General features: G+C 61.2%; 14 protein-coding genes across 21 annotated transcripts; 6 read left to right on the top strand and 8 right to left on the bottom strand.

Annotated features, from left to right (window-relative positions):
• Positions 1 to 15313: 15313 nt before the first annotated feature.
• On the bottom strand, positions 15314 to 18269 carry LIF (LIF interleukin 6 family cytokine). Its single transcript, XM_061370412.1, has 3 exons — positions 18154 to 18269; positions 16442 to 16620; positions 15314 to 16297 (listed from the first exon to the last, which is right to left on the bottom strand). The coding sequence occupies exons 1-3, from the start codon at positions 18170 to 18172 to the stop codon at positions 15860 to 15862; spliced, it is 636 nt and encodes a 211-aa protein (XP_061226396.1). The 5' UTR covers positions 18173 to 18269; the 3' UTR covers positions 15314 to 15859.
• Positions 18270 to 22918: 4649 nt separating this feature from the next.
• Positions 22919 to 24522, bottom strand: LOC133221503 (uncharacterized). The gene is made up of 3 exons (XM_061370411.1): positions 24459 to 24522; positions 23536 to 23672; positions 22919 to 23404 (listed from the first exon to the last, which is right to left on the bottom strand). Exons 1-3 carry the CDS (start codon positions 24493 to 24495, stop codon positions 22943 to 22945), a joined length of 636 nt encoding a protein of 211 aa, XP_061226395.1. The 5' UTR covers positions 24496 to 24522; the 3' UTR covers positions 22919 to 22942.
• A 2998-nt stretch (positions 24523 to 27520) lies between these two features.
• Positions 27521 to 32261, bottom strand: CASTOR1 (cytosolic arginine sensor for mTORC1 subunit 1). Its single transcript, XM_061370410.1, has 9 exons — positions 32078 to 32261; positions 31919 to 31989; positions 29944 to 30137; positions 29694 to 29826; positions 29043 to 29166; positions 28379 to 28492; positions 28195 to 28277; positions 27998 to 28092; positions 27521 to 27914 (listed from the first exon to the last, which is right to left on the bottom strand). Exons 1-9 carry the CDS (start codon positions 32188 to 32190, stop codon positions 27849 to 27851), a joined length of 993 nt encoding a protein of 330 aa, XP_061226394.1. The 5' UTR covers positions 32191 to 32261; the 3' UTR covers positions 27521 to 27848.
• A 258-nt stretch (positions 32262 to 32519) lies between these two features.
• On the bottom strand, positions 32520 to 41257 carry TBC1D10A (TBC1 domain family member 10A). Its single transcript, XM_061370480.1, has 9 exons — positions 40996 to 41257; positions 38613 to 38712; positions 35830 to 35937; positions 35460 to 35566; positions 34896 to 35010; positions 34732 to 34797; positions 34267 to 34456; positions 33784 to 33938; positions 32520 to 33677 (listed from the first exon to the last, which is right to left on the bottom strand). The coding sequence occupies exons 1-9, from the start codon at positions 41190 to 41192 to the stop codon at positions 33276 to 33278; spliced, it is 1440 nt and encodes a 479-aa protein (XP_061226464.1). The 5' UTR covers positions 41193 to 41257; the 3' UTR covers positions 32520 to 33275.
• A 1949-nt stretch (positions 41258 to 43206) lies between these two features.
• SF3A1 (splicing factor 3a subunit 1) lies at positions 43207 to 57181 on the bottom strand. Its single transcript, XM_061370479.1, has 16 exons — positions 57100 to 57181; positions 55168 to 55280; positions 53250 to 53454; positions 52206 to 52463; positions 51510 to 51584; positions 50866 to 51016; positions 49832 to 50025; positions 49102 to 49219; positions 48825 to 49010; positions 48379 to 48500; positions 47951 to 48193; positions 46656 to 46866; positions 45741 to 45895; positions 45025 to 45126; positions 44763 to 44834; positions 43207 to 43839 (listed from the first exon to the last, which is right to left on the bottom strand). The coding sequence occupies exons 1-16, from the start codon at positions 57163 to 57165 to the stop codon at positions 43738 to 43740; spliced, it is 2373 nt and encodes a 790-aa protein (XP_061226463.1). The 5' UTR covers positions 57166 to 57181; the 3' UTR covers positions 43207 to 43737.
• Positions 57182 to 57751: 570 nt separating this feature from the next.
• On the top strand, positions 57752 to 63806 carry CCDC157 (coiled-coil domain containing 157). Of its 2 annotated transcripts, XM_061370478.1 has the most exons (12): positions 57752 to 58014; positions 58874 to 59045; positions 59655 to 60339; positions 60420 to 60497; positions 60796 to 60983; positions 61094 to 61230; positions 61309 to 61333; positions 62265 to 62412; positions 62698 to 62837; positions 63300 to 63370; positions 63449 to 63499; positions 63590 to 63806. In XM_061370478.1, the coding sequence occupies exons 1-12, from the start codon at positions 57767 to 57769 to the stop codon at positions 63777 to 63779; spliced, it is 2133 nt and encodes a 710-aa protein (XP_061226462.1). In that variant the 5' UTR covers positions 57752 to 57766; the 3' UTR covers positions 63780 to 63806. The 2 variants fall into 2 exon arrangements, with proteins under 2 accessions (XP_061226462.1, XP_061226461.1); XM_061370477.1 differs by lacking the exons at positions 58874 to 59045; positions 59655 to 60339; positions 60420 to 60497; ... (6 more) ...; positions 63449 to 63499; positions 63590 to 63806 and adding an exon at positions 58356 to 58477.
• A 679-nt stretch (positions 63807 to 64485) lies between these two features.
• RNF215 (ring finger protein 215) lies at positions 64486 to 70018 on the bottom strand. Of its 2 annotated transcripts, XM_061370409.1 has the most exons (10): positions 69758 to 70018; positions 67132 to 67260; positions 66894 to 66965; positions 66731 to 66816; positions 66249 to 66303; positions 66021 to 66125; positions 65184 to 65300; positions 64971 to 65108; positions 64757 to 64859; positions 64486 to 64659 (listed from the first exon to the last, which is right to left on the bottom strand). In XM_061370409.1, exons 1-10 carry the CDS (start codon positions 70016 to 70018, stop codon positions 64637 to 64639), a joined length of 1089 nt encoding a protein of 362 aa, XP_061226393.1. In that variant the 3' UTR covers positions 64486 to 64636. The 2 variants fall into 2 exon arrangements, with proteins under 2 accessions (XP_061226393.1, XP_061226392.1); XM_061370408.1 differs by lacking the exon at positions 64486 to 64659 and having other exon boundaries at positions 64728 to 64859.
• A 2110-nt stretch (positions 70019 to 72128) lies between these two features.
• On the top strand, positions 72129 to 77673 carry SEC14L2 (SEC14 like lipid binding 2). Of its 2 annotated transcripts, XM_061370475.1 has the most exons (12): positions 72129 to 72280; positions 73364 to 73439; positions 74384 to 74427; positions 74552 to 74611; positions 74700 to 74888; positions 75234 to 75329; positions 75456 to 75516; positions 75591 to 75674; positions 75790 to 75896; positions 75983 to 76122; positions 77257 to 77426; positions 77511 to 77673. In XM_061370475.1, exons 1-12 carry the CDS (start codon positions 72227 to 72229, stop codon positions 77660 to 77662), a joined length of 1233 nt encoding a protein of 410 aa, XP_061226459.1. In that variant the 5' UTR covers positions 72129 to 72226; the 3' UTR covers positions 77663 to 77673. The 2 variants fall into 2 exon arrangements, with proteins under 2 accessions (XP_061226459.1, XP_061226460.1); XM_061370476.1 differs by lacking the exon at positions 75591 to 75674.
• A 760-nt stretch (positions 77674 to 78433) lies between these two features.
• Positions 78434 to 80479, top strand: MTFP1 (mitochondrial fission process 1). The gene is made up of 4 exons (XM_061370407.1): positions 78434 to 78535; positions 79572 to 79699; positions 79776 to 80008; positions 80279 to 80479. The coding sequence occupies exons 1-4, from the start codon at positions 78484 to 78486 to the stop codon at positions 80352 to 80354; spliced, it is 489 nt and encodes a 162-aa protein (XP_061226391.1). The 5' UTR covers positions 78434 to 78483; the 3' UTR covers positions 80355 to 80479.
• Positions 80480 to 82788: 2309 nt separating this feature from the next.
• Positions 82789 to 90879, bottom strand: GAL3ST1 (galactose-3-O-sulfotransferase 1). 4 transcript variants are annotated; one of them, XM_061370470.1, is made up of 4 exons: positions 90756 to 90879; positions 90159 to 90379; positions 85933 to 86066; positions 82789 to 84028 (listed from the first exon to the last, which is right to left on the bottom strand). In XM_061370470.1, the coding sequence occupies exons 3-4, from the start codon at positions 86055 to 86057 to the stop codon at positions 82876 to 82878; spliced, it is 1278 nt and encodes a 425-aa protein (XP_061226454.1). In that variant the 5' UTR covers positions 86058 to 86066; positions 90159 to 90379; positions 90756 to 90879; the 3' UTR covers positions 82789 to 82875. The 4 variants fall into 4 exon arrangements, with proteins under 4 accessions (XP_061226454.1, XP_061226457.1, XP_061226455.1 ...); XM_061370473.1 differs by lacking the exon at positions 90159 to 90379 and having other exon boundaries at positions 90756 to 90849; XM_061370471.1 differs by lacking the exon at positions 90756 to 90879 and having other exon boundaries at positions 90159 to 90491.
• Positions 90880 to 95170: 4291 nt separating this feature from the next.
• PES1 (pescadillo ribosomal biogenesis factor 1) lies at positions 95171 to 102129 on the bottom strand. Its single transcript, XM_061370469.1, has 15 exons — positions 102007 to 102129; positions 101410 to 101489; positions 101055 to 101208; positions 100860 to 100969; positions 99173 to 99344; positions 98860 to 98949; positions 97640 to 97756; positions 97457 to 97534; positions 97009 to 97098; positions 96692 to 96822; positions 96466 to 96591; positions 96204 to 96388; positions 95967 to 96100; positions 95635 to 95802; positions 95171 to 95381 (listed from the first exon to the last, which is right to left on the bottom strand). Exons 1-15 carry the CDS (start codon positions 102028 to 102030, stop codon positions 95295 to 95297), a joined length of 1746 nt encoding a protein of 581 aa, XP_061226453.1. The 5' UTR covers positions 102031 to 102129; the 3' UTR covers positions 95171 to 95294.
• A 1912-nt stretch (positions 102130 to 104041) lies between these two features.
• On the top strand, positions 104042 to 107344 carry TCN2 (transcobalamin 2; the record flags this gene model as incomplete). The annotated part of the gene is made up of 10 exons (XM_061370468.1): positions 104042 to 104114; positions 104616 to 104802; positions 104886 to 104942; positions 105380 to 105522; positions 105611 to 105772; positions 105846 to 106021; positions 106469 to 106643; positions 106739 to 106931; positions 107031 to 107152; positions 107241 to 107344. Coding segments are annotated over 10 exons (1350 nt in total), but the record flags the coding sequence as incomplete, so codon positions are not given.
• A 643-nt stretch (positions 107345 to 107987) lies between these two features.
• On the top strand, positions 107988 to 110486 carry SLC35E4 (solute carrier family 35 member E4). Its single transcript, XM_061370921.1, has 2 exons — positions 107988 to 108660; positions 110077 to 110486. Exons 1-2 carry the CDS (start codon positions 108051 to 108053, stop codon positions 110484 to 110486), a joined length of 1020 nt encoding a protein of 339 aa, XP_061226905.1. The 5' UTR covers positions 107988 to 108050.
• A 15512-nt stretch (positions 110487 to 125998) lies between these two features.
• Positions 125999 to 131375, top strand: IQCD (IQ motif containing D). Of its 2 annotated transcripts, XM_061370466.1 has the most exons (4): positions 126001 to 126991; positions 128152 to 128385; positions 129866 to 129937; positions 131080 to 131375. In XM_061370466.1, exons 1-4 carry the CDS (start codon positions 126308 to 126310, stop codon positions 131356 to 131358), a joined length of 1269 nt encoding a protein of 422 aa, XP_061226450.1. In that variant the 5' UTR covers positions 126001 to 126307; the 3' UTR covers positions 131359 to 131375. The 2 variants fall into 2 exon arrangements, with proteins under 2 accessions (XP_061226451.1, XP_061226450.1); XM_061370467.1 differs by lacking the exon at positions 129866 to 129937 and having other exon boundaries at positions 125999 to 126991.
• The last annotated feature ends 1043 nt before the right edge of the window (positions 131376 to 132418 follow it).

The following is a 132418-nucleotide window of genomic DNA, read 5'->3' as shown; positions in this document are numbered from 1 at the left end:
AGGCTGAGATTCCAGAGCCTCACAGGAGTTTTCCATAGGAAACGCTGCCCTGGGCATCTGTGCCAGACGTGCCTGTGTGGCATTTCCCAGAGCATCAATGACCTACTGTTCTAATGCAGAATTGATCTTCCAAATACCTTGCTCTGGAGTTTCACAGAATCCCAGCCTGGTTTGGGTTGGAAAGGAGCTTTAAAGCTCCTCCAGCTCCAACCCCTGCCACGGGCAGGGACCCCTTCCACTGGAGCAGCTTGCTCCAAGCCCTTGTGTCCAACCTGGCCTTGAGCACTGCCAGGGATGGGGCAGCCACAGCTTCTCTGGGCACCCTGTGCCAGCGCCTCAGCACCCTCACAGGGAAGAGCTTCTGCCTAAGAGCTCAGCTCAGTCTCCCCTCTGGCAGGTTCAAGCCATTCCCCTTGGCCTGTCCCTACAGGCCCTTGTCCCAAGCCCCTCTCCAGGTTTCCTGCAGCCCCTTTAGGCACTGGAGCTGCTCTAAGGTCTCCCCTTCAGGAGCCTTCTCTTCTCCAGCTGAACAAGCCCAGCTCTCTCAGCCTGTCTTCTGTTTACATGTTAGAAGAGGAAGAATTAAGATACTCAAGCTGTGATCAGTGGCTTCAACACAGCGATGGTGTGGTTGGGTTGTAACAGAAATCATCCAGCTGTTCCCTGTGCACTTTGCGTTTGTTTTGGAAGGGCTCATGATTCCCTGCGCCTTCCCTTTGCATGCCTCTTGACCTTTTCTGGTCTGGTTAGCTAATGATTTAGCCCTGCATTTAGCGCCTTTTGAAGGGGGGCTCTCTGCTGTGGAGAAGACATGGACTTTGGCAGAGATGAGGGAAGTTCAAGATGTGTTTCTGTGATATACAAGAAAACACCCAAGACCTGCCCTGGAGGACTGGAGAAAACACCAGTGGGAGAAGGGGGATGTGGTAGGCAAAGAGAAGGTACCAGTTTCTTTTACAAGCATGTCATGATCTATTCTGTTCATATTACTTGTATTTCTTTACAGGACGTGCAGCGAGGGGATGTTTATTCTGATGAAAGTCTAAGCTTGATAACAGGAAACCAAGTCCTTTGTGCAGTAAATTGACCTTGAATCACACACAGACCTTTTTTCAGTAACAGAGGCTAAGCCTGTCTAAAACACAGGAAAATGGTGTCTCTAGAAAACAAAGTGGCATTTTGAGTTGGCTAGAATCTACCCAAGCCTTTGCCAGCCTCAGAACCGTGAATGTCAGCCTGAGCAGGTGCTGGAGATGCATCTGAGGTCAGGGGCTTCTCAGGAGGACCAGGGGGACAGTTGCTTTTTGTCCCTGAGTCCTTTTGCCTTAAAGTTCATTCTAACCAGCAAATTGAAACTGTGTGTTCCTGTGGGAGAGACACGGCCCTGGGATGGCACTGGGATGCGTGCCTCGGTGGAGGCATTCAGGAGGCTATTGAAGGAATCCCTCCCTCTCCCTCAGCCTCCCCCTGTTAAGAGAGTACTGCCCTGTGGGAGTAGGAACCACATCTCATGAGCACTTGCCCATCACACAGCTGGGATCTTGTCACATGTGGGGACAGGCCAAGGGGAATGGCTTGAACCTGCCCGAGGGGAGACTGAGCTGAGCTCTTAGGCAGAAGCTCTTCCCTGTGAGGGTGCTGAGGCGCTGGCACAGGGTGCCCAGAGAAGCTATGGCTGCCCCATCCCTGGCAGTGCTCAAGGCCAGGTTGGACACAGGGGCTTGGAGCAAGCTGCTCCAGTGGAAGGGATCCCTGCCCGTGGCAGGGGGTTGGGACTGGAGGAGCTTTAAAGGTCCTTTCGAGCCCAAACCATTCTACAGTTCTGTGATTCTGGATGTTTCTGTTGTCCCCACAGTTCCACAGCATTAATAAACCAGGATGCAGTTCCATTAAGAACCAGCATTTCCAGAGTGAAGGACCTCTGCTTACATACAAAAACGTGGTTATCTTTTTCTCTCTACTGTTCCACCCCAACATCTGAGACCTTCGCTGATCTCTGCTCACTCATCTCCAGGTGTCCTCTGCTACAGCTCTCCAGCCCCAGCATCTTCCCCTCCATTTACTGAAGACTGGATCTTGTTCGGTGGAGGCCATTACTTGCCACTGATCATTCCTCCTATGCCATAAAATCAGATTTCAGCAGGGCTTTGGTCATTCCTGGCTGTGTCCCTAAGCAGGTTGTTGGGAAGGGACAGCACACATGGCGTTACCTGTCTGTTTTCCTAAAAGCTTAGATCAAGTCTCTTTGTTGGGTCAGTTTTCAACCAGAAGCTTTCCCTGCTCTGCCTCACCCCATGGCCAATGTGCTGACAATGGTGCAAGGGGAATGGTGAGAACATGCTGAGGGCTGTGGGGCAGGGGCCATGGACTTCTTGTTTTGACACCAGCCTCCACGTAGACCCACTTCAAGAGGAGCAGGAGGCTGTAGAACAGCACATGGCAGAACTCCCCTGAAGCAATCTTGGTGTTAATCCATGGGAAAAAGGTTCTGGGGTTTCAAGGCCAAGCTGGACAGAGCCTTGGGTGACATGGTGTAGTGTGAGGCATCCCTGCTCATGGCAGGCGGTTGGAACTCCATGATCTTAAGGTCCTTTCTAACACTAGTCATTCTGTGATTCTATGAATCAGTGTAGACTTCAGACATGGAAGGTACTGGTAAGCATGACATCGAGACAAAGCGTAGTTGCCTGCATGCATCCAGATATTTCCTTTGGCTTCTGGTGACTTGGCAGTTACCTGCTTTCCCTGTCGATGCAGTGGAATTACACTGAAAATAGAAAGTACATGCTGTCAGGCAACCGGCCCAAGGCTTTTTTTACTTCAAAGTACTGCACAGAGAGCTCAACCTGAGACTTTGGGGCAAAAAAACCCAAACACACTCAGTATTTCCATGCATTTTGGATAAGGCCGGATGGGCGCATCCAGTGCTTGCCGCTTGCATGAAGTGTGTGCTCCAAGGCTTTTGCTGACTTGGAAATTGGACTCGCAGTCAACCCATGATGTTTCTACAAAGGAGGTCCAAGCATGAGCAAGGATTGGACGTGGTTGTGTCCATTTGCAGCTTTAAAGAGTGACCTGGCCGTGTCGGCGCTGCTTCGGAGGGCCATCACCTCCTTGTTTTCAGGAGTTACTGAGCCGCTTGGCTGGCCAGCTTTCCTTTTCCCAGGCTGTTTGAGAGAATGTAAGAGCTGAGCTACTTGGCTACAAGAGATTTTCTTCTCTGAACTTGGCAGCTGCTCATTCCGGAAGAGAATCAGCATATTTGGCCGCTGGTTGCAAAGGAAAAAGGGAAAACCATTAGTTTTTCATTTCTCTTATTTAACTATCCAGTGGGAGACATTGACTGTGTTTGGGTGACCCTCGTTACTAAGGCATTGCGAGGCTTCCCTCCTCTGCCCTTTGCTTTAAAGGAGAAAATAGAAATATTCAGTTTTCAAAAATGCATATATTCTCCTTGGCTGGATGCGGAGGAAGCGGGTGCCAAGTATCTAATAGTGTCAGGCCTTACACAGCAGTATAGTCAACGTCACAGCTTCATGAGTCAGGGTTTTCTGTCTGAAAAGGATCACGTCAAGAAGCCCGGGACAAAAATTCCCTATAGCCCAGCAACAGAGCTTTGCTGTGTAAGAAGCTCTGTTAGGAAAGAGCGTTAGATGTGAAAGTCAGATAGTTCTGCCTGGGCATCCTTCCACGTCGGACAAAGGAAGTACTGAGGAGCGGTCAGCGCGGCTCCCGATGACTCAAGCGCTGTGATAATCGCTGCTGGAGCGCAGTGTGTGAACCTCCAACCTGCGAGCGGGGTGCTGTGCTGAGCTCAGCCTGCTTTGAAGTGGCTCCATGTGCTGGGGTTCCTGCAGCTGAGGGATGTGGGGCTGGACCACGGTGATGTCCAGGCTCGCTGTGAGCTCACACCGCACCCAGAGCTCCTGCTCCTTCACGTCACCCCGGCTTTGCCTTGTGCCACAGGCAGCCCTACGTGCATCACAGTGGCAGGAAACACTGCCCCTGGGCAGGCCTGGAGTTTTCAGTGTCTTGCAATCGGTATTTCCTCCGCCCTCCGACAGTGATTCCATTCACCCACAGGTGCTTATTTCATCCGTGGCTCACAGGGCCCTTTGCAAAGGAGGTTGAGCATCTTTCTCCCTACTGTAAAGAGGGAGAAGCTTAAACTCAGGCTGGAAGTGACTGTCCCGAGATCACACAAGTCTGCAGGGGGTGATGTGGAGGTGTCAGTCCTCCAGGGTCTGTCATCAGGTGCTAAACTGGAGTTTCTGATATTGCATAGGCTTCTGTTGAGAATTCCTGATCTGGAATATCACCAGAGAGCTTTGTGAAGCTGGGCTGTGGGAAATGAAGTGTTTGCTAAACACAGCTCTTTGCTGGATGCCATCTCTCTTTGTGATGTGTGTTCTGGGGTGCTTGAGGGAGGCATATGGGGATGCTGAGGCGCTGGCACAGGGTGCTCCATCCCTGGCAGTGCTCAAGGCCAGGTTGGACACAGGGGCTTGGAGCAAGCTGCTCCAGTGGAAGGGGTCCCTGCCCATGGCAGGGGTTGGAAGTGGTTGAGCTTCAAGGTCCCTCCAACCCAAACCATTCTATGGTTGTATGATCTAAGAGAGGTCCCTATGGAGGGGTGTTCTGCTGAAGCTGAAATCCTTTCTGATGGTTTTTTCACCCTAATTCAAGGTGTTAGAAGGGTCTAACTGAAGGCCAACAGCCCTAAACTCCGTATTTGGTCAATGAAGAGAGATGGGTTCTTCCCTGGCATGAGTCAGAGCAGAGGTGAACTCTTCTTCTGAATCACTCCAAAGGAAGTCTTTCATCTCTCTGTCTCCATTACCTGTAGAGGGATGTCTCCCCCATCACTGGTCTTTGAACGAGCTGCTGTGAATACCCATCCACATTGAGCTGCTATTGACCAGTGGACTTGCTCCTGGGGCCTTGTGTGGGGTGATGAGAAGTCATGCACGGGGGGATTCTTTTCCATCTGTGCACCAAGGAGGCTTTGCACCTTCCTCTGCAGCGTGTGGTGTGAGTTGCTGCCAGAGGCAGAGGCTGGCTGCTTGCACTTTAGGTCTGGTCTGGGTCCTTTGACCCGGATTAAGGTTTAGGCATCCCTTACTGGGGCAGGAAGGACGAGACTTTTGCTGACTTCAGTATTTGTGCAGCCTTTTGAGGAACAAAGAGTCACTTTCTGTGGGTTTGGTGATCCCGAAGATCTGCGGATGCCCATAAATCCTGCAGTGTGTACAGCATTCCAGGAGGTGTCTGGGGTCTGCCTGTCCCCACACCAGCACAGCCTGCATTGGGCAGGCTCATTGGGTGGAGGTGACACTGGGGAGAGGTGGGCAAGAAGGTGGTTTGGCAGATGGCAGCAAAGATGAAATGGAAACGTATGGGAATCATGCAAGGGGCTGATCTTTGGGAAGTCCTCAAGGAGGTTTTGGTGACTATTCCCTGGGGTTTCTGCTGCAAAATAGCTGATTAATGGACAATTTGTTGGAGGATGCTGCTGGGAGGTGCTTCCAGAGCTGCGCTGCGCTTGGGACATGGGGTTTTGAGCCTTATCTATGGCATTTTATGAAGTGGCGGGTCAAGGAGGTAACAAAGGTGCCCCAGGTCCAGCCTCCTGCTTCCAGGATGCAGTGAGGGCTTTGCTGACCTACTTAGGCCAAGGAAGGAGGGAAGAACCTTCTTCACTGAGCTCTTGTTCCGCTGTTCCTGCAGCCAAAGAACATACCTATGCTAAGGAAACACATGAACAGGCAGCTCTGTGCAAGGAACTGAACCCACCTGCGTGGGCCGAGAGGAAGAGGGAGGCTACGGAGCAGCCTTGGTGCCTTTGGAGGAAGAGCACGTTGTTAAGCAAAGCCAGGGAGCAGATTCCCCCTCGCTGGGAGCCAGGCAAGTCTGTTCTTGGTGGGAAGTTCCTTCCCGGAGACTCACCTGGGAGAGAAGAAGGGGAATATGGAAATCAGCGGCTGCGTGGGACCGTGGGGCTGCAGCCTGCCCGTGGATGGGGCAGAGCAGGTCCAGCCCTGCGGCAGGGCCTGCCCTGGGATGTCGGAGCAAGGTGGGCTTCTAGAGGAGATGTTTTACCCAGGGACAAGAATGCACAGATCTCTTCTCAAAGAGGGAGGAGGACCTTGGATTTCCCCTCACCCGAGCTCTCTGTTCCTGGTGCTCTCCTATGTAGAGGCAGAGAGGAGCAGCTCTTGCTGTTGCCATTCTCCTCCTGGTGCTGCTGAGAGGCAGCCGTCCTCATGGTCCACACACTCAGCTGTGTCCCTGTGTCACGGGTGGGCAGCACCAAACAGCCTCCTACACTGTTTTCATGGAATCCCAGCCTGGTTTGGGTTGGAAGGGGCCTTAAAGCTCCTCCAGCTCCAACCCCTGCCACAGGCAGGGACCCCTTCCACTGGAGCAGCTTGCTCCAAGCCCCTGTGTCCAACCTGGCCTTGAGCACTGCCAGGGATGGGGCAGCCACAGCTTCTCTGGGCACCCTGTGCCAGCGCCTCAGCACCCTCACAGGGAAGAGCTTCTGCCTAAGAGCTCAGCTCAGTCTCCCCTCGGGCAGGTTCAAGCCATTCCCCTTGGCCTGTCCCTACAGGCCCTTGTCCCAAGCCCCTCTCCAGGTTTCCTGCAGCCCCTTTAGGCACTGGAGCTGCTCTAAGGTCTCCCCTTCAGGAGCCTTCTCTTCCCCAGGCTGCCCCAGCCCAGCTCTCTCAGCCTGTAGAGGCCAAGAGATGCCCGAGCCCCAGGGACCAGGAGGGTTTCCCATGGTGCCTCCCTGCTGCCCTGCTCCTCCTGGTTGCCACTTGCTCGATGTTGACGTGCTCCATGCTAGCATCGAGCCCTGGGCTGCAGACCAGCAGTCACCATGCCAGCTCCAGCTCGTGAGCAGCTCTGGATGTCTCCCAGCACATTGCACTGAGGGCTGCGGGCTGATCCCACGGGGCTGAGCTTGCATCTGGCATCCACACATCCTTGTGGATGGAGCATCCCTGCTGGCCCGTCCCTCCCGGTGGTGCCCGAGGAAGCGGAGCTGCGGCTCGGAGCAGCGGAAGCGGCGGCCGGCACGTCCTGGCCACGCTTCCTTCCCCTCCGGTTCCCGGGAAGGGAAGCTCTTTGCCCTCCAGCACTGCCCCACCACCGTGTCCAGCAGCAAAAGGCTCTGGGTGCTGCTGGGGCCTCGCTGCCTTTTGCAGAATTCACCCTAAAAGGGGTGAGTGGAAGGGTTGGGGTTTGGGAGATAAAGGTGGGATGAGTCCATTGCAGGCAGTGGGGTGCGGGATGGGACAGGAGAGGCTGGGCTGAGAGGTACAGCCTCAGGTTAGGGTTTGGAGCTGGGGTGTTTCTAGGGAGCTGCCCTGCCTGGGTCCCGCCTCCCCTGTGCTTATGAAAAGATGGGTTTCAGCCAAAAACGCCTTGGTCCCGCAGCCCCTCTCCGAGCCTTGTGACACTGCCTGTAGCGAGGCAGAGTGCTGATCGCTGCTCGTCGCTTTCCCACAATGGGCTGGACACCGCTGTAAGGGAGCCAAACCAACCTCCTGGCTCCAGAAGGGATTTAGACCATTCAGCTGCCTGAACCCAGCCCCTCGCCCTGGATGTCTCCTCTCGCCTCCATCCGCTCTCAACCAAACCAGTTGCACATCCCGGCCGGGAGGTTGAGGTTGGGTGAAAGTCCATGGAGCTGGGGACCGATGCTTGGAGATGCAGTGGTGAGCAGCTCCTTGGTGAGAGCGAGCTGCTCTGCATCCCCATCCTGCTGCTTCCTGGGGCTGTTCACAGGCAGCAATCCCAGCGCATCCCCAGCCTGGCCATGGGGAAAACTCCCCAGGATGTCTCTTGATGTGCTCAAATCCCAGAGTTTGTTCCGCCCTCCGCTGATGGCTCTGCCCTGCTCACCACGGCCCCTGCAGCTCCCACCTCACCTTGTCCAGGCTAAGCCAGTGTTGGGCTTTTCCATCCTTTCTGTTAGGCTGTGTCCTGTGCTGGCAGCATTCGAGTTATCCCATGAGCTGCAGCTGCAGGAAGAGGGGTTCCTGTGCCCTGCCAGCTGCTGTCAGACCGCGCTCATCCCTGCTCTGCAGCCTGCCCCGCTTCCCACCGCTCTCCCATCACTTTGGTGCCCCTCCCGGCCCTGTGCTGCCACCTCCCTGTCCCCCCGGCTTCCCCACTAACGGAGCCAGCACCCGGCCTGAGCCCATGGGGACACCGGTGACAGCAGCGGCTCCCATCCCTGCTGCGGGCGCTCGCTTGCAGGCAGCTGGAGGGAATCAGAGGCGCTGCTTGGAGCGAATCTGGGCAAAGGCAAGGGAAAAAAAACCCTGGGACCTGGCAGGATCCTGCACAAGTTTCCATGAGAAATCCAGCGTGGCCGTGGCCAGCGCCGCGGCGGTGCTGGAGCCCTCCCAGGCCTCCCCCGGGCTCAGCGGCGCTGCCAATGCCCACCCAACCTTCGGCTGAGCCCCGGTGCCCCGGCTCCAGCGGCACCGCGAGTGCTGCCGGCACTTCCCAGCCCCCTGCGGAGCTCTGCTCCCGGGCCGTGGTTGTTGCTATCGGTGGAGCCTTTCGCTTCCTTTGTCTCGGAGCGTGGTGACGGCGCAGAGGAGAAGGCCCGAAGGGAAGCGTGTGTGCTCGGTCATCAGCCCTGCGGTTACCGGCTGTCTGGAAGCGGCGCTGGAGCGGGGCTCTGGGAACAGCTGCCAGGCTTCCAGCCTCGCTGTGGTGTTCCAAGAGGTTAGCTGAGAGCCCGATGCGAAGAGACACCCGCACACACCCGAAACCCCGCCACACACACGGAGCCACACGCACACGCACGGAAACACACACATAAACACAGATGGGGGCTGACACGGGGACACATAAACACACCCCCACTGTGCGAAACCGGCCCCGCGGCCATGGGACCGCGCCGCTTTGGGGTGAGCGGGTCACGGGGAGGGGGACAGCGATCCCCATGGATCGGGGAGCAGGGAGCCTGTTGTTGCCCTTTGCACCTCCAAGGCTGTGAAGTGCAGCTTGTTCTGCCCTGGCTCCGCGGTGATGGGGAGAGTCCGTCCCTGCGCTGGTCTGGGAGCTCGGGGGGAAGAGCCCGGTCGCGGTAGCTGAGCAGAGGCACAGCTGGGGCTTGTTTCCTCCCGGGCTTGGCTGCGGGACGAGCATGTGGGATGGGCCGGGATCGGGAGCCAGCGGGTCCCCTCTGCCCCGAGAGCTGGAAGGGGTGAAGGAAGCTTTAGGAGGAGTTGTGTTGGGGCAGGAAAGGACAGAGCCTTTTGCTTTGCCTCCAAAGGATGGGAAAACCTGGTCCTCGAGGCGTTGTGGCTTCTGGTGCACTGGGGACCTGGGGCTGCGGTCATGGGGACCAGTGGAACCAGCGTGATGGGGACAACTTGTGCTGGGGTGATGGGGACTGGCAGTGCTTGGGTGATGGGAACTGGTGGTACCAGAGTGATGGGGGCCAGCAGTGCCAGGGTGATGGGGACTGGTGGTACACCAGGAATGATGGGGACCAGCAGTGCCAGCGTGATGGGGACTGGTGGTACACCAGGAATGATGGGGACCAGCAGTGCCAGGGTGATGGGGACTGGTGGTACACCAGGAATGATGGGGACCAGCAGTGCCAGGGTGATGGGGACTGGTGGTACACGAGGAATGACAGGGACCAGCAGTGCCGGGGTGATGGGGACTGGTGGTACACCAGTAATGATGGGGACCAGCAGTGCCAGGGTGATGGGGACTGGTGGTACACCAGGAATGATGGGGACCAGTGGAGCTGTGGTGTTGGGTACCAGGGAGAGCCACCGCTGCCTCACCTGAGGCTGACGTACAGCAGCACTCAGGCGGGGTGTTTGGCAGCACCAAGGTGGGGCAACCACAGCTTCCGTATGGAAAGCCCCATACTGGAACCGGGCAGGAATCTCACCCACAGACGCCAGGAGCCGGCGGACTGCACCCACCCGGCGCTGCCCTCCCTGCCCCTCAGCCGTGCGCAGAGTCCATGGGGGAAGAAGGCGAGCAGGAACCCTTCTAGGAGCAGAGGATGAGTCAGGAGCAGCGGTCCTGGCAGGTTCGTGCCCCGCGGCACCCGGCTGCGGAGGAGGAGATTGATTCTCCGGTGGCTGGTAAAGGCTGGGCTCAGGCTGCAGCCTCCGTGCCCTGAAACGTACCCAGAGGCAGCGAGAGCTGGGGGCGGGATGCTCAGCACCGTAGGATCCCAGAATCCCAGCCTGGGTTGGGTTGGAAGGGACCCTAAAGCTCCTCCAGCTCCAACCCCTGCCACAGGCAGGGACCCCTTCCACTGGAGCAGCTTGCTCCAAGCCCCTGTGTCCAACCTGGCCTTGAGCACTGCCAGGGATGGGGCAGCCACAGCTTCTCTGGGCATCCTTGCTGTGAGCTTAGCACCAGGGTGAGGTGCAGCCACGTTCAGTGGGGACACCAAAGTGCCCACTGGGGCTTGGTCACTGCCCTGCTGCTGCCATTGCCAGGGGGTTCCAGTGGTGGGGTCCTGCTGGGGCTGGGGGCTGGAGGTGCTTCAGGGTTGGGCATCCCCCAGTGTTAGGTGCTGTTGGACTGGAGGTGCTGCCTCTTGCTGGGCTTGGAGAGCCTGGGGAGACCAAAGAGTTGAAGACCTCAGAGACCGGTAGATCCAGCCTGGGTCACAGCAGTTCCCTTCTGCCATCTCCCATTAACAGCACCAGAGATCTCTGCTCTCCATTTGCTCTGGTTCTCCAGGAATCACCACCACTTGTGCTGGTTTTCCACATTCTTCCCTGTCCCAGTGGGAAGGATGATGGCAGAGGCTCATCTTCCCACCAGGCCACGCTGAGCTGCAGCCAAGCATGGCACAACCCCGTTTGCTTTCCAGGGCCAGGGACCATGAGCTGTGGCAGCAGGAGTGGCATGTGGGGCTCCGGTGGAACGTGTCCCTCGGTGTGCCATGTCACCCTGGCTCTGGGGACCCTGGGCACCAAGCTCCTGCTTGGACCTGGGGCTGGTCCTTGCCCATCATCCTCGTGGGGTGTCACTGGTTTCTCCCCTTTATCAAGGGTCCTCCCTCAGTGAAGAGAGCATCCAGGGCTGTCTGAGGGTGATAGAAGGGAGACTGAGCTGAGCTCTTAGGCAGAAGCTCTTCCCTGTGAGGGTGCTGAGGCGCTGGCACAGGGTGCCCAGAGAAGCTGTGGCTGCCCCATCCCTGGCAGTGCTCAAGGCCAGGTTGGACACAGGGGCTTGGAGCAAGCTGCTCCAGTGGAAGGGGTCCCTGCTTGTGGCAGGGGTTGGAGCTGGAGGAGCTTTAAGGTCCCTTCAACCCAAACCAGGCTGGGATTGTGTGACTGAATGAAAGCTGTGCTGGGGTAACCCCCACCAGCAGACACCTGCCCTTCAGTCCTGTCAAAAGCCAAGGCAGCAAATCCCACCCTTGACGGAGGCTGATGGAGAAGGGTCCCCGAAGCCCTGCGCAGCTGAGGTGCAGCAAGGAGAGGCCTCTCCAGCTGGCTCTGACCCCGCTCCAGGCTTGCTCGCTGTGAGACTAAACACTTGCTGAGCAAAGCTGCCGCCGAGGGTCCCTGGGGGCCGCGGGGATGTGTCATCCATCCCGGGGCCAGCGCCGCGCTCCAGCCGTGTCACACAGACACCGCTCCGCCGGGGGGGTCCGGATCCGGCCCCTGGGCTCCCCCCCCGGTGCTGGCCGGCCCGGGCCAAGTCCCCTGCCGGGCACGGCGGCGGCTCTGGGAGCCGGGTCCTGCGGCAGGGGCTGCGCTCGTCTCGCCTGCAGCCATTGTCTTGTTTATTCGTCACGGTTGGTCCCCACTTAGGGGCAAGGGCTGTTTCTTCCCATGTGAACGTGCGGCTCCCAGGCCGCCGCGCTCTGATGTGGTCAGGGCCACGCAGGAGCATCTGCTATTGCAGCAGCCGTGCCCGGGGATGAATGCGTTTCAGATGGGCTCCGCTCGGCTTTCCGTGCTCGGGCTGGTGGCCAGCCTGGGACGGTGGGGAAGAGCTGCCGCCTGCGCTGTGGACATGATGTTCCGCTCCCCAGGGACCTGCTGGGACCCGGCTTGGGGTCAGGGGCCTGATGGAGAGATCGGGACCAACCGATCCCAAATATCAAGCCTTGGGGGCAAGTCTTAAATGGGGAAGGGGCTCTGACTTGGGCACCAACGGGGCCGACCCCAGACCGGGTGGACACGGGGGAAGGTGGGATGCTCCGGACGGGTTCGTCCATGGGATGTCCCATCCCGGGCCGGTCCCATCTGGGATGCTGGTGCTGCTGCAGGGTACCGGGGGGGGGGGGATGTGAAGCCCCATCCCCGCACCTGCAGCCCGCGGATGGCAAGTCCGGTCTGGCCGGTGTCCGGGGGCAGCGGCACGGACCCGTCCGGCCGGGTTGCGCGGCGTCAGGCAGCACATGATCCGCGCCGCGGGGCCAAGGGCTGAGGTCAGCCCGTCACACCCAGGCAGCGGCACTGACTTCACCGCGGCTCCTCACGTACCGCGCTCCCTGAGGCAGCGCTGACCCGCAGCCGGGCTCTGGTCAGAGCGCCCCGGTGTCAGCGGCGCTCCCACCGCAGCGAGCGGCTCCCGGAGCCTCCGCGGCTCTGCCGCAGCCAAAGCGGCTCCTCCAGCCCCGGGAAGCGCTCACGGGGTCCTGCCGGTGCCCTCGGGGAGGCCGCAGCGCCGGTTCCCCCCCCGGTGCTCGCAGCCCTGCGCAGGGGCTGGTCCGGTTCCCCCAGGGCCGGCTGGGTGGGATCGGCGCTGGCTGAGGTCATGGAGAGCCCTTTCCATGTTCCCGAGGCTGGGATGGCCGCTGAGCGCGGGGCCGCCTGTCCTGGCCCGCAGGATGGCGAGGACACGAGCAGGGGCAGCCCATGGTGGGGGGGATGCTGTGGGGAGTGCGGGGGTCTCATCCTCGCTGCGGCAGGAGCCGCGTGTCCAGGGAAGGAAGAGTTAATCCCCGCCCGCTGCTAATGAGTCTTAACTGGGAATGACCCGGCACAGGGGAGAAGTGAACCCATTGTCCTCGCCTGTGTTTGACCGCCTTCCAGAGGGACTCATGAAGCGCAGAGCCCGGGCGCGGGTTCCCGATTTGTGTCAGGAGGGGCTGATTTATTCTATTTATTTATTTTTGCCATCTGGAGGAGCGGGGCCGCTGAACGCAAGCGTGAGAAATGCAGATGTGCTCCGCTCCTCGCTGCTCGCCCGGCCCGGCCCGGCCCAGCCCCGCAGGGCGCGACCCCAGCCCCGGCCGCTGACACCCATTCAGTCCCCGCAGCCACATCAGCGGTGGCTGCCCCGGGCACCCTCCGGTATTCACATGCAGGTGGGCTCCCAGCGTGCAGGATGGTTGCCATATGGCAGCCATGGAGGTGATGGCCATGGGGACACCCGAGCATCCCCGGACACAGGGATGTGGTGACCTTGGTGTGGTGCTGGCAAGTGCTGCAGGACCTGGAGCTGCTGCATGATGCCCACCCCAAATAGCTGGTGCTCACCCCTCCTGCTGCTGTGCCCTGCCCCATCCCTGTGGTTTAGGGGTGGCTGTATTGCTTTGAGGACACCTTATGTCATGGTGAAGGCAGGATAATGACCCCCACAGACTGGCTGCAATCCGGGCACCCTCCGGGGCAGTGGCACCGGGGACACCCAGGGTCCCTTCCCCGATGGCAGGATGAGGTGTTGGAAGAAACCCCCACACCATCCCTGGGACCCACTGGGGACGTCCCCATGTGCCTCCTCCATGGAGCAGGGAAGCTGGCGCTGGTTTGGGGCTCACATCCCACCGTGAACATGGTCAGGATGGCGCGGAGCACCGCTCCTTCTGCTGTCACCCGTCGATCTGGTGTGGCACAGGGCTTCCTATGCTGGGACCAGTTTGGGGACAAACAGATGCCATAACACCTCCCATAGGAGCTGGAGGATGCTGTGGGCAGCCTGACCTCTTGGGGCAGAGCAAGAGGGGTTCTGGGGGGGGTGACTTCTGCATCTCTGTGATGGTTTTTGTTGGTCTGGGCTCCTCCGAGACACAGAGATGATCACACAGGATCTTAGCTCATCCGCTTGCTGTCTCATGCCTGGGAGGTTTGGCCCCAGGCCCGAGGGCTCCGGAGGAGGAGGAAAATTTCATCATCCTGCTCCAACGTCTCCTGTATAATCAGGCTCTTGTTAACCGATACAGCCCCGCCGAGCCGCGCCGAGCACCGGGGCACTGCTGCAGCCTTTGGTGGTCTTGGCCACGGAGAAGCTTTGCTGAGCCTCTCCCAGGGCTGCCTGGGAAGCGGTTGGGACTTTATCTGACCCCCCCCCCCCCCAACCCTCACACACTTGCTCTCCTCCCTCTGCCTCTTCCCAGCCGGCTCCAGTGGTTCCCAGTACCCCCAGGCACTGTCAGAGCGCAGCTCCTTGCGCCACCGTGGTGCCCCCGCTGCGATGGTCCCCATGCTGTGATGCTCCCCAAACCGTGATGCTCCCCATGCCGGGGTGACCCCTGCATCACGATGCTTCCCACACCACGGTGCTCGCCACGGCATGATGCCCCCCATTTCATGATGCTTCCCATGCTGTGATGGTCCCCACTCCATGATGGTCCCTGCACCAACATGCTCCTCACACCACAATGCTCCCCACACTGTGATAATCCACACACCATCATGGTCCCTGCACCACGATGCTTCCTGCATCCTCCTGGTGCTTCTGAGCAGCTGGAAAATGTCAGTTTAAGCATTACCCCCCCCACCCCGCCTTCCCTAGAAAACGCCTTCACAATCAGGCATCCCATAGGAGATGGGAAAGGAAGAAGGAGCAGGGGGACAGGGGATGGTGACCCCCCCACCCACCGCGATGCATGAGGGGTTGTGGGGGCCCTGAGGGTGTTTCAGAGGAGCAGCAGAGGAGTTTGGGGGTGAGTTGAGGAGAACCCAGCAAAGAGAAGCCAAAAAGAGTCCGTTTCTGTTGGTTTATTTAAAAAAAGGGGGGGAGGGAAAGAAGTATAAAAAAATAAATATTTAAATAGAATTCTCTCTATATATATTACCACAAATCTTATTATTAATTATTATTAATTATTATTATTAATAACATTATTAGAAGCCAGGTCGGAGCCCTCAGTGCACGCTGGGCTTTACCACCGAGGCAATAAATAACCCTCACAGCCCGCTCTGGTGCCAGGAGCGAGCCAGCGCCTCCTGCCACCGGCCTGGGGCCTATCCTGTGTCCCCGTGTTCCCGTGTCCCCATGTCCCCATGTCCCCATCGTCCCTGCCCTGGGGCCATGTTCTGCTCTGCACAGCCCTTGGTGCATTCAGAGCGCTCTGTCCCCAGCGGTGGCGTCGTCCCAGCCGGTGGGACCCGGACCCAGCCCCAGCTGCCACGGCCACCCCGTACCCTCAGTTTGGCTCCTCTGTGGCAGAGCCCAGCCTCAAGGTGTGCAGGTCCCCGCGCTCTGTGTCCCCACCAGCCGCAGCATCCCAGCGTCCTTCATCCCAGCCCCTTTTCCCAGGGCAGCGGAGGCTCTGGGGCGATGCTCGGGATGTCCATCGGGTCCCTCTCCAGGATGGAGGACACCGGCTGTGAGGGACAGAGTCCGGCCCTGCCGCCAGCCCCTCACAGGTCCCCACATGGAGCACAGGACCAGCCGAGATGCATCCCAGGACCAGCCTGCGCTGCAGCATCACCTCTGGGATGCGCTGCCTCATCCCGCTGGATGCCGGCCCCAGCTCCGCTCCGCCCGGGACACACCAGGCTGCAACGTTCACCCCAGCAAGGGGCAGATAAAGGCCGGTGGGGCCAGCGCAGGGTCCAGGGTAATAAATAGGAGTTGAGAGGCGGCCGGTGCGGGGCAGAGGAGCCGGGGCAGGAGCTCACGGGGGGCTGAGGTGAGGTAGGAGGACACGGGCGGCCTGGGCGATGACCTGCACGTACTTCCTGAGCACCTGGCAGCCCTGCTGCTTCTTCTTGAAGGTGCTCTTGCCCTTGGAGCTCTCCCCGTAGCTGACGTCCACCTGGAAGACGTTGTAGTTCTTGCAGAGCAGGCAGGTGAGGTTGGAGATGAGGCCCCGCGTGGTCTTGGTGGTGTTGTGGAGCCGGTCCAGGAGCTCCTTGGCCGTGGGGTTGAGCTCCTCCTGGTCCCGAGTGATGTTGCCGAGCGAGGCATTGAGGAAAGCGAAGAGCTTGTACATGGCCACCATCACCTCCTTCCTCTCGCTCGTCCGGTTGACGCGGAAGGCGGGGAAGAACACGCTGCCGGCGTTGCAGAGCTTGTCGGTCTCGCTGCTGAACGGCTCTCCCTGGCACTTCAGCTGGGAGGAGAGGACACCGTCACCCCCGTGTGCCCTGCCCGCCCCCCCCGGCCACCTCCTGCCACCGTCCCCAGCCCTTCCCATCCATGCACAAACAGCCCCGGGGGTGGTTTGGCGGCCGCAACCTGCCCGAGCAGCACTTACATAGAGGCTGAAGAGGTCCTGAGCGGTGGCGTTGAGCAGCGCGACCTGCCTGCGGGTCTGCTCCTGCACGTTGGAGCGGCACAAGCCATGGCCGGGGCAGCCGGGGCCGCTCACCAGCAGCGCCCGCCCGGCCACCGGCCGCCGCTGCAGCAGGAGCAGGGCCACGAAGGGCACGACGCCTGTGGGGAGAGAGGCAAGAGGGAGGTCACGGCGGGGCCCGAGCCGGTGGAGGTCCGTGGGCACCGCGCCACCGGTGACACAGAGCATCCCCTGAGCGTGTCCCCAGCGCCGGGGGTGCAGGCAGAGCGGGGACGCATCCTGCAGGGGCCGGGGGTCCAAGGCAGACCCCACGTTCCCCTCCCGTCCCTCGGCCGTGCCCCTCACCTGCCCCCCGGCAGGCGCTCTCCCGCCTCCCTTCCCGGCGGGGCGCCCCACGGCATTCCCACATTTCGCAAGGGGCCCGGTGACGACCTGTGGGGTTTGATCAAATATGCAAAGCGCTTTCCCTCTCCGTTATCCCTGTCCCGGCGCTGCGGGAACAAGGCCCCACCCCGGCCCCGGCTGACTCACCGGGGGCGCCCGCAAGGAAACCTGCCTCCGGCAAACCCTCCCTGCCCGCTCCAGCCCCAGCGCCTGCCTCAGTTTCCCTGTCTGCGGAACGGGCAACAGGAGCCCCCGGGAATGACGCTGCAGCTGCCAGAGACACCAGCCAGGAGATCCCTGGATGCGGAGCAAGGAGACCCTTGGGCTTCTGGGTGACCCTGGTGAGAGCGGGGTGCTCCAATCCCCCCAACCCTGGGGACCCCTCAAAGCAGAATCCCTGCTCAGGGAGGCCCGAGCGCCTCCGGAGCACGGCATTCCCAGCGCAGGGTACCCCAGGATGCCAGCAGCGGGTGCCTTGGATGCATCCCCAGCCGAAGCTGCCAGCACTTGCCAGCGCCTCGGCCACGCCGGGTAATTCAAACCTTGTTCTATTTACCCTGCCCAGGTGGGAAAGGACTTACCTGGGCGTGATGAGATTCCCGACCTACCACCGCTCCCTTCCTGCGCAGGGCGGGGGAGACCCTCCCTCCCTGGGTTTTCCCATGGGATTCAGATGCCCTGAACCACCCACCCCCGCCAAGCCCCTCTCACTGCATCCTCCCCTTGCCCCGGCCACTGCCCTCTGCCCATTTCACATGTGCCAGGGGATGGACTGGGGGGGGGGCGGGTGGGTGCTGCCCTATAGGACCCCCCAGCACCGCTGCTGGGGCAGCATCCGCTCCCTGCTGCACTTGGCATCCTCCCCGTGGCTCCAGCGCTGCGGGGCAGTGGCGGTCCAGAGCACCGGGAGCCCCAGAAAGAGGAAAAGCAGGAGGGGGGTGGAAAAGTATAAAAAAGCCCCAAAAAGCCCCAAAAGAAAACGATCCCCCTCCCGTTTTGGGTTTCGTTCCCCGTTTCTTGGCCGCGGTTCCAGTTATATAAGTGTCCAGATGTTGGCTGCACCGCGCCAGCGCCGCGCTTCGCTCCCGGCTGCCAATTCCCAGAGATGCTCATCCCGGGGGAACGCGGCGTGGCGGGAGCCCTGGCTCCGGCTCTGGCAGCGGCGGCGAACCGGGACCCGCCTGTGCCCGAGCATCACCGGGGAAAGGGGAGCAGGGGGGGAGAGAGGGAAGGAAGGGTGGGAAAGGGGGAACAATCCCCCCCCCCCCAGAGCTGAGTTTGCTTTTTACCTGCCGGCACGAACTTCATTGTGAGCCGCGTCCCGGGAGCGACTTAATAGGGATTGGTGTTGGCAGAGGGAGTTTTCAGAAATTCATGTTCATACTGGGGGACTTCTCGGGGTTTATATACCGGTCCGGCAGCCAGCCTGTGTTGTAAGAAAGGGGAGGAGGGGGGGACGCGGGGGGGAGCAGCACCACTATCGTTACTTCTATTGAAACTGGAAATCAGGAAGTCGAGGGCTTTGGAAATCCTGAATGATTCTTAGAAATAAACTTCTGATAAAGTTGATGTCACCGGGATTGCGGCTTTGGGGGCTGCTGCCTTTTATTTTTCAGCCCTTTTCACGCACGGGGCCGGGGAGGTGCTGCGGGGATGTGGGTGGGAAGGGAAACGGGGGGGGAATGGGGATTGCCCCCGTCCCGCAGGGAGGCCAGCGGCCGCACGTGGGGTTCGGGTTCGGGGGTGTCGCGGTGCCGCTGTCGAGGCGCGATGTGAGCACACGGGGCCGTGAGTCACGGAGCCGCCAGCACTTTCACCCCCGGGGCCCCCCTCCCCGGGATGGGGCTTCCCCGGCGGCAGTCGGTACAGTGAAGGGGGGGTAAAGATGACTTGGGGGGGGTTAGAGGGGTAAAAGGTGGTGTCGGGGTCCCCCGAGGGGTGCGGGAGCCCCGCTCACAGTGGGGTGAACGCGGTGGCACCGGTGTCCCCCATCCCGCCATCGGTTTGTCCCTTTGGGCACCAATGTCAGGAGTAAAGGGTGGGTTTTCTGGAGGGAAAAGGACAAACCCACCCAGGGGGAGAGGCTGGGCCCCCCCCCCCCGTCCCCGGTTAACCCTTCCATCCCCACTGCCTGCGCTGGGCTGGTTGGGAAGGTGTTAAACCCAGTGTGGGAACGAGCACCCGAGCTGGGATCAGCCCCTGGTGAGGTCCTGTGGGACCAGGGTGCTGTTTGGGCCCCGGGTTGGGTGTTAAAGGGGTTAAAGGGGATGTTGCTCTATGGGTTTTCTATGTGTTTTCTGCCTCAGAGGGGCACGGCCCAGCTGAAGCTTTGGATCAGGTTTAGCAAGTTTGTGCCCTGGCAGCGTGAACCCGCCGGTGACAGTCGAGGAACGGTGATGCAAGAGCCACCACGACCGCGGTGTCCCCCGTGTGGCACCCCGAGGGGACACCAGGACCCCCCCCCCCTGTGCTGGCCGGGGGGTGCTGGACACGTAGCTGCTGCCTGCCTCAGTTTCCCCATGCAGGAACCAGGTTTAGCGGTGGCATTGGTGCCCCACAGCCCATTTCAGCCCAGTCTGTCCTTACTGGGATGCCCCTGCAGCCCATGCCTGGGTTTATTGGGGTGCAGTGAGCAGCACCTCATTTATTGGCAGAGATCCGATACCTGATGACACTTCATTAGCTGGGGAATGGGTGTTTCTTAATGAACAGGGAATGTTCTCAGGGCAGTTGTGTGCAGGGATTGGCATTTGCTGCCCATTCCTGCGATTTCCTCAGCACAGGGCTGCGATGTCCCCGAGCTGAGCAGGGATTTGGGGGTTCATTTGTAATGGGTTTTCAAGGAGGGTTCTCCCTTTAGAGGGGAGGATGCTCCAAGAGGAAAACCTGAATCCCTAGTCAGGGCAGGCTGGATAGGGGAGATACCTGGGAAAAATCCCCTTTCCCAATCACTTTGGTGTCAGGAATGTCCCTACGCGGATCCCGCAGGGATGTCCCATGGAAAGGTTTTGGCATGAAGGGGATACCGGTAGGTCCCAAGGAGAAGGGGCTGGTTGGGAAGTGAGGGGAGCCCCCCCATCGGAGGGAGCAGAGGGAACCTGGGGGTGTCCCCGGCTTGGGGACCCCAGGAGCGGAGCTGGAGGCAGGGCGGGCAGGAGGCAGTGACCGAACGCTGCTGTGCTGCTGTCCCCACCATGCCCACCCTGCCCAGGAACATGGGTACCAGCCCAGAGCCTCCCAAGGCCACCGCTCTGCCCCCCACTCCCCATCCCTGTCCCCATGCTGCCCCCTGCTGCCCTAGACCAGAACTAGACACTCCCCATCCCATAATTGCCCCCCTCGCCCCATCCACAGACAGAACTGTCCCCTTATTCCCACCCTAGAACTTACCCCCATCCCAGACCTTTCCCCTTCCCATCCCAGAACTGCCCCCTCCATCCTCATCCCGTAATTGTGTGTGTCCCCTATACCCATCCCAGAACTGCCCCATCCCATAATTGCCCCCCCCCCCCCCATAGCCTATCCCCAACCCCATCCCATCCCAGACTCCCCTCTGGGTCCCCATCCCCTGCTGTCCCCATATAGTGTTATGGGGGCACCCTAGATTTCTACCCTGGGGGAGACCCCAGGTTTGGGACTGGGGTTGGGGCTGCCCGGGGGGACCATGCCAGAGGGATGGGTCTGGTGCCTGCCCTCTGAGCCCCACTGGTGTCACCCCCAGGCACGCAGCCATCCCGGTGGCAGGACCCTTGGGGACTCTATCCAAAGGATGTCCCCACCATGGGGTGGCTTTTCCCATGAGATGGGCACTGGGGTCCCGCTGGGTGTCCCCCATGGGGACATGTGGGGTAGCAGCACCCCCTGCTGACAGCCGGCCCCTGTCTGGGTGTCCCCTCACACCCCCCCCCAGGGTCCCGGGGGTCACATACCTGCGCCCTCCCCTCCGCAGCCCATGCACGCTGCCGGGGTGCAGCGGCGGGTGGTGGCACCGTCACCCACAGAGTGGCAAACCGGCCCGGGCTGCTTCATGGTGACATCGTGGCCCCCTCCTTGTGTCCCCAACGGCAGCGGTGCCAGCGCAGCGCCAGCTGTCCCGGTGCCGATGCTCCCCGTGACTGAGCGAGGCGGTGCCGGTGCTGGGCAGCCGTGGGTACCGGCACACGGCACCGGCACACGGCACACGGCACAGGGGGGAACAAGTGACTCCAGGGCCACATGACCAGGTCTTAGGGTTTTTGACTCAGCGGTGGCAGCGGTGGCCGGGTCCCTGCGGTGGCCACAGCAAAAGGGAGCTTTGGTTTAGGTGCTCTGGGTCACTTGCACACAGGGCTGGGTGACATGTGGCACATGGGTTGTGCCCCACTGCCGCATGGCACTTTAATGGTGCTGCCAGTGCATGCCATGAGATGTGGTGCTTTGCCACATCACGTGCCATGTGCCACACTGCGCCGTGCCATGTGCTGCATCCCATCATGTTATCGCATTCTGCATCCCACCAGGTACCACATCCCATCACATGCCACATGTCATTGCATGCTGCATCCCACCAGGTACCACATCCCATCACATGCCACATGTCATTGCATGCTGCATCCCACCAGGTACCACATCCCATCATGTGCCACATCCCATTAAGTGCTGTGCCCAATCGTGTGCCCATGCCGTCGCATGCTGCATCCCACTGAGTGTCACATCCCATAGTGTGCCACATCCCATTTTGTGCTGCACCCAATCGTGTGCCCCATGTCATTGCGTACTGCATCCCACCGAGTGCCACATCCCATAGTGTGCCGCATCCCATGCCACACCACACCATGTGCCAGGCCAGGTCCCAGCTCATGCTGTGCCATGTGGCTGGGCAAGGACACTGAATACAGCCCCTCTCTGCCCACAGACACCTGGACACAGGGATATCGGGACACCAGGACACCAGGACACAGGGCCCATGGGCCGATGTCAGTGCTTTATTTCCTGTGCCATTATATAGACATGGGCTCTGCCCTTCTCACAGTACCAAAATATAGTGAAATCCATAAATAAACCCTCATCACATTCAGAGTTGATACAAAATAAGATTTATCACAAAAATAGATATTTATATATTAAAAGCATGTCTTTAAATATCTCTTCCCACTGTGGGGACAACATTAAATTAACACCAGGAGTCAATAAATACAAAACCACACAAATAATACGGTATAAATTAAGGGAGGTGGGTGCCACCACCCAGTGTCACAGTGTTGTGGCTGGAGCCCAGCCCCTGCCTGGCACAGCCCGAGGGGCCTGGGGACACTGAGGGTACAGGGACACTGAGCAGAGAGGGATGAGCCTGGGTTCTCCCAGGACATGGGGATGCTGAGAGCATGGGGACACCCAGAGCATGGGGACACCCAGAGCATGGGGACACCGAGTGTGCAAGAGTGAGCACAGAGGCGCAACACAGGGACAAGCACAGGGGCACCAAGGGGGGACACTGAGAGCACAGGGATGAGCCCAGGGGTGAGTACAGTGACACTGAGCTTGTGGAGACACAGAGCTTGATGGGATGACACGGAGCTTGCAGAGACATGGAGTACACAGGGACACCGAGCACACAGGGACATGGAGCTTGCAGGCACACGGAACACACAGGGACAGCAAGCTCCCAGGGACATGGAGCTCACAGGATCCCACTGAGGGGATGCTCCAGCAAGGCGGGTGCTGGCTCTTAGTCAGGCCGGGTCACCAGACCCACTGAATCACTGGAAACTCCGGCAGAGCTCAGTGACAAGGGCCAGCTCCATCCCGCCGCGGTGGCACCGGGGACACCGGAGCGTGCGGCTCCTCACGGCACCGGAACGTGGGGCAGGAGATGGGGGAGCTGCTGGGAGAAGAGCGGGGCTGTCCTGCAGCCGGGCACAGCTTGGTCCTCATGGCAAGCTGAGGTGATGGGAGCTCCGCCGGGCACGCCGGTGGCCTTAACCCTGCAAGGTCCCCATGGCGCATCCCGGCCAGCGGGAGAGTGTCCATGGCAGGGAAAGGGATGGGTACAAAGGAGGTGATGGAGATGACGACACACGGACACCTCCAGTGGCCACGCTAGGAGCGCGCAGGCAGCTGCGAGCCCCGCTGTGATCTCCGCTTGTCCCGGCGCGCTCGGGCTCGGACCCGAGCCTCCAGCTGGGCGCTGAGCTTGGCCATGAAGCGAGCGTAGCTCCAGAGGAGCCGGCAGCCCTCCAGCTTCTGCCGGAACACCCTGGTGGGGGCCGTGGGGCCGGGCGCGGGCCGGGGGCCGGGCCGGGGAGCCGGGAAGAGCCCATCCAGGTTGTTGAGGAGCCCTCGCACCTTGAGGTGGGTGCTGGCCAAGCGGCGCAGGATCTCGGCGCCCGGCGGGTTGAGGTCGCGCTGCTGCCGGGTGATGTCCTGCAGCGCCCGGGCCATGCGGGCCATGGTCCCCCGCAGCCCCCGCAGCCCCCCGGCTCCCAGCACCGGGCCCCGCAGCCATTCGGGAGGGTGGTTGGTGCGGCAGAGGTGGTGGAAGGCCAGGCGCTGGTCCTCCTCCTGCCCGGGGTGGGAGGGAAAGGTCAGGGGGGTGGGATGGCAGCAGCACGGGGATCCCCCCACCCAGTGCTGTGTGTGTCCCCCCATGGAGGGGACAGGAGCGACCCCGCACCCTGGGGACAGGGACTCACGTAGAAGGTGAAGAGCTCCTGCGCATCCTCGGCCATGTGCCTCACCAGCGCCTGGATCTGCTGCAGGGTCGGGGGCTGCAGGGGCCGCCCCCCCTGGCCCGGCACCGCCCAGAGGATGAAGAGCCCTTTGGTGACAACTGGGGAGGAAAAGAAGGGTCAGGAGGGGACACTGGGGCATCGCTGGGTGCAGGGAGGGAGCCCCTTGTCCGTGCTGGAAAGGCACAAGTTCAGTGGTCCCTGTGCCACAGGGAGAGCTCAGCCCTGTGCACCCATCACCTCGGCATCAGATCTGTTGTGCCAGGCACATGCAACCATCCCCTGTGCCACAGTCCCCAGTCCTGCTGCAGGTACAAGCCCTGTGCCAAAAGCCTGCCGGGCACCCAGCAGGGAGCAGGAAGATGAGAACAACGGTGGTAAAGATGCCACTGAGCAGCCTCAGCGGTTACCCCAGCGGCTGCCTGTCACCGTGGGCCACCATGAAGGTGGAGACAGCGGTGACACCCCTGGATCTGGCCCCTTGGCTCCAGCTGGATGCTGTCCCGACCCCACTGTCACCCGTGGCTGTGTCCCGGTGGTGGCTTCAGATGCGCTGGACCAGCACCCAGCACCCAGCGCTGCTGCACTTGAGGGGCTGAAGGGTTTGTGGGGGCTGCAGGGTTTGTGCCAGCAACCAACTGACTCTGCCATCAGCCCCCACACTGACCCCAAACCATGTCCCCTCCTGCCCACCCCCTTCCCCAGCCACAAAGGGACCCCCATGGGATGCCCATCCCCGTGCTCCCACATGGGGTGGGATGCACCCATCCCCTGCCCGCACCCTGGGGAGGTGGCACAAGGAGCGCACACCCAGGGTGACACCAGCAGCCCCCGCTCACTGCCTGAGCCCACCCATGGGACGGGGGGGGCCAGCAGCAGCCACGTACCTGCCAGCACGCACCAGGGCCGCCCGTCGCTCCGCATGGCAGGGGCAGGGTGTTTCGGCGCGAGTTCACTTCCTTCACTGCTGCCGATGGGGAACTTCGCCTTTTAAAGAGCACCCATTGCCCCCACCTCCGACCGGGGCACCCGGCCCCAGCGGGGAGGCAGCGGGGAGCGAGGCCGTGCCCCGGGGCCAATGAGCAGGGCCGAGCCCCGCAGGAGGAAATGATGCTGCCCGGCCAACGGGCTCGTTCTTCGATTCAGTTCCTCGAGGGAGTCCGTGTGGGTCCCGCTGCTCATCCCGGAGCCCCAGGACCCGGCTTCCTGGAGAAGGGATGCTTTGAGTCACTCTGGTTTCACTGCGCGGCACCCAATGGGGTGCTTGAACTGAAAACGTCCTCAGCTGCCCCGAAACCCAAATGCAAAAGAGGGCGGCAGCAGTGGGGCTGGCACCCAGGGACAGGGGTGCCACCATGTGGGGACGCGCATGTCCCATCACAGGGAGCTTCTCATATTGGGTCCAGTCACGGGAGGTAAAAACCTGTCTGGATAAGGAGGGAGGTGGAAGCCTGGGAAGTTCGTAGCATCCTGGGATGCTCAGGGACCACCCTGTGCCATGGGGAGAGCTCAGCCTTGTGAGCCTATCACCCTGGCATCAGGCCTGGAGGCACAAACAGCATGTGCCATGTGCATGCATCCATCCTCTTATGCCAAAGCCCCTGATCCTGTTGCAGGGACAAGCCAATCCCTGTCCAAAAGCCTACTGGGGAGCCAAAGGGGAGGAGAAAGATGAGCATCCCAGCATGGTCACGGCGCTCAGTGATGCTCCAGAGGATGCTCCACCCCTCCACCCATCTGCTCCCAAAGACCCATCCCTGTAGGTGATGGCTTTGGGTGCTGATGGAGTGTGGCTCAGCCCCTCTGCCCAGCAGCACCCATGGGTGCCCTTGGGGAGGAACCACACGCGGCGGGTGTTGCCCAAGGGCAGCGGAAGCGTGGTGCGGGCAGCGCTGCCCTCACTGCTGCGTCAGCCTTATGCAACCACCATGGGAGAGCCCAGCTTGCTCAGCACCACAGCAGCACCCACCAGCAAACAGCCCCCTTGCCCATCCCCTTTCCAAGGGGATGGAGCCGGCTTTGCCTGCTCCACGAAACGGGTGCATGGGATCAGCTCTTCGGGACACGCTGGGCTCCCTTTTGGTGCCACCAAAGTGCCGGTGTGGGGAGAGGGAGCTTCCCCTCGCCAAACTTCCACCCTGGGAGGGTTCGGTGGTGGCACTGGGGGGACAGCCCAGTGATAACGTCTGCTCCGGGCGGAAGCGCGCCCGTGACTCAGCCCCAGGGGAAGAAGTGCTCTCTTTTCCCCGAATTTCCCCCAGGCACCCTGAGGCACGCTGAGGAGTCCCCAGGGCAGGACCTGCCTCCTCCTCCTCCTCCTCCATGTGTCCCGCAGCAGAGGTGGGGCTGGGCTGGGGCTGGGGGGCCGGGAGCCGGGAGAGCATCCTTCTCTCTGCACATCAGTCTGTAGGAGCTCGTCCATCTGTCTGCCTAGGAAGCCCATTTACCATCTGTCCCTATGTGCACCTATCCATCCACACACCCGTCTGCATGTCCACCATCCGTCCACCTCTCCATCAACCTGTCTATCCAACTACCTGTCGTCATCCAATGAATCAACTGCCCATGCATCCATACATCCACTCATCCATCCATCCACCAATCTATCTGTGTGTATCCATCCATCTATCTATCCACTTGTCCATGCATCCATCTGTCCTTCCTTCCATGCATGCATCCATCCATCAATCCATCCATCCATCTGTCCTTCTTTCCATCCATCCCTCCCTCCCTTCATCCATCCATACATTCATCTGTCCTTCTTTCCCTCCCTCCATCCCTCCCTCCCTCATCCATCTATTTGTCCGTCCATCCATCCATCCGTGCATTCATCTGTCCTTTCCATGCATCCCTCCCTCCCTCATCCGTCCGTTTGTCCATCCATCCATCCATCCATCCATCCATGCATTCATCTGTCCTTTCCATCCCTCCCTCCCTCCGTCATCCATCCAGCCATCCATCTATCCATCCATCCACCATCCACCCATCCGTCCATCCATCCATCCATCCACCCATCCATCCACCCATCCATCCATCCATCCATCCATCCATCCATCCATCCATCCATCCATTCCTCCATCCATCCATCCATCCCTCCATCCATCCCTCCATCCATCCATCCATCCCTCCATTCCTCCCTCCCTGTCACTGTGGTCCCTCCAGCATGTGCAGTGCCACGGCAGGACCCCGGCGCTGTGCCCGGGTGAGCAGGACCCTGCAGGCAGCGCAGAGCAGAGCAGAGCAGAGCAGTGCAGTTCCCTCCCACCCTTCGCTCCCCATGGCTCCCCATGGCTGTGACCCCCGGGGCAGGCGGGTGGCGGGGCCTGAGCAGCCGCAGCAGGGACAGGAACAGCGGCGGTGACCGCATGGGCCGGGGCAGTTTCCTCATGGCTGGGCGCGTCACCGGCGTCCCATGACAGGGGACGAGACAGGAAAGAGGAGCCTGAAGCCACGGCAGGAACCCGGCGGGAGCTGATGTGGGGAGGACACGGCCGGGACCCTGCTGGTGCCTGGGGCAGTGGGGACGGGACCGGAGCAGAGCCGGGGTCACCCCCAGCCCCACTGAGCTGCTCTCAAAGGGGTTTCCAGCACCCAAAGCAGAGGGCATTGGAGCTGACCCCATCACCGGGTGCACGGGGGTGTCCCCCCATCACCTCCGTTCCCATCCCACCCAGTGCCACCCCCCAGGTACGTGGCAATAAAAATAACAGCTTTTATTGACTCCTCAATAAACTCCATGGAAAAGCAGCTTGGCAGAGCTGGGGTCACCACGACAGGCGACAGGCACCGGGGAGGGGACACCGGGCCCCACTATGGGGAGCTTTGGGGTGCCAGGGGGAAGCCCAGCTCTGGGGAAGCTTTTCACCAAGACAGGGCTGGTCCAGGGGTGCTCCAGAGCATCACGGCCGCTCCCCACCCAAGGGGACTCCCCATACATGGGGCATGGGGACACATCCTGGGTTGTCACCCCCATCACTGCTCTGCAGCACGTCCCCTCCTCCAGCAGGTCCCTGGGGACATCCATTCTCCTCCTGAGCCCCCAGCGGGGATGGAGGCACGGGATGGTGCAGCAGGACCACTGTCCCATTGCCATGAGGCCACCAGGTCCCCACATCCCCAGCAGGCAGGGAGCGGTGCTGCACTCACCTCTGCCCCACACCATGGGGAGCCTGAACATTAAAACTAAGGAATACAGTGGGGGTGAGGAGGGGCAGGGGCACCCCCCACACCCCCCAGTGCCACCACACTGGGCCACCCGGCACGGGGACAACCGGCCACTATCTGCTGCTGTCCTGGCGCTGCTGCAGCAGCTGGATGACCTCAGCAATGCCCTCCTCAGGGACCTGCCATGGGGGGAATGGGGATGTCAGCCCCATGGGGACACCTCCAGGGTGGGGGGTCCCCGGGATGGGGGTCAGGGGCTCACCAAGGCATGATCGAAGTTGAAGGTGCTGATGTAGTAGGCGGAGATGTCGGCAGCGGCCAGTGGCTCTGCAATCTGTGCCACGATGCCGCACTCATCTGGGCAGGAAAGGGGTCCCCATAGAGCCTTGGTGCCATGGGGATGCACAAGGGCAGCGCCACCCCAAGGGCAGGCCAGGGGAGGATGGGGAGGTGTCTCACCAAAGCCAAGGGGCTGCCCCCCGATCCGCACCATCCGCCACAGCTCCCCCGTTGAGCTGGTCAGCAGCAGGTCACTGGGGAACCTGAGGGCGGGGGGTGCGGAGTGAACCCCTCCTTTCTTGGGGTTCACTCAGCCCCCGGTGGGGGGAGCAGAGGGATGGAGACCCCCAGGGACAGCACCCACCGCTTCTGGGTGTCGGCGTCCATCACGATGGAGATGTAGCCGTCGATGAGGGAGAAGGCGAAGAAGGTGATGGAGTCCAGGTCCTGGCTGCCGGCACCGGCCTCCCGCGGGGGGCTGCAGGGCAGGAAAGGGGTGGCGGTCCCCAAAATGGGGTGGAAAGGGCTCGGTGGTGGCTCAGGGCAATGTGTTGGGTGAGCTGGGACTGGGGAGCGTGGGGAGCCGGTGATACCCCAGGGCCTGCAGCTTGCAGAGGGGCTGGGTTGGGGACAGGGGTGACACCAGGAGTTAGGGCATTCCCACAGGGCTGCAGTGGCTCTGAAGCAGGAGGGTCCCCCAAGAAGGGCCTCATCCTAGGGGACACGGCCAGGAGCATCCCCTTGCCACAGCACCATCACCACCAGTTTCACAACCCATCTCTCCTGCTCTGCTGCACTGGGGGGGCTTGTCCTTAGGTTGCCCTGGGTCTCCCACCTCCCATGGTGGCAGTGGGACACACCGCAGCCACATGTGGGTCAGGAGGGCAAAACCAGGTCGCAAACCACACCCAGAGCTTGCAAAGCCACTGGGAGCAAGGGGAAAGGGACACTTGTCACTGCAGCTCAGGGGGCACAAGGGTGATGGGATGGATGGGTGGCACCCACCATGTCCCATTGCCAGGACCCACCTGTGGGAGTAGAAGAGGACGTCGATGAGCATGGTGGCGATGGCGGGCAGCGTGTCGGGGGCCACGGTCAGGATGCAGAAGCGGGTCTGGGGGCTCTGCACCGGGTGCAGCGTGGGGCTGGCAGCTGGGGAGGGGGGGGGGGGGAAGAGGCACCGGTCAGGTTGGGGACGGGCGAGCAGTGCCACCGCGTGGCCACTGGAGCCACAGCCCCGCGTCCCTCGGGGCACGGGAGGGGACCTGAGAGCAGCTCCAGTGCCTGAAGGGGCTGCAGGGAACCTGGAGAGGGGCTTGGGACAAGGGCCTGTAGGGACAGGCCAAGGGGAATGGCTTGAACCTGCCCGAGGGGAGACTGAGCTGAGCTCTTAGGCAGAAGCTCTTCCCTGTGAGGGTGCTGAGGCGCTGGCACAGGGTGCCCAGAGAAGCTGTGGCTGCCCCATCCCTGGCAGTGCTCAAGGCCAGGTTGGACACAGGGGCTTGGAGCAAGCTGCTCCAGTGGAAGGGGTCCCTGCCCGTGGCAGGGGTTGGAGCTGGAGGAGCTTTAAGGTCCCTTCCAACCCAACCCAGGCTGGGATCCTGTGACGTGGGTACCACTGGTGGGAGCTGGAGCACCTCTGAGGTGGCCCTGGGGGACATGGACCCAGTATCACTCACCCGGCTTGGGCTTGAGGAACCCATTGCTCACATCCTCGCAGGTGACGGGGACGCATTCACCACCCTCCTCCCTGTAGATGTCAAACTCCCCGGCCAGTGTGTGGATCACCACGGGCAGATCTCGCTCCCGGACCTGATGGGGGGGGGCAGGATCAGGCCCAGCATCACCACCAGCACCAGCTGGAGGCAGAGGGGCCCTCACCCAGCACCCCTATAGACCAGCCCCCCTTCACCCTCACCCAGTGCTCACCAGGATGAAGTCGGTCTGGTAGGTGGAGAGCATCAGCACAGAGACGTGGTGCTCGGCCAGCGGCGCGATGACCGAGCGCGCGATCTTGGTGACGCCGGTGGCCTGGCAGCCGGGGGGCTCGCGCCCGTTGGACACCACACTGAGCACCAGCCACGTGGAGTCCGCCACCTGCATGAACTCGGAGGGAGGCAGCTCTGCAGAGGGGACGGGGACACCGGGGCTGTGACCACAGCGCATCCCCATCCCCTCCTCACACTGCTCCTCAGGGGCTGAGGAGCTGGATGGGATGGGGGGGGGGCAAGGCAGGACCAGACCCAAGTGTGGGGTTGGAGGTGCTGGTTGGGGGGCACAGGCCAGTCCCATCCATGAGAAGAACCAGCATCACGAGCCAAGATGCACGTGCAGGGATGAGCAGAGCAAGCCTAAAGCACCCCAGTGCCAGGCCCCATCCCTCCTCCCCACAGCAGCACCCCAGGGTGGGTGCAAGGGGGTGTTAGGGTGCACTGCACCCCAAAACCAGCATTACCCTGTCCCCCAGCAGTCCCCAGCACCGTAGCAGGACACAGGGCACCAGAGGGGACAAGGGAACGGACATCCAGTTGTGTCCCCCCATCACCACCACTGCGCCCACCCCCTGCCCAGGAGGGGACCTGGCACTGCTGGGGTGCCCCAGAACCCACCCCTGGGCACCATTTCTGCACCCCACAGCACTCCCAGGACATGGGGGGGTGGCCCCCAAGGGGTCTCCAAACCGCTCCCCCCCCCCCATGGGAGCCCGCTGGTGAAGTCAAACTCATGGCTCCAGTGGTGATGGGGAGGTCACCCCAAGGGGGGGTTCCCCATCATGGGGCGGGCTCCGCACCCCTGTTCCCACTCCGTGGCTGGGGCAGGGCGGGAGCGGGGCCGGATCCAGGCCCTCGCGGGTGTTCCCAGCGCCTGTTCCTGCGCAGGAAGCGCCAGAACAAGCTCGGCTCCGGCCCAGGGCTCGGCGCTGGGGCCGCGGGGGGGGGACACGGGGGGGCCGTGGGGACCTGACCCAGCGCCGGCCGCTAAATCGCTTTCCAACACCACCCTGGGCTGGACACCCCGCTCCTCGCGTCACCCCCCCGCGGTGCCACCGTGTCCCCCATTGGGATAGCGGGGCGCAGCTCTCCTGGGGGGGGGGGGGGGGCACTGGCACCGGCACCCCCAGGCTCGGGACACGCACACGGAGCCGCAGGGCCACCGGCTCGGGAGCCATTGTTCGGCACTTCCCGCCCGGCCCTCGGGATGGGGAACGGTTGTGCACAGGGCCCGCAATGGAACAATTCCTTGGGACGGCCTCCGGGTTGGAGTGGGGGGGAAGAGCCCGGCCCCGCGGCCAATTCCGTGGGCACGGAGGTGGAGCTGGATCCGGTTCAGCGCTGCCCCCTGCCCCTGCGGTGCGGCCGAGGGGATGAGCTGCGGCCCCGGCCCCGGTCCTGGTCCTGGTCCTGGTCCGGGCAGGAAGGCTTGGGCCGGGGAAGGCCGGGCGGGACCCGGACCCTCCGGCGCAGCGCAGCGCATCCCGTCGGGCCGGTACCCCCGGTGGTTGGGGTGAACACGCGCTGGGTCACCCGCATGGGCACGTCACCAAATGACACATCCCGAGAGGGCGGCGAGGCCGGGGTGGCTCCAACCCCCCTTAGGACACCCCAAAACCCGGCCCCACCCCCGGGAGGGCTCCCCCCCCCCCCTTCCCAGCCCCGGGGGGTGCAGACTCGGCCCCCCAACACCGCAGCTCTGCCCGGGCCGTGGCCGGGCAGGCTGGGACATCCCCAGCGCAGGCGCCAAGGGGATGGGAGCTCCGTGGCCAAGAGCCCCGGGGATGGGCACGCTCCCAGGGAGCCGCGCTGCCAGCCGGGACTCGCTCCTTGTGGCTCAGGACCGGAGCGTTGCTGCGCTGAGAACGTGCACAACTCGTGTCAGCGGTGCCAGGCGGGGGCAATGCGAGTACCTTTGAAGCCCTCCTCGTCCAGCATGATGGTGTAGTCCTCGGGGGTCTCCGTCAGGCTGAAGAACTTGCACCTGAACAAGAACCCGACGCTGCCAACCCCCGGGCCGGGCACCGGAGGAGGAGGAGCGGGACGGGGTGGGGGGTGAGGAAGGTCGGTACCTGCAGCGCTGGGGCAGGAAGAGCAGCTTGAGCAGCGGGTGCGTGTAGAGCCAGAGCCCGCGGCGGGCCAGGCTCAGCACCCGCACCCGGTGCTCCAGGATGTGCAGGTCCATGGCCCCCGCCGCACCGGGACCCGCCGCCGCCGCCGCCACGGCCCAAGCCCGTCCCGTCCAGGGGGCGGGGACACCGCTGGCCACGCCCATCGCTCCGCCCATCGCCACGCCCCCGCCCCGGTCACGCAGGGAGCGGGCTCATCGCGACCCCAAACCCCGCCACCCCCCCCCCCCCATAGACACGGGGTTAAGCAGGGCGGTGCCATCGGGGTGACAGCAGCGGGTCCTGCCCCATGGCACCCTCCCAGCACCTTCCCCCCAGGAGACATGGGGGACACCCCACGCCATAGCCCCCCCAGCCCGCAGACGGGAGCACACGGGGCCGCAGGCGCCTTTACACAATCTGCTTTATTTACCTTTGTACAAAACCGTGTTTCCCCGCTTTATTTTACAAAGCCACCCCCTAACCCTCAGGCAGGAGAGAGGGGACCCCAAACCAGGGAGGGCATCGGCCCTGTTGGGGGCAGAAGTGCTGGGGGGAGCCCCGGGAGGCGGAACGCTCCCCCCGAGGCTGAGGACATGGGGAGGGGCTTTAGCGCCGTGGTCTGGCATCAACCCCCCTGCTCCTGCAGCTCCCAACCTCGGTCCCTGTCCTGCGACGGTTACTGCCACGGAGGAGTAATAAATAGGCTCAAGTGAGTAGGTACATTGGGTACTACAGGTAGGGCTACAGCTCGATATATCCTCACTAGATAAAGAGGAGCAGGGTGAGGGGTACCCCCGGCTCCCCACACACCCTCAGTGCCCCTGCGCCAGGCGTGGAACTGGCCCTGGGGCTGGCAGAGGGATGGAGGCAATGGAGGGACCCTAGGGGCACTGGGTCACAGGGGGGGAAGGGGCAGGGTGAAGGGACCAAGGGGCACCCGGGATCCCCCAGCTGTGGGGAGGGAGCTTGGGTGGCTCAGCCACCCCTGCCAGGGCTCCCACCGCGCATGGTGCCAGCACCGAGGTGTCCCCGTGGGTCACCGCAGCCCCTGCATATGGGGACCATGGCGTGTCCCCATCCCTCCGGTGCCGGGGGACACGGGTCCCCACGCAGCCCCCAGCAGCGGCCTCCAGCCGGGTCCATGCGTGCCGTGCTGGCCCTACAAGTACGTGTCCTCGCTCTCCCGGGAGCTCAGGCTCTCCTTGGACTGGTGGTGGGGGGACACCTGGGGGTGCAGCAACTCCGGGGCCGAGCTGGGGGCCCCACGGCCCTCGGGGCCGTTAGCAGGGCTGGCCGGGCTCTTCTCTTGGCTCTTCTTCTCCTTGCTCTTCTCCTTGCTCTTGCGGGCCTTGGGCACGGGTGCGGGCCCGGGGGACACGACGATGGAGGGGACGGGCTCCAGCGCTTTGCGAGGGGGGGGCTCGGCCTCGCTGATGGCCTTGGCGCCGTGCAGGCGCGGGGGGCTCTTGCACTGCAGCTCCCCGTGCGTCTCCCTCCACTTCTTGAGCTGGATGAGGTGCTCCCGCTCGATCTGACGCTCCGTCACCGGCAGCTCGATGACCTGCGGGACCCGGCTTCGTGTCAGCAGTGGCAAAGGCAACCCCAAATCCAAGCTGTCTGGGGGCTACACCAGCTCTGCCCACCCCAGAGCTCCCCCAGCACCTCACCTCCTGCACCAGGAAGGTCTCCTGCATGATCTTGGGGCTGAGGGCCCTCAGCCTCTCCATGGTCTCGTACTGGCCTTGGCAGGACTTGAGCTTGTCCGAGGAGCCCAGCGTGTGTTTGAGCAGCACCAGGCCCACGCGGAAGATGATCTTCACCCCTGCAATGGGAGAGGTGAGGCAAGGAGTGCCCAGCAAGCAGGGTGACGCTGCCACTGTGTCCCTCAGGTGCTGTGGGACACCAGGTCCCGGCTCTGCCAGCAGTCAGGACATTCAAGAGGCTGGATTAGGGACACACGTGTCCCCAGACCCCAAGCCAACGGCCCAGCCTCCACCCCAGGCACGTGGCTGCCCCAAACCTGCCCTACAAGAGGTCCCACATGCCAGGCACAGGCAAGCAGCCGCTGCAGAGCTCCTGCTGCAGCCCCAGGTGCTGTCCATGCGCTCACCCTGGGCCGAGGAGGAGGATGGTGGGTGAGGAGCTTGTACCTTCACAGAAGAACATGTCCCAGACGCGCAGGACGGAGCTCCAGGGCAGCGTGCGGGAGAAGGCGCACATGAACCACTCGGTCATGTAGAGGATGGGGTCGATCTTCTGCTTGCTCAGGTGCTTGTAGGCCACGGGAGAGACCTTGTGCAGCAGCGAGAAGAGGATCTGCCCATCCAGCTGAATGGCCTCCTGCAGGGACAGCATCCAGAGGCCTTAACCCCAGCACAGCCCTGGGACCAGCAGCCACCCCCCAGACCTGGCTCCTGGAGCAGAGCTGTGCCCCACGGATGCTGGGAGCAGGAGAGCCCCATCCTCGACTGCGGGATGCTCCCAGGACCACACAACACAGACACTGGGGGAGCCCCCAGGATTCCCCGTGCCCCCTTCTCCCTGCGGGGTGAGGAGCTGAGGGAGCCATCAGAGGTCCCCACTGCCCCCATGGGCACCGCAGGCCCTGCACTCACCAGCTTCTCGCTGTAGTAGCCGGGGAGGTACTTCTCACAGATCTGCACCAGGCACCAGAACGCTTGCTGCGAGCCAAGGACAGCAGTGAGTGCCCTGGGAGCAGCCCCAGGGCTCCCTGTGACCAAGGGAGGCAAGGGGCACCCCTCAGCACCCCAGCTCGTACCTCGGCTGGCATGTGCATGAGCAGGACGGCGGCGATGGGGGCCTGGGCCTGGCAGTAGCCCTCCTCGGGGCGGTAGAGGGTGTACGCCTTCAGCACCCGGAACAGGTCCTGCTGCCTGCGGGGACACGGGGACAGGGAGCTGGACACAGGGCATGGCAGCATCCCTGCAGAGCCCAGGGATGGATCCACACTGGGCATCCCATGGGGACCCATCACCAGCCTGGGATCCTGCTTCCACGCATCCCCAGGGACACAATAACCACCGCTCTGCACAGAGGCCACATCCTACAGGGATGCAGAGGTAAGGCAGGGAGACTGCCATGTCCCATGGGTGCTGGCTCAAGCTGAACCATGGCCAGGCAAGGACTGGTCCCCCATGACAAGCAGGCCACAGTGGCCACCTCCTCCCTCCACCTGAGGGCTGTGCCCCATGCACTGAGCTCCTGAGAAGCCATCCTGCTTCCAGCCTGTGCCTGGATGCTCTGGGAACTGTGGAGGGGGGACACACAGCGCCCACCCCATGGTGCTGGTCCAAGCCAGGACTCCAGCCCGGACTCCACTCACCCATGGCCTCCACGCGAGACGAACATCTCATGGAAGGGGAACTGGCGGTGGAGATCCCGCTCGATCACATCCAGCCACTTCGGGTCCCCCGTGAGGAGATCCAGTTCCTGGGGAGCACAGAGCCGGGCTGAGCCGCAGCCCACACCAGCACGGTGCCAGGTCCATGGGGCTGGGGGAACGGCCTCCAGGCTGGGCCTGGCTCTGCCCCAAACACGAGCCCCACCAGGCTGGGGGTCAGTGCTCCCCCCAGCAGAAACAAGCAGCATGTGGGACCCCAAGTGATGCCCCAGCCCTAAGGGGGGAAGGATCCGACCCAGCAGCTCCCCACAGCAGCACCCCACGCACCAGCGCCCCCTGTACCAGCACTCACATCAAACTTGCCCATGTTCTGCTCCAGCTTGACCTTGCTCCCGGACAGGTACTGCCAGGCCCGGCCCCGCAGCGAGGGGGGGATCCCCTTCTGGCACCGCAGCCGGATCTGTGGGACACACACAGCTATCACTGGGAACACCATGGAGCAGCCGTGGGCAAAGAGGCCCCCAGGGCAAGATGGGAGTGGGGCTGAGCACCGACTGCACCGGTGGGTGCCCGGGCACAGTGGCACAGCCTGGTTTGGGATGAGGGGACCTTGAGGCTCATCCAGTTCCAACCCCTGCCATGGGAGCCCCAGGCACTGCCAGGAGCCAGCCGAGGGTTCGTGGCCTGCAAACAGCTCCAGTGAGCCCGGCTCTGCCTCAAAGCAGGATCCACTCTTCCCTGTGAGGGTGCTGAGGCGCTGGCACAGGGTGCCCAGAGAAGCTGTGGCTGCCCCATCCCTGGCAGTGCTCAAGGCCAGGTTGGACACAGGGGCTTGGAGCAAGCTGCTCCAGTGGAAGGGGTCCCTGCCCGTGGCAGGGGTTGGAGCTGGAGGAGCTTTAAGGTCCCTTCCAACCCATACCCTTGTATGATTCCATTCATTCCCTGACCCTGCTGGGAGCTGGAAAAGCAAACACTGGAGCTAAACGGGGAGCGGGTGCTCCCCCCCAGCACAGCCAACAGGAAGCACTGGAATCCCACAGGAGCACTCTCCAGGCTCCTCCGACCCAGGGAGAGCAGGGAGATGCACGCAGTCGAGCTCTTAGCCTTTCCCCCCTCATTCCATGCATGGCCAGCTCCATGCCCAGAGCCAGCCCCTGGTTTCCTTGGCACTGGGCACCAGCAGGACCAAAGTCCAGTGCGGCAGCACCAGCACCTACCCCACAGCAGGGCTTAACCCTGCTCCTGCCAGCAGGGACCAAACCCAGACACCCCCAGTGCTGGGGCATCAGCAGCACCATCTCCCCATGGACCCTGGCCAGCACACGCAGCATTGCTGTGCCCATCAGAGCAGTGCTTCCAGCAGTCACCCCACATAAGGCTCCACGCTTCCCATCCCCACATGGGGAGCTCATCCCAATTGCCAGGGAAATGGGATGCCAGAGCCCCCACATCTTCCCTGGTGTCTCCAGCCTGCCCAGAGCTCCTCTCCCTTTGCTGCTGTAGCTCAGGAGCAGGTTGGTTCCAGGCAGCCGGGTGCAGCTCCCTGTCCCTAGGGAGGTTTTGCTGCTCCCTCCCCATGGTGCTGTGTTTACAGGGGCAGCCCCGGTCCTGCAGGGCCTTTGTGCCTGCAGGAAGCCCTCGGGCGATGCCCAGTGCAGCTCTGCCCTGCTGCCAGCTCCCTCCCGGAGCCAGCTCCCCTTCCTGCTGGCCCAGCTGCCAGGAAGGAAGCTGCCCTGCTGGGTTCAGTGCAGCCCCTGCAGCTCCACAGGCGCCAGAGCCAGGCACCTCATCCCCTTGGAAAGCCCAAGCATCTCATCCCCATGGCCCCGGTGCTGAGGGTACCCGGCCCCCTGGATCCCTCTGTGCTCTTCCAGGGATCCAGAGCACGTCCAGGCTGAGGGAGGCCAGAAGCAAAGAGCAGTCTGAGCACTGCTCATGGGTCTGGCGACAAAGGGCAAGGACCAGCACTCAGTGCCAGGAAGGACTTGAGGCCGTGGCTGCATCGGGATCCAGGCCAGGTGGGTCAGGGAGGGAGGGAGCGGTTTGGGATGCTGGAGCAGTGCAGGTGTGGGTGAGCCCGGCAGGGCTGGCCCAAGGGATCCCCGGGCTGTGAGCCAGCCCCAGGGCGTTCAGAGGCACAGGGAGCAGCCACGCAGCATGGCCCCGTACCAAAGCAGCCTGGCTCCTGCCCGAGCAGCATCGAGGCCAGGCCTGGCTCCCTTCCCTGAGCAGCCCCAGAGCTCCAGGCACAGAGCAGCTCTTCGGAGATCCAGATCCACCCCCAGCAGTGTCCAAGGCCAGGCTGGACACAGGGGCTTGGAGCAAGCTGCTCCAGTGGAAGGGGTCCCTGCCCGTGGCAGGGGTTGGAGCTGGAGGAGCTTTAAGGTCCCTTCCAGCACAAACCAGGCTGGGATTGTGTGATTCAAGAGACTCTGGGCATGGTTTTAGTTTCAAGACACTCAGTACAGCACATCAGCCCCATGGAGACCCCCGGGAGCTCAGCCCAAGCAGAGGGAGCTCCTTTGCCAGCCCTGCTGCTGCCAGAGCCCTGACCCCAGCCTGGGCATGGCTGAGAGCAGCAGAAAGCACCCACAGAGCAAAGTGCCTGCTGCTGCATCCCGAAAAGCTCTCCCAAACCCTTTGTGAGCAGCCAGGAAACAGGAGGGATTCCTGAGGTGAACAAGAGGCTCCGAGCAAAGCATGGAGCCGTGCCAGGAGGCTCTGCCAGCAGGGTGAGGAGGAGGAGGAGGAGGAAGAGGAGGCCCTTTGGCTGCTCTCTGGCAGCACTGGCTAGTGCCAACAGCCTCACTGCTTCCAGTGGACACACAGGACTTCTGCATCCCATCCCATCCCATTCCATCCTGGTTCACAGGCTCAGGTCAGGAAGCAGCACATGGCACCACGGGGCTCCCTGGGACCCCAGCCTGCAGACCAGCATCACACACACCAGCCTCAAACACTTCCTACCCGGAGTCCTCTGCATCTGTGAGATGCTCAAAGCAGAAGTCTCCATGAGCCAGCGGCTCCCTCTGGGAATGGGACACAGGACACAGGGTGCTGGTTGCCTCGGGGGACACAGCTGTCCCTCCTGCTGTGCTGCAGCAGCCCCAGGGGACGTGCCTGGCACCCACTCACCTTCTTGTGTTTCTTGGCCATCCACTTGTCCCAGTTGTTGAGCATATCCAGCCACTTGGACTCCCGCTGCCGCAGCACCTCCAAGGGCACCTCCTCCAGCCTGTGGGAGGGGGCAAGAGGCCATCAGTGCAGGTCCTCTCTAGCACCTTGTACCCTGTGTTCCCCCCCCCACACAGAGCCCAGCCAGGACACCATTGAGCTGGAAGCACTCAGCACCCATAACACCACAGTGCCAGCACAGAACCAGCTCCAAACCCCTCCGGCTCACCCTGCACTGCACCCACTGCGCGCCCGAGCATCCCTGGGGAGCCGTGCCCAGGAGAAGGGCACATCAGGAAGGTGAGGAACTGGGAAGCACATCCAGAGCCGTTTGTGGAGCTGAGCGCTGGCTGCAGGCGGGGAAAGCTGTGGCCATCAGCATCATGTCATGCTCGCGCTCCAAGCCTGGCGGTGCTCCAGGCCCGGCACCGAGCCCGGCAGAGCTGAGGGTCCCCCAGGAGGGAGGGGAGAGTTTTCCAGCACGGCTCAGGCGAGGCTGGAACCGGAGTTAACCCTCCCGAGGCAGGAGGGATGCTGCTGCGATGCCTCCAGCCCTCCCCGGGCATCCTCTGCCTTCCACCATCAAGGAGATGGGTGACAGAGAGCTCAGCCAGGCCCCGGGCAAGGACAGCAGAAGCTCCTCAAGCCATCAGAGCCAACCTCAGCAGGCTCAGCGCTGCCCACAGCCACACCAAATCCTTCCTGAGGACCCAAGGACCACAGCCCGGTGCTGAGCATCCTCCATGGAGCACAGGACACCCAGGCCCTGTCTCTGGGCCGCATCCAGCTGGCAGCCCCCTGCCCAGCTCCTCCCCCGGATCCCACCCACTGGAGCCGGGATCCGAAGGGATCCAGCACAGGGGATGGAGGGCGCTGGCCCCGCGCCGGGGCTCTTGAGGCGTGGGAAGCTCGGGAGCGCTGGCCCCGGGCCTGCTGGAGCCCAGCCAGCCCTGAGTGGAAGCTGTTACCAGCTGCTGGCAGCGGGCACAGATGGGCACCAGAGGCACTTCATATGGCCCAGGCGGGGAGGATGGGGTGGGGGCACGCACACAAGATGCCCTGTGCAAGGAGGATGCTCCTCTGCACCCACACTGCGGGTGACAGCCCCACAGCTTGGCCCTTCCTGCTGCCCCCAGACCCTCTGCAGGTACTGGGACATCCCACTTGCCCTCCCTATGCTCCCCCAAGACCCTTCCAGTCAGAGAGACCCCAGCTCTGCCAAGGCAGAGGCAGGCTCTGAACTCCTGCTTATCCACTCCTGGACAGATGGAGAGTGGATAAGAGCCCTGGAGAAGGCCAGGATTGGACCTCAGCACACCCATGGGGCACAGGAGGAAGGCTCAGTCCCCAAGGTCTGCAGCCACTACGCTGAGAGCAGCCCCTTGCCTCCAACACCAGGAGCTCCAGCAGGCAAAGCTGCAGGGACCAGGACATCCCCTGGGACACATGAAGTGCTGCGGGGATGGGGTGCAGCAGCAGAAGCCACCCTGCTGCTATGGTGCTGAGCCATGAGCAGGGCCAGGGTTCACCCCTGGTGCGATGCACCCTGTCCAGCACCAGCAGCGAACCCCCTGGTGCTTTCTGCCCCCGTAACACCCAACGGGCAAACGCTTCGCTCCGTGTGGGTGGGGAAACTGAGGCACGGGCCGCAGAGCGGGCGGACCCCCCGGGTCACATCCAGCCCCCGCAGGCCTTGCGCTGCCCAGGGCGTCGCTGTGAAGCGCGCCAGGCACCGCACAAACACGCTGCCGAACCAGCCCCGAGCACATTCCTGCTGCCAGCACCGCCCTGGGCTGCTACCGGCCCCAGCCTGGGCTGCCCGGCTCCCTCCCAGGGCTTCCCCGCTGCCGCCTGCCCCCGCAGGAGGCCCAACAACGGCCCCGGCCGCCTCCGTTTCCCCGCTGGAATCCAGCGCTCGGAGGAGAACGGGCCCGGAGGTACCGGATCCCCGGGGTGGGATCCACGGCGCTTCCCGGCTTTTCCCCCCTTACCGACCCCGAGGAGAGGCCGCAACCCCGCTGCGGGCTCTGCTTCAGCCCCGGCCTGCACCGCGGGCCCCCCCCGGGGCACGGCCGAGCTCTGCCCCTCGCGGCGGGTCCCGGACCCCCCCATTCCCGCGGCGCTGCCCCCCTGGAGGCCCCGCGCCCCGCCCCGGGCGCTGCCGCTCTTCCGGGGCGCGGGCACGGCGGGGCCGGGCTCCGCGGGGAGCCGGGGACAGGCCCCGGGGAACGCTCCCGGCTGCGGCCCAGCCCCGCGGCTCGGCCCTGCGGGTGCCGGCAACCGCTCCACCGAGCGCCCGTTGACGCGCGGCCCGCCCGGCCCGGCCCGGCCCAGCCCGACTCACGGCCCCTCGGCGCTGCGGCTGCCCACGATGAAGCCGAACTTGTCGACGCGCCGCTCCTCGGGGCCGCCGCCGTTGACCTCGGAGTCGGAGCCCAGGGAGCTGAGCTCGTCAGCGCCGGGCTCGGCCAGGCTCTCGCGGGTCCCGGCCAGGCTGTGGTGGCGGCCGCCGGGCGAGCCGGGCCCGCGGCTCTTGGCCATGGCGGCTCCGCGGCGCCTCAGCGCTCCTCCATGCCGCGGCCACGGCGGCGGACACGCCCCCACCAGCCCGGGCACGCCCCCGCACCGCGCCGCTATTGGGCGGGAGCGAGCAGGCAGCCAATCAGCCGCAAGGATGGCCACAGTGAACGGTCGCCATTGGCTGAGCGGGTAGGTTTGAGCTGTCAATCAGGGTGACAGCGAAGGGAGGCGGGGCCAACGGCGGCAGCGGGGCAGGGAGCAGGACCGGAGCCGCACTGGGGCTGTCACCGGCACACACGGGGCCGCGGCCGGGGCCGGTTGGAGCCAGCGGCACGCACCCCACATCGCACCGCACATCGCACCCCATTCTGCCCCAGCCCCCGGGCTCCCACCGCCGCCTCACGCTGAGGTTTCCTAAGCGGCAGCATCGTCAGCGCACACGGACACACGGGGGACAGCAATGGGCTAGGAGAGGCCCTGGGTGAAGCTTTCATAGGGTTGGTCCATAGGGAGCAGGCACCAAGCTCCATCCCACCTCCAGACCCCTCACATGGGTCCTCCCCCTGCATGGACAGCTCTGTGAGTGGTGGGTTTGACACAGACAGATACACTAGGGTCCTGTTCCACCATTTATGCTGATGGAAAGGGCTGGCCAGGCTCCATCTGAGCTATTCCTAGCAGGAAGTGTTCCACTGGAGCAGTGGGCAAGGAGCTCAGCCCTGCTAGGGAGAAATGGCACCTGAGCACAAGGGCAGTGGCAAAGACACACATGGGATCAGGGAGCATCAAAGCACTTACCCCCACCAGGCACAGCTGGAGGAGCAACGCTGGGTGACCGCAAGCCCAGCCCCACGCCGGATGTCCAACATCACTTCTCCATTTCAGAGCTTTCCTGCAGTTTGGTTTTACACCACCACCGCCTTGCACCAATCCTCTCGTGTTTTAAAGCAAAGCAAGGTCATGGCACACCTTTGCTGTGGGACAGGAGCACACCCAACGGCAGGATGCTGACACGGGTTCACCACAGCCAGAGGACCAAGGCCAGCACCAGGCACCTTCCCCAGGGCAGCAGGGCTCGCTCCTGGCTGAGAGGAGCACACCAGGGCAGAGGAGGTTGGTGCATCACTCCTCATGCTGCATCTCTCTCCCCAGAGCGTGCAGTAAGGCTATGAGGATGTTATGGTGCTGCCTGACCACCACTAAGAATCATCATAAATCCGTGGTTTTGGATTATCCCAAGAGGAGAAGAGAGGCACCCACACCACTGACAACAGCCGCTCCTGCAGTACCTGCCCATTAACTTGTGTGCTGTGCCTGTGGATGAGCCTGCAGCACAGCTCTGACAGAAGCACAGAACAGGATCTCCACCAGCCCAAGGTGGCAGCTGCACAACACGAACCACAAACCCCCTTTTCCAATCAACTCTAAATTCAGAGCAGTCTTTCTGCCCACACACAGAGACAGCAGCACTTGTGTGCATTATGTTTACACCTAAAGCAGAATCACAGCATCACAGAAAGAGAGTGCCAGCGCCTCAGCACCCTCACAGGGAAGAGCTTCTGCCTAAGAGCTCAGCTCAGTCTCCCCTCGGACAGGTTCAAGCCATTCCCCTTGGCCTGTCCCTACAGGCCCTTGTCCCAAGCCCCTCTCCAGGTTTCCTGCAGCCCCTTTAGGCACTGGAGCTGCTCTAAGGTCTCCCCTTCAGGAGCCTTCTCTTCTCCAGGCTGCCCCAGCCCAGCTCTCTCAGCCTGCCTCCAGAGCAGAGCTGCTCCAGCCCTCGCAGCATCCCCATGGCCTCTGGACTCATTCCAACAGCTCCATGTCCCATTTGTGCTTTACATTGAGGAGTAACTCCGGATCACCAGGGGAATTTTAACCAAACCCCAGTCTTGCAGCCGTTCCTGGAAAACACAAGGATTTCCTACAGTAAGTGACAAACCCCAATGTAGATCCATGCAGCCCCTGCAAGTGCTCTGAAGCCAGGCACAGCTCCATTCACGCCACCAACCCCCGAGGCACCACAGCACCACAGACGCCTGCACCAAGAGGTGTTTATTAAAACAAACTGGAGGCTCTACAGAAGCAGCACGAAGCTGTTTAACACACACAGACCCAAACACTCCTGCTCAGGGAGGGCAACTTTCCAAGTCAGGGCTCATCTGAGAGGCTCTTGCAGAGGGACACAAGACAGGGAAAGAACAAGGGGCTTGGCAACTGTGTTGAGAAGGAAGAAGCTGTCAGGAAAAGGTCAAGTGAAGCAACAAGCAGTGCTCAGACAGATGATGGTCAGCGTAAATCCCTCAAAGATAGAGGTACTGAGCTAGCACCATCTCAATGTTGCTTCAAGAAGGAATTCAAGCAAACCATCAAACCCTAACAGACCAGGGCAGTCCATTTACACATTTTAGGGCTCTATTAACTTCCCCTCTCCCCCAAACACAGGGTTCAGCATCTGTCTCATCGAATTAGAGCAGTGGGAATAGCCCCTAAAAGGCTGGAAGACTCAAAGGGCTGGGGTTATACGAGTGGCAACGCAGCCACTTTATGCCTCTGGGCTCCACGGTTCCTATTTCTTTCTGCCTCCTCTCTCTTTGAGGGCCAGGTGGATGAGGGAGCCACTGGCCATGTTGTAATAGGCCAGAGAGTTTGAGTCCTTGATGAAGATGCCCTGAGGAGAGAAAACCAAAAAGAAACAGTCAAAAGAAGAACTCTTATTGCTGCCTTCCCCCAAAAGCCCAGAGCCAAAGCCCTCCCAGCCACGGTGAAAGGACAGGGGGTGACAGAACAATGCAGGCTTTGGAAAAACCAGGACAGATCCCAGTGTCTTGGAAGAGGGGCACTGGAGGAGGCGGGGATGCAGGAACTGACAATACACACACACAGAGTCACCATCACAAGTGAAGTTATGTGGATGCACAGAATCCCAGCCTGGTTTTGGTTGAAGGGACCTTAAAGCTCCACCAGTCCCAACCCCTGCCATGGGCAGGGACCCCTTCCACTGGAGCAGCTTGCTCCAAGCCCCTGTGTCCAACCTGGCTTTGAATGCTTCCAAGCTTCCCTTCTCATCGAGGGTTAACACATCTGCCCACAGATGAACACCCAAGCGTACAAAGTTCAGTGCTCAGGCAGCAGGTTGTGTCTGTGCATGACTGGAAACAAGACCCCCCTCGCAGTCCTGTGTCCAGCTCTGGGGCAACACCACAAGAGGAACGTGGAGCTGTTGGAGCGAGGCCAGAGGAGGCCTTCTCAGGGCTTCCAAGTTACTTGCCTCCTCCTTCCCAAGCACATACAACAGGCCCGCAAGAGGAGACTGCCACAGTAAAAGAAGGGGCTGGCTTCAGAGAAAGCCACCAAGCCCAGAGGACTCATCTGCTGCAGCAGCAACAACTCAACAGCCCATGGATGCCACCTATTCAAAGCTAGTCCTGCTGTGCAGTTCTGTATTTGAAGGTGCTGCACAGCTAGGAACATCATTCCCTCTGCTCCCTGCAGCAGTGCAGTAGGTGCATTACCAACTACTTCTGCTAAAAGTCAGTTTGTGTGTGAGAAAGCACTGCCACAATAAGCAGCATTCCAAGGGTTTCAACCCACCTCATACTGCAGCTTCTGCTTCCCAGCCGGCATCCCTGTGGCTTCGTGGATCTTCACCTTTATAACAGACACCTAGGGAGAAGCAAAGAGCTTGTTCAGGGGGTTTTCCCTGTTGTATGGGTGTACCCGCTGCTCCCCACACACACCCCCTCACAGGAGGATACAGCCTGGGGAGCATCCCAAGGTTTACAGCTCCCACCATCAGGTCAGACGCTGCTCCCCAAGGGAAGCAGCTCAGAGCACAGGGAGGAAGGGGACGTGCCTGGTCCGAGAGGGGCAGGGTGAACACCAGCACTTGGCCGTTCAGCTTCCATTCAGTCTTGTCCTGCATGTTGGGAACCTGGACTTTGACCGTGACCGGGCCCTGGAGGAAACACAGATAATGTCTCAAGGTGAGGAGGCTCCGCACTGAGATAAGCGAGTGCCAGGCACAGTGTTTGCTCCCAAGACCAGGCACTATCTTCAGCTCTCAGTAAACATAAACCTCAATGATGGGAAAAAGCCTTCACTGCTCCCAAAACAAAGCATTCAGCTGGATTTCTCTCAGGCACCACAGGCACTCACAGCCCTCCTGAAGGACTCAGGACAGCACATGCTGATGGCAGCCCTCAGGAGAAGGTTCAGTGTAACACCCAGTCCGTGTTGTTATGGAATACTCACATCACCACAATCATGCTGACACTGAGATATTGAATCTCCTTCCACCTCCAGCTCAGCAGTTCTTAAAGCCTTATTAGCACCTTTAGCTCTTCTTTGCATTACCATAAACCCTGCCCTCAAGTGCAGAAGGGCACCATCCCCACACACTGCTGGAGTGCTGTATCACTGTTCCCAGCAAGGCACACAGTTTGGGAATGCCAGCGCCTCAGGAGGTCACTCCCTCATGCACACCATGCAGTGAACTGCCTTCACATCCCTGTGGGGCTGCAGAGCCCAGGGTGTCAGCACTTGTCTGTGAGCAGCCATACACACAGGTACCTTGTTCCTGCGCAGGAACTCCTCCTCTGGGATGAGGCTGTCCTCACTCTTCAGCTTCTTCGAGACCGGCTCATCCTCCATGGGTGGAGGAGGGTGCACAGGAGGCATGGGTGCCGGGGAGGGAACCGGAGCCACGGGAGGAGCAGGAACAAAGGCTGGAAGGGGGCAGAGGGACACGACACAACGTGCGGTCAGCACTGAGACACAGCAGGCATTTCTCACACAGAAGCTCTCTGAGCAACCAGCAAGGGCTGAAAATAACCAGTAGCATGCATGGAGGAAGTTCACACAACCAACAGCAACACGCAAACTTCAAACATCAGAACTTTCATAGAGGGAAACAGGCCAGGAAGAGACAATAAGCAGCCAAAGAGCTTCCTGCAGATCCTGCAGAAGAGCAAAGGCTCTGAGCTGGGCAGACAGCAGTGCCAGCACCTCGCTTTAAAGCAGAAAAAGAAGGAAAAAGAAGGGGAAAGGGAAGAACTGCCTTTTCCATTGTGCTTTTCAACTCTGGAACACCTAATGCCATGAGGAAAGGGGCCAGGTAACAGCTCTTCCTTCCAGCTGCAGCAGCTGCTGCAAGGAGCTGCAACACCAAGCAAGGTGCTGGCAGATGTTCTTCAGCCCAGGGCCTTTGGGGTGCTTCCCCTTCCCCTTTCCCTGGGCAGGCTCCCAGGGACACAACCACCGACCAGTGACACCCAATTCACTGTCATGCTGCAGGAGGAGCTTTGAGCCCTGCAGCAGTTGCTGTGAAACAGGTCACACCAAACACCCCCAAACTCTCACTGATGGGGTTTGGGGCCTGCAGTGCCACCTACACCTCTCATCCCAGGCACCAAAGGTGCAGAATGAAGCTCAAGCCTGTGCTGGCCAGGACTGAGCTGCTGCTGAACCGGCGCACACTGAGCTTACCTGTTGGCACGATCATGGGGGGCGGGCGGGGGCTCATGATGGGGGGAGCAGAGGGGGGCATGGGCACCACGTTGATGCGTGGGGTGTGGATAATGGGTGGCATCGGGGTGGCGATGACAGATCCCGGAGGCAAACGGACCACGGACGTCATTGGGGGCCGAGGCATGACGGGGACTGCAGAAACCACAGCAGCACGCACAGGAGGGGGCATCTGCAGGGAGACAGGGTCACTTCATTAGCAGCAACACAGAATCAGAGAATGGGATGGGTTGGAAAGGACCTTAAGAACATCCAGCTCCAACCCCTGCCACAGGCAGGGACCCCTTCCACTGGAGCAGCTTGCTCCAAGCCCCTGTGTCCAACCTGGCCTTGAACACTGCCAGGGATGGGGCAGCCACAGCTTCTCTGGGCACCCTGTGCCAGCGCCTCAGCACCCTCACAGGGAAGAGCTTCTGCCTTGTAACCAGCCTGAACTTCCCCTGTTTCAGTCTGAACCCACCACCCCTTGTCCTGTCCCTACAGTCCCTAATGAAGAGTCTCTCCCCAGCATCCTTGTAGCCCCCTTCACACACTGGAAGCTGCTCTGAGGTCTCCAGCAGCTTCTCTTCTCCAGGCTGAAGAGCCCCAATGTTCTCAGCCTGGCTCCATATAGGAGGTGCTGCAGCCCCTGCTCATCCTCATGGCCTCCTCTGGACTTGCTCCAGCAGCTCCATATCCTTCTTATGTTGAGAACACCAGAAGTGCACACAGAACATGCAGGAATGCTGGGAACTGTTCCCAGTCCTGGCTAAAACAACATGGATTTCTGCAGGCCTAAGGCTTGCTGGGAACCTCAGGCCCAGGCTGCCAGTGAACAGGCTCAGGAGCCTCATTAACAAATGAGATGGTTCCTCCTTCCCTCAGCACCCTGGGTGCCACGTTCAGTCAGGCAGCAGAACCCCTGGGGCAGGGAGTCACCCCGAGCAGCTCCTACCTGCAGCTCCTTTGGTTCTGCATCCTGCCTGTTTACACCCAAGACAGGCCCCCACCCTCCCTGTGTCAGCCACGCTCTCTGCCTCCAGGACTTCACCACCCAGGCTCTTCCCCTGCCCAGCTGCTCACATCTTTCTGATGCCTCTAAGGACAAACCACTCCACCCGAGTCTTGTTTCCCATTCTGAACAGCAAGTTCAACATTCTGATGTTTCCAAATGAACCTTAAACTGCCCCTAGGCCTGTTTATAACCTGCTGTTATAACCCTTAACCTTCATCAGGACTCCCTTCTAACTCTGGCCTTTGGAAGTCCAAACACTCACTGTGGGGGGACGAGGCACAGATGTGATGGGCTGAGCACTAGCAGGGGGATTTGATGCTGATGAAGGAGGGGGTGGCTGGGGTATCTCATTGGGTTTGCTGGGCCCGATCTTCTCCTTGCTGTCATCTTCCGGCACCAGTCCCTTGGCCTTATGGATCGCTTCAATCTGCTCTTGGAGGGTGATGTTGGCCTGAGCAGCCTGTTGTGTGCGGGCCATGCTGCCCGAGTGGCCATCCCAGGTCACCTGAGAGGATAAAATACATCAGAATAAGCCTAACCCCAGCCTGTCCAGACTGCAACGTGAGCTGCAAAGACACCAAGAAAGCAGTCTGACAGCAAGAACAGAGGTTGGAAGACTTGTGTGTCTGTGAGCATATAGAATACTACAGAAACCTGCTAAAACCAAACCAACACTCATGTCCACTCTACCTTTTCCTCTGGTTTCTGGATTTCCTCTTCACCAATCTTTTTCCCAATGGCAGTCTCTTCTACACCGAAGATATCAGTACGGCGCTCTGCCAGCTGCTTCAGGCTGCTTTCAATGTCCAAACCTGCAAGGAGCAAGAGAAGTTCTTATCTCAAGTGACAAGATCAAATGTGACCAATCTTCTGCCAATGATCTTTATGGTACCTAATGGCAGTCTCTTTAGGAGATGGCAGCTGCTGCTCAGCAGCAGCCTATGCTCTTTGCTTTTAACTTCACAGAAAGGCTTTGATGTACTAAAGACAAATGTAGCCACATAATCAGCACGCTGAGGAAAGCGGAAAGCCACATTTAAGATGGGTCTTATCAGAGAGAGCTGGGGTGTGCTAAGAGTGCACAGAACTCATCCAGGAGCTAGGGTTTGCAAGCCACAGCACCCCCTGAAGCTGACCTGGGGCATAGACCTCATCATCACTCTGCTTTTCCCGGATGGAGCGGTCGCGCTGCTCCAGCCACCGAGGATCCAGGAGGCCAATCCTCATGTGCTCCTGCATTTTACTGGCAGGAATCTTCTCTCCAGTGATGGGGGAAACAAGATACTCGTCCGGAGCTGGGGCGGGTGGTAACGGCTTTGAGGCTGCAAAAGAAAAGCACAGCGTTGGAGCAGCCTGGAAACAAATGCTTCTGTGGTCAGTGAGGGAGAACTGATCCTCACCAGCCTGACTTACCTTTGGGATCGTAATCCTTCCTCACAATGACCTGGTCTGGTGTGGGAGGAAGAGGCGGCGGCATCGGGGTTTCTGGAGGAGGAGGAACCTTCTGACCTTCATCTTCGTCATCTGAGCCCTTATTTAAACCAAACCCAAAAATGACAACCAAGTTCCAGCAGTCAAATACCCACAGAGAACATTTGGGAAAGGCATAAACATCCTGTGCAGCGCTGAAGAGCTGATGCTGCAGCTGCAAAGAGACGGAGCTCCTCTGCCTCTGACACCCACAGTGGTTCCTCTGGATAAATCCCAGTTCAGCAGACCCAGAAGAGGAAGCAAGAACCCCTCAGCTTCCACATTAAAGAGCAGAGTAAGCAGGGGCTTATGGTTAACCCTGCTCTTGTTCCTTGTGACCACAGAACAGCTTAAACAGTGGGTGGAGGAAGAGTCTAAAATGAGTCATCTCTCAGCGTTCCAGACTCTGCAGAGCGTGGCCCAAAGCCCTGCTCACAGGAAAATAAAATGCACACCATGAGGTGACAGCAGCACTGCGTTTCTCTCCTGGAGAAATTATATTGTTCATGGAAACATCAAAAATAGCACATTCCAAGAGAAACGGGTTGGTTTGAAGTTCCATCAGAAAGAAATCTCATTTCCTCAAGGAACTGAGGAACTTCTTACAGTGAAAATGCACCAAGGAGCAAACAAACTTAATGGGATGAAAGTAATGGGTCTGTTGGGTAGTTACCTCATCCATATCCTGCACTTGTGTGTCTTGATCCAGCTGGGCTGGAGGCTCATCTGTTTTCTCTTGCTTTTCATCTTCCTCATCTGACTCCACCTCCATCTCCACCTCCTCACTTTCCCCAAACTTCTCATAACGCTCCTGGATCAGGATCCGAGCTCCCAGCTCTTCTGGAGTGGTGGGAGGAGGGAAATTCCCTACAATGCAAAAAACAGCTCCTGTTTCCCTATCCCACTTCACTGCTCCGTGCACAGACAAGTATGAACCTCCTGAATGAAAAGCAGTTTCTTTATGCAGCAGTGGCATCAAATATCTCCTTGGAGCCAAGGCATATAACAGGGAAAGGATGGAGCCTATCCAGACCAATATCAGCATGACACGTAAAGATGAAGGCACTTATTGGTAGAACTTAAGAAGTACTTAGGAAGAGAAGGCTCCTGAAGGGGAGACCTTAGAGCAGCTCCAGTGCCTAAAGGGGCTGCAGGAAACCTGGAGAGGGGCTTGGGACAAGGGCCTGTAGGGACAGAACAAGGGGAATGGCTTGAAACTGCCCGAGGGGAGACTGAGCTGAGCTCTTAGGCAGAAGCTCTTCCCTGTGAGGGTGCTGAGGCGCTGGCACAGGGTGCCCAGAGAAACTGTGGCTGCCCCATCCCTGGCAGTGCTCAACGCCAGGTTGGACACAGGGGCTTGGAGCAAGCTGCTCTAGTGGAAGGGGTCCCTGCCCGTGGCAGGGGTTGGGACTGAAGGAGCTTTAAGGTCCCTTCAGACGAAGCTGGGATTCCCTGACAGATGAAAATGCTGCCAGAAAGTGCAACAAGTTCTGCTGTCCTGGTGCAAGTGGCAAAGTGGACACTGGTGCAGTCCTGAACCTAGTTCAAGGAGAACATTACTGACTGCAGAGACAGCCCCAGCCCTGGTGTCTCTAGAAGGCTTTCCCCACATCTGTAAACCCCACAGCCTGCCTAAAACCAGCACTTCAGGACACAGCGCCTGCTCAAAGGGAGCAGAGCTTCACAGAGGTTACAGTGCTTCAGTACCTTGCTCACTGGGCTGAAAGTCAACTGTTTCCACCACCACAAAGTCATGCCAGTCGATCTGGGCATAAGCCACACGCTCCTTTTCCTTCTCCTCCTCTTCCTTCTTTCTCTCTCGCTCCTGGAACTTTGCCCACTCCACTCTGTAATACACCTGCACAAGCAAAGCACACACCAAATGTCAGACAAGAGACACAACACAGTCACCTCTACAGCACCTGAAGGCTTGCACTACCAACCCTTTCAGGGCTGTTACACAGGCAGTATTCCAGAGGCCTGGCACAACAAAGAACAGTTACAACCCTGTAATTCCACCTTTCCAAAGGAAAAGCCTCAGCGTGATGAAGACAGAAGTCAAAGAACAACCTGGAAAGACTCCAAGTGACTGAGGGGTCACAGTGAAGCTGTCTGAGAGTGAAACATTCTGCTCTAAAAAGTGCCATGCAGTTCCTAAGCCTCTACTGCCACCCCTGGCACCAATGGTAGCCAGTAAAGGCAACAGCAGCACCCTGTGTTCAAGTGGCTGCAGAGGAAACAGCTGTTTTATTGCCTGTGTATTTGCGTTTGCTGCCAATAAACCAGAACCACACAAAGGTGAAACACTCAAAACATCAGTGAACTGCTGCTGTGCATTTCCCAGGCATTACCTGATCAAGGACTTCCTTGGGATTTTCAGCCTCCTTCTTGAGTTTGAGGAGCAAACCTTTGGGTGGGATCAGGATCTGAAACACATGACACAGGACAGTGGGTGACAATTCTTTTTGCCAGAGCCTCCTTAAAAGCAATTATTCTCTTTCCTCACACCAGCAGATCCCTGGTGCTACATTGCAGTTATTCTACTGCAACCCCCTTATTACCTATCCCTCCTGCTTGCACTTGAAAATACTCCCTCCTGGCTTTCCAACTATGCTCTATACTTAAAAACCTTACATTTCAGTAGAGGCTGGTACATTTAAGTAACGGCCCACTGTGTTCAGCACCACACGCTGCCAACAATACGAGATATCCACTCTACTTACAGTGGAATTTAAAGGACAGACCCATAGAATCCCAGCCTGGTTTGGGTTGGATGGGAGCTTAAAGCTCATCCAGCTCCAACCCCTGCCACGGGCAGGGACCCCTTCCACTGGAGCAGCTTGCTCCAAGCCCCTGTGTCCAACCTGGCCTTGAACACTGCCAGGGATGGGGCAGCCACAGCTTCTCTGGGCACCCTGTGCCAGCGCCTCAGCACCCTCATGAATCTCCAGATGTTTCCAGTGTGGCTGCTTTGCAGCACTTCAGTAGCCTCCAGAACCCAGTACTGCTGCTGAGGGTTGAACCTGGTGGGTGAGCTGCCAGGGTACCTTGGTGTACTGCTCCACCAGCTTCGTGAAGTAGTTGAAGAGGCTGTGTTGGGGGCGAAGGAAATCAAACTGGTAGTTCCTCTGCTCCTTCTGCATCAGCTGCGTGAGGAACTGCCGCCCGTTGCGTGCCACAAACTGTGCCGTCAGCTTCACCACATCCAGGTCGAAGGCGGAGATGGAGGGGGGATCCGCAATGAACTCGAACTCTGGAGGAGGCTCTTTGGGAACCACTGTCTCCTGGATCACCTGGGCCTGCACCTGCAGAGCAGAAGGACATAGCTCAGGCACTGCCCTCAGGAAACCATCACCAAACACTTGCAGAACCCCTTTTGCTTTCAGCTGTTGCAGGAAAGCAACACCAGAGATGGTGGCAGCTGCAAGGAGGAGGAAAGCTGGTACCAGAGGGTGCATTTGGACATCTGGGTTTGGGCCTACTGTAAAAACAAGCATTGCTCCACCAGCTAACAAAGCTGGAAGCTGTCAGGACGTTGGTGCAATCCTGCAGGATGGGCAATGCCACACAGCATGACTGTTGGGTGTGCAATGCATGTGGAAGACATTCAGCCAGTGCCCTTGTTCCAGCCAGTATGGAAAAGGCACAGCTAGGCAAGACTAGCAACACCCTGCATCCCACACTTTAAGGGGAAGTTGATCCCTCTGGCAGGAAAAAAGGAAATGTTTCTACAAGACAAACCCAAACTGAACTCCAAGACTCTAAAGACTCGCCTATGGCAGGAGTCCTAAACCCATCCAATCTGAGTGATCACTGGTGTAGGTACCATGTCAATCAACACACATTTGTCATTAAGAAGGACCAAGTAGGACAATAAATCGGTTCTTTCCCACCCAACTTTGAGTTCAAAGCAACTGAGGGATGCCCATCTGCAGCAAACCAGGTCCCAGACACTGAATGCCAAGGGATCACTGCTGGCTTTCTACAGACGTGTAACCAGCTTCTTGTGCTCCAGACCTCCTGCTTCACATCAAGGCTGTGGGCCACCAGGGAGAAGCCAAGTTCTGTGCCCGAGTGAAAGGGACACTTACCTTCTGTGGCAGCTGCTGCTGGGCAGTCTGCTGCTGCTGCATCACCTTGGGAATAGCAGCCGAGGGCTCCTGGGCTTTGCCCTCTTTGAACTCACTGACTTTGTGCCGGTAGTAGGCATGGTAGGGATCGTTGGGGTTCAGGAAATTGAACTTGGGGTTGTTTATCTCATTCTGGCGAATTCGAGCTTCAAACTCTGGCCCATTTCTGGGGAGGAAACAGAGGAATTGTTCAGGTGAACAGGCATCAACTCCTGGGTAAAGGTCTGCTTCTTTTACAGTAAGATGCGTTGATGCATCAGCCCCTCACAGTGCAATTTCCTCTCCCCCATGGAAGGAGTTCACCTCTCAGTAACTCACACCCAACAGCTCCGCACACACGAGCTAAAGGCACTTGTCCTGATTTAGTCTGGACACTTCACAGTGCATGTTTCTTCAGACAGTTCAAAACCCGGCAGTGTTCCACAAGCCCATCTGGCCACAGACAAACAAAAGGCCATTTAATGGATTGACAGCTTATGGGATGCAGTTTACAAGTCACTTCCTGACCGATCTGCTCTAGTCACGAGCTTTTGGAACCAGTTTCACTTCCAGAAAGTTCATATAAGGAAAAAAATAGGTAAGGAGCAGCCTGTGCATGACAGGGTTGCATTCACAGAGCCCTAAGCTGAGGTACCATCCATTCCTCTCATTCACGTATCTGGGGGCACTTGAGCCAGAGCATGTTTCTCTTCACGTCCTCTGGTTACCTCCAAGTCTTGTTTGGACACTCCACCCCTTCCAGAAGAGGACATCTCCACAATACCAAAGGATAAACAGCCCCTTCCATATCCTCACAGAAAGCCAACGCTCCCTGGCAGCACTCAGAGCTCAGTTACACAATAAGTGCTTTTGTCCAGAGCAGCAGCAAGTAACTCCCTTAAACCCAGAGTGACAAGTGGCCCTTTTCAGTGAGGTGACAGCACAGCGTGTGGCTGCTGGAGCCATGGAGGTTAATACTGAGCCAGCTGAGGGGTGGCACCTCCTGTGGTACCCACATGCTGCAGGAGGACCAGGATCGAACCGCCCAAGACTTCATGCAGTGATAAGACAGAAATCAGATCACAGAGCTGCTGCGAGGGCTGGAGCAGCTCTGCTCTGGAGCCAGGCTGAGAGAGCTGGGCTGGGGCAGCCTGGAGAAGAGAAGGCTCCTGAAGGGGAGACCTTAGAGCAGCTCCAGTGCCTAAAGGGGCTGCAGGAAAGCTGGAGAGGGGCTTGGGACAAGGGCCTGTAGGGACAGGCCAAGGGGAATGGCTTGAACCTGCCCGAGGGGAGACTGAGCTGAGCTCTTAGGCAGAAGCTCTTCCCTGTGAGGGTGCTGAGGCGCTGGCACAGGGTGCCCAGAGAAGCTGTGGCTGCCCCATCCCTGGCAGTGTTCAAGGCCAGGTTGGACACAGGGGCTTGGAGCAAGCTGCTCCAGTGGAAGGGGTCCCTGCCCATGGCAGGGGTTGGAGCTGGATGATCTTAAGGTCCCTTCAACCCAAACCAGGCTGGGATTCTAGGAATGATGCCAGTCAGCAAATGGAAGAAGCCCACATGAGTCAAATTTATCCAGCTCTTAAGACTCCTCCCTACATTTCAGATCCGCTCCCACCCACCACTCTGCTGGTACCCACACATCACAGGAGATCCTGTCCTAGGGGAGGATCAGACGCTCTCTGGAGGAGCCTCTCTCCCCCTGGCTCTCAGGCAGGGTGAGATGGGGCTCATGGAGCTGAACACAAACAGGGGTGGGATTTAACCCGGGGCTCACCACACAAGTGAGGAGCCTTGTTACAGGACTGGGACCTCCTTCAGCTTCCAGAGCTGCGCAGCCATTAGCACCAAAGAGGAAAAGCAGGAAAATCCCTGGGAACTGTGAGCCAACAGCAGTGTCCAGTACCTGGCTACGAAGCTGGCAGTCTTGTCCACAATATTCCTGACTTCTGGAGGAGGGTAAATAATTCCAACCACAGGCTTGGCTGGGGCTGCTTCCTCTTTCGGCTCCTCTTCTGGCTGTAAGAAAAACCAATAAACACACATTTATCTGGTGCTCTGCACAGGAGCTGGCACAGAGCTGAGTCTTGGATTTAGTATGGGATAACGCTGGTAACACACTGGTGCCTCCCAGCTCCAGCAACGAGCCAAAGGGAAGAGCAGTGCCACAGGAAAATACCTTTGTGGTGCTTGCAATCAGTGAGGATGCTAAATTCAGACAACCTCAAACCAAAAAACCTGTGCAATCAAAGCTGAAAACAAGAGAAGGAACTTCAAATCCTAGCGAGCAATGTGTGTGTACCAGCACCAGGGGCTGAAATGAGCCTGGAGCACTGGAATCCCTATTGCCAGGTGGTTGATCTCCATTGCTTCCCAACTTCACTGGGAATAACAATTCTAACACAGCTTAACTGGCAGAAGAGAGACTGAGATGAGACGTTAGGAGGTTCTTTCCTGTTCTGCATCCCCTGCTCAGGGAACGCCAGGTCAGAATGAGGTGCTCCAAGCAAACAGCTCCCGAGGCCACTGCCCTCCTTAGCTCCCAGATCCCGGAGCTCTTCCCAACACAAGGCTCTGGTTTAACAATCCCATCCCACAGACTCCCCTCGGCTGCTCAGGGTGGGTGACAACGTCCAGGGCACCGCAGGGGGCTTGGGAGGAAGCTCAGGCCCCTCCATGCAACCAAAGCAAGCGCTCCCAGTGCTCCTCCTATCCCAGCTTTGACCCCACATAGCTTTAGGAATGCCAAGCAAAGAGCACTCCATGGGGGAATAACTGAGCACTGTGTACAGGCCGGGGAGCCTGGAATGTTCCCAAAGGCCTGGGGGACCACAAGAAACTAGAACCTGAATGATCAACCCTCATTAAACCAAACAGAGCTTTCCATCCCAGGGCAGCTGCATCAAAAGCTGGTTCATAGAGAACAGCTCTGCAGGGCATTGCTCCCAGGGTAATTCCATGAGGATCCAAATGACGATCCCAGAGTCCTCCCTGCAGATGGCTCTGTCCTCCTGCAGAGCAGCAGCTCTTTGCAGGACACTGATGTTCCTCCCCCTTCCTCACCAAGCCACTTCCCCAGGAAAAGCTGTTACAAGAGAGCAGGTCTATGGGAAACGTTTGTACCCTTAACAGGGAAGTGTTCACGTCCCAATCAAGCCTCCGGCTCTGCACAATCCCCATGGCTCCAAGGCAGAACGAGTCAAATACAACCTTAACCGAGAGTGCAGGGTGAAACGTGCCATAAGGAGCTGCAGTTCTCATCCCCACTTGCTCTGAACACCACCTTGAGGAGCAGGGTAAGGTAGCACCACGCTGGGAGCTGTTTTCACTGCAGCACCACGCTGAGCTGCCCGTGGGCGCAGGGAACCCGCTGGGTTTTATATGGAGGAGCCATGGTGTTCCTCGTGTGCCTTAGGATCTGCCACCGGCTCGGGTCCCTGCACTGGCGCTGACGCTATGGTGTCAAACCCGGCCAGAGCAGCAGCCCCTGCCCATGGGAGCTGAGCTCCCACTGTGGGAAGGCCGGGAAAGTCCTCCTGCTGCAGGGAACGGGGCCGAGACAGAGGAGAGCGGGGCCAGGCCGTGAATCACAGCGGGGCGGGGGGGGTGCGAGCCCTTCGGACACTCTTCCCGCTCCCACAGCTCACGACAGACCCGCAACCACCGCCTGGGGCCGCAGGGGGGCCTCGGGCCTACCCCGCAACCAACCACAGGCGGGTCCGTGCAGGAACCCCGAGCAGCCCCGGTACGAACCGCCCGCCTCCCCGCCCCGCTCCGCTCCCAGCGCGGCCTGTCCCGTACCCCCCCCCCCTCAATCCCCCCCCCTCGCTGCTCGCACCGGTTTGCTGTCGGCGGGCGGCGCTGGCTGCGCGGGCGCCATGGCCTGCACGGGTCCCGCGGGCATGGCGCTGCGCTGGGGCGGTGGGAGCTCCCGCTGCGGGGCCGCTCCGAGGGGACAAACGGAAACGGGACCAGCGGCACCGACCGCGGCGGGCGAAATGGCGGCCGGGTGCTGCGCCTCGCTGCGCCTGCGCGCCGGAAGTGACGATAGGGTCCAAGCGCGGCCTAACGGGGAGTGTAAGGTAACGGTAGGAAGCGCAGTGCGCATGCGTGATAGGAGAGGAACCCTAACGGCCGTGCGGGGGGCGTGGCCTATTTTGAGGGTGTGGTCTGCAGTGGAGGCGTGGTCTGAACCGGGTGGTTGCTGTGGGGGCGTGGCCTGAACGGGGGGCATGGCTTGTGATTGGGTGGTCTGCACCGGGGGGTCGTGGTCTGCGGGGAGCCTGACCTGTGATTGGTTAGACTGCACGGAGGCGTGGTCTGTAGGGGCTCTGATCTCCGTTGCCATAACAGCGGCCGGCGCCTGTGCCGGTCGTCTACAGGCCTCGGTCCGGCCCTAGGATCCCCCGTCCCGGTTCCCCGGAGCCCCCCAGCCCCCGGGCCCGCTGTGTCGCTCCTGCCCCTGGAGGCTGTCCCTGCCCGGCCCGGTGCCCGTGCCGCCCAGCATGGCGCACCTCCTGGGCCACCCGGGCTGCATGGAGAGCCTGCGGGCCGACCTGCGGGACGTGCAGGCCGCCATCGCCGACGTGTCCTCCCGGGCCGGCGCCGTGCGAGTCCCCTCCTGGAAGTTCCCGGATCAGGTGTCCTGTGAGCTGGACGTGGCGGCGCTGCTGGAGCGGTACCGGTACAGCCCCGGCGACCCCGAGGTCAGCCAGCATGGCCACGTGATGCTGCTGGAGCTGCTCATCGACAGGTACCGCCCGCAGTGTCCCCCGGCGGGGTGTCCAGGCTGCCCGAGGGCTCTGCGGCTCTGCTGAGGGATGAGCAGTGTGCTGACACCGCATGGCCTCATGCTCCACAGCTCTACTGTTAAACCCCAGCTCCTTGACTTACACAGAGCTCAAATGCTGCCTGTAAAGGAGCAGTGGGAGCACGGGCACTGCTCTGTGCAGGGCACTGGGTGGATAGGGGCGGGCTCCTTAAATTGCCCCCTGAAACCTTGGAATCCCCTTGGATACATGTGGATCTCCAGGCCAGGGGGGCAAAAGCACTGTTTGCAATGAGGGTGAAGTAAATGCGGCTGCGTTTCACCAGGGGAGCCCTTCCTGCAGAGCTCTTGGGTTGGATATTGGCAGCATGGGTGATGGATTACACGTGGATGTGTATCATATGGATATCATAGCTGGGGAGAGCTGAACTGCAGGCTGACAGCTGCAGGAGGGGCTTGGGACAAGGGCCTGTAGGGACAGGCCAAGGGGAATGGCTTGAACCTGCCCGAGGGGAGACTGAGCTGAGCTCTTAGGCAGAAGCTCTTCCCTGTGAGGGTGCTGAGGCGCTGGCACAGGGTGCCCAGAGAAGCTGTGGCTGCCCCATCCCTGGCAGTGCTCAAGGCCAGGTTGGACACAGGGGCTTGGAGCAAGCTGCTCCAGTGGAAGGGGTCCCTGCCTGTGGCAGGGGTTGGAGCTGGAGGAGCTTGAAGGTCCCTTCCAACCCAAACTGGGCTGAGGTTCTGCCAAGCTCCCCTTATCCAGGGCATGGGGGCAGTGCAACCTCCTGCACCCTTTCAGGCCCCTTTCCCCGTTGCTCTCAGCTGTGCTCTGTTGCTGTCCCAGGCTGCTGCTGCTGCTCCAGACCTTCACAGGTTATGCAGAGGAGCTGCTGAGCGACCGAGCAGTGCCACCGGCGCGGGCCCTGGCCCCTGGCATGTCTGCAGGGCTGACCGTGAGGAGGTACTGGTGCTGCATGCTCAAACTGGGAGCCTTCTACCAGCAGCTTCTGGCCGAGGTAGGACATGTGGGGGCCCTGACACCCCCAAGCTGAGTGCAGCGTCACAGAAATGGCTCTTGCATTGCCCTCCATGACTGGGACTGCTCTGAGGTCCTCTGGGATGCCTGTGAGCACTGAGCCATGCTCACATCTGTCCCACACCGTCCCCTCCCTCCTCTAACCACCAAACCAGGATTCTGCTCATGGAAAAGCCTCACAGTCCTTCCTCTGGCATGGCCAGAGGTGTGACAGATGGGCCACTCTCAAGAAGGGGAGCAGGTTTCATTGCTGAGCTCCCTGCTGTGACACCACAGCTCTGCCAAGGCTGGGAAGATGCCTGGCAGCTGGGGAAATGTAATCCCCCTATTCCCCCTCATCCTGGATCCGGGGAGAGGGAAGTAAATTCATTTTGCCCGTTATCCACGTGCTTTGGTTGTGATGGAGCACTGCAGGCAGTGAACACGAGTGCTTGGTGCTGTCCTCCTGCAGGCTCCTCACTGCCCCTTGGCTGCACCAGTGCCCTCTCCCCACAGTTCACTCCTCTGTGCCTGGGCTCTGACAGATCACCTCCAGCCAACACGGTTTGATCTGAGCCCTGTCTTTGTTCTGTGCTCTCTCCACCAGAAGAAGGCTTCCAGGAAGAAGAGCCCTGTACTGCCCTCCAGTCCCCGGGCTGGGACCCCTGAGAAGGAGCCCTCGAAACACTGCCTGCCCAATGTTCTGGAGCCAAGATCATCCCGAAACATTGCCCCATCCACTTCCCTGTGCCTGCCATCCGGTGTGCTCACACCAGCCAGTGGTGCCTCGGGCAGTTCCCCGCCCAGGGCTGCCAACAGCGTCCCCATGCAGCCACCTGGGACAACCCCAGGACCCTGTGCCACCTGCACCAGCGTCCAGGGCTGCCTCCATGAGGTGGGCAAAGCCATCACCAGCATCTGCCAGAGCCAGAACATTCCCTCGGCCCTCAGCAGGTTCCAGGAGGTGGTGGGGGACACGGCAGGGAGAAGGACCCTCTCTGCCACGGATGTGAGCTACTGGGCCTCCGAGCAGAGCAAGGACCTGTCCCGGATCAGCAAACACCTCCAGATGCTGCTGCAGCAGGTCCAGCCGCTGCGGGCTGAGCTGCACGAGTCGGAGAAGCAGAAGGAGAAGCTGCAGAGGCAGGTTGAGGACATGGCCTGGCTGCTGCAGGTAGAGAAGGACACCCATGTGCAGCAGCAGCAGGAGGCTCAGCAGAGCCTGGAAGCAAAGAACAAAGAGCATTTAGAGGCTGTAGGGAGGCTGGAGCGGGCCAAGGATGACCTACAGAGAGGTACAGAGGTGTTCCCAGTGTCCCCTGCTTGGTCTGAGGGGTCTGAGCTGTTTCGTTGCTGAAGGCTTGTGCTGCTTTAGGAGCGGCTCTGCTGGAGGAGCAAGTCTCCACCCTGAAGGAGGAGCTGGCTGGGAAGCAGGCAGCCCTGCAGGAGCTGGGTAAGGACCCCAGGGGCACACAGCTCATGTATCCCACCCCCTGCCAGGGCCTGTGGAGGCTCTGGGTCCCTGAGGACACCTTGTCCTGGAGCTTCTCCCACCCAGCCTGCACCAAAGGGTGTAGAATCCCAGCCTGGGTTGGGTTGGAGGGACCTCAAAGCTCCTCCAGCTCCAACCCCTGCCACGGGCAGGGACCCCTTCCACTGGAGCAGCTTGCTCCAAGCCCCTGTGTCCTGAACACTGCCAGGGATGGGGCACTGACCCATCTTTGGCTAGCGAAGGTGCTGTGTGTCCCCAGAGACCGCCAAGGCCACCCTGCTGGAGGAGATGAGCACAATGGTGGCCAAGAGCCAGGTGCTGGCGCTGGAGGAGAAGGTGCAGCTGCTCAGCAGGCAGCAGGAGAGCCTGGGCCAGGAGCTGAGCACCACCACCATACAGCTGCAGAAGGAGAAGGCCAAAGTGGAGAGCATGGAGAGGCACCAGGAGGTACCAGTCCAGCTCCCCCTTGCCCTGGCAGGGGGCTGAGCTCCTGGGTGCTGTTGCCCAGCACGGTGTGGGTGCAGCAGCAGCCCTGGAGCAGGCTCCTGCCCCTGCAGTCCCTGCAGGCCAAGCAGAGGACGCTGCTGCAGCAGTTCGACAGCCTGGACCAGGAGCGGGAGGAGCTGCAGCTCAGCCTGGGGGAGGCCGAGGAGGACAAGGCCCGGCTGCAGGAGCAGCTCCAGGAGAGCCAGAAGCAGCTCCAGGAGACCCAGAAGCAGCTCCAAGAGAGCCGGGAGCAGCTCCAGGAGACCCAGAAGCAGCTCCAGGAGAGCCAGGAGCAGCACAGGCAGCAGCAGGTCAGTGCTGGCACCCAGAACCCCCGGGGGCTGCCCTGGGGACCCCTGTGCCTTGAGAGGGTGGCCAGAGCCATCCCCTGCCCCGTCCCGCATCCATGGGCACAGCTTTCCCAGCAGGATGAGTGTGGGACAGGGGATGACACAAGGGCCGTCTCCTCCCAGAGATCCCTCAGCCTTCATGCAGGGAAGTCTCCACTGGGTTTCTCCATGGCCAAGGAGCAGAGGAAGGTGGCTCCTGGGGCTGCTCCCATGTCTCCAGCATCCCTGCTCCTGATGTGCACTGTTCTTCATGGCTGGTGCTGCTGCTTCCAGCTCACACAGGGACCTTCCAGCTAAATCCCTGCCCACTTCCCACCATCATAGAATCATAGAATAGTTAGGGTTGGAAAGGACCTTAAGATCATCAAGTTCCAACCCCCCTGCCATGGGCAGGGACACCTCACACTAAACCATATCACCCAAGGCCTCGTCCAACCTGGCCTTGAACACTGCCAGGGATGGAGCATTCACAACCTCCCTGGGCAACCCATTCCAGTGCCTCACCACCCTCACAGGAAAGAATTTCCTCCTTATATCCAATGTAAACTTCCCCTGTTTAAGTTTTAACCCATTACCCCTTGTCCTACCACTACAGTCCCTAATGAAGAGTCCATCCCCAGCATCCCTATAGGCCCCCTTCAGATACTGGAAGGCTGCTCTGAGGTCCCCACGCAGCCTTCTCTTCTCCAGGCTGAACAGCCCCAACTTTCTCAGCCTATCTTCATATGGCAGACGCTCCAGTCCCCTGATCATGGGGCATCCTTACCACCTAAGGAAAGGAGGATGCTTTCCCTGGGGATCCAAGGGCTCCCCCAGGACTCCCCCGTGCTGCACCATCCTGTGGCTCAGGAGAGCTCTCTGCAAACCTCAGCATCTCTTTTGTACCCCCCAGGAGCTGCTGGACGCGCTGCAGCAGGAGAAGCTGGGCCTGGAACGGGCTGTCTCGGAGCTGCAGGAGAACGTGGCCAAGCTGCAGGAGCGGGAGCGCCTCCTGGTCTTCTTCCCTGAGCTCCACGTCCCCACTGAGGCACAGTTTGAGAGTAAGGGAGCAGGCTCCTGCCCTCAGCCTGTGCCCAGGCTCACAGGGGATCGGGATTATCTGCACAACACCCTCTGTGCCATTCACAGCCAAGCAGGGCTCAGCCCTGAGCTGTGCTAAGCCCATCTTAACACGCTTCCCAGCACAGGAACTGCTGATCCCACCTCCAGGCTGGCACATAAAGCTGGGCCAGGGCTTGAGTTGAGCCGTGCTGGTGCTCAGGGGGAGGGAGAGCTGCAGCCTGAGCCCGGGCTCACAGCACAAGAATGCTGTGCTTTGGTTGCAGGCACCGGGAGCTGGACCGAGGACATGAGGAGGCAGCTCGAGGCCAACAGCATCCGGATCGGGGTGCTGGAGCAGGAGAACGCACGGCTCAGCGCTGCGCTGGGCAAGGTGAAGGAGGCTGCCCAGGAGGGAGTGCTGAAGGTGAGGATGCACCAGCCAGCATGAACTGGTGCCATGAGGAGAGGGTGTGAAGCCCAGCACCACCCCATGGGCCACGGCACTGTCCCCATCCGCTGGGGACTGCCCATGCAGGAAAAGCTCTGGGTAGCAAAAGACCAGTCCCAGAAACCCAGCCTGGGTTGGGTTGGAAGGGACCTTAAGGCTCATCCAGCTCCAACCCCTGCCACGGGCAGGGACCCCTTCCACTGGAGCAGCTTGCTCCAAGCCCCTGTGTCCAACCTGGCCTTGAGCACTGCCAGGGATGGGGCAGCCACAGCTTCTCTGGGCACCCTGTGCCAGCGCCTCAGCACCCTCACAGGGAAGAGCTTCTGCCTAAGAGCTCAGCTCAGTCTCCCTGCAGGAGCTCCATGTCCCTCCTCTCCATCAGCCCCACTGCACCTGAACATGGTGGGGAAGTTTCACCCCTTCTCTTCCCTTCCGCAGCTCATCCCGCAGAGCCAGCTGTGGTCCCAGCTCAGCCAGGACAGCAGGGACACTGTCAGGCAGGACAAGGGGTGAGTAGGACCCCAGAGGAAGGAACTGGGGACCTTCCCTTCTTCTTCCTCCTCTCTAACCGCTCCCACTACCCACAGGCCACCGAGCAGCCGGGACAGCGCAGGGACACAGGGACGCACAGGAACAAAGCTTCACACAGGGACACTGGGATGCACAGGAACAAAGCTTCACACAGGGACACTGGGATGCACAGGAACAAAGCTTCACACAGGGACACTGGGATGCACAGGCAACAAGAGGCAGCGAACACCCAGCAGACAGAGGGCAAAGCCACCCTGGGCAGAACCCATGGGCAAGGCCGGATGCTGTCCCTTGCCTGTGGCTGAGGGCCTGGTGCTGAGCCCCATTGAGCCCCAAGGCAGAGCCCGTCCCCTGTCCTCTCCCCACACTGGTGGCCACCACCATTGAATAAATGCTTCTGAGACTCACACAGAAGTGAAGCGCTCAGCACCCATCCCCTGCCCTGCCCAAGGGACACTGCCTCATCCTGGGGCCCCTTCCCTTGGGAAACCCACTCCTGGCCCATGCTCTTGTGCCTCCACTGGGGCTGGCCAAGCTGCTTGGAAGAGGAAGGCTGGGGGTGAGAGGAGGCTGAGCCCCATAGCCCATGGAAGCAGCTCTCCCCGTGCTGCCGGCACCCACCAGCACCCAGAGGGGCCGGGAGCAGCCCTGGGAGGGCATCAGGAACCTGGTGAGCTCAACACAACACACAGCATCCTGTCCTCAGTTCCTGTTTAATAGAGACCAGTGAGTGCCAGCCCCTGCGGCACAGCCGGGTCCGGTGACACAGGCCCCACGAGGGGTCCCTGCAGCCACTCTGTGCCCTCCCTCATAATAAGTTAGTATAAATAAAGCATTGGGCCTGCCCTCGGTGGTGAGGCCCCAGCAGAGCTGGCGCCCCGCAGAGCTGGCACCCAGCACCCCACCATGCAGGGGCCACCCCACCGCAGGCACCCGTGAATAGAAAACAAAAAGACACCTAGAAAAGTGACTATGAGCAGGGAGAGCACAGCCCAGCCTCTGCACCCTCCCACCCTGCTGCACCCATGGGTGCCCCTATTCCCTTCCCAATGCCCCACCCTCCCCACACTGGACCCCCCCCCATAGCCCTCTACTCGTGTTCATTTGGGACAGCCCCCCCGGATCCTCCTTTGGGGTGTGATGGGCGCTGAACCCGTGCCAGCAGTGAGGACTGCTGCCCGAGCACCCCCTGCCCTTCCCCACAGCACCCATGGGTCCGTCTCTGGAGCACAGCCACCAGGCAGCTAGCTCTCCGGGCAGCAGTTCCCTGCAAGGTAGGAGGATGGAGGGGATGGTACGGGAAGCCAGGGGGGCTCTGGTTCCCCCCCCCAGCCCTCACCCCCGTGGTGGCGGTGGGCTCTCACCCAGGATGTTGCGCTTGCAGAGGGGGCAGGTCTGCTGCAGCAGGAGCCAGGGGTCCACGCAGTCCCGGTGGAACTCATGGCAGCACGGCAGCACCCGCAGCCACTGTGGGGAGGGATGGGGACATGAGCGGATCTAGGCCCCAGTAAGCAGGGGCAGCCTCAGCACCAGGAGCACAGGCAGCCCCAGTGCGGGCTCCAGGCTCCCAGTGCCCACCTGGCTCTTGTGGAACTGGTCCAAGCACACGGCACAGCTATCGATCTCGCAGGCGCGGCTCCGCAGCGCTCTACCGGGGTGGTAGCGCCGTGTTTTCAGCGCCGAGAGCCGCCGGTGGATGAGCTGCTTCAGGTCCAGCTGCGGGGACAGCAGAGGGTCAGAGCCGGGCACACATCACCCCGGGGAGGAGCAGAGCGTGGAGACATCCCCAACCTCAGCATCCCGCTCCGACGGGTCCTGCCGCGACTGCCGCTGGGCCTGCACGATCACACCGGTGCAGAGGAGCAGGGCGATGAGCAGGATGGTGTTCCAGAGCTGCTGCAGGTACTTCTGTAGGGTCAGCACCAGGGAGCAAAACATGGAATCATGGAATGGTTTGGCTTGGAAGGGACCTTAAAGCTCCTCCAGCTCCAACCCCTGCCACGGGCAGGGACCCCTTCCACTGGAGCAGCTTGCTCCAAGCCCCTGTGTCCAACCTGGCCTTGAGCACTGCCAGGGATGGGGCAGCCACAGCTTCTCTGGGCACCCTGTGCCAGCGCCTCAGCACCCTCACAGGGAAGAGCTTCTGCCTAAGAGCTCAGCTCAGTCTCCCCTCGGGCAGGTTCAAGCCATTCCCCTTGGCCTGTCCCTACAGGCCCTTGTCCCAAGCCCCTCTCCAGCTTTCCTGCAGCCCCTTTAGGCACTGGAGCTGCTCTAAGGTCTCCCCTTCAGGAGCCTTCTCTTCTCCAGGCTGCCCCAGCCCAGCTCTCTCAGCCTGGCTCCAGAGCAGAGCTGCTCCAGCCCTCGCAGCATCCCCATGGCCTCCTCTGCACTCGCTCCAACAGCTCCAGGTTCCTCTTGTGCTGCTGCCCCAGAGCTGGATCAGGGCTGCAGGGGGGGTCTCCCCAGAGCACAGCAGAGGGGCAGGATCCCCTCCCTGAGCTGCTGCTCACGCTCTGGGGGTGCAGCCCAGCACACCGCGGGTTCCCTCCAATCCCATCCCCACCATTGCCGCTGCCGCACACCAGTAACCGGTTACAGGAGGAGCCCTCCCCAGTGCCGGAGCCATACCTGGACCTGTGAGCTGGTCTCCCCGGTGCAGATGACCCCCTGCCACTCCCCGTAGAGGCCCCCTCGGGAGAGGCCGCAGGTTGACCACAGCGTGAGGGTCACTCCCTGCAAGGCAGGAGATGGCATTGCTGGTGCTGGGTGCATGGAGGGGAGGAGGAGCCCATCGGTGGGGGAAGTCCCTGCCCTCCCACTGGGATAGAGGAGGAGGAGGAAGGCAGACCAACATACCAGGTTCTCCAGCAGCACCGCCTGGTATGTGATCTTGGCTGTCGCCCGGAGCCCCCTGTGAGCAAAAGGCAGGAAGAGTCAATCCCATGGGCACAGCAGGATCCCACTGCAGCACCCCAGCACTGGGAGCATCTCCCCCCCATTCCCAGAGACATGGTGGACACAGGGAACAGAGGAACACCCAGGGGACTGCCCCTGCCCAGTCCTGAGCGACCCCACACAACCTCTTCCCCCCAGTGCCCTGCCTCAGTTTCCCCCCATGACACCACAGCAGCAATCCGCACTGACCACGTGCAGGAAGGACCGAGGGGTCCCATCACTGCAGTGGTGGGGACAAACACAGCACTAGGGGTGCTGGTAACCTGCCATGTGGGCTCTGCACTGCTCCAGCTCTCCCCCAGCCCATGTGCTGTGTATGGGGACCCCCGTGCAGCCCGGCCAGGCAAGGGGGGCAGGACCCAGCCCCACAGCCCCAGCCATACCGCAGCAGCGCTCCCAGCAGCCTGGTGACGTTGTCCGAGGACTGGATCACGATCACGGGCTTGGCAAGGAGCTGGGACAGGTCCAGCTGCAAGCAGAGGGGGAAGCAAGAGCCGTGAGCAGGGCATGAGGCCGGGGCTGGGGCTGCAGGAGGGACGCCCCTACCTCCCGGATGGCGTTCTGGTTCAGCGCCAGGATGAGCAGGGCCGATGCCCCCAGCACCAGGGCTCGCTTCATCTGTGGGGACAGGAGAGGGGATCAGGGCAGCACAGGCAGGACGGGCAGCAGCATCCCCCTGCAGGCAGCACCCAGCGCCTCCCTGCCCTGGGGAAGCATCACAAGGGACCCACGAGAGGCCCACACGGGACCCTGCAGACCCCGGCGCTGCCCCGTGCGCTCGCACCTTGCTGACGACGGCGGTGGTGAAGGACTCCTCACGGGCAACGCGGGGCAGCTCCGCCGGCTCCTCGCCCACCGGCACCACCCCGATCCAGCTGCCGGCAGCACCCAGCTCGGGCTCCGCATCCCCCACCTGCAGCAGGGAGCACGGCACCAGCCCCTGGCACCAGCATGGCACCGCCGGGGCAGCGGCTGCGGTGGTACAGGGGGCAGCAGGACCTGTCCCCAGCTCACCCCCAGTGCCCACTGCACACACAACCCCCCAGTGCCCACTGCACCCACAGACCCCAGTGCCCACTGCACGCACAGACCCCAGTGCCCCCTGCACACACAGACCCCAGTGCCCACTGCACACACAGACCCCAGTGCCCACTGCACACACAGACCCCAGTGCCCACTGCACACACAGACCCCAGTGCCCACTGCACACACAGACCCCAGTGCCCCCTGCACACACAGACCCCCCGTGCCCACTGCACACACACCCCAGTGCCCACTGCACCACACAGCCCAGTGCCCACTGCACACACAGCCCCCAGTGCCCACTGCACACACAACCCCCCAGTGCCCACTGCACACACAGACCCCAGTGCCCACTGCACACACAGCCCCCAGTGCCCCCTGCACACACAGACCCCAGTGCCCACTGCACACACAGACCCCAGTGCCCACTGCACACACAGACCCCAGTGCCCACTGCACACACAGACCCCAGGCCCCCTGCACACACAGACCCGTGCCCTGCACACACAGCCCCCAGTGCCCACTGCACACACAGACCCCAGTGCCCACTGCACACACAGACCCCAGTGCCCACTGCACACACAGCTCCCAGTGCCCACTGCACACACAGCCCCCAGTGCCCACTGCACACACAGACCCCAGTGCCCACTGCACACACAGCCCCCAGTGCCCACTGCACACACAGCTCCCAGTGCTCACTGCACACACAGACCCCAGTGCCCACTGCACACACAGTCCCCAGCGCCCACTGCAGACACAGACTCCAGTGCCCACTGCACACACAGACCCCAGTGCCCCCTGCACACACAGACCCCAGTGCCCACTGCACACACAGCCCCCAGTGCCCACTGCACACACAGACCCCAGTGCCCACTGCACACACAGACCCCAGTGCCCACTGCACACACAGCCCCCAGTGCCCACTGCACACACAGACCCCAGTGCCCACTGCACACACAGACCCCAGTGCCCACTGCACACACAGACCCCAGTGCCCACTGCACACACAGCCCCCAGTGCCCCCTGCACACACAGACCCCAGTGCCCCCTGCACACACAGACCCCAGTGCCCACTGCACACACAGACCCCAGTGCCCACTGCACACACAGCCCCCAGTGCCCACTGCACACACAGACCCCAGTGCCCCCTGCACACACAGCCCCCAGTGCCCACTGCACACACAGACCCCAGTGCCCCCTGCACACACAGACCCCAGTGCCCACTGCACACACAGACCCCAGTGCCCACTGCACACACAGACCCCAGCGCCCACTGCACACACACAGCCCCCAGCGCCCAGTGCACACACAGCTCCCAGTGCCCCCTGCACACACAGACCCCAGTGCCCCTGCACACACAGACCCCAGTGCCCCCTGCACACACAGCCCCCAGTGCCCACTGCACACACAGACCCCAGTGCCCACTGCACACACAGACCCCAGTGCCCACTGCACACACAGACCCAGTGCCCACTGCACACACAGACCCCAGTGCCCCCTGCACACGCAGCCCCCAGTGCCCACTGCACACACAGACCCCAGTGCCCACTGCACACACAGACCCCAGTGCCCACTGCACACACAGACCCCAGTGCCCCCTGCACACGCAGCCCCCAGTGCCCACTGCACACACAGACCCCAGTGCCCACTGCACACACAGACCCCAGTGCCCACTGCACACACACAGCCCCCAGTGCCCACTACACACACAGACCCCAGTGCCCCGTGCATACACAGACCCCAGTGCCCACTGCACACACAGACCCCAGTGCCCACTGCACACACAGACCCCAGTGCCCCCTGCACACACAGACCCCAGTGCCCACTGCACACGCAGCCTCCAGTGCCCACTGCACACACAGACCCCAGTGCCCCCTGCACACGCAGCCCCCAGTGCCCACTGCACACACAGACCCCAGTGCCCACTGCACACACAGACCCCCAGGGCCCCCTGCACACACAGACCCCAGTGCCCACTGCACACGCAGCCCCCAGTGCCCCCTGCACACACAGACCCCAGTGCCCACTGCACACACAGACCCCAGTGCCCACTGCACACACAGACCCCAGTGCCCCCTGCACACACAGCCCCCAGTGCCCACTGCACACACAGACCCCAGTGCCCACTGCACACACAGACCCCAGTGCCCACTGCACACACAGACCCCCAGTGCCCACTGCACACACAGACCCCAGTGCCCACTGCACACACAGACCCCAGTGGCCCCTGCACACACAGCCCCCCACATCTCACTGCCCCCCACATTCCTTCCGCAGTGATCTAAGTGCCCCCAGTGCCCCCAGCCCTCCCGGTGCCCGGTTCCCCGGTGCCCCATTCCCTGCTGGCCGGTTCTCTGCCCCCCGGTCCCGGTCTCCCCGGTGCTCACCAGCAGCAGCCGCCCGCGGATCTCCTCCTGCTCCTCCTCGTCCCGCGGCCCGGCCCGGCCGCCCCCCGCTCCCAGCACGGCACCGCGCAGCGTGTAGGAGCCTCCGGGCCCCGCGGCCGCGCTGCCGGCGCCATCCCCCGGGCCTGAGCCCGGCCCCGGCCCGGTCACCGCCACCTCCACCCGAGCGGCGGGCGCAGGCCCCGGCCCGGCCCGGCACAGCGCCAGCAGCGGCGCCAGCAGCGCGGCCCGCACCGCCGCCATCGCAGTGCCGCGCACCGCCCCGCAGCGCCCCCTGCCGCCGCGGAGGACCGCCGGGGCCCAGCGCCGCTGGGGGGCGCCCGAGAGCGAGAGCAGGCGTGGGGACGGGGCCGGGATAAGGGAACAGGGATAGGGATAGGGATAAAAAGCACCGGGAGGGATAGGAACAGGGATAAAAAGGACCGGGATGGCAGGGATAAAAGGGACCGATCTGAGTACTGGGGTAAAAGGGACCAGGATAAAGGAATGGGGTAGGGGCAGGAACAGAGGATGGGGACCGGGAGAGGGAAAAGGACATGGACAGGAATATGGATTGGGTCAGGCACCAGGACTGGAAAGTGCCCCATCCCTAACTGGGACCGGGACAGACAGGGGGAGAGGGACAGGGAATGGGATGGGCCCCAGGAGAGGGACAGGGGCAGGGATGGTGCCACGCTGGGGGATGTGGCCCCCATGTCCCCACAGCCCCGCTTCCCTGTGGGGCCCATGAGGACACATGGGGACACATAAGGACACACGTGCACAGGGACACATTAGGACATGCGTGCAAGGGACACGCACAGCCCCACACACATGTGGGGCACCCCAAGCCCTGGCCTGGGCTCACCCCAACACCCGAGTACCCCAAACCCCCCCTGACACCCGTCCACTGTCCCTGTGCCAGCAGTGCCAGCAGTGCCGCCGCAGTGGCCCCACTGCAGCCACGTGTGCCCGGCACATGTGCCGGAACAGGATTCCTGGGGGATTATCCACTGGCCGGCGGGGCACGGGGGCCATGGTGCGGTGGCATTCCCAGCAGGACGGGTCTGGGTGTGTCCTGGTATTCCCGGTGCTCCCAACCGTGTCGCAATGATGGAGGCTTAATCTCAGCACTGGAGCCGGTTTAACCGCACGGCAAAACGTTCCCATTGCTTGGCTCTGCTGTAAACAACAGCCCGGAAACCTGTCCGGTTCCGGAACTGGGACGGGAAAGGTGGTCCCCAGTGTGGGATACGCAAAATGGGAGCGTGGGGCACCGCGGCTGTGAGCATGGCCCCATGGAGGGGACACACACGTGGGACCTTTGTGGTGGGATACGCGTGGGGTGGGAGTGGAGCTGTGGAGTATCCATAGGTTCATAGGACATGGATGGCTCTATGGGGCAGTCACCAGTCCAAGGGACGCAGATGGCTCCATGGGATGTGCATGGGTGGAAGGGACGCAGACAGCTCCATGGGGCATGCATGGGTCCAAGGGACACAGACGGCTCTGTGGGACACGCATGGGTCCATGGTGTAGACACAGCTCTGAGGGCCATGCATGTCTCCATGGTACATCCATGGGGCCACGAGTGACACACAGCCCCCTTAGCCCATCCCCCGCTGCCCCCCATCCTCTCCATACCCCTATCCCCTCCTAAGCCCCATAACCCCATAGCCCAACACCCCCCCATCCCCCCCATCCCCTCATACCCCCATTTCCCTATAGCCCTGACACCTCCCCATCCCCGCACCCCCGCACCCCCCCATCCCCCATCCCTCCATACCCCCCATCCTCCATATCCCCCTATCCCCCATTCCCGCAACCCCCCATTCGCCATCCCTCCATACCCCCCCATCCTCCATACCCCCCTATCCCCCATTCCCGCAACCCCCCATTCGCCATCCCTCCATACCCCCCCATCCTCCATACCCCCCTATCCCCCATTCCCGCACCCCCCCATCCCCCATCCCTCCATACCCCCCATCCTCCATCCCTCCATACCCCCCTATCCCCCATCCCTCCATACCCCCCTATCCCCATCCCTCCATAACCCCCCATCCTCCATCCCCCATCCCCATCCCCGCACCCCCATCCTCCATCCCTCCATACCCCCCCATCCTCCATACCCCCCTATCCCCCATTCCCGCAACCCCCCATTCGCCATCCCTCCATACCCCCCTATCCCCCATCCCTCCATACCCCCCTATTCCGCATCCCTCCATACCCCCACATCCTCCATACCCCCCTATCCCCCATCCCCGCACCCCCCTATCCCACATCCCTCCAATAACCCCCCATCCCCCCCGTACCCCCGTCCCCGCCGCTGCCCGGGCAGGGTCCAAGGCCGCGGGGCCGGGCCGGGCCGGGCCGGGGCGGGGCGGGCTGGGGGCGGTGCTCCGGAGCCTCCGCAAGCCGCCGGCGGCGCCGGGGCCCGGTAGAGGCTGCGCGAGCCCCCCGGGGCCGGGCACCATGAGCGGCCGCGTCGGGGACCTGAGCCCGCGGCAGGCGGAGGCGCTGGCGCAGGTGAGCGGGGACCGGCCCCGGTGCCCCCGGCATCCCCCGCGGTGCTGCCCGCTCCCGTCCCGGCTGCGCCATCCCAGCGGGGACCGCGGCCCCGAGCCCCCCCCATCCCGCCCCATCCATCCCCATGGCTCCCGCTGGCCCCGCCGCTGCCCGGCGCTCCGGGGGACCGGTGGCCATCAGCCACCGCGCTGGCCTTGGGACCGGCACCGCGGTCACCGGCACCGTGGCCGGGCGGGTTCCAGCGGGGTCATTGCTCCCACCGCGCCGGGACTTTATCCCATCGCTGCTCTTGGCCCCTCCGAGCCCAAGATGACCCCGCCGGGAGCCGGAGCCGGGATGGGGCACGGAGCCGAAACCGTCCCCGTGCTGGCAGAGGGGGGAAAGCAGAGCTGTGGGAACCCGTCCATGAGCACCTTGTTCTCAGGGTGAAGGACCTAATCCCGGCCTTAATTACACCTAAATGCAGCGGCAGATAATCCCATCGGCCTCATTAAGGGCAGGTCCTGGCCTGGTACGGGGACCTGTGCCCGGGCCGTGTGCCACAGGGACCTGCACCCGGACAGGACCTGCAGGGTGTCACTGGAGCAGCGCCATCCCAATGGGAATGGTCTGGAGGAGGCAGCCAGGAAACCTGGAGAGGGGCTTGGGACAAGGGCCTGTAGGGACAGGCCAAGGGGAATGGCTTGAACCTGCCCGAGGGGAGACTGAGCTGAGCTCTTAGGCAGAAGCTCTTCCCTGTGAGGGTGCTGAGGCGCTGGCACAGGGTGCCCAGAGAAGCTGTGGCTGCCCCATCCCTGGCAGTGCTCAAGGCCAGGTTGGACACAGGGGCTTGGAGCAAGCTGCTCCAGTGGAAGGGGTCAGGGACTTGGAGCTGGGGGAGCTTTAAGGTCCCTTCAACCCAAACCAGGCTGGGATTCTATGGTCCCTCCAGCCCCACAGCAGGGGACCAGCTCAGGGACACCTGAGCAGTGCACAGTGGCAGGCACAAGGTGTGGGTGCCCCTGCCCTCCTGGGACACACAGCAGCAGCTCTGGGGTTTCGGGGTGGGATCATGGCCCCTCCATAGCCCCTCTTCCCCTGCAGTTCCGGGAGCACGTGCAGGATGTGCTGCCCTCGCTGCCTGCACAGGATGACTATTTCCTCCTCAAATGGCTCCGAGGTGACCCCAGGGTGGGGGACACGCGTTGGGGGTGATAGAGCTGGGGACATGTGGGGTGATGGAGCCAGAGACATGTTGTGGGTGATAGAGCCAGGGACGCACGTTGGGGTGATGGAGCCAGGAACATGCGTTGGGGGTGATGGAGCTGGGAACACACATTGGGGGTGATGGAGCTGGGGATATGTGGGGTGATGGATCCAGGGACACGTGTTGGGGGTGATGGAGCTGGGGACATGCATTGGGGGTGATGGAGCTGGGGATACACACTGGGGGTGATGGAGCTGGGGATACACATTGGGGGTGATGGAGCTGGGGATACGCGTTGGGGGTGGTGGAGCTGGGGACATGTGTTGGGGGTGATGGATCCAGGGACATGCGTTGGGGGTGATGGAGCCGGGGACATGCATTGGGGGTGATGGAGCTGGTGACATGTGTTGGGGGTGATGGAACCAAGGACGTGCATTGGGGGTGATGGAGCTGGGGATACGCGTTGGGGGTGATGGAGCTGGTGGCATGTGTTGGGGGTGATGGGGCTGGGGACATGTGGGGTGATGGATCCAGGGACTGTGTTGGGGTGATGGAGCTGGGGATACGGTTGGGGGTATGGCAGGGCTGTTGGGGGTGATGGAGCCGTGGACATGCATTGGGGGTGATGGAGCTGGTGACACATGTTGGGGGTGATGGAGCTGGGGACATGTGGGGTGATGGATCCAGGGACACACTTTGGGGGTGATGGAGCTGGGGACATGTGGGGTGATGGATCCAGGGACACACTTTGGGGGTGATGGAGCTGGGGACATGTGGGGTGATGGATCCAGGGACATGTGTTGGGGGTGATGGAGCTGGTGACATGTGTTGGGGGTGATGGAAGCAAGGACGTGCGTTGGGGGTGATGGAGCCGGGCTGGAGCACCCGTTGGAGCTGAGCTCTTTGCTGTCCTGCAGCGCGCTCCTTCGACGTGCCCAAGTCAGAGGCGATGCTCCGCAAGGTGAGGGGGACCCCCCAATGCCACCACCCAGCTCCCGGTTGTCACTGGGATGGCCCCGTTCTCAGACCTGCCAGCGGGGTTCACCCCATCCCATCCCCATCTCTGCCCCCCCCCCTCCCCGTAGCACCTTGAGGTCCGCAAGCACATGGACGCCGACCACATCGTGTCCTGGGAGGCCCCCGAGGTGCGTGTCCCCGGCGCAGGGGGGTGCCCTGGGGGGGTCCCGTCCCGTCCCTTCCGCACGGGGTGCGGCTGACGGCGGCGCTGCGCAGGTGATCCGCAGGTACATGTCGGGCGGGATGTGCGGCTACGACCGCGAGGGCAGCCCGGTCTGGTACGAGATCATCGGGCCGCTGGACGCGCGGGGGCTGCTGCTCTCCGCCTCCAAGCAGGACCTGCTCAAGAACAAGTTCCGCGACTGCGAGCTGCTGCGGCACGAGTGCGAGGAGCAGAGCAGGAAGGTGGGGCCCGCCCCATAGCGCGCACCTGGGCGTCCCCAGCCCCACCACCCGGTGTCCTCCCCCCCCCTCCATACCCAGTCCAGCCCCATATGGCCACGTCCTGTCCTTCCTGCACGCACCATGTCCCTGCCAGCTCCCTAAGTCCACATCTCACCCATCCCTACCCCTCAGTGTCCGCCCCAGCCCCATAAACCCATGCCCGCTCCATCCCCACCACCCAGTGTCCCTGTCCCAGCGCATGGTCCCGTTCTCCTCGCACCCACACCCGGAGGATGCTCTGCCCAGGGGGTTCCAGCCCCATTGTTGGGGCTGGGCAGTGCCTGACCCCCCCCTGCCCCATCCCAGCTGGGCAGGAAGATCGAGACGGTGCTGATGGTGTACGACTGCGAGGGCCTGGGCTTGAAGCACCTCTGGAAGCCAGCGGTGGAAACCTATGGGGAGGTGAGGCTGTGACAGCGACACCAGGACCGTGATGCAGGAGCAGGGCCCTGTTGTGCCCTGTACCCCATGAGCGTTTTGGGGTGGGGGTGTGTGGATGGGGGTGATGGAGCTCTCCCCATCCCGCAGCTCCTGTCCATGTTCGAGGAGAATTACCCCGAGTCCCTCAAGCATCTGTTCATTGTGAAGGGTGAGTCCGGCCGCGGGGCCTCTCCTCCCACCGGGGGGTGCTGACCCCCCCATAACACCCCCATCCACCCCCAGCCCCCAAGATCTTCCCCGTTGCCTACAACCTGGTCAAGCACTTCCTGAGCGAGGACACCCGCAGGAAGGTCGTGGTGCTGGGATGTGAGTCCAGAGCCCTCAGAACCGGTCCCCACGTCCTCCCCTGCCTCCCATTCACCCAAGGGGGCTCCCCACAGCGCTCCTGTGCCCCCCAAGCACCGAGTCCTCCTCCCTGCAGCCAACTGGAAGGAGGTCCTGCAGAAGCACATCGACCCCGAGCAGATCCCGGTGGAGTACGGGGGCAGCCTCACGGACCCCAATGGGGACCCCAAGTGCTCGAGCAAGGTTGGAGAAGCCCCAGCGCACCCGTGGGTTCCTGAGGGGGGTGCAGGGCCCCCCCATACCCACATCCATCTCCATGCCCTGCACAGATCAACTATGGGGGGGACGTGCCGCAGCGGTACTACGTGCGGGACCAGCTGGCGCAGCAGTACGAGCACAGCGTGGTGGTGAACCGGGGCTCGTCCCACCAGGTCGAGTACGAGATCCTCTTCCCCGGCTGCGTCCTCAGGTGAGGAGGGGGCTGCACCCCACGGGGATGGGGGAACACAACACAGTGAGGGGATGAACGTGATGGGGGGGACACAATGTGATGGGGGGACACAATGCCATAAGGGTGACACAGCGCGATGGAGGGGACACAACATGATGGGGGGAACACAGTGCAATGGGGGGGACACAATGCCATAAGGGTGACACAGCATGATGGAGGGGACACAACATGATGGGGGGGACACAATGCGATGGGGGGGACACAATGTGATGGGGGGACACAATGCCATAAGGGTGACACAGTGCGATGGAGGGGACACAACATGATGGGGGGAACACAATGCAATGGGGGGGAGACAATGCCATAAGGGTGACACAGCACAATGGAGGGGACACAACATGATGGGGGGGACACAATGCGATGGGGGGGACACAATGCAATGGGGGGGAGGCAATGCCATAAGGGTGACACAGTGCGATGGGGGGGACACAACGTGATGGGGGGGAAACAATGCAATGGGGGGGAGACAATGCCATAAGGGTGACACAGTGCAATGGAGGGGACACAACTTGATGGGGGGAACACAATGCAATGGGGGGGAGACAATGCCATAAGGGTGACACAGTGCAATGGAGGGAACACAATGCGATGGAGAGGACACGACATGATGGGGGGGACACAACGAGATGAGCGTGACAGCACGATGGAGGGGACACAACGCGATGGAGGGGACACAACACAATGGGGGGGACACAACACGATGGGGGGGACACAGCGCAATGGAGGGGACACAAGGCAATCGGGGAGATGCAATGCGATGGATGGAATGGGGGTGACACAAAGCGATGGAGGGGACACAAAGCAATGGAAGTGACAGTGTAATGGAGGGGACACAGGGCAATGAAGGGACATAATGTGATGGAGGGGACACAGAGGGAGGACATAGAGCGATGAGGGTGACACAATGCGATGACAGGGACACAAGGCAATGAAGGGACACGGTGTGATGCAGGGGACACAATGTGATGGAAGGGACATGTATGGGGGGATACAATGCAACAGAGGGGATACAATGCAATGGTGACACAATACAATGGGGATGACGCAGCGCACTGGGGGTGCCCCCCCCCCACGGCTCTCCCCATGGCGCAGGTGGCAGTTCCGGACGGAGGGCGCTGACGTGGGGTTCGGGGTGTACCTGAAGACCAAGGCCGGGGAGCGGCAGCGCGCGGGGGCCATGACTGAGGTGTACCCCAACCAGCGCTACAACTCCCACCTGGTGCCCGAGGACGGGTCCCTGACCTGCTCCACACCCGGCATCTGTGAGCGCATCCCCCCCCCCTGTTCCCCAGCCCCTGGGGACACCCCGGGCTGCCCCCCCGGTGCTGACCCCCCCCGTTCCACAGACGTGCTGCGCTTCGACAACACCTACAGCTACCTGCACGCCAAGCGGCTCAGCTACAGCGTGGAGGTGCTGCTGCCGGATGCCGCCGCCGCGCAGCAGATCCAGCGCCTCGGGGACCGGCCCAGCGAGGAGAGCCTCAACCACAGCCCCTAGCGCTGCACCCCCTTCGCTGCAGAGACACCCCCCCCCCCACGGCTGCCGGAGCCCCCAGGATGGCCGCAGCCGCCCCCAGGATGGAGACGGGGCTGAGGCCCCCGAGTGCAAGGACCGAGGAGGGGCTGAGCGGGGCCGGAGGGACGGGAGCCCCCAACTGTGCCTTAGGGGGGTCCTGGGCCCCCACTTGCTGCATGGGGTGGGGGGAGTAAAGGGATGGATGGAGCTGGGTCACCTCTGGTTATTGTCACCCACCCCCCCCAGCCCCATAACCAAACCTTGCTGCCTCCCCCAGCCCCATAACCGGACCCTGTTGCCCCCCCAGCCCCATTACCAGACCCTGCTGCCCCCCCCAGCCCCCAAACCGGACCCTGCTGCCTCTCCCAGCCCCACAACCAAACCCTGCTGCCCCCCCTCAGCCCCACAACCAAACCCTACTGCCTCTCCCAGCCCCATTACCGGACCCTACTGCCTCCCCCAGCCCCATAACCGGACCCTGCTGCCCCCCCCAGCCCCACAACCAAACACTGCTGCCTCTCCCAGCCCCATTACCAGACCCTGCTGCCCCCCTCAGCCCCATAACAGGACCCTGCCGACCACCCGCCCCATAACTACTCCCCGTTGCCCCCCACCCTCATATTCCACCCATGTGACTGCCGCGGGGAGTCACGTGACTATTACCCCCCACCCCCCCCTCCCTCGCAGCCCCGCTGTGCTCCGCCCCTCCCGCGCTCCCCGGGGGGCGGGGCCTGGTGACGTATCCCCGGAGGGGCGGGGCGGGCTCGTGCGGTGGCGGCGGCGGGAGAGGGAGCGCGCGCGCCATGGGGGCGGCGGAGCCCGACCTCTACCGGGACACGTGGGTCCGGTACCTGGGTGAGCACCGCGGCGCGCACCGGGTGGCGGGCACGTGACAACGGGCACGTGACACCGGGCACGTGACACCGGCACCGGGCACTGGGGTACCACATCGGGGCGGGCACCGGCACCGGGCACTGCGCATGAACCGAGTACCGGCACCGTGCTTGTCCTCAGGCACTGAGAGCGGGCGCTGAGTCAGGCAGCACGGCTGCATCAGACACCAGTGCTGTGTTAGCAGGTGCCGGGCACTGACACCCAGCACTGGTTATGCACAGTGCACCGGGTACCGGCACCGGGCACGGACACTTGTCCTTGGGCACACACACACCAGGCACCGGGTACCAGACACCAGCACCACGCACTGCACTGCGTCGGACACTGGCACTGTGCAGCCGGTACTGACACTTGCCCTTGGGCACTGACATTGGGTACCAGTATCACACACTGGGCACTGATACTGGGTACCGGTGTCACACCACACTGGATAACAGCATCGCACACCGGGCACTGACACTGGGTACCGGTGTCACACCACACTGGATAACAGCATCACACACTGGGCACTGACACTGGGTACCGGTGTCACACCACACTGGATAACAGCATCACACACCGGACACTGACACTGGGTACCGGTGTCACACCACACCGGATAACAGCATCGCACACCGGGCACTGACACTGGGTACCGGTGTCACACCACACTGGATAACAGCATCACACACCAGGCACTGACACTGGGTACCGGTGTCACACCACACTGGATAACAGCATCACACACTGGCACCAATACTGGGTACCGACACCGCACACCGGGTCACTGCACAGCAGTCACCATCACTGGTACTGGCACTGTGCACCAGCAGCACGTGCTGTCACCCACACTGCCCCTGGGGACTGGGCACTGGCACTGGTGCTGGTCACTGACAGCCGTGGGGCGCAGGGTGACCTATCTACTCTGACCGCTCCGTGTGGGTCCTCACTGCTCCCAGTGGGCACAGGAACAGCCCGGGGGGGTCCTGATCCCCACTGACCCCCTTCTGCCCCCCAGGTTATGCCAATGAGGTGGGTGAATCCTTCCGCCCACTGGTGCCGGTGCCGGTGGTGTGGGCCAGCTACGGCGTGGCCACCGCGTACGTGACCGCCGATGCCATCGACAAGGGCCGCAAAGCTGCCACCGTGAGTGTCACCCCCCCACCAGCACCCCCCATTGCTCCATCCCCACACCCTGACCCCCCTCATCCCCCCACCCCAGGCACACGTGCAGGACCCAGCGCAGGCCACGCGGGTCGGGGTGGCCGTGGTGGACACATTCATCTGGCAGAGCCTGGCCTCGGTGGCCATCCCCGGCTTCACCATCAACCGGCTCTGTGCCGCCTCGCTGGCCCTGCTGGGCACCCTCACCCGCTGGCCACTGCCCCTGCGCCGCTGGGCCACCACCGCCCTGGGGCTGGCCACCATCCCCGTCATCATCACCCCCATCGACAGGTAAGGGAGACACCCATGGGATGGAGCGCTCCTCATCCCAGGGGAACTGGTCCCAGTGTGACCATGGAACTGGGTGGGGGAAGCATGGGGTGATCGGGGGGGGGTCTTCGCCCCAAAGGGGTGTCCAGCCCCACAGGGATGAGCAGGAACAGGGCCCTCAGCCTGGTTTTGGTGACACCCAGGATGCTCCTGGGGTTAGGGACCACTCCAGCTGCCCCATCAGAGCCAGTTAACCAGGGGCACCCCCCACTGCCCCACTTCCCGCCACAGGACCGTGGACTTCCTGATGGACTCCAGCCTCCGCAAGCTCTATGGGGCACCCGGAGAGCCCCCGGCCCCGCACTGAGCCCCCCCCGGGGACACTGAACCTGATCTTGGGGTGCTGAGACCCACAACTGTGAACCCCCCTCCCCTGATCCCACACCCGGTGACGGCTCCGGGGCTGGTCCTAATAAACCATTTCAAGGCTGACCCTGTTGTGGGTGGTGTTTGGAGACCCCATGGCCATGTCCCCTCCTTGGGGACACACACACGGGTCTGGCTGTGTCCCAGCCCCTGGGGGATCTCCCCTATCACCCCCCCAGGTCCTAGCTGGAGCCCCTCCATCCTCCCACAGCCACTGCCAGTCCCATGGGGGCTGCCACCATGGCCAAGGTCTTCAGTGGTGCCTCCAGGCAGAAGCCACCCGCTCCAGCGCCATGGCCTGGGGCTGTGCCACCCTGCACGGTGGCCACATCTCCCAGTACCACGAGGTGCCACCAGGGTGATGTGGCTTCCAGACAAGGTCATGGAGGCCCCGGCCTGCGGTGGCATCCACACGGTCCCACGCAGAGAAGCTTTAGAGAAGAGAGAACCACTTTGAAATGGGGAGGAGGAAGGGGGGCACCAGCTCCCCCCCAGCCCTGCGCCAGGCTCTGGTGGTCTGGACCCATCTCACCCCCTTTGTTCATCTCCCTGGGGATGAGGGCTCTCCCCATGCTCTGCAGCTCAGCATGGAAGGGACATTGCCCTGTGTGCCAGCAGAGCCTCAACCATAGCAGATGCCACCAGTGCCAGCCTGGCCAGCAGGAACCTGGCACCAGACCCAGCAGGGCTCAGAGGCTGCTTCAGCACATGGGGTGGTGGGTTTGGGGCCATGGGGCTGGAGGTGTCTGCTCACCTTCACACCGCAGCACCTTCTCCTTCTGCACCAGCAATGGTCCAACCACCTCCCGGTGGAACGTGCCCTCCGGTGGGAGCTCTGGGGCAGGATGTGTCCAATACAGCCTGTGAGGACCCCCAGATCCCGAAGCCACGAGGGCCACCACATCCCGGCCCGGTGCCCAGCAGCAATCCAGGAGGTGTCACCGCAGCGGCACAGGGCGCTCCAGGAAGGAACTGGGAGCTGGGACAAGGACTCCATCAGGGGGATGTCCCATCCACACTGCAGAGCTGCTGCTCCATGCGCCAGGGCTCAGTGGCGGGGGACAGGCAGCCCTGGGCACGCAGGGACAGCAGTTTGGTCACAGCCAGGACAGAGCTCAGATGTCCCCACATCAACAGCCCCCGGCCTTGGCACAGGGACATGCATGGGGACATCATCTCTGCAGCCACCTCTGGCCTCAGAACTGGCTTTCCCATCCCCTTACCTGTGGAGACAACCAGTGGCTGAGCTGGGATTTGCCACCTGCTCCCAGCAGGAGAGCTCAGCACAGCATGGGAGACACCATGGAGCTCAGGCAGGGACCCCAAGCTCCGTGTCCAGGACCCACGGGCAGCACCAAGCACAGCTGAGGTGGTGGCCCCAGACTGGCCCTTAGGGAGTGCATCCACCCCAGTACTGAGGGTGCTTCTGGGGCCACCCTCCAGCAGCAGAGCTGGGACCTGGTGGCACAAGGGGGTTGTGTCACCCGTGGTGGCTGTCCCATGGGGCTGTAAGGCCAGCAGAGTGGATCCATGGTCCTGGGCCTCCCCCAGGAGAAACGGGAGAGGGATGGAGGTGGCTGGGCCACCCTTGGGTTAAAAACCGCCCCAAACACCATCATCTTACAAAAGTAGAAGGGCTTATTTATTTATGGTCTTCCCAAAGGGAGCAGAACACGGGCTGGGGCCCTTTGCTGCTGGGGAGCCTCAGCCACAGGTGCCACCAGGGGCATCACTGGGACGGTGGCCACCAGACCCCATTCCCCATCTCCTTCCCACACCAGTTCTCACTGGACCCTGTGGCCTTCTGGGATGTCCCATGTAGGGACCGAGGCCACGGGGCCCTCTAACCAGGGCAATGTGGGGCTGGGAGGGGACCTGCCTTGTGGATGCTGTTCACAGTGGGGACCATGAGGCCACCGATAAATGGGCTTTTGGGGTGGGTTTTCCATTCTCTAAGTGGCTCCAGGTCACAGCCCAATGTGGACCATGGCTACGGGTAGGCTGAGAGCATGCTGCACTCATCACCCCACGGGCCAGAACCCCTGGAGGGGTGCAGCAGCTCCAGGAGCTCAAGGGAAATGGGGTGTTTTGAGGAGCCCCTCGAGGTTTGGGTTCCCTGGTGGCCAAGGAGGACACCCTGCCCATGCTGCCTCCAGCTGCATGGTGATGGAAGTGCTGCTCCCACCACAACAGGTCCTTCATGAACACCTCCAGCCTTGCCATGGAGAAGAAAGAAGTGGATCCTCCTGGGAAAAAACCACCCCAAGCCCCCAGTCCTTGATGCTCTTGGAGGCTGAGGGAGAGGCTCTGGTGGGTGCCCAAGCTGGGGCTCTGCAGGAAGCGGGTGCAGGGTACCCCTGACCATTCCCGGGTTCTGCTCATGTCCAACCAACAGACACCATGAGTAAGAAAAAGGAAAGCACCTGGTTCCTCCCGGGGGATAGCGGGACCCCCGCCACCCCCTACCACTTGAGGAAGTCCCTCACGCGGCTCCATAGCTTGGTGATCCAGAGGTTGACCCCCAGGTCGGTCAGGTACTGGATTTCGGGCGTCAGCATCTTGCGGCACAGCTTCTGGTGCTTCTTATTGATCTTCTTCTTCAAGTTGTAGCCCAGGATGGACTTCTCCCCCAGCGGCTGCCAGGGTTGCATGGAGGACTCCTGGATGGCACTGGCGTCCACAGGGTGTCCCCCATCGATGCAGATGCTCTTCATCTTCTCATTCTCCCGCTGCAGCTCAGCCACGTCCTTGGCCATCCGCTCCCTCCCGTAGGCCTCCACTTTCCGCCAGAAGGTGGCATTAAAGTAGCGGTAGAGCTTGGCGTCGATGAGGTTCCAGGAGGTGGCCTTCTCATAGAGCTCAGGTGTCAGCCGGGACACAGTGGAGCCCTTGCGGGCATTGAGCTTGAAGTAGAGGACATCCTCCAGCTGCCAGCACAGCAGCTCCTTCAGCAGCACCAGCGACTCATCAAAGTACTCGAGCAACATGACAAGGTGGAAGCGCTGATCTATCTCCTGGATGTGCTCCTCCACCAGCGGGCTGTCGGCGTTCATGTTGTTGTCGTAGCCCAAATCGAAGAAGAGGAGGTTTTGGAGGTAGTGAGCGTTGAACCCGTTGGGGTCATAGTAGTGCCAAGGGTCCCGGAGGAACTCGGCCAGCTTGTCGTCCCCGCTCAGCTTCCAAGTGAGGGGAATGACGCGCCCGAAGTAGTGGAAGGAGGACTCGAAGAGGTAGGCAGGGTCCCGCAGCACCGTCACGAAGGTGGTGTCAGCCGGCAGGAGCTTGCGCACCTCCTCGTAGTGGAAGCGCATGTGGTTGCAGATGATGTTGAAGCAGGCACCGGGCCGGTAGTGCTGCACTTGGCTGCGCTCGAAGAACGAGGGGTAGTAGAAGTCGTTGCGGCCGTTGGGGAAGGCGAACTTGAGGCCGTGCTTCTCGCCAAAGCGGAAGAGGATGTTGAGGATGGTGCTGCTGGCTGTCTTGTGTGTCTTCATGAACATGATGTTCACCCTGGGCACGCAGCTCTGGCCCGACGCGCTGCCCGTGCCGTTGGCTGCTGAGGCCGGAGCCTTGCCGGGGGCTGCGGAGGAGGAGCAGGAGGAGGAGATGGGGATCCTGGTGGGGAGGAGATGGGACAACGTGAGGGGACAGTTGGGGCAACGCGGCTCAGCCACCACTGAGGATTAGCTGGGTTCCTTCCTGGAGGAGCTGGACCGCGGAAGGGTGCTCGGCCTGGGGATGGGTGCTCATCACAGTATCACAGTATGTTAGAGATTGGAAGGGACCTCAAAAGCTCATCTAGTCCAATCCCCCTGCCGGAGCAGGAACACCTAGATAAGGTTACACAGGAACGTGTCCAGGTGGGTTTTGAATGTCTCCAGAGACGGAGACTCCACAACCTCCCTGGGCAGCCTGTTCCAGTGTTCCGTCACCCTCACTGAGAAGAAGTTTCTTCTCCAGTTTAAGTGGAACCTCTTGTGTTCCAGTTTGTACCCATTGCCCCTTGTCCTATCATTGTTTGCCACTGAGAAGAGCCTGGCTCCATCCTCGTGACACTCCCCCTTTATATATTTATATACACTAATAAGGTCACCCCTCAATCTCCTCTTCTCCAAACTATAGAGACCCAGCTCCCTCAGTCTTTCCTCATAAGGGAGATGCTCCACTCCCTTCATCATCTTAGTTGCCCTGCGCTGGACTCTCTCCAGCAGGTCCCTGTCCTTCTTAAACTGAGGGGCCCAGAACTGGACACAATATTCCAGATGAGGTCTCACCAGGGCAGAGTAGAGGGGAAGGAGGACCTCTCTCGACCTACTAACCACCCCCCTTCTAATACACCCCAGGATGCCATTGGCCCTCTTGGCCACAAGGGCACAGTGTCGGCTCATGGTCACCCTGTCGTCCACCAGGACCCCCAGGTCCCTCTCCCCTACACTGCTCTCTAACAGGTCGTTCCCAAATCTATACTGGAACCTGGGGTTGTTCCTGCCCAGCACCCATTAGAATCCCCTGTGCGTTTGGGCAGAGCCCCCTGTACCCCACACCATCCCCAGAGCCCCTGAGCCACCAAACCAAGCTCACCCACCCCAGTCACTGAGGATGCGCTGCTCTGGGGGTCAGACTCCACCAGCATCAGCACAGCCTGAGCAGAGGGGTCCCCATCCTTCCCCACGGGCATGGCACTGGTGGCCCTGGTGATGTTGAGATGCGCATCAAGACAAGCTCTCCATGGCCATAACTCCATGGACAGGAGCTATTAACATTCTTGTGAGGTCTGGAAGATGTCCCCCCCCCACCTTGTAGGATCTGTGGAGGATCCAGCATCCCAGTGAAGAGGGGAATAATCCACATGCCCAGCCCCACAGATGAGCACTGGGAACACCATGTGTGTTACCCGAGCTGCCTGGGGCAGGCACCAGAGCCCTCTGTGAGTGACTCTGGACACTGTTAATGAAGGTGCAAAGCTGATTCCTGATAACGATCCCATTGGGCACCATGGGCAGCAGCTTATGCAACACCCACGGGTGGATCCTGGGGATAAGCTTAGAGATAAATTCAATGCCAGGAGCTGAGCAACAGAGCTTTGAACCTCTCCATGCCCATTGCTCTGCGTGACAGTGTACATGTGGCAGCCCTCTGGTAACTCCTAAGGACAAGCCCTCGATGATAAGCACCCAAGTAACTGCTCCCCTCTGCCTGCTGCTCCTGCCTGCTGGGGAATGTCCCTGGGATGCTTTTCCTTCTCCCTGCACCTCCCCATCCCACCATCACCCATGGTGTGTGTATGGGTACACACATCTCCATCCTGCCCCACAGTGAGCATCCTCATCCCCCCGGGGAGCTGGGGTTCCCCTTCACCAACTCATGGGGTGCAGACACCAGCATGAGGTTGGAGGGAGGGGATGCCTTGGTGTGAAGCCATCAGAGCCTGGCAAGCCCCAGGATTTTCCCAAGCTCTCCAGGGCTGGAAAGCTCTGGTTGGGTATGGAACAGGGTGGCCAAGCTGCTGGGGTACTCACTCTGCCATGCTGACTTGGAGTGGAGGGACAGCGTAGGAGTAGAGCAGCAGCATGAAGCTGGTCAGGAGGGTCCCCAGGACGAGCCCCTTGCACATGGACCTCCAGTGCTTCCCATGGTGCAGCATCCTGGTCACCTGCAGGAGAGGAGAGCTGTTAGCACCGGGAGATGGGGAAGCTGGGCCAGAGAGGGCTCAACTCCCATGCCCTGGGAAGCATCTCATTGCGGGTTTTGGCACCGGCGCTGCCAAGGTTGAGGTCAGGCAGCACCAGGCGTGTCCCCAGTGCTGGCACAACCACTTCATGGCCAAGGAGCAGCAGCTCTGCCCAACCTGAGCAACCTTTGCCCACCTGGACAAAACCCAACAGACTGGGCTAGAACCAGGGCATGGAAGGAGCTGCCATGGGGCAGAATGAGAGCTCTGGAACACCACGGACATGGGCAGGAGCTTTCCAAGGGCACCGGGGTCCCTTTTCCCAAGGAAACCTCCAGCTGCATCAGGAGCCCCATCAGCTCATGGGTGGATGCTGCTCTATGCACCCAGCACAGGCATGAGGGAGGTCCTGGTGCCGCCGGCAGCACTGAGGGCAATGTTCAGCCTTGGGGGGCTCCAGATGGGACAAGGGGGACCCCGGGCAGGTGTCACCTCCCTGAGCATTACACACGTGTGCATGCAGCGGGGTGTGCACACAGCCAGAGGGCACAGGCACACAAACACCCATGCACATATGTGTGTGTGGAGACGCATGTAGTCATGCACACCGGGACACAGGCATGTATTGTGTGTGCACACACGGGTGTACGTATCTGCGTGTGTTCATGCATCCACATGCATGCAGACACATGTACACCCATGTGTGTGCTTATGAATGCCTCCTAAGGATACAGACACCCTTATGCTTGCACACCCATGCACACACCCAGGGACACACACACACACATACATGCACACCCATACAGGGATACACACACACATACATGCACACCCATACAGGGATACACACGCACATACATGCACACCCATACAGGGATACACACACACATACATGCACACCCATGCATACACAGGGATGGACACACACACATGCACACACACACATACATGCACACCCATGCACACACACACACATACAGGGATACACACACACACATACATGCGCACCCACACAAGGACATGCGCACCCACACAAGGACATGGACACCCACACAGGGATACACACACACACATACATGCACACCCACACAGGGATACACACACACGTACATGCACACCCATGCATACACAGGGGGGACACACACACACATGCACATACACACACACATACATACATGCACACACACATACATTCACACCCATGCACACACACATACATGCACACCCATGCATGCACACACACATACACACACACACCCCCATGCACACACACGCACATACATGCACACACACACATACAGGCACACCCATGCACACACACATACATGCACACCCATGCATGCACACACACATACACACACACACCCCCATGCACACACACGCACATACATGCACACACACACATACAGGCACACCCATGCACACACACATACATGCACACCCATGCATGCACACACATACACACACACACCCATGCACACACACACATATGTGCACACCCATGCACACACACACACACATACATACACACACCCCAATGCACACACACATACATGCACACACACACACGCACACACACATACACACACACATACATGTACACCCATGCACACACACATACGTGCACACCCGTGCACACCCATGCACACACACATGCATACACATACATGCACACACACATACATGCACACCCATGCACACACACATACATGCACACCCATGCACACACACATACATGCACACCCACACACCCATGCACACACACACATACATACATGCACACACACACATACATACATACACACACACATACATGCACACACACACATACATACACACACACATACATACATGCACACACACACATACGTGCACACCCATGCACACACACATACGCACACCCATGCACACACACAGCAATGCACACACACATACATGCACACACACATTACACGCACACACATACATGCACACACACACATACACACACACATACATGCACACACACACAGACATGCACACACACATTACACACACACACATACATGCACACACACATTACACACACACACATACATGCACACACACACAGACATGCACACACACACATACACACACACATACATGCACACACACATTACACACACACATACATGCACACACACAGAAATGCACACACACATTACACACACATTACACACACATTACACACACACATACATGCACACACACATTACACACACACACATACATGCACACACACATTACACACACACATACATGCACACACACATTACACACACACACATACACACACATGCACACCCATGCACACACACCCATGCACACACACACATACATGCACACCGATGCACACACACACATTACACACACACATACACGCACACACACATACATACATACACACACACACACACATGCACACACACACCCATGCACGCACAGGAACACACACACAGAGCCCCGTGCCCACCTCTATCGCCCCCTGGCCCAGCCGGGGACACGGGGGGGGGGTGCTCGGGCACCTCCGCTCTCCCGCGGCCGCATTGCTGCAGGCTGTCCTCTGCGGCAGGACACGGGGACGCGGCACCGTGACCGCGGCACCGGAGCCCGGGAGCACCCCGGAGCTGGGGCAAAGCCCCGCAGCCCCGTTCCCTCCATGGGCTCGGAGCTGGCTGAGGTCCAGGGTCCATCCCAACCCCATCCATTCCATGGCTCCACGCCTGAGCGCCAGCAGCATCTCCCCAGCCCCGGCTCTTTCCTCCTCCCGATGCAGCAAAGCCCCCTCGGTTCATCCCCGCTGCCCCCCAAAGCAGGCGGGTTACCTGGTGCTGGGAATGCTGCTGGGACACGCAGAGCCCGGCCGGCTGCTCCCCCTGCCCGCCCCCCCGGCGCCTCGGGTGCTGAGATTTCCAGCTCGATGAATAATGAATGGAAAGTGCAACCGGAGCCCGGGCTGCGGCCGGGAGCGGGGCACAGCTCGTCCTGGCACCCGGCGCTGCAGCGAGGACACCGGCGCCGTGGGGGCACCCCAAAAGCTCCCCCAAGCGCTGCGCTGCAGCAGGGACGGGGCTCAGGCAGCGCTCATCCTGCCCGGTGCGTGGAGCCGCAGCACGGCACAGATGGGACACAGCGGGTGTTTGACAGAACCACATGGGAGCGGGGGGCCCTGGCCCTTACCCCAGCCAGGGTGTGAGGACCTGAAGGTCTCACATACCCGGGAGCAGCCACACTTTGGTCTTGCCCATGGTCACCATCCACAGTGGAGAAAGGTGCTGGTGGGAGCCAGGCAGTGCCAGTGGGGACTCCCACCAGCACCGAAGAGAAGCTGCATCCTGCTGGTTGTCCTTGTCAGCACAGCAGCACTGACCCCATGGAAGCAAACCAGCTCCATGAGCCCTCCTCCAGGCTCCAGCCCCTTGGGGGTCCCACTATCCCCCTGCAGCAGCACGGAACCCCATCCCTGCACACTGGGATGCCGGGAGGATGCAGCTCCACCCTGGCTGGCTCCCTGGGGTGGCTCTGACAAACAGTTCCCAACCCAGCTCCTCTATTGACTTTGCCTTCAATGAGTGGCTTAATTATTAATAGCTTGCTGAGAGAAACGTGGTGACCGAGGCGCTCTCCTGGGGCTGCCATTAATGCCGGGCAGCTGCAGCGCCGGCTCCCAGCTGCCTGCTTGAAATTCCCAGCCGGAGGACACGGCAGCACCGGCCATTTCCATCCCCACAGGTCACCCCCAGCACGGCCCAGGCCATGCGGCTCTGCAGCTCCATCCCCATGTCCCAGCAGCTCCTCTGCTCCTTGGGGACATCCCAGAGCCTTCTTTGGGGTTTTCCCTATAGGCGCCATCTCCTTTACATCCAACCACTAGAGCTGCTGTCCACATCCACCTGCCCCTTGCTCCTCTGGCCCTACAAGCCCATGGAAACGGTCCTTATCCCACAATCACAACTTTATGCTGACACGATGCTTCCTACCCCCCTTGCACACCCCTCATGGGTACAAACATCCATCCCCACAGCTCCCACAGATCCGCCCCCCAAGCATCACCTTTTCCTCTGCTTGAGCTGCTCTCTGTGAGCCCTCCCTCTCCTCTCCTGGGCTGGCCGGGGCGCAGGGGGAGCGGGTGGCACGGGGCGAGGATGCCGATGCTGCTCCGACATGGAATAAGCTCTTCCCGACAGCTCCCCGCAAACGCTGGCTGCTCCGAAGCCTCCCCTCTAACCACAGCGCTTACGGCATCTCCGGGGGCCCGGCCCCGTGTCACTGGCCTGGGGAAGGGGGACAAGAGGCAGCGATGAGGGGCGCTGCGGGAGGGACGCGGGGCTGCGGCCGGGCACTGCCCGGCTCCCCCGGCACGGCCGGGCCAGCCCCTGGGTGCCCGCGGCCACCCCGAGCCTCCGGCTCCCCACCCACCGCCGCGGCACAGAGGAGGCATTGAGCCGCTGCCCAGCAGAACAACGGCCACGTTTGTCTCCATCTGCGCCACGGGCCTCAACGGGGACATTGTCACCGGCAGCACCCAGCCCGGCATGGCCCTGCGCTGGCAGCCGGGGTGCCGCCGGCCGGGGGGAGCAATGCCTGTCCCTCAGCGGTGGCTCCCGGCTCCTCGCCTCTTGCCGTGTCCCATGGCTGCTGTCAGCTCACCTGGAGATGGGGGGCTCGGCCCCACAGCCCCGTCCCTGCCGCCCCGGGGTGCCCGGCCAGCACCGCGCCAGCTCCTCTTCATCCTCCCTCCCGCAGGCTCCCTGCCCTCCCTCCCCGCGCCCGCCCTATCTAAAGAGCTTTTATGGCCTTTGTGGCAGCAGTATTTCTGCTCCCCGAACCCAACCCGTGCGATAACGGTGGAGCCACTCTGCTGCCACCAGCCTTATCCACAGCGCTGCTCCCAACTGCGCTGCGCTGGCGATTTGGGGGTACCCAAAAGCCACTTGTGGGGGGCTCAGCGGTGCTGCTGCCTGCTCAGCTGCTGCAGACACAGCCCCATGGGCTGCATCACCCCACGGTGGGGCAGGAATGGGGCTGTTGTGTTCCCAGACCTATCCTCGGCACTTCCCACTGCTGGTCCTCACCTGAGTCAGCAGGATGGAGGGGTTGGGGTTTGCTGAGCTCTTGTCCCACCGCAGGCAGTGGGCACATCCTGCCCTGCCTCGGCGGGACCGGTTCCACCCCGGGCTCAAACCTGTGCAATCCCCAGGCATCCCCAGCCGTGCTGGGGCATGGGAAGAGCCAGAATGTCCCCTGCTATGGCAAGATGAGGGACAAGGAGCTGCCACCACCCTGCAGGAGCTGGCATGGCCCTGGTCCCCTGGGACCCCCCCCCCACCGTGCAGGAGGGATGTGACAGCAGAGGGGAAAGGGCACCTCCGTGCAGGGGAGAGAGCAAGGGCCCAAGTGAGCATGGGCAACGCTGGGATGTGCTCTGCTGGAGCAGAGGCTGCTGTGGGACAGCCACAGGAGGCTTGTCCCAAGTGTGTCCGAGCCCATGGCCTCCTCCAGCCCCTGTTTGATGCATTTCCAGCTGCATCCAGCCCTGGCAGGGATCATGCCAAGGATTCCTCCTCCCAGGCCCATCTGTCACAGGCCACGACACTGGATTAAACATCAGCCCTGGCTCTTCCGGCCCTTTCCATCCCCTCACCCAGAAACAGCAGCATGGGGGCAAGGAGCCACCCCCCAGCCTCTCCACAGGGCACCTCTCCATTCCAGGGTCCCCCTTTGCTTTGGGACTGCTGCCACAAAGAACTCCCACCCTGCAAAGGACGGCTCGATGAAGGGAAGCTGGTGACCCCAGGTGTGGTGTAGCTGAGCAGGGGGCTGTGACACCCCATCTCCAGCACCCCATGGGGTGGAACCCATCCCCAGGAGGCCTCCCCCGTGTCCCCCACCCACCTGGGAGAGGGCAGAGCGAATCCCCCCTGCTGGTGCTGGGGAGCAGGGCTGGAGCGGGGGATCCCGAGGGATGCGCTGAGGAGGCAGGAGGTGGCACAGGCGGTGGCACAGGCAGCAGCACGGTGGTGCCGGGGCTCGGTCCTGCCGGCCACGCGGTGTTCCCAGGTGCGGTGTTCCACGGAGCTGTCACAGGGAGAAGGTGTCATCAGGGTGGGAGAGATGGGAACCGGTGCCGGTCCGGGTGGTGCGACCGGTCCTTGACCTCTGCCGGCCCAGCCCAGCCCAGAGACCTGAACCCAGCACCCACCCCAGCACCACGCCTCTGGGTGCTGTGATGTGGGTGCTGCAGGGCCTGTGGGTGCTGTGATGTGGGTGCTGCAGGGCCTGTGGGTGCTGTGATGTGGGTGCTGCAGGGCCTGTGGGTGCTGTGATGTGGGTGCTGCAGAGCCTGTGGGTGCTGTGGGTGCCTCTGGGTGCTGCGGGTGCCTGTGGGTGCTGCAGTGCCTGTGGGTGCTGCAGGGCCTGGGGGTGCTGTGGGTGCTGCACTGCCTGTGGGTGCCTGTGGGTACTGCAGGTGCTGCAGGGCCTGGGGGTGCTGCGGGTGCCTGTGGGTGCTGTGGGTGCTGCAGGTGCCTGTGGGTGCTGTGGGTGCTGTGGGTGCTGCAGTGCCTGTGGGTGCTGTGGGTGCTGCAGTGCCTGTGGGTGCTGCAGTGCCTGTGGGTGCTGTGGGTGCTGCACTGCCTGTGGGTGCCTGTGGGTACTGCAGGTGCTGTGGGTGCCCTGTGGGTGCTGTGGGTGCCTGTGGGTGCTGTGGGTGCTGTGGGGGTGCCCTGTGGGTGCTGTGGGTGCTCTGTGGGTGCTGTGGGTGCCTGTGGGTGCTGTGGGTGCCCACTGTGGGTGCTGTGGGTGCTGTGGGTGCTGCAGTGCCTGTGGGTGCTGTGGGTGCTGCAGTGTCTGTGGGTGCTGTGGGTGCCTGTGGGTGCTGCGGGTGCCTGTGGGTGCTGTGTGTGCTGTGGGTGCTGCAGTGCCTGTGGGTGCTGTGGGTGCCTGTGGGTGCTGTGGGTGCCGTGGGTGCTGTGGGTTCCCAGGGCTCTGGTGCAGTTGGGAAACTCCACTCAAGTTCTTCTGGCCCATGGTAGAAGCCTGGCTCCAGGTGCAGCTTCCCAAGAGCTTGCCCCATGCGGTGCCTCCCCCCCCCCCCCCCGTTTTCCAAGAGGGGAAATCAAGGGAAGGGGAAAAACAAGGGGAAAAAAAAATAAACAGCAAAATGCTCCCAAGTCCTAAAGTGAGGGGGGGGGGGGAAGGAGAAAAGTAATTAAAAAAAAAGGAAAAGGGAAAATGCAAAAAAGAAAAATAGAAAATAAAAAAGGAAAAAGAGTAAAGGGAGAATAAAAAATATAAAAGGAAAAAGAAAAGGAAAAAGAGACAAGGAAAAAAGATGAAAGAAAAAGGAAAAAATAAACAGGAAAAAGAAAAAAGGCAAAAAAGAAAAAGAAAATTAAAATTAAAAAGGAAAAAAATAAAAAAAGAGGAAAATTTAAGAAAACGGAAAGGAGAAGAAGGTCTCGGTGGGAGCCGAAGACGGGAGTGGGGCAGGGGGAAGGGGAGGGCAGGCAAACAGCACGGCCGCGGTGAGCCCATGGCTGCGGTGAGCCCATGGCTGCGTGGTGGTGGGTGGTGGGGGGGGGGTGGTTGCGGTGAGCCCATGGCTGCGGTGAGCCCATGGCTGCGGTGAGTCCATGGCCGCGGCCCTGCCCCGGCAGCACCGTGAGGCGGCGGAGCCGGCAGCGGGGCCGGAGCGAGCGCGTCCCCATGGAACTGCTGCGGGACGAGGCAGCCCCGCAGGGCCGAGCACATGGGGCCCATGGAGGCCCCGCCATGGCCACCACGACCCAGCTCACCAAGGCCACAGGGCCCCCCCAGCACCTCGGGACCCCCCCTTCCCACCCCGCGGAGGAGCCAGGGAAAGGGGAACCTGCCCCACGGATGCTGCCCCACTGCAGGCATTACCCAGCTCCTCTGCCCCGGGCTGCCATGAGCAGGCCTCAACCCCGTGAGCAGGCCCCACGGCGGGAATGGGTGAGGGAGGAATACATGGATGTAGGGGAAAAGGGGGGGATAATGCTGCTGATGGGGGCTGCCAACCCCCAGTGTGCTCTACACAGACCCCTTCCACTGGAGCAGCTTGCTCCAAGCCCCTGTGTCCAACCTGGCCTTGAGCACTGCCAGGGATGGGGCAGCCACAGCTTCTCTGGGCACCCTGTGGCAGGCCCTGGCCATGGGGTCTCCTCAGTGCCCCTGTGCCTCCTGGGTCAGTCTGTGCCATCACCTTCACCCTGGCACTGGGTACCAGTGACAAGAACCCGGCTCCAGGTCCACTTGCTCCCCTCAGGTGTTCACATCCATTGCTAGGACCCCGCTGAGCATCCCCTTCTCCAGCCCCAGTCCTTGCTGCACCTCCAGGCCCTGCCCCAGCTGGACACGCTCCCATGTCCCACAGCCTTTGGGGGTGTGGGGGGGGTGGTGTTTTTTGTTTGGTGTGCTTGCCCCCTAGGGCATGGTGGTGGCCCACAGAAAGCTCCGGGTGCTTCCCTACAGAGCTGCTTTCCAGCCTGGTGCTGCTCCCCATGGAGCTGGGTTGAGCGGAGCACGCAGCCAGGGTAGAGCGGACCCTTCCCAAACCTGCTGCTGGGAGCAAGGATGGGCAAAGGGGGACAAGGAGCAAGGTCACAGCCAACGGTGCCCAGGGGTTGGGGCACCTGGAGTGGGGCCCAGGCTCTGTCTCTTCAGCCCCACGCAGGATGAGGAGCCTCCTCCAGCCCCACACGTGCACTGGGCAGAGCACGGGATGCGGTGCGGTCCCACCACAGCCAGGACAGAGGAGACAGCACTGGGTAAGTGTCACCTGCTTTAATGACAGGTAAAAAGCCAAGAGGGTGGCTCCAGGATGGGCTCCTCTCCACCAAAGCCAGGGCGCTCTGTGCTGGGCAGTGCTCGGCAGCTCCTGCTCCTCCACCCAGGGCTGTGCCAATCCAAAGGGAACAACCCCAAAGGGACCTGCAACAGCCTCCTCCTCCTCACTCACCCCCCTGTGGGTCAGGAAGCAGAGGTGGCACCAGCATGAGGGGCTGGTGACCCTGATGCCACGGTCCAAGGCAGGATGAGCAGACTGGGAAAGGCACAGCAGGAGGTTTATTTACAGAGGGGGAATGGTTTCATTTTGCATTCCTGTCCCAGGATCAAAGCTGAGGGTTCTTCAGCCAAGGACACGGGTGTCCACAGGGCACAGCACCATCACGCTCGCCGTGCCTTCTTGCTTTTCTTCTTCTCCTCCTTGACAGCAGCATCGTGGGCTTTCCTCTTCGCAGCGAGTTTGTTCGCCTGTGGAGAACCCCCCGAGAGGCAGAGTCAGAGCCAGCTCTACCCCAGTCCCACCAACCTCTGGCTGTGCGTGGGGAGATGGAGCCATGTGCTGCAGGCACCCGGGTCGCTACCATCACCAGCTACAGGAGAGCAGAAGGTGCAGCCCAGAGCCAGCACAAGGTGGGGTGGACCTGGCTTTAGGGATCCAGCACCACGAGCCCATTTGGGAAGAGGCAAAGGTGCTGGGCCCACAACAGCCCTATGCTCCTACCTCTCGGACTTTCCTCTTCTTGCCAAACATGATCTTCTTGTAGAGGTATTTCTCCCTCTTCTTCATCATCATGATGGCCAGGCGCTTCTCCTCGCTCTGCTGCTCCTGCTCCAGGCGCTGCTTGTCCTCCAGCCGCAGCTTCCCGGCCGTCACCGTCACCGGCAGCGCCTGCAGGAGCCGGAGCTCAGCACCCGGAACCCACCGCCCTCCCCAGGGACACACGGAGCACCCTCCACAGCAGGCAGCAGGTCCTGAGCAGGGGCAGGGGTCCAGGACCCAGCGGTGCGGTGGCTGCAGGAGCAGCACCCTCCACAGCAGTGCCAGCTCCGTACCTTGTTGCTCTGAGTCTTCTGCTCTTCCAGCTTCTTTAATTTCATCTCCTCTTCCTTTTCAGACTCATCTTCCTCCTCCTCCTCATCGTTGTTGTCCTCCTCTTCCTCCTCTTCTTCCTCCTCACTCTCTTCATCTGCAGACAGAGCATCGTTACCAACGGCAGAGCAAGCACCGGCTCCAGAGCAGGTCCAGCTCTGCTCAACTCCCCAGCTCCTGATCCCAGAGCCTGGCATCACCTGGCTCCTCTCCCCTCTGCATGGCCAGCAGCTTCAGCTTCTCAGGAGGGATGTAGTCTCCCTCCTGCTCCGTCACGAAGGGCGAGAGGTGGGGGGGCAGCAGCACCCCCGGGAAGTAGTCGGCCACCGGGAGGCAGAGCTTGGCATTGACGGAGTCGAAGACCCACTGAGGCTGCAGGTAGTACCTGTGGGGCAGAGGGACTCAAGCTCTGGAGCTCATGGGCTAGAGGGGAGCAGGGGACAGCTCTTGTGCCTCACCGACCTGCCCACAACCTGCTGGGGCACCTGGGGCCGGTCAACGATCTGGTGTGTGATGGAAGGGTCGCTCACGCTGTAGGTGGCCCCGATGCACAAGGACTTATCCCAGGAGACTTGGCCACCAAAGCACCTGCAGCAAAGGCCAGTGAGGGGTGAGGCAGGCAGGGGGGGCCTGCAGGAGGTCAGGCATCGGCCCCCAAGCCCTGATGGAGGGGCAGCACAGCACGTACCGGATGACGAAGGCCAGTGGCTCCCGAGGCACCTCCCTGTTGAGGAAGAAGCGCAGGCCCTCAAAGAGCTTCTTGTGCTTCTCCACGGCCTCCTGCTCCTTCTTCCTCGCATCCATCTGCTCCGCAGTCTCCTGCTCAAAGCAAAGTATTCAGCCTCCTCCCCAAGACCAGCCCCTGCCAAGCCCCTCTCTGCAGGGTGCCAGCCCCATCACACTCCCAGTCCCTCCCAGCACCACACCAGCCCCTGCCTGGGCACAAAACCTACCCCAGGCAGGATCCCTCAAGGTCAGGGCTGAGCCCCACCACCAGGCTCTTACCCCCTCCACTGGGAACTCATCCAGCTCCACCTCCTCCTCATGGGTTGGTGCCACCACCCGGGCCAGGCTGGAGCTCAGAGCCGACAGCTTCTGCAGCGGGAGCAGATGAGGAGGGTCAGGCTCAGACAGGGCTTTGGGATGGGAAAAGGGGCAGCCTCATGGGGGAAGGAGCTTCTCAGACCAAGAGGTCACAAGACTGGAGAGGTATTCAGCCTCCTCCATGTACTGTCCCACCCTAAGTCCCCCACCATGTAGAAGGGACAACAAGCACAGCTCCTCCCTTGTCCAACAAGGAGTTTGAGACCAGCCTCCTCCACCACGGAAGGGTCTGGCTCTGCTCCTCAGTCCCTACACACCAAGTGCCCCACAGCAGGAGGAGGTGTGGGGTCAGGACACCAAGACCATGCAGGATCCTCCCATGGAGCACGGTGACAGCAGTGTCCCTCACCTCCAGGTAGCTCTCCGAATCCATGGCATATTCCGAGCCCTCTGCAGGCTTCAGCTCAGCATCAGCCTGGCTATCGATCTGGGGGGAGAAACAGGATGTGGGGGGCAGCTCCCAAATCCCAGAGACCCCAAACACCCCCCAACCCTCCAGCACAGCCCCGCTTCTCAGCACCCCGAGCCTCACCTTGGGTGGGTAGAGCAGGTTGAGGGACTGGTAGAGGCGGAAGTTGACGAAGCCCAGGAGCGTGGTGTAGAACTCGGTGAAGGTGGCCATCACCCGGTAATCCACGTCCGTGGGGTGCTGCGGGCACAGCAAGGGTGAGGACACAGGGGCAAACTCCAGGGAGGGAGAACTAATGCTACCTGGGCAGGACATGGGCTGGCCAAGGAGATGCTGCAGGGCGAGCTGGAGGGGGGAACCCCAGCAGGGGCCAGACAAAAAACTGGGAAGGCTCAACCCAACTGTGCCAACCCCAGGGGTGAAATGAGAGGGTCCTGCCTGGCAAGGGGGAATGGTTCTGAACTGCCCAAGGGGAGACTGAGCTGAGCTCTTAGGCAGAAGCTCTTCCCTGTGAGGGTGCTGAGGCGCTGGCACAGGGTGCCCAGAGAAGCTGTGGCTGCCCCATCCCTGGCAGTGCTCAAGGCCAGGTTGGACACAGGGGCTTGGAGCAAGCTGCTCCAGTGGAAGGGGTCCCTGCCTGTGGCAGGGGTTGGAGCTGGAGGAGCTTTAAGGCCCCTTCCAACCCAGACCAGCCTGGGATGACTCTGTGATATGATGTTGGCAAGGTGCAGCACAGCGATGAGTCTGACTCGGCTCCTCACTAAGTGGTACCAGCCTCATTCCTCAGGTTAATCTTTAATTGCTGAATAAGGCATATTTGGCAATTAACAAGAGGAAATAAGGAACTGGGGAGGCTGGTACAGCCAGGCATGGGGACACGGGGACAGTCAGCCTGGAGGGCTGGGCCCCACCAGGCCACCTAGGGCCCTTTATGGGTTCCACAGCATGAGAGCCACAGGATGGTCCCTCAGCTGTCCTTGGGAGGGACTTCAGCAGCGCCTGATGTGTCTGATGAGGGGTGACGGGTTTGAACTGAAAGAGGAGATTCAGGCTGGACATGAGGAAGGCATTTTTCACCATGAGGGCAGTGGAACACTGGCACAGGTTGCCCAGACCAGTGGTGGATGCCTCATCCCTGGACGTGTTCCAGGCCAGGCTGGATGTAGTTCTGAGCAACCTGGTCCAGTTGAAGATATCCCTGCTCACTGCAGGGGGCTGGGTTAGATGAGCTTTGGGGATCCTCTCCAAGCCAAACTGTGATTCTATTCTACCCCTTCCCTATCCCAGGGAAGGCAGTACTGGGGGTCCCGCACAGATCCTGCTGCATTCCCCCTGATACTCACATCATGGGCAAAGGTGTACGGGGTGATCCATGTGATGGGCTGCCCCAGCACCTCGGCCTGGTAGTAGATGCCCTTGATGGAGAGGAAGACCTGGGAGGGAATGGAGGGAAGGCTCAGGGCGAGGAAGACCATGGGTGCTCCCTTGTTAACCCTTCCCCTGTCAGTGGGGTCACCAGGGGAGCACCAGGCTGCCCAGCAGCACCCAGCAGCACCAGCACAGTGGGCCCAGTGCCATCCAGGGGCACAAGCTCATCCCCACCACCACAATCGCCCAGGCCAGGGGGTCTCACCCCCCCACTCCCACAGCACCCACCTTGCGCAGGGAGCGGGAGGCGATCACGTAGTTGAGGAACTCCACGGCCAGGCGCCGGCAGAGCTGGATGGTCTGGACATGGCACTTGCCCGTGCGTGGGAAGGTGGAGAACAGGAAGCACATGGAGAGAGCATCGTCCAGGTCCCGCAGCGCATCCACGAAGGTTGGGTACCTGTGTCCGGGGAGGAGGAGGAATCACACACAGCCACATCCACCAGGAGCTGCTGGGGCTTGTGGAGACCGTGCAGGACAACGGAACTGGAACCAAAGAGCATCAGCCTCCTGCACATCCCACCAAACTGGTGGCCCACAGCGATGGGGTGTCCCTGCTGGGCACTGGGGAGCTCATAGACACCAGCTCCGGGGGCTCAGGGCTCTCCAGGGAGCCAGGACAGCAACAGACCGGTTACCATGTGGTGTCAACAGGTTTTAGAGCACCCACAGGCACTGAGTGTTGGGCAACCATGTGCTGGACTGATCCCCAGAGCGTGAGCAGCAGCTCAGGGAGGGGATCCTGCCCCTCTGCTGTGCGCTGGGGAGACCCCCCCTGCAGCCCTGATCCAGCTCTGGGGCAGCAGCACAAGAGGGACGTGGAGCTGTTGGAGCGAGTGCAGAGGAGGGCACGGAGCTGCTGCGAGGGCTGGAGCAGCTCTGCTCTGGAGCCAGGCTGAGAGAGCTGGGCTGGGGCAGCCTGGAGAAGAGAAGGCTCCTGAAGGGGAGACCTTAGAGCAGCTCCAGTGCCTAAAGGGGCTGCAGGAAAGCTGGAGAGGGGCTTGGGACAAGGGCCTGTAGGGACAGGCCAAGGGGAATGGCTTGAACCTGCCCGAGGGGAGACTGAGCTGAGCTCTTAGGCAGAAGCTCTTCCCTGTGAGGGTGCTGAGGCGCTGGCACAGGGTGCCCAGAGAAGCTGTGGCTGCCCCATCCCTGGCAGTGCTCAAGGCCAGGTTGGACACAGGGGCTTGGAGCAAGCTGCTCCAGTGGAAGGGGTCCCTGCCCGTGGCAGGGGTTGGAGCTGGAGGAGCTTTAAGGCCCCTTCTTACACAGACCAGTCTGTGACGCTGAATCCCAGCCTGCATCCACCAGGACCAGTATTCCTGTGGTGCAGCACAATGGCACGGGGCACTCCTTGGCTGGATGAAAGCTGCAAGGCTGCAGTCAGATGGTGAGGTCCCACCACTCCAGCAGTGCTGCAGTCACAGCATCCCCCATCCTGAGCTTGCAGGGCAGTCCCTGCTCCTTGGTGCCAGTTCCCTTTCCTCAACCTGCACCAGCACAATGAAGCCCGGACACCACTGGGACAATGAGGAGGCAATGAGGTTCCTTCCCTGCTTTGGTTTTGTCCTCTCCCACTGCCACCAAACCCATCAAGTCACCCAGAGTCACCATCCATCAGCCCTCCCTCTGAGGAAAACAGTGCCCATGGAGAGGAGAGCTCTGAGCGCCTTCCTGGAGATCCCACATCCATCTAGGATAGCCAGGCACTCCCTGCTCACTCATGCATTGCTACAGCCAGCTTGCAGCATACCCTGCCCTTCTCCTCCAGCCCACAAACACCAGTTTCCATCACCCGATACACACAGGAGATGGATCCCGAATGAGGGATGGACACAGCAAAGGCTCCACAGCTCCGGGGCAAGCTCCTGCACAGAGGAGAGCTCTGCCAGGGCAGGGCATGCAGCTCACCCACCTCTCCTTCACAATGTGGTCAAGCTTGTAGGTGGGCTTGTTGTCCTTCAGCCGGTCTACGGTGCTCCACTCGCTCTTCCCGTACGCCTTCCGGAGCTTGCGCACGAACACCTGCGGGACAGCGGGAATGCTGGGGGGGATCTGCGGGACAGGCCGAGCCCCTAGGGCCCCTTAGGGGCTCCTGAAGGGAAATCACCTTGTACTCGCGGAACTTGTTGACGATGGGCTCATGGAGGAGGAATTTGATGTCCTTGAGGAGGTAGAAGGTCCTGGGAGCCGTGGAGCCTTTGTTCACCTTCTTCTTGTGCTTGGGCTCGTGGGGGTAGATCCCCTTGAGGATGCAGAGGCGCCTGGGGGCGGCGATGAGAGTGAGACACGCAGGGCTGTAGCACCCGATGGTGCTGCCACCCCTCGGACACCCCAAACCACAGCACCCTGAGACCCCGGGTCATGCAGGACACAACACCCGGCTCCCCATGGGGAGGGCCCACAGGGACACCCCGCCACAGGCCCCATCTCCTGCGGGGGGCCCGGGGGGATGCTGGGCGCACCTGAAGTCGGGCAGGCTCAGCTGCAGCTTCTTCCGCGCCCGGTTGCGGGTGATGTAGTTGGTGGCGGCCCCGCGCTCGTACTGCGGAGAGACGGGGGTGGGTTGGTACCGGGAGCGCCGCTACCGGGACCGGGATGGGGAACCGGCGGGCCGGAATAGAGCCAGTGGGCACGGCGAGAAAAGGGGGTGAGGGATGGCACGGGAAGGTACAGGGGGAGATGGGGAAGGGGGAACGGACACGGTAGGACACGGGAGCGTACGGGGGGACGGGCACGGTAGGCTACAGAAAGTACCGGGGGGAATGGGCACGGTACGGACACGGTATAGATACAGCAAGGTACCGGGGAGGGATGGGCACGGTACGGACACGGTAAAGACACAGCAGGGTACCGGGGGGCGGATGGACAGCGTACGGACCCGGCCGGGTACTGGGGGGGGATGGACACGGTACGGACACAGCCGGGTACTGGGGGGGGATGGACACGGTACGGACACAGCCGGGTACTGGGGGGGGATGGACACGGTACGGACACAGCCGGGTACTGGGGTGCCGGAGCAGGGGAGCTCCGGTGCGGGGAAAGGGGGGGGTAACCGGTACCTTCTTCTTCTCCACCCCTCCCATGGCCGCGCCGCCGCTGCCGCGTGTTCCCGGCGCGCCGCAGGACCCCGGGCTGCCCGCGCGCTGCCTGCAACAGGGGCGCGGGGCCCTCACCCGCCGGAGCCGCGCAGAGGGGAGCGGGCAGCGCCGGGCAGGACAGGCGCGCCGCGGGCAGCCCGCGCGCCCCCGTCGGAGGGGTCCTGCTGCGCGGGGCACGCTGGGGTGAGCGAGGCGGGGCCGGGGCGGCCGCAGGGGCGGGCCGGGGCGGGGGCTGGTCCCCAATGTAGGCCCCGGTCCGCGGTCCCGCAGCGGCGGCTCCGGCTCTGGTGTCCCCGTGGCTTGGGAGAGGCCGGGCCCGGGGGGACCGACTCGTGGTGGCGGGGGGCGCAGGTCCCCGCGCCGGGGGTGAGTGCCCGCAGGGGCTCCGGGCCTCGGTGTGCCCGGGGATCAGGAGCTGAGGAGGTTTGGGGTGGTCTGTGCCGCTCCCGGGGGAAGCGCTGGGTGACACGGGACGGTCAAAGGGGTTATAACCAATAGCTCCTAACACAGAGGGGTTATAACCAATAGCTCCTAACACAGAGGGGTTATAACCAATAGCTCCTAACACAGAGGGGTTATAACCAATAGCTCCCAGCACAGAGGGGTTATAACCAACAGCCATGAGCACAGAGGGGTTATAACCAATAGCTGCTAACACATGGGGGTTATAACCAATAGCTCCCAGCAAAGAGGGGTTAGAACCAATAGCTCCCAGCACAGAGGGGTTATAACCAATAGCTCCCAGCACAGAGGGGTTGTAACCAATAGCTCCCAGCACAGAGGGGTTATGACCAATAGCTCCCAACACAGAGGGGTTATAACCAATAGCTCCCAGCACAGAGGGGGCTCTTCAGCCCCACTGTTTGCACTGGAATGAGCTGTTTGCCTTAAACCAAAACCACCAAACAAACCATAAATGGGGCAAAGGAACAATTCCACGGTGGAAGGGGTTGATGGAAGGGAGGAGTTGAGGCTCTGCTGGCTCTGCTCTCCTGGGGGTGTTCTGGGTCAGTGCTGCCGTTCTGGTGGCACCTGAGCATCCCCTGAACATCCACGGGGACCCTCTCAGGGTGACGGCTGTTGACGCAGTTTGATGTTTGCCCAGTGTCAGGTGTCCCTGCCCGGGGCTGGGCATGGAGCTGGAAGAGATTTGAGGTCCCTTCAGCCCAACCCAGGCTGATTCTGTGCTGTTTGTGCTGTGCTGTGTGGGGCTGTGGGTAATGAGGGCTTGGACCTGACCCTGGTGGGTCCCTGGAGCTGCTCTTGTCCCCACTGCAGGTTGCAGCCGCTCTGGGTGCTTCACCCGCTCCTGGTGCCTCTGGGTGCTGTTGGTGCTGTGCATCCTCATCCCTTCCCACTGCCTCCCCACCTCCTGTCACTGGTGGGACACCCATGGGTCCCCACTGTGTCTTGTAGAGGCCAGGAGCCACGTCCTCAGCCCCCACCGAGTGCAGGGGTTCTGCCCCTTGCCTGGGTGTCCCCAGCAGCACCCTGGGACCCCACGGCAGGGTTCACCTGGTGGGGCTCAGCCCCCCCGCACCCGCTGCCGTGCTGGGCTGGTTAATCCTTGTGTGCAGTTCCATATGGACAGCGAGTTCCAGCTCCCGAAGGGGACGGGGGGGGGACGGGGGGTGCGGGAGCACGGGGTTCCCAGCCCCATCCCTCGTTGCTGACTTTGGCCGGTGGCTCTGACCCAGGCAGGGGTTCAGGTCTCGCTGCCCCGGCACAGGGCAGGGACACCCTGTGCTGACCCGGGCTGTGCCGGGTCACGGAGCGGGGAGGGAAGGGGGGCCGGGAATTCCTTATCTGTGCCCCGCGGGGGTCGGGCTTCACTTCCCTTCTCTTCGCCTCCAGCCAAAGTTCTTCCCTGTTCCTGCTGACTCGGCTCCAGTGTGCGGAAACAGCCTCTTGGGACAGCTCCCTGCCCGGCTCCGTCCCAGCTCACCCCATCGCGCTGCGCTGTGCAGAGCCATCCATGGCCCAGCACCCCCCGTCCCGCTGCAGCGTGTGGCTGCTCCTGCTCCTGCTGCTCCTGCTGCAGCCTGCGGTCCTGCCCGCCCGGCTCTGCGGTGAGTATGGCCCCGGGCACACCCCGCAGCAGCCCCGGGGCTCCCCCTGGCTGAGCAGTGACACCAGCCCCATCCCATGCTCCAGCCCCGTGCCCTGGCTCTGGGGCAGATGCTGGCCGGGTGGAACCGCTCTGGTGATGGCTTGCGCAGGGCTGAGCTCTGTGAAGTGCCCACTGGGGTTAAGCCTCATTCCTGTGCCCCCTTCTTCCCAGCACCTGCCCTGGGGACAGGGCAGCCCTGGCAGCCCCCGACCAGCCCCATGGGTTGCACTGGGCTCTCCACACTCCTGCTTCGTGACATTTATGTTGTTTATTCCCCATTTTGGGGCAGAGACTTGAGCTTTGGGGACCTGAGGGGGGTGCAGAGGGCAGGGCCACACGGCAGTGTTTGGGTGCTGGGTCTCCATCACCACCACAGCCCCACACCACCGCTGCTGGGTGCTGCAGGCGCCCCAAGGCTCTCCTGCCCCACTCACCCTCTGCTCCCTGCCGGGGCCGGTAGAAGCCCCAGGGCAAGAGGCCGTGCTGCGGGCTCTGAGCTCCCGGCTGCTGGCGCTGGCTGCGGATCCTGAGCGGGACCCTGACCCCAGTGTGTACCTGGCGCTTCGCCTGGCCGGGGAGCACGACCTGCGCCGGGAGCAGCAGTACCTGGAGCGGCTGCAGGACGCCTTCCAGCACCGCTATGGCCGGTAGGTCCCATGGGGGACACTGTGTGTCCCCTGTGTCACTGCGGGGTGTCCCCTGGCCTTCCGCTGACACCGAGTCCCCGCAGGAGCCTGCAGGCAGCTGGAGATCCCCAGCACCATGCTGCAGACAGTGAGCACAGCACGTACGTGTGTGACCCACACAGGGACAGTCCCCTCTGCTGGCACCGCTGAGGGGGGGGGGTGATGGGTACCGGTGTGCTGCAGGGGTGATGGGTACGGGTGTGCTGCAGGGGTGATGGGTACAGGTGTGCTGCAGGGGGGGTGGTGTGCAGGGGGGGTGATGGGTACGGGTGTGCTGCAGGGGTGATGGGTATGGGTGTGCTGCAGGGGTGATGGGTACCGGTGTGCTGCAGGGGGGGTGATGGGTACCGGTGTGCTGCAGGGGTGATGGGTACTGGTGTGCTGCAGGGGTGATGGGTACGGGTGTGCTGCAGGGGTGATGAGTACCGGTGTGCTGCAGGGGTGATGGGTACTGGTGTGCTGCAGGGGTGATGGGTACTGGTGTGCTGCAGGGGTGATGGGTACGGGTGTGCTGCGGGGGGTGACAGGGTGTTTGCAGGAGCACTGATGTGGAGTGGCTGGAGACGGGGCGGCTGGCGCTGTACCTGCTGGGGCTGAGGGCCACGTGTTCCCCGCTGGAGCACAAGGCGCTGCGCTCACTGGTGACGTGGCTCAAGTACTACCTGGAGGAGGACTGGGCAGGTGAGAGCAGCCCCATGGCGTGATCACAGCGAGCACCCACCTGGGCGCTGGCACATCCGGCTGCAGTGACACAAGCCCTTGTCCCCAGGCTCCCGGCGGCACGGCCACCCCATCACCAGTTACTACCAGTACAGCCTGGGCGTGCTGGCGCTGTGCGTGCACCACAAGCGGGTGCGGGAGGAGGTGGTCCGCCGGCTCCTGGCCGCCGAGCATCATGCCAAGTTCGGGTACAGTGCCGGCAGTGCCATAGGTAAATGGGGATTGGTGGGGTGGTGGCACCCAGGGTGGGTGTGCGGCTGCGTGGTGACACCCCATCCCCACAGACACAGAGGCGGTGGTAGCGATGGCCTTCACCTGCCTGGAGCAGGAGCGGCTGGTGGGGTCCACGCTGGCGGCGGAGCTGCGGGCAGCGGTGCACGGGGCAAAGAAGAGGATGGTGGAGGCACAGGGCGAGGATGGCTTCTTTGGCAACGTCTACAGCACCCCCTGGGCCATGCAGGTGGGTGTCCAGTGTGGGGGGACACCAACATGGGATATGGGTTTGGGACATGGGTGCAGATGAGGGTGTGAGCATAGACACAGTGTGAACATCATGAGGTTCAAGAAGGCCAAGTGCAATGTCATGGCCAAGTCAGGGCAATCCCCAGCACAAACACAGGCAGGGTGGAAACGGGATGGAGCAGCCCTGAGGAGAAGGACTTGGGGTGTTGGGTGATGAGAAGCTCCCCATGACCATGGCAGGCTTTAGGATCCTTTCCAGCCTTTCCCTTTCACTCTGTGATCCTATGGCTCTATAAGCAGGGGTATGGGTGCAGATGTGGGTACCGGGGCAGAGGCAGGGGCTGGGTGGTCAGTGCTCAGCTCATTGTGGTGCCCACAGCCCAGTGCTCTGAGCCACCTCCCTCCTCCGGGCACTGCCCCATCCCCTTCCTCCCTCTGATCCCAGCTCTTCATCGCCACCAACTCCTGCGAGGCGCAGGCTCCGTACGGCCGGGCCATGGCTGCGCTGCTGCAGCACGTGGATGCCTTCAGCACCGCCGCCACGCTGGCCCAGGCACTGCCAGTGCTGCACGGCCGCTCCTACCTGGACATCGCCTCCATGCGCTGCGAGGAGGAGCTGGGTAGGAGCTGGGGACACCTGGGGGGGGGGGCACTGGCACCCTTGGCACCGCAGTGGTGGCCTCGTGCCCATCAGCACCGTGGTGGCTTCTCGCAGACACTCTGACGCCCGCCAGCCCCGAGCCGCTGTCGGAGCTGCTGGGGAACAAGACGGTGCGGCTGGTGGTGGAGTGTCCTCTGCCACCGTGTCCCCAGCGCTGGCTCTACGACCACTCAGTGCTTGTACCCGCTGGTGCCACCCTCCTGGATGTGCTCAGGGCGGCCACAGAGCAGGGACCCCCGGACTTCACGTATGTGACCCTCACGCCCGGCGTGGCCATGCCCTCATCCAGGCTCATCCACCCGGCGGTGCTGGGGCTGGACCCTCACCCTCATCTCCCCCCCACCAGGTTTGACACCCGGGACACCCCCCAGGGCCCCTACCTGAGCGGGGTGCTGGGGCTGGAGGCGCAGCAGCAGAAGCGCACGTACTGGCAGCTCCTCACTGCGCCCAGCACCAGCCTGCAGATGGGTGAGTGACAGGGGACATGCGGGAGGCAGGGGGTTCCTGGCTGTCCCCACGGTCTCTTTCCCACCTGGCGCTGTCCCTCTCTCCACAGGTATTGGTGACTACAGACCCAGCGATGGGGAGACCCTCATCCTGCGCCTCACTGAGTGGTAGAGGATGGGGGTGATGGCAATGAACCGCCTGCCCAGGCACAGACCCTGCTGTCTCCTGCCTCCTGCTTTCCTGCGCCTGGGTGCCAGCACCCCAGATCTGCCCTGGGGGGAGAAGGGAGAGGTGGGGGGACGCACGATGCCCTGTGTCCTGTGTGCAAGGTGGGATGGAAGCACGCAGAGCAGCAGCTCCGAGCGTGGATGGGGCACAGCTGCTGGAGGCAGCATTTGGGGTGCCCAAAGCGGCCAGGTCTGTGCAGCCGGAGCACACCCCTGTGAGTCACAGCCAGGGCCATCCTCTGGGCGGGACGCATTGGGCGCCCTCCAACCCCAAGCGTTCGGGCCCCGTGGTGCTCCTGGGTGCATCCCAGCCCTGCTCCAGGGGTTTAACCCGATCCCAACCCCTGCGGGCGGTGTCGGGCGCTGCGGGTCGGGGGCAGCCGCACCCGGGGGCTCTGACGCGGGGCCGGTGCCCCCCCCCCACACCGGGCGGTGGTGACGCGGAGCCGGGGCGGAGCCTCCCTCCCTCCCCTCCCTCCCGCCATCACCAAACTTTCCGCTCGCCGCTGGCATCGCCGCCCTCGCACATGGCACCGGCGCCCCAAGGCTGAGCCCTGACACCGGGCACCGCCGGGAACGGGAACGGCAACGGGAACGGGAGGCTCTGACACCAGCAGCACCGGGGCCGAGCTCGGCGCGGGAGGACGGGGCAGAGCGCAGGGTGGCAGCGGCGGGGAGCGGGGCCGGTGCCCATGTGCCCGCGGTCCCGGCGCGGCGATGAAGCAGCGACGATGACGGCCACCGCCGAGGGCACCCGCCGGCCCTGGAAGCCGGACCCGGGGCAGGCGCAGGGCGGTCGGGCCCCACCGTGGCCGTCGATGCCGCTGACCCTGACGGTGCTGGCGTGGCTGGGCACCGGCACCACCATGGCCGGCATCAACAAATGGATCTTCTCGGCGCACGGGTTCCGGTACCCGCTGCTGCTGTCGGCGCTGCACATGCTGTCGGGGGCGGCCGTGGGGCAGGCGCTGGGCTGGGCGCGGGGGCTGGCCCCACCGAGCCCGCGGCACCGCGCCAGGATCTACCTGCTCAGCATCACCTTCTGCACCAGCGTGGCCCTGGGCAACGTGGGCTTGAGCTCCGTGCAGCTGGACGTGGCGCAGGCCGTGGCTGTCACCACGCCGCTGGTGACGCTGCTGCTGTCGCGGGTGCTGGGGCCCCGGCGGCACCACCCGATGCAGTACTTGGCTATGGGGCCCGTGTGCGCCGGGGCCGCCTGCGCCATCGCCAGCGGCCACCAGCCCGGCTGCGGCTTCCTGCTGGCTGCTGCCGTGCTCCGCGCCCTCAAGTCCATCCAGCAGAGTAAGTGCCGTCCCCCGCCCTCTGCCCCATGTCCTGCCCGCCCCATGTCCTGCCTGTCCCCTGCCCGCATGCCCTCCCCATCACAGCCCCCAGGGCACAGGAGTGCTGGTGCTGCTCCCTGGCACCAGTGCCACCCCAACCCTCGGGCACTTTGGCTCCCGATGCCACTTTAGCCCTAGTCCCACCCCAATTCCAGGGCCACCAATTGCCTTCCTAGCCCTGGTATCACTTGCTGCCTGCCCTGTTCCTGGTGCCACCCCAGTGCCACCCTTGCCTGCCTTATCCCTGGCATCACTGCGGTGATCACCCTGTGTCACTCTAGTGCCGCCCTGTCCCTGGTGTCACCCCAGTGTCACCCACACCCACCGACCACTCCCAGCATGGTGCTATGACCCGGTGTGACCCTGCTTTCTTGGTGACAAATGCGCTGGTGTCCCTGTGGCTGGCTCCCAGTGACGCTGCCCCATGTCCTGGGGCCCTGGGGGGTGGCAGTGTCATAGTGCAGGGACACCCAAACTGCCCAGTCCCATCCATGGGCTCCTGCACCACCCACCCTGTGCCCCTTGTCACCCATGGGACATGGTGAGTGGCACTGGGTACACAGCACATGCCCCTCTGTCCAGCCCCCCCGGCTATGCCTGCTGTCCTTGGGTGACCCAGAGAGGAGGGCCCTGGGGACACAGCGGGGACAGTGCCTGGGAGTGGTGCGGGATGAGGAGATGGGCATGGAAACTGCAGAACAGGACCGGGAAACGGCTCCATCCAACCTGCCCCTGGGGCATCCCCTGACCCAGGGCACCCCCAGTTCCCCATTTCCCCCTTCCTAGTGACTGTGTTCAGCTCTGAGCCTCTCACAGGAGAGACATTGAGGGGTGGAGCGGGGCCAGAGAAGGGCACTGGGGCTGGTGCAGGGCCTGGAGCCCAAGTGTGATGGGGAAGGGCTGAGGGACCTGGGGGGTTCAGATGGAGAAGAGAAGGCTCAGGGGGGACCTGATGGCTGCCTCCAACTGCCTGACAGGAGGATGGAGCCAGGAGGGGCTGGGCTCTGCTCCCAAGGAACAAGGGATGGGACAAGAGGAACCGGCCTCAAGCTGCACCAGGGCAGGTTTAGATGGAGCTGAGGAACAATTCCTGCCCCAGAGGGTGCTCAGGCATTGGAACAGGCTGCCCAGGGCAGGGCTGCAGGCACCGTCCCTGCAAGTGTTCACACCCCGTGGAGACGAGGCCTCAGTGCCATGGGGCAGTGGTGGCCTTGGCAGGGCTGGGAAGGGTTGGAGTGGATGAGCTTAAAGGGCTTTTCCAGCCTGGCTGGTTCTGTGGTTTGGTCCCTGGGCACAAGGGCTCACACTGGTGGGTGCCCCTGTGGGTGCAGGTGTTCCCGGGGCCGTCCCCACTGACTGTCCCCTGTCCCCACAGGTGTCCTGCTGCAGGAGGACCGGCTGGACGCGCTCTCCCTGCTCTGCCTGACGTCCCTGCCCAGCTTCTGCCTGCTCCTGGGGGCTGCGGTGGTGCTGGAAGTGGGGCCCTCCTGGGACGGGGTCCTGCGCTACGACAGCAGCGTGTGGGGCTGGGTGCTGCTGAGCTGCCTGGGCTCCGTGCTCTACAACCTGGCCACGTCGCGCGTGCTGGCCCTCACCTCCGCGCTCACCGTGCACCTGCTGGGCAGCGTCACCGTGGTGGGGAACCTGCTGCTGTCGCGCCTCGTGTTCGGCACCCGCCTGAGCGGGCTCAGCTACGCGGGCACCGCGCTGGCGCTGGCCGGGCTGCTCCTGCTCCACCAGCCCCGGCTCCTCGCGGGGCGCTGGGCACGGGTACCGCAGCCGTGAGGAGGGACAGCGTGGAGCTGGGGTCGGGGGCTGTGGTGGTGATGGTGCAGAGCACACGGGTGTGATGTGGGAACACGTATGATGTGCACGGTGGTGCGTGCACAGTGATGTGTGCACATGGGTGTGCTGAGCTCACCATGATGTTTATGCACATGTGTGTGCTGGTGTGCTCAGTGATGTGTGCACATGGGTGTGCTGAGCTCACCATGATGTTTATGCACGTGTGTGTGCTGGTGTGCACAGTGGTGTGTGCACATGGGTGTGCTGAGTTCACCATGGTGTGTGTGCACACAGGTGTACTGGTGTGATGTGTGAACACGTCTGATGTGCACGGCAGTGTGTGCATGTGTGTGCTAGTGTGCACTGTGATGTGTGCACAGTGATGTGTGCACACGTGTGTGCTGGCGTGCACAGTGATGTGTGCACATAGGTGTGCTGAGCTCACAGTGATGTGTGCACACGTGTGTGCTGGTGTGCACAGTGGTGTGTGCACATGGGTGTGCTGAACTCACCATGGTGTGTGTGCACACAGGCGTGCTGGTGTGATGTGTGAACACGTCTGATGTGCACTGTAGTGTGTGCATGTGTGTGCTGGTGTGCACAGTGATGTGTGCACATGGGTGTGCTGGCATGCACAGTGTTGTGTGCACAGTGATGTGTGCACATGGGTGTGCTGAGCTCACCATGATGTGTGTGCACATGGGTGTGCTGGTGTGATATGTGAACACATCTGATGTGCACAGCAGTGTGTGCATGTGTGTGCTGGTGTGCACAGTGTTGTGTGCACAGCGATGTGTGCACATGGGTGTGCCGAGGTGCACGGTGCTGTGCACAGAGCAGTGCTGGTGTGCACAGGTCTGTGTGAGCACGTCTGATGGTGTGTGTGGCTCTGTGCACATCACAGCGCTGTGCGTACACGTGTGTGCTGCTGTGCGCGGCACTGCACGTGTGTGCTGCAGGGCACAGCTCTGTGTGCAGCGTGTCTGCTGGTTCGCATGGCTCTGCGTGTGCACGGAGCTGTGTACATGGGTTTGGTGAGGTGCTCAGCACCGTTCACATGCACTGGTGTGCATGGCACTGCACACGTGTGTGCTGGTGTGCATAGCCCAGCGTGCACGTGTCTTGGTGTGCTCAGCCCTGCACACACGTGTGTTGATGCGCACAGCTCTGGTGTGCGAGGGGGCCCATGCAGAGCTCTGCGTGCACGGGCTCTGTGTGCTGCTGTGCGTGCCTGGGGCACACGTGCTGCTGTGCAGCTCCATGTGTTCCAGCGGGTGTCATGTGTGCTCTGTACATAGGAATGTCTGTGTGCACGCGTGTTGTGTGTGTGAGAGCCTGCCACGTGGGTGTTGTGCACAGGCGTGTCCCTGCGCACATGTCTGTGCACGGAACACGTGTGTGTTGGTGTGCACATGTACTGCGTGTGCAGATGCACCTCCACATGTACCCGGTTCAGCACAGGCCTCTGTGTGATGGGTACTGGTGGCACATGTGTGTGCCACAGCTCTACATGTGTGTCCCCAGGCTGGGCACACTTGGGGACATGGCTGTGGATACAGGGCTCCATGCATCTGGATGCTATCGCAGTGCAGTGTGTGCCCACACGTGTGTCTGTGTGCACATGTGTATGTCTGTGTGTGCATGTGTATGTGTGCACATGTATGTCTGTGTGCACATGTATGTCTGTGCACGTGTGTCTGTGTGTACACATGTCTTTGCACATGTATGGCTGTGCGCACATGTATGTCTGTGCGCACACATGTATGTCTGTGTGCACACATGTATGTCTGTGTGCACACATGTATGTCTGTGCGCACACATGTATGTCTGTGTGCACACATGTATGTCTGTGTGCACACATGTATGTCTGTGTGCACACATGTTTTTCTGTGTGCATATGTATGTGTGCACACATGTATGTCTGTGCGCACATGTATGTCTGTGCACACATGTATGTCTGTGCGCACATGTATGTCTGTGCGCACATGTATGTCTGTGTGCACACATGTATGTCTGTGTGCACATGTATGTCTATGTGCACACATGTATGTCTGTGCGCACATGTATGTCTGTGTGCACACATGTATGTCTGTGTGCACACATGTATGTCTGTGTGCACATGTATGTCTGTGTGCACACATGTATGTCTGTGTGCACACATGTATGTCTGTGCGCACATGTATGTCTGTGTGCACGTGTGCGCACACGTGTGTGTGACTGCTCTGCTGGCTGGGGTACACCCGGGGCTCTCATGGCTGAACAAGGCACCAGGGCCAGGTCCGTGTCCCCCCTTGTCCTCATCCCCCCCGTTCCCGGCCCGCCGAGGCAAAGGGCACGGGGACGGCTCGGCCCCGCTCGCATCGCTCCAGGTCAGCCAAGGGACGTCCCAGCGCAGGTTCACCGGCACCTGCACCGCTGTGGGCGAAGGGCCCGGCTCTGGTTGCACTTGTCCCAAAATAAAGCTCTATTTTTGTCGTGCTCCTCCCCGGCTCCTGGCTCATTCCCGGCCGAGGCCCCGTGTGGGGCAGGGAGGAGGCTGCTGAGGCGCTGGCACAGGGTGCCCAGAGAAGCTGTGGCTGCCCCATCCCTGGCAGTGTTCAAGGCCAGGTTGGACACAGGGGCTTGGAGCAAGCTGCTCCAGTGGAAGGGGTCCCTGCCCGTGGCAGGGGTTGGAGCTGGAGGAGCTTTAAGGTCCTTTCCAACCCATACCAGTCTGGGATGCTGTGATGTCTCCATCAGGGATGACGCTCCCTGTTTATGAAGTAAGAGCAGTGCTGCTGCTCACAGTACAAAGGAGCTGTTGTGGCCCCTTGGCAAGGCACCAAGGAAAAGCCAACGGCAGTTTTCCAGATCCGAGCTGGAGCATTAACTCCTTACCCAAGGGGGCTGGAGCAGGGAATCTGTGCTCTGAACCCAAGGGATCTGCGGCACCCCCGGGGCAGTGACTGGGGATAGAATGAGCACAGTTTAAGCTGTAAGGTTGGTTTCACGTGTTCTTTGTGTCGGGGCACTGAGGGGGCTCTGAAGCAGCCCCGTGCTGGGACAGGGCTGTTCTATTCCAGCACAAAGTGTGCTCGCACAGGCCAGGAGCGAGCTGTGAGTCAGGATGTTTGGAGCGTTACCAGGGTTTGTTTCTCCTAACTGGGATGTGACTCCGGGTTTCGAGACAGCAACTCCAAGTCCAGTCATCTGCTGCATTCCAGAGAGGGCAGGGAGAGACTCCAGCATCCGCTGTCATGGAACCATGCAGTCATGGAATGGTTTAGTGGGAAGGGAGCTTAAAGCTCCTCCAGCTCCAACCCCTGCCACGGGCAGGGACCCCTTCCACTGGAGCAGCTTGCTCCAAGCCCCTGTGTCCAACCTGGCCTTGAGCACTGCCAGGGATGGGGCAGCCACAGCTTCTCTGGGCACCCTGTGCCAGCGCCTCAGCACCCTCACAGGGAAGAGCTTCTGCCTTATCTCCAACCTGAACCTCCCCTGTTTCAGTTCAACCCCATCACCCTGTCCCATTGCTGCAGATCCTGGTGCTCAGTGGGTGCAGAGCTGCTGCTGGAGCTGGCTCTGGGCTGGGTGATGGGACAAGAGGGCTTGGGCCAGGCCCTGCAGCCTGGGAGCCCCGGGGGGGCTGGGAGAGTTGGGGGGCTCCCATGGCAACCAGCACAGCAGGGAGCACTCGGGACCATGGCGGAGCAGGACAGAGCATGGCCACACATCACCTTCTACCCACCGCCACAGAGCTGGCAGCCGGGGGGGCCCAGTGAGGGCTTGGGCACCCTGCATGTCCACATGGGGATGGGGGACCCTCATATGGGGATGGGCACCCTCACATGGGGTTGGGGGACCCTCATATGGGGTTGGGGGATCCTCATATGGGGATGAGCACCCTCACATGGGGATGGGCACCTTCACATGGGGATGGGGGACCCTCATACGGGGATGGGGGACCCTCATATGGGGATGGGCACCCTCATATGGGGTTGGGGGACCCTCATATGGGGATGGGCACCCTCACATGGGGACGGGCACCCTCACATGGGGATGGGGGACCCTCATATGGGGATGGGCACCCTCACATGGGGATGGGCACTCTCATATGGGGATGGGGGACCCTCATATGGGGATGGGCACCCTCACATGGGGATGGGCACCCTCATATGGGGATGGGCACTCTCATATGGGGATGGGGGACACTCATATGGGGATGGGCACCCTCACATGGGGACGGGCACCCTCACATGGGGATGGGGGACCCTCATATGGGGATGGGCACCCTCACATGGGGATGGGCACCCTCACATGGGGATGGGCACCCTCACATGGGGATGGGGGACCCTCACATGGGGATGGGCACCCTCATATGGGGATGGGCACCCTCACATGGGGATGGGCACCCTCACATGGGGATGGGCACCCTCAATGGGGATGGGCACCTCATGGGGATGGGGGATCCTCATATGGGGATGGGCACCCTCACATGGGGATGGGCACCTTCACATGGGGATGGGGGATCCTCACATGGGGATAGGCACCCTCACATGGGGACGGGCACCCTCACATGGGGATGGGCACCCTCACATGGGGATGGGCACCCTCATATGGGGATGGGCACCCTCACATGGGGATGGGCACCCTCACATGGGGACGGGCACCCTCACATGGGGATGGGCACCCTCACATGGGGACGGGCACCCTCACATGGGGATGGGCACCCTGCATGTCCACATGGGGATGGAGGACCCTCATATGAGGATGGGCACCCTCACATGGGGATGGGCACCCTCACATGGGGATGGGCACCCTCACATGGGGACGGGCACCCTCACATGGGGATGGGCACCCTGCATGTCCACATGGGGATGGAGGACCCTCATATGAGGATGGGCACCCTCACATGGGGATGGGCACCCTCACATGGGGATGGGCACCCTCACGCCTCCAGGTCTATGGCAGAGGGGTCCAGCTGAGCACCCCTGCCCCCTGCTCAGTGTGACACGAAGCCCCCTCTCCCCTGGAGCAGCTCTGCAGACTTGGAGCTCGAGCAGGAGAGCGCCTGGTCCAGGAGCCGGGTGTCCATGTCCAGCGGCAGCCGTACCCTGCTGCTCCTGCAGGAGAAGCTGAGGCCATCACTGCCTGCAGGGCCCCGGGATGGGCTCATGGCTGCCTCCAGCACAAGGGGAGCGTTTGTGCCTTGGAGTCCTTAAACCACGGCTGAGCTCCTGAGCCCTTTGGCCTCCATCCTGATGGATGGGGATGTGGGTGCTGAGGATCTCTTCAGGGGAGTAGGAGGCAAATGGGGGGGGAGGCAGCTCTGGGCTCCTGGGCCACCTTTGATGTGGAAGGGTGCACCTCCAGCCTGACCTCAGCATGCAGCTGCCCCATCCTACCTGCAGGTGAGCTGGGGTCCGGAACCAGAAGCTACAGACTTAACCTGACTTAGTTCCTATGTAGGGAGACCAAGGGTATAAAGTACTAGGAAGGGGTGAGGTGGTGATGTGTGGGCTCCCAGCAGTGGGGTCCAGGCAAAGGTTTAACAACAGCACCTCCTGTATGGAGATAGGCTGAGAAAGTTGGGGCTGTTCAGCCTGGAGAAGAGAAGCTGCGTGGAGACCTCATAGCAGCCTTCCAGTATCTGAAGGGGGCCTATAGGGATGCTGGGGATGGACTCTTCATTAGGGGCTGTAGTGATAGGACAAGGGGTAATGGGTTAAAACTTAAACAGGGGAAGTTTAGATTGGATATAAGGAGGAAATTCTTTCCTGTAAGGGTGGTGAGGCACTGGAATGGGTTGTCCAGGGAGGTTGTGAATGCTCCATCCCTGGCAGTGTTCAGGGCCAGGTTGGATGAGCCTTGGGTGCCATGGTTTAGTGTGAGGTGTCCCTGCCCATGGCAGGGGGTTGGAACTGGATGATCTTAAGGTCCTTTCCAACCCTAACTATTCTATGATTCTATGATTTAGCAGCCTGAGCCCCCCTTTAGAGCTTCCCACCTTGGGTCCAGCAGGAACAGGTTCATTAGCAATGGCAGATGAGAGAGCCTCTCCTGGGGGAATGTGCTAGGTAGAGCTGACCACAGAGATGAACATCCGATGGTTTCAATGCCCTGTGTCTCTTGCTAAAATCTGTCCTTGAGGCATGACCCAGTGACTGGAGGCTTGCTCCTGCTGCCACAGGGATGGCAGCACCTTCTCCATTGGGTGTTCCCTGACCCCTTAACTCCATGGGCTGATGGTGACCTCCAGGCGGGGTGTGCTCAGGGGATCCTCCTGCCTGCTGGTGCTCATGATGCTGGTTTCAAGGCCTCAAGGCAGTGTGGCCGCACTGGTGAATTAGCGCTAGGCTATGACCAGCCTATGCAGTGCGGGTGCCATGAAGCTCATCAGCCTGCCCAGTAAGTTGGGGCTGAGAGCCCACTCCACCAGTGACCACAGTGGCATTGGCCAGTCTGATAGCACTTGCCTTTTGTTACCAGGGTGATGGGCTGGTTTGGGATGGAGGAAGGCCAGGGAGTGATGGTTCTGTCCTCCAGACCTGCTTCTTGCAGTAGCACAATGTGAATTGCAGTCAGAGGCAGCACGGTTTGAGTGCTCTTCTTCAGACCAACAGAGTGATGCTTAGGGATGTCTGAGCTTGGAGGGCACCCTGAGCACAGTGAGGGATGTGGCGGGATGTCCCTCTTCCCAGAGACAAGCATCCCTTTGGAACTCTTTCTTGCATGGTGCGGATGGCGACTGGCACACCTTGCATCTGCTTTCACAAAGGCAAAGCAGTGGGAAGGGGCCAGAAGGAAGAGGCTGCGTTTCCACGAGCAGCGGTTTGTGAAGCAGCAGGAGCGGAAGCTGGAGCGCAGGGAGAAGGCAACGAAGGGGTTTGGGAAGTCCCTGGAAGTGCATGGAAAGCAGGAAGGAGGCCGCCCCTCGGGCCGGGGATGGAGCAGCGCCCTCGGGCTGGGGATGGAGCAGCGCCCTCGGACTGGGGATGGAGCAGCGCTCTCGGGCTGGGGATGGAGCAGCGCCCTCGGGCCGGGGATGGAGCAGCGCCCTCGGGGGCTGGGGATGGAGCAGCGCCCTCGGGCCGGGGATGGAGCAGCGCCCTCGGGGGCTGGGGATGGAGCAGCGCCCTCGGAACACGCAGCTCCCGCTGATGGAGAAGGGACCAAGAGAGGGGTCCGGAGAGCTCCTCCTGCCGGCTCCAGCCCCTGCCCTGCCGGCTCCCTGCACCCTTCTGCTGCGCCTTTAGGAAGCCAAAGCTCGGTCCTGTCCCAGCAATGAACCAGCGCGGTGCTCCCCTCTGCTGCTGCCACCCGTTTGAATCCAAGGGGCTGCTGTGGTTAAAGGGCCATGGGCTGGGGCCAGCTCAGGGAGCAGGAGTAAAATACCTCTTCCAAGGCCTGGTGTCCTTCGAGGGAATAGAGCAGGGATGGGAAAGGGGTCGAGCTTCTCCTTGGGTTGTGCTTTTAGAGAGGAGCCAAACATGTTTCGTGGCTGGTTGGGTTTCCAGGGGTGTTACCAGAGGCTCAGGGAGGGGAAATGAATCCATTGCTGGGGGAAAAGAAGGAGGATCAGTGACTTGAGCAGCTTAGGAGAAAAAACAGCAAGGAAAGGGGTACTGAAGGCGGTGAAGAAGGGGGTGAGTGTCAGCAGCAGATGGAGAAGGTGGCTGCATGCAAGCAGAACTGATCAACTTCTTTTCCCAACCAGAGGCATTCAGAGCAAGCCCTGAGATGCAGGCGTGTGGAGCTGGAGACCCTGGCACCATCCACCCCAAAGCACATTTTGACTGTCCCTGAAACACGTTTGTCACACTCGTTCTTACAAACGTGGCACCAAGGGAGGAGCTCCGGTTCCTGGAGGCGCCTGGTTGTCAGCCCAGTTCAGTGCTGGGGTTCACGCCATCAGAAACCTGTTCTGCTTGGCATGAAGCTGATAAGCTCTGGGTTGGGCAGAGCAGTGATTCAGAGCAGCCTGAGGAGAAGGACTTGGGGTGTTGGTCAATGGGAAGCTCCCCAGGACCCAGCTTCAGTGTTTCCTTGAGCCCCAGAACCCTGCGTGTGCTGGGCTGCACCCCCAGAGCGTGAGCAGCAGCTCAGGGAGGGGATCCTGCCCCTCTGCTGTGCTCTGGGGAGACCCCCCCTGCAGCCCTGATCCAGCTCTGGGGCAGCAGCACAAGAGGGACCTGGAGCTGTTGGAGCGAGTGCAGAGGAGGCCATGGGGATGCTGCGGGGGCTGGAGCAGCTCCAGTACAAAGACAGGCTGGAAACATCTTGGGCCATGCTGGCACCAGTGACAGGCTGGTGTCTACCTACACCCGGTGGCTCGAGCAGCACTGACACCCAGGAAGAGGTGCACTGAGGTGGAAAGCAAGGAAATGCCAACGCACAAATAATGCCATGAGTGCTCAGAGAGGAGCCTGGAGGCATCACCTAGGGGTGACCTGTGCTGGTGTCACCCAGGGGTTTCCTTGTGGGAGGATGCTGTTAGGAAAGAGCTGGTTTCAAACAAGTGAGATCTCCCAGGTTTGGTGACAACTGCATGTTATCATGCAACACTTGAGCTGTTGTTTGAGCACTGCCTGCAGCTCTTGGCTCTGTCCCTGGGGGATGTGTCACCCAAAGCACACCCAGGCTCCTGCAGCCCGTCTCTCTGCCCTCCAGCTCTCAGCAGCCTCCAGGGCTGTCGGACTCGCCTGTATGTGCTTGGCCTGTGCAGCATCCCGGGGCAGCGACTCTCAGTGTTCAATAATGTAGTGTGAAAATGTCCCTTTAGTTTGTTGTAAACCTGCTACCTGGGTAAATCCACTGTGTGCCCGCTTCTGGTGCTGTGAGCAGCAGTGACTGATTAGTGCCCACTCCCTGATTTCAGAGTTCTCTGCTTTGTCCCTCCTCCATCAACCTTCTCCCTGTTGCTGCGGTAATGGCCACCCACCCATCCCTCCCTCCCTCCATACATCCATCCCTCCATCCATTCATCCCTCCATCCATCCATCCACCCATCCATCCATCCATCCATCCATCCATCCATGTATCCATCCATCCATCCATCCATCCATCATCCATCCATCCCTGCATCCATCCCTGCATCCCTCCCTCCCTCCCTCCCTTCATCCCTCCATCCATCCACCCCTCCATCCATCCATCCCTCCATCCACCCCTCCATCCCTGCATCCAACCCTGCATCCATCCCTCCCTCCCTCCCTCCTCATCCCTCCCTCCCTCCCTTCATCCATCCATCCATCCATCCATCCATCCATCCATCCATCCATCCATCCATCTCCTCCATCCCTCCTCATCCATCCCTCCCTCCATCCATCCATCCATCCATCATCCATCCATCCCTCCATCCCTCCATCCCTCCTCCATCCATCCCTCCCTCCATCCATCCCTCCATCCATCCATCCATCCCTCCATCCATTCCTCCATCCATCCATCCATCCATCACCCATCCCTCCATCAATCCCTCCCTCCCTCCCTCCCTCCCTGCATCCATCCCTCCCTCCCTCCATTCATCCCTCCATCCATCCACCCCTCCATCCATCCATCCATCCCTCCATCCCTCCCTCCCTCCCTCCATCCCTCCATCCCCCAAACAGCCCCCACGCTGTGTGGATGCCCAGGTTATGCCTGGCATGCAGCAGCACGCTGTGGGGAGCAGTGGCTGTCCTTCCCCTCCAGCCATGGAAGCAGAGGGGCAGTGGTGTCTCACAGTGCTGCTCAGTGCGAAGCTGACAGCGCACAGCTGGGTTAGCGAGGCAGGCGGATGAGGGTCACAGCCGCACTGATCTCTCTCTGTGTCCTCAGCCCCCCCAGGCAGGTTTCCCTCTCGGAGCCGATCCCATCGCTGCCCACAGCTGACTGCAGAGGGTGCTGCTGCCTGAGCCAGGGCCCCCTCCATCCTGCAGCCATCCCGCTCCCAGCCTGCTGCTCTCAGGCACCTCCAGCCCTCCCGTCCTCCACTTCCGACGCCTGTTTGCTCAGCGCTCACAGACCCACGGCACTTGGCTCTCCAGCACACTCCTCGCTGCAGGAGCTCTGCTTTCTCTCTTTGGGCCGGGTGGAGGTGAAGGCGATGGTGGCTTGCTCGGGATCTCTGCTGTGGAGGGGCTCCTCATCCCTTCCAGCGACTGACAGACGGCTCCAGGAGGGAGAGGACCACTCACCCCGGCACAGGATGGGGGGGAGGCTGTGTTTTCAGGCTCAGAGCTGTGTCAGCACAGCGCTCATCACTTGAAACAGGCAGTGCGGGGAGCAGGGGGATGCACTGCTGCTTCCCCAGGGGAGCCAGTGGAAGCCAGAGCCACAGGGCCGGTGCCATCCAGGGCTGGGTGATTCCCAGAGCATCCCATGCCCTGCACTGACACCACCCAGAGCATCCCATGCCCAGCACTGACACCACCCAGAACATCCCAGTCCCAGCACTGACACCACCCAGAGCATCCCAGTCCCAGCACTGACACCACCCAGAGCATCCCATGCCCAGCACTGACACCACCCAGAGCATCCCATGCCCAGCACTGACACCACCCAGAGCATCCCATGCCCAGCACTGACACCACCCAGAGCATCCCATGCCCAGCACTGACACACCCAAGCATCCCAGTCCCAGCACTGACACCACCCAGAGCATCCCATGCCCTGCACTGACACCACCCAGAGCATCCCTGCCAGCACTGACACCACCCAGAGCATCCCATGCCCAGCACTGACACCACCCAGAGCATCCCATGCCCAGCACTGACACCACCCAGAGCATCCCATGCCCAGCACTGACACCACCCAGAGCATCCCATGCCCAGCACTGACACCACCCAGAGCATCCCATGCCCAGCACTGACACCACCCAGAGCATCCCATGCCCAGCACTGACACCACCCAGAGCATCCCAGTCCCAGCACTGACACCACCCAGAGCATCCCATGCCCAGCACTGACACCACCCAGAGCATCCCATGCCCAGCACTGACACCACCCAGAGCATCCCATGCCCAGCACTGACACCACCCAGAGCATCCCAGTCCCAGCACTGACACCACCCAGAGCATCCCATGCCCAGCACTGACACAACCCAGAGCATCCCAGTCCCAGCACTGACACCACCCACCCTTCCCTCCCTGCAGCACTGGTGTCCGTGGGTGCGAGCAGGCAGGATCTGGGCCCTGTCCTCACAAAGGAGGCTCCAAGGAGAGGAGGAGCTGCTCCGTGCCAGGCCCTGCACGCTGTACACACACCCTGGGGCAGTAACAGACCCCAACAGAGGTGACTTGAGGGCAGCCCCACAAGGCAGGACCCAGCACAGTGTGACAGGATGTGCACGCTGTGTGCTTCAGCCTCAACGCATGCATTGGGCTTAGAGGCAGCCCCTTTGCCTGCCCATGTGGGACCACAGATAGGATGTTAATGGTGTGTGTTCACTGAGTGCTGCATCACAGGAGCTTGTGCTGACCTGGAGCAAGCTCTGTAAAGCCCTGAGATGAATGTGCAGCTGAAAAGAAACAGCAGCTCCTGAATGCCAGCCCTGAGATCAGCCCCACAGCTTCCCTTATGTGCACTGCATCATTGCCATCCACAGCTGCAGGAGGCTGGCAGGAGCCAGCCCGAGATGCACAGTGTTAGTGGCTGGGTTGCAGCAACACGAGGTGATGAAATCACCACATCTCACCAGGAGCTTTCAGTTTAAATCCCCCCCGGAGCTGGGCAGGTCTCTGGCTGCCTGGACAAGCAGCTCCACCACTGCATCCAATGGTGCCCTTGCTGGGATGACTCTCCTGACCCGTGCACATCAAAGAGCATGCTGTGCCCATCTGCCCCCAGGCCACCACAGAAACAGGAACTACGACTCCCAGAGTGGTGCTTGGGAAGCTCTGTCACGCTTTAACTGAGCTACAGTCAACCCTGAATCAGCTGGTGAGGAACCCAGGGGATGCAGGTCACAGGTGACCCCGCATGGTGCAATGGTGATGGTGTGCTCCCTCTCCCTCTGGCTCCAATAGGCACTGGGAAGAGGCACTGATGTGATGTTTAACGATGCTCCCAGAGCCCTTCTGGCAGGCTCCAGGATGCAGGGGAAGTGCAGGCTCCTTCCCACCTGCTCGCAGTAGAGATCTGGGACACATCACCCCACTGACAGTGCAATGGGTGAGCTCCATGGCCAGGGGTCAGTGGGTGGCACAGGCTCCCCTGCGGCTTGGTGTGGATGTGGAGCTCCATGCTCCCGGCAGAGCAGGATGCAGGGCTCCGTGCAGCAGGCATTGTTGTGTGCTTTTTGGCATCATTTCAGTGTCAGTTTTAACTGACACAATCCTTCTCCCCTGCTGCCCCTTCCCTTGCCCCACACAGGGGTGGGTGGCAGCAGGAACAGGGGATTTATTTGGGGTGGATCACAGCCTTCCAAGCTCCCATGTGCTGAGCTTCGCTTCCCATTGCTGTAGTGGAGATGGATGCAGCTCTGGTGAGAGGCTCAATGGTGGGAGAAAGCCCAGATGGAGGTCTCTGTTGTTCGGGTGGTCGCTCACAGGCGCTCACGCATGGACACAGGGATGTGCCTGCACCCAGCGTCTCCCAGCTCTCCCCTGCACACGCGGTTGGGATCCTCGGGCACGTCTGGCTCCAGCAGTGATGCAGTGCGGTGGGTTCAGATGCAGCCGATTGTTCCAGGATGGATCTGAGTTTCCTGCATCCTGGATGAGGCGGGATTGACGCAGGTTCAGGGATGTGTCACCCAGCTCCCGCATGGACCTGCCTGCCTCCCGGGCAGAGGAGCTGAAGCTGCAGGACCAGTCGGGCTGCTCTGGGCACTGCCATCACCTCTCTCTCCGCCTGCAGAACCAGGATGTCTCCAGTTACCGAAGTCCAGGAGGGAGCAGCACTGCTCCACAGCTCTTCCCTGCTTTAGGGGAGGTGTGGATGGGACCCACAGCTCCAACCTTTCCATCCTCTCTCCCTGGATATCCCAAGGACCAGCCTGTCCCTTTGAGCAGGCCGTGGGCCACAGGCAGCTGGTCCCATCTCCAGGCCACAGGATGGAGCCAGGAGGGGCTGGGCTCTGCTCCCAAGGAACAAGGGATGGGACAAGAGGAACCAGCCTCCAGCTGCACCAGGGCAGGTTTAGATGGAGCTGAGGAACAATTCCTGCCCCAGAGGGTGCTCAGGCATTGGAACAGGCTGCCCAGGGCAGGGCTGCAGGCACCGGCCCTGCAAGTGTTCACACCCCGTGGAGACGAGGCCTCAGTGCCATGGGGCAGTGGTGGCCTTGGCAGGGCTGGGAAGGGTTGGACCGGATGAGCTTGAGGCTCTTTCCCAACGCACTGAGGCTGTGCCGTGCCCGCGGGTGCTGTGCGTGCCTCTGCTGCCGCCCCCCCGGAGGACTCCATCCTCCCGGCTCCATCCTCCCCGCAGCCGCCGGGCCCTTCCCCGTGCTCCGTGGCACTGCCCCCGGGCTCCTGCTCACCGGCTCCCTCACACGGCCCCTGCCCGGCTCTGCGCTGCCGCCGCTGAGCGGGCTCTGCACGAACCGGACCTCGGAGGAGGGCTTCGGGGGGGGGATAAAGTTTGTTTTCCTGCCTAGTTTTGGGCTGTCAGGCGTGCACTGCTGGGCCGCCAGCGGGAGCGCTGTGCGCTGTGTACTGCATACTGTGTGCTGTGTATTGTATGCTGTGTACTGCGTGCTGTGTGCTGTATGTTGTGTGCTGTATGTTGTGTACTGTATGCTGTGTACTATGTACTGTGTTCAGTGTACTGTATGCTGTGTACTGTGTGCTGTGTGCTCTGTGCTGTGTACTGTGTGCTGTATGTTGTGTGCTGTGTTCAGTGTACTGTATGCTATGTACTGTGTACTGTGTGCTGTATGCTGTGTGCTGTGTTCAGTGTACTGTGGGCTGTGTACTGTGGGCTGTATTCTGTGTACTGTATGCTGTGTACTGTGCACTGTCTGCTGTGCGCTGTGGGCTGTATGCTGTGTACTGTGTGCTGTGTTCAGTGTACTGTATGCTGTGTGCTGTGTTCAGTGTACTGTATGCTGTGTGCTGTGTTCAGTGTACTGTGGGCTGTATGCTGTGTACTGTGTGCTGTGTTCAGTGTACTGTGGGCTGTGTACTGTGGGCTGTATTCTGTGTACTGTATGCTGTGTACTGTGCACTGTCTGCTGTGCGCTGTGGGCTGTATGCTGTGTACTGTGTGCTGTGTTCAGTGTACTGTATGCTGTGTGCTGTGTTCAGTGTACTGTATGCTGTGTGCTGTGTTCAGTGTACTGTGGGCTGTATGCTGTGTACTGTGTGCTGTGTTCAGTGTACTGTGGGCTGTGTACTGTGGGCTGTATTCTGTGTACTGTATGCTGTGTACTGTGCACTGTCTGCTGTGCGCTGTGGGCTGTATGCTGTGTACTGTGTGCTGTGTTCAGTGTACTGTATGCTGTGTGCTGTGTTCAGTGTACTGTATGCTGTGTGCTGTGTTCAGTGTACTGTGGGCTGTATGCTGTGTACTGTATGCTGTGTACTGTGCACTGTCCGCTGTGCGCTGTGGGCTGTGGGCTGTATGCTGTGTACTGTGTGCTGTGTTCAGTGTACTGTATGCTGTGTACTGTATGTTGTATGCTGTGTACTGTATGCTGTGCGCTGTGTGCTCCGTGCTCCATGCCGTGCGCACACACCGCTCGGGATGCCGCTTCTCCACTATAGAGAGAAGAGATCCGCGCTCCCGCCTCACCGCGCCACAACATGGCGGCCCCCGCCCCTAACGGGACGTCTCATTGGGCAGCGGCTCTGTCCATCAACCGATTACCGCAGTGAGCGCCGCACGCCATTGGCTGTTGGGAGAGGCCCCGCCCCGGATGGTTGCCGAGCAACCGGAGGACGCTGGAGGCGGCTGGGCGCGCACGGGGCCGTGGTGAGCGGGGCCGGGGCCGGGACCGGGTGCGCTGCAGGGGCTGGAGGCAGCCTGGGACCGACACCGACGAGATAACCCCGAGCCCCCCTCGGGCTGCTGCGCCCCTCAGGCCTTCCCCTACCCTCCTGACCCTCTCACGGGGCTCTCCCCACCGGAGGCCACATCCCTCCTAGGGGGGATCTAACTCTCCCATAGCCGGGGATCTCTGGGTCCCCCTGGTTCCCAGCTCCCCCCTTCTTTCCCCTCCTGCCATGCAGCTCCTCTCTCCTCCCTCCAGCAGTGCAGGCCGCAAGAATGGAGGTTTCACACTTGGAGCCCTGCCCTTCCCTCCATGCTGGGCCCAGGGACCTGCAGGCTGCTCCCTAGGGACTGCAGAGCTGCAGCGTGGCGGGGGGGGGTAGGGGGGCAGGCACCGTCCCTGCAAGTGTTCACACCCCGTGGAGACGAGGCCTCAGTGCCATGGGGCAGTGGTGGCCTTGGCAGGGCTGGGAAGGGTTGGACTGGATGAGCTTAAAGGGCTTTTCCAGCCTGGTTGGTTCTGTGATCCCCACCTCAGCTGCTGGTCATCAGCATCAGTTGGAGGTTTCTCCCCGCCACCCTTCACAGCTGGAGTCCGTTACTCTTCTCCCTTCCTGTGGGTGCTCCACAGCCTCTGGGACACAGAGCAGGTCTGATGCACAATCCCGTGTCCTGACCCCATGCCCAGACCCAGGGAGAGCTCCAGTGTCAGCTGAAACTCCCTCGTGCTCCCAAATTACACTGTTTCTCTAATGCTGTCACTGTGTTTTCCTTGCAGAGAGAAAATCCTAGGAGGAGTCTGTGACAGCAGCAGCAGAGGGATCTCGGTGATCTTTGACTGTCACCTCGTGTAAGAGTTGTAGTGCCCTTGCTAGACTTCCAAACACTCAGCTCACACCTCGGCAGCTTCAAAGAGCTCAACTCACTGGAGCCATGGCAACAGGGGATCCAGATGTGTTCCCATCTCAGGATGTGAAGCAAAGCACCAAGCCCTTGGTGAAGGGCATGGCATTGCCAAGGAAGGCAAAGATCACATTCGATGCCATGAAGATGTTAGACCCTCGTCGGCTGAAACCTGACAGCATGGAGACAGTGAGAATCATGAATGTTTTGGATGAGACAGCTGCCAAGCTGGAGATGAGCAGTTTGATCCCACGTCTGATTGACTCTCTCGATAGCTTTGCTGATATGCTGGGTCCGGAGATCACAAAGAACCTGCTGGAGCTGCAAGAGCTTTCCATGGAAATGGAGCACCTGCTTGCCAGCTCTGGGGAAGAGACCACGAGAGCTGAGGAACAACGGGGCCGTCTCTGCTTTCTAGAGCAGAGCCTGAAATGTGCCATGAGAAACGTGCTGAGATGCTTCCTGGCCAACCCTTCACTTCTCCAGGCTCTGAAACCCAAAGCCAGGGGGGCAGGCTCACCAGCTGAAGTGTTTGTCAGAGCCTTTGGGACGTTCAGGGATTTCATGCTGGAGAGACTCCTGACTAGTCCTGTGGAAGAAGAAGGAAAGAACCAGTTTGTGGCAGACATCTCCCTCCAGATTAAGAAGCACACTGAAGCAATCACAGCCCTGCAGGCAAAGCTGGCAGCAGCAATTCAGACTCGAGAGGATGAGGTATGATATTGGAGGAGTATGTTTTCCAACACAGTGTAACTGAAGCCAAACTTGGTAAGCTAAAACCTCATCCCTTGCTTGAAATTCCTAAAGAAGTTCCAGAGGTGATTTCTAACCCAGATCCTAAATAGAAAAGATACTATTTTCATGGAAAAATATAATGAAAAATGCTTATTGCATGTTGGATTACTTTACAATTGGAATTTGGTGTGTTTGGAACCTGCTGTCACCGTCCAACTTGAGTGACACGAGTCAGGGTGTTTCAAAGGAGCTGCAGGACAGGCACAAATTGCTGTGGTGGTGTTCGTAGCTGCCAGCACAAGCCTCCCTTCACTGCTGCTGAAAGGGGGAAAAGTCATTCCAGGGAGAGATTGCTCTGATAAAGTCCATGTTTAATGTCTGCTTTATCTTCATTCTGCTTAAGTGCATCATTGCTGTGAGCTGCAGCGTGGTGCCTCAGAGCACTGGTGGTTCATGTGGGGTTGGAGGCACAGGGAAGTGAATGGGCATTTCCCAGGCTCCTGCTGTGAGCCCTGTGGCACAGCCAAGGCCGAGCTCCTGACAAGCACTGCTTTGTTTCCTACGTGTGCTTTTCTCTCTCCTTCCTGCCAGAGGGGAAGGTTTTGTCATGTGCTCGCTGCACTGAATGGTGCTAATGGAGGCCAGGACCTGCTTTCCCCATTCCCTCTGCTCTGTGGGGATCTGTGGATCCAGACATTTGAGATCTTGTTGTGCAGCTTGGCCAGGGCATCATGAATAAGTGTGTTCCACTGGTCCCAGCTCAGGATTCCTCTTGCACAGCACACTGAGCTGTGTCCCCCAGGCACTCACTCTGAGCTAACCCAAAGCTCCAGGGAGCCACGGGGCTCGCTCCACTAGCTCTGCTTTTGGCTGTTCCTCAGGCAACAGTGCTGGTGGGTCTCACTATGTTTGTTCATTCTCTGTGTTTATTAAAAGGACCCCAGATGAGCAGAATTCCAGAGCACCTCATGTCAATCTACCTCTGTTCCCTCAGCCAGCAGTGGCAGCTCCCCATTGCTGCCACATCAGCAGGGTGGCTCCTTAGATCTGCACCTTCACAAGGGTTCCATACTGCTGCCAGGCTTATACCTCACCAGCGTTCCTCAATGGTATTTCATTCCCTTGTTTTCTGGGTCTAGATTAGCAAGAAGGACAGCGTGATCAAAGACCTCAAAACCAGAATTGAAGATCTGACCAAAGACTCCAAGATCAGCATGCAGAGGATCAAGGAGGAAGGAGCAAACCAGCAGAAGGTGGAGCTGCAAGCCTCCCAGAGCAGGTGTGCTGGGCTGCAGCAGGACATTGAGCAGCTACAGAGACAACTCACTACACTTGTGGTGAAGCACCGAGCATCTGAGCTGGTGCTCAGGAAGGTAAACGGGAGGAGGGCTCTAGAGCAGGAGATGGAGAACTTGGAGTGTTGCTGTCAGGTCTGGCTCAGCTCCTGCTGGCTGCTGGCAGTATGCACATGCTGTTTGTCAGAGCTTACCTGCCCTGTCCTCACGCTCTGCTGGTTCTGGTGGCAAGCAACCCTGCAGTGACAGCAGCGCAGCAGCTCCCTCACCTGCTCCTGCTGCTGCCTCAGCTCTGAAAACACCTTCATACAGCACGGAGGGAGCCTGGGCTCAGGGCAGGGTGCACAGCAGCAGGGCTAGAGGTGAAACAAACAAGGGTTTGGTGCAGGGTAAGCAGGGCAGACATAATACTGGCTTTAATAAAGCCATCTTTAGAGGTGATGTAGTGTTCAGGGTTGAGCACAGATGATTCTGGGAGCTGAACAAGCTCCTGATCTGCCTGGCTCTCAGCTGAAGACACAAACCAAGGATGGGGTTGAGTTGAATGAGGGGGAAATATAATTTATCCCAGTGCTGAGCAGATGCAGAAGGGAACAGGAGCAGTGGGCAGGGCATGCTGGTGACACAGAGAATCCAGAGCTGGAAAAGGGGTGGTATTCCCCCTCAGTTTGCTCCTGGTGGGTATTTACTCCAAACGAGTGCAGGGTAGCACACATATGCAATGGGATTCTCTTTCACTCTTGCTTTGAACCATGCAGGCTGGCAGTGGGGCTGGGCACTGACAAAGTACAATTCCCACATCTCTGCATTTTCACCTCCTTTAGTGGACTGGGTTTATCAAGCAGCTGCTTCCAAGGCTGCTGGGCACTGCAGTGTTTGTTGGGGAGTTGCTCAGCTCATTCCAATGCTCAGGCAGGCTCATTGCCTGACCCCAGAAGTCTCTTTTCCCCCTCCTTAGGACATCTTCTAGCCCTGCGTGGCCCAAGACTGCATTTTGGTTTAAATAGCTGAGGTGTGACCTCATGATGGCCTGGGAGCCTGTGGGCTGGGCCCTTGCTGACCGTTCCCTTGATGGTTTTGTGGAGCACAGGGGTAAACTGGTGTGTCTGGTAACTGCAGTATAGCCTGCAGTGTTTTACAGCTAGAATTACCTCTTTGTTTTAAAAAGCACCATTTTCTGAGTTCTTTCTGTCTCACCTCCATGTTTAGCCGTTCCCTATTGCTCTGATTTGAGGGTGGTTGCCCCAGTTTGTCGATGACTTGCCACATTCCATCAGGCATGTTCATCCCCTGCTGCAGAATGCACCTTTCAGGTGCGTTTCAATCCCTGGCTCCACGCTGTAAACCAAACAAGGCCCTTTTGGCCTCAGGGGATGTCCCATGAGCATCCCAAAGGAGGGCACACAGAGCGTGTGTCAGCTGGAGGAAGCTTGCCGCCAGGAGGAGGTGTTACACTCCCATGTGCTGTTGCTGGGGCTCAAAGCTACTCTGTTCTCTAGCTGAAGACTGTTCTTTCCCAGGGTTCAGGTCCCTGCAAGGAACTTGTCTTTTGTTCCAGAGGAAGTGCCGACTGGAGGTGGAAATTTGGAACTGGGTCCAGAAATACGACACAGACATGGCAGAAAAACAGGTACCTCTGCTCTCCCAGGAGGTGATGCCTTCAGGTGGATTCCTGTCCGCATGGACGGGTGGCTCTGGAAGCGAGGGGCAGGTCTCCATCCAGAAGCAGCACAGGCTTTTTGTCCCACCTGTGTGTTCAGGAGGTCTCTGCTGCTTTGACTTTCAGTTGCACCCGCTGCTGAATCCCACTGTGTTTGGAGCAAAAGGGTCGCCACGTTCCGTCACACACATCCACCTGCTGCCAGGGGACAGTGTGGCTGCACTCCTCAGGCCTGCCTGGTGTCCAGATCACACTCCTGGTTCTGCTGGCAGCCCAGATGTGCTGAGACACTGAACAGGCTGCATACCACTGGTCCCACCCGAACCACAGCAGGCTAAGGGGCACTCAGCACCTCCAGCCTCACCTCTGAGAAGGCCCTGTTTGTTTTCCTCTTCTCACCCTCTTTAGGGAGATGGAGAAAAGCTGCTGGATTACTGACAAAGCCAAATGTGGGGAAGGGCCTAAAAGCTGGCTGTTAATTGTAGGAGATGGTCCCTCTTGGCAGGGGTTTAACAATGGGGTTCTTTCCTGCTGGGTGGCACCATGTCACAGCATGTTAGAGGCAGAACTCACTAAGGCACCACACATCCACTCTGCTGGTTCCCCTGATCTTCCACCTCCGTGTGGCTTCCTCAAGACCATTAGGAAAGGCATAAACTGCTGCTGAGCTTGGGAGGGCAGTGCCACCATGGAAACTGCCTTTCCTAGGCTGCCATGGCCTGGCTTTTCACATGCTCTCAGCAATGAAGAGCAGATGAGCCACTCATCTAAACACCTTCTCAGCAGAGCTGGTAGCTCAGGCTCAGCCTTACCCACAGTGATACATGGCTCTGCACAGAGCATCTGCAGGAGGGGCTCTGACCTGCTCAGGTCTCAGCTGAGGGTGGATGCAGCACAGGGAGAATGATGAGAGTATCGTGAGGATCTGGTGTGAGGAAATTCCCTGGGTACTGGGCACCTTTTTGAGTCCCTTTGGAAGGATTCAGCTCCGCTCCCACTTGTGGCTCTGCTTGTGTTTGGGATGGGTTTAGGAACCCTCACCTAGGGATATACAGGGAGGAGCTGCTGTAGCCTCTCACAATTGCTGTACCTGGTATGTGCTCTATTGCTAGGCTGAGTACGAGGAGGTTGATGCTGCCTATGCCGAGGAGAAGGCCCAGCTGTCCCTGCTGACAGAGAAGCATGCTCTGCTTCTCCAGGAGTACACCCAGATCCAGGAGGAACGCAAGATGCTTCAGGAGCAGGAGGAGGAGGCTTTGAATGAGCTGAACACCAAGAACCGTGCTGCTGCCCGCATCCAGGCCCTCTGGAAAGGCTACTTGGTCCGGCGCCTCTACAGGCCAAAAAAGAAGAAGGGCAAGGGCAGGAAGAGCAAGAAGGGCAAGAAATAAAGCACAAAATCTGTTCTCCTTCCTCCTGGCAAAGCTGCTGACTCTGCTGGGACTGAGCCCCTCCAGGCAAAGCAATAGATTTGAGAGAGCAGTTGCATTGAGGGCTCTAGGGCTGGGGCTGCCCCTCGTAGCTGGAGCATGTTGGAGCAGTGGCATGAAAACAGGTCTCACCACTCGGGGTCTGGCTTTGCTGCCTCTGCAGGGAGGAGGATGTCTCCTGATGGAGGGACTGGGCAAGGAGGGCAGGTTCCTTGTGGCCTTCGCTTCAGTCTCTACTCGCTTGTGTTCTTAATGAAGGTGGCAATGAAGTCGTTCCTGGGGGCAGGATGGGCCCCTTCACCTGGCAGGGTTTCTGCTGTGTGGCTCTGAGAGGCCGTGCCCCTTTGTGCAGGAGGGAGCTGCAGGACGTGGCTCAGCAGGGGCACAAGTGGCACAAGTGCTGACCGGGCAGTTTGCAGTGGGGGCAGCCCAAGGGGGGATGCGGCACAGCCCAGCTCGTGTCCTGCTGCCTGCCCAAGCCTCTCCCTCAGCCGGGCAGCAGGGGGTGCCCACTGGGGGCAGATCCCTGCTCTGCAGTGGGGGATGCCCCAAGCACACTGCAGGGCATGGCTCCAGTGCTTTCTCTCCCTTCCTCTCCTGTCTCTGCAGCACCTTCACTTGGGGGTGCTGGTCGATGAGAAAATGAACATGAGCCGGCTTCAGTGTGCGCTTGCAGCCCAGAAAGCAACCGTATCCTGGGCTGCATCAAAAGGAGTGTGACCAGCAGGTCGAAGGAGGTGATCCTGCCCCTCTGCTCTGCTCTTGTGAGACCTCACCTGGAGCACTGTGTGCAGTTCTGGTGTCCTCAACATAAAAAGGACATGGAGCTGTTGGAACAAGTCCAGAGGAGGCCACGAGGATGATCAGGGACTGGAGCACCTCCTGCGTGGAGACAGGCTGAGAAAGTTGGGGCTGTTCAGCCTGGAGAAGAGGAGACCTCATAGCAGCCTTCCAGTATCTGAAGGGGGCCTATAGGGATGCTGGGATGGACTCTTCATTAGGGACTGTAGTGATAGGACAA

This window comes from Neopsephotus bourkii, unplaced genomic scaffold (genome assembly GCF_033783945.1).
Source record: "Neopsephotus bourkii isolate Nb327-2 ecotype Australia unplaced genomic scaffold, CSIRO-AGI_Nbou_v1 NB_1542, whole genome shotgun sequence".
In the NCBI taxonomy this organism is placed as follows: domain Eukaryota; kingdom Metazoa; phylum Chordata; class Aves; order Psittaciformes; family Psittacidae; genus Neopsephotus; species Neopsephotus bourkii.
The sequence above is the reverse complement of the archived record's forward strand: the minus strand, read 5'-3'. Positions and strand labels throughout refer to the sequence as shown.

What these genes read in the sequence shown, in the direction of transcription:
- LIF (XM_061370412.1), bottom strand. An exon ending in AGGACCTCTTCAGCCTCTAT is followed by an intron (nt 16,298 to 16,441) that starts GTAAGTGCTGCT and finishes CTCTCCTCCCAG; the next exon opens with CTGAAGTGCCAGGGAGAGCC.
- LOC133221503 (XM_061370411.1), bottom strand. Translation starts at nt 24,495, where the DNA reads ATGCGGAGCGACGGGCGGCCCTGGTGCGTGCTGGCAG. An exon ending in GCCCTGGTGCGTGCTGGCAG is followed by an intron (nt 23,673 to 24,458) that starts GTACGTGGCTGC and finishes TTTCCTCCCCAG; the next exon opens with TTGTCACCAAAGGGCTCTTC. An exon ending in AGGAGCTCTTCACCTTCTAC is followed by an intron (nt 23,405 to 23,535) that starts GTGAGTCCCTGT and finishes CACCCCGGGCAG; the next exon opens with GAGGAGGACCAGCGCCTGGC.
- CASTOR1 (XM_061370410.1), bottom strand. Translation starts at nt 32,190, where the DNA reads ATGGACCTGCACATCCTGGAGCACCGGGTGCGGGTGCTGAGCCTGGCC. An exon ending in ACCAGACCGACTTCATCCTG is followed by an intron (nt 29,827 to 29,943) that starts GTGAGCACTGGG and finishes CCCCCCCATCAG; the next exon opens with GTCCGGGAGCGAGATCTGCC. An exon ending in GTTCCTCAAGCCCAAGCCGG is followed by an intron (nt 29,167 to 29,693) that starts GTGAGTGATACT and finishes CCCCCTCCCCAG; the next exon opens with CTGCCAGCCCCACGCTGCAC.
- TBC1D10A (XM_061370480.1), bottom strand. Translation starts at nt 41,192, where the DNA reads ATGGCCAAGAGCCGCGGGCCCGGCTCGCCCGGCGGCCGCCACCACAGC. An exon ending in TCATGCACATGCCAGCCGAG is followed by an intron (nt 34,798 to 34,895) that starts GTACGAGCTGGG and finishes CTTGGCTCGCAG; the next exon opens with CAAGCGTTCTGGTGCCTGGT. An exon ending in AGACCTTCCTGGTGCAGGAG is followed by an intron (nt 33,678 to 33,783) that starts GTGAGGTGCTGG and finishes CGGGTCCCGCAG; the next exon opens with GTCATCGAGCTGCCGGTGAC.
- SF3A1 (XM_061370479.1), bottom strand. Translation starts at nt 57,165, where the DNA reads ATGCCCGCGGGACCCGTGCAGGCCATGGCGCCCGCGCAGCCAGCGCCG. An exon ending in GAAGGATTACGATCCCAAAG is followed by an intron (nt 49,011 to 49,101) that starts GTAAGTCAGGCT and finishes TTTCTTTTGCAG; the next exon opens with CCTCAAAGCCGTTACCACCC. An exon ending in CCCCATGATCGTGCCAACAG is followed by an intron (nt 45,896 to 46,655) that starts GTAAGCTCAGTG and finishes GCCCCCTTCCAG; the next exon opens with CCTTTGTTCCTGCTCCTCCC.
- CCDC157 (XM_061370478.1), top strand. Translation starts at nt 57,767, where the DNA reads ATGGCGCACCTCCTGGGCCACCCGGGCTGCATGGAGAGCCTGCGGGCC. An exon ending in GCATGGAGAGGCACCAGGAG is followed by an intron (nt 60,984 to 61,093) that starts GTACCAGTCCAG and finishes CTGCCCCTGCAG; the next exon opens with TCCCTGCAGGCCAAGCAGAG. An exon ending in CCCAGGAGGGAGTGCTGAAG is followed by an intron (nt 62,838 to 63,299) that starts GTGAGGATGCAC and finishes TCCCTTCCGCAG; the next exon opens with CTCATCCCGCAGAGCCAGCT.
- RNF215 (XM_061370408.1), bottom strand. Translation starts at nt 70,018, where the DNA reads ATGGCGGCGGTGCGGGCCGCGCTGCTGGCGCCGCTGCTGGCGCTGTGC. An exon ending in ACCAGAACGCCATCCGGGAG is followed by an intron (nt 66,817 to 66,893) that starts GTAGGGGCGTCC and finishes CTCTGCTTGCAG; the next exon opens with CTGGACCTGTCCCAGCTCCT. An exon ending in ACCAGTTCCACAAGAGCCAG is followed by an intron (nt 64,860 to 64,970) that starts GTGGGCACTGGG and finishes CCCTCCCCACAG; the next exon opens with TGGCTGCGGGTGCTGCCGTG.
- SEC14L2 (XM_061370475.1), top strand. Translation starts at nt 72,227, where the DNA reads ATGAGCGGCCGCGTCGGGGACCTGAGCCCGCGGCAGGCGGAGGCGCTG. An exon ending in CGGTGGAAACCTATGGGGAG is followed by an intron (nt 75,330 to 75,455) that starts GTGAGGCTGTGA and finishes CCCATCCCGCAG; the next exon opens with CTCCTGTCCATGTTCGAGGA. An exon ending in GCATCTGTTCATTGTGAAGG is followed by an intron (nt 75,517 to 75,590) that starts GTGAGTCCGGCC and finishes ATCCACCCCCAG; the next exon opens with CCCCCAAGATCTTCCCCGTT.
- MTFP1 (XM_061370407.1), top strand. Translation starts at nt 78,484, where the DNA reads ATGGGGGCGGCGGAGCCCGACCTCTACCGGGACACGTGGGTCCGGTAC. An exon ending in CACGTGGGTCCGGTACCTGG is followed by an intron (nt 78,536 to 79,571) that starts GTGAGCACCGCG and finishes TCTGCCCCCCAG; the next exon opens with GTTATGCCAATGAGGTGGGT. An exon ending in AGGGCCGCAAAGCTGCCACC is followed by an intron (nt 79,700 to 79,775) that starts GTGAGTGTCACC and finishes CCCCCACCCCAG; the next exon opens with GCACACGTGCAGGACCCAGC.
- GAL3ST1 (XM_061370470.1), bottom strand. Translation starts at nt 86,057, where the DNA reads ATGCTGCACCATGGGAAGCACTGGAGGTCCATGTGCAAGGGGCTCGTC. An exon ending in CTCCAAGTCAGCATGGCAGA is followed by an intron (nt 84,029 to 85,932) that starts GTGAGTACCCCA and finishes CCTCCCCACCAG; the next exon opens with GATCCCCATCTCCTCCTCCT.
- PES1 (XM_061370469.1), bottom strand. Translation starts at nt 102,030, where the DNA reads ATGGGAGGGGTGGAGAAGAAGAAG. An exon ending in GACCACATTGTGAAGGAGAG is followed by an intron (nt 99,345 to 100,859) that starts GTGGGTGAGCTG and finishes CCCCGGACACAG; the next exon opens with GTACCCAACCTTCGTGGATG. An exon ending in CCACTGGCCTTCGTCATCCG is followed by an intron (nt 96,592 to 96,691) that starts GTACGTGCTGTG and finishes CCTTTGCTGCAG; the next exon opens with GTGCTTTGGTGGCCAAGTCT.
- SLC35E4 (XM_061370921.1), top strand. Translation starts at nt 108,051, where the DNA reads ATGTGCCCGCGGTCCCGGCGCGGCGATGAAGCAGCGACGATGACGGCC. An exon ending in CCTCAAGTCCATCCAGCAGA is followed by an intron (nt 108,661 to 110,076) that starts GTAAGTGCCGTC and finishes CTGTCCCCACAG; the next exon opens with GTGTCCTGCTGCAGGAGGAC.
- IQCD (XM_061370466.1), top strand. Translation starts at nt 126,308, where the DNA reads ATGGCAACAGGGGATCCAGATGTGTTCCCATCTCAGGATGTGAAGCAA. An exon ending in CTGAGCTGGTGCTCAGGAAG is followed by an intron (nt 128,386 to 129,865) that starts GTAAACGGGAGG and finishes CTTTTGTTCCAG; the next exon opens with AGGAAGTGCCGACTGGAGGT. An exon ending in CAGACATGGCAGAAAAACAG is followed by an intron (nt 129,938 to 131,079) that starts GTACCTCTGCTC and finishes CTCTATTGCTAG; the next exon opens with GCTGAGTACGAGGAGGTTGA.